At 49.1% G+C, this 141,371-nt stretch overlaps 4 protein-coding genes across 5 annotated transcripts; all 4 read right to left on the bottom strand.

Moving 5' to 3' along the window:
- Window positions 1-7,768: 7,768 nt before the first annotated feature.
- On the bottom strand, window positions 7,769-28,581 carry Cacng8 (calcium voltage-gated channel auxiliary subunit gamma 8). Its single transcript, XM_051162228.1, has 4 exons — window positions 28,230-28,581; window positions 11,985-12,068; window positions 11,098-11,238; window positions 7,769-8,565 (listed from the first exon to the last, which is right to left on the bottom strand). Exons 1-4 carry the CDS (start codon window positions 28,405-28,407, stop codon window positions 7,799-7,801), a joined length of 1,170 nt encoding a protein of 389 aa, XP_051018185.1. The 5' UTR covers window positions 28,408-28,581; the 3' UTR covers window positions 7,769-7,798.
- Window positions 28,582-53,237: 24,656 nt separating this feature from the next.
- Cacng7 (calcium voltage-gated channel auxiliary subunit gamma 7) lies at window positions 53,238-88,403 on the bottom strand. 2 transcript variants are annotated; one of them, XM_051162226.1, is made up of 6 exons: window positions 88,331-88,403; window positions 84,322-84,546; window positions 82,633-82,719; window positions 82,150-82,290; window positions 54,301-54,446; window positions 53,238-53,531 (listed from the first exon to the last, which is right to left on the bottom strand). In XM_051162226.1, exons 2-6 carry the CDS (start codon window positions 84,515-84,517, stop codon window positions 53,274-53,276), a joined length of 828 nt encoding a protein of 275 aa, XP_051018183.1. In that variant the 5' UTR covers window positions 84,518-84,546; window positions 88,331-88,403; the 3' UTR covers window positions 53,238-53,273. The 2 variants fall into 2 exon arrangements, with proteins under 2 accessions (XP_051018183.1, XP_051018182.1); XM_051162225.1 differs by lacking the exon at window positions 88,331-88,403 and adding an exon at window positions 87,652-87,755.
- Window positions 88,404-91,096: 2,693 nt separating this feature from the next.
- Prkcg (protein kinase C gamma) lies at window positions 91,097-120,046 on the bottom strand. Its single transcript, XM_051162229.1, has 18 exons — window positions 119,630-120,046; window positions 119,219-119,250; window positions 118,099-118,181; window positions 112,356-112,467; window positions 112,053-112,184; window positions 110,617-110,773; window positions 109,159-109,293; window positions 108,741-108,828; window positions 108,421-108,450; window positions 102,693-102,845; window positions 101,784-101,972; window positions 99,020-99,111; window positions 98,871-98,933; window positions 97,660-97,798; window positions 93,956-94,036; window positions 92,784-92,891; window positions 91,534-91,674; window positions 91,097-91,355 (listed from the first exon to the last, which is right to left on the bottom strand). Exons 1-18 carry the CDS (start codon window positions 119,797-119,799, stop codon window positions 91,167-91,169), a joined length of 2,094 nt encoding a protein of 697 aa, XP_051018186.1. The 5' UTR covers window positions 119,800-120,046; the 3' UTR covers window positions 91,097-91,166.
- A 5,972-nt stretch (window positions 120,047-126,018) lies between these two features.
- Myadm (myeloid associated differentiation marker) lies at window positions 126,019-127,032 on the bottom strand. The gene has a single exon (XM_051162223.1). It carries the CDS (start codon window positions 127,028-127,030, stop codon window positions 126,077-126,079), a length of 954 nt encoding a protein of 317 aa, XP_051018180.1. The 5' UTR covers window positions 127,031-127,032; the 3' UTR covers window positions 126,019-126,076.
- Window positions 127,033-141,371: the final 14,339 nt, after the last annotated feature.

Here is a 141,371-nt window from a genome sequence, read left to right as displayed (position 1 = left end):
GGGAAATTTGTTTCTCCAAGGGTCGTGGGGGCCGGGGCATTGCAAAGTTCATACGCCAAACTCTGGAAACCGTAGAGCCGGTAAAGTGCAGAGAACTTGTGTCCTGAGCAGTTCAGGCTGGACGCTGCTCGCTAGCCCAATTAGTGGCTTCTGAGGGCCAGAGGATAGGGAGAAGGATTGGAGGTGGGGGTGGGGTGGACCCTTGAGTCTGAGGGAGGAGGGCTTGAGTATGTACTCCTGAGTTTCAGGGAGGATGGCCTCAGTATAGGATTCGGGTCCTGAGGGAGGAAGACTCCTGCATTCCGGGATCTGATGGAGGAGGGCTGGGACCTGGACTCTCAGGTCTGAGGGAGGCGGCTTGGGGCCTGGACTCCTAGGTCTGAGGGAGGAGGCTTGGGGCCCAGACTGCTAGGTCTGAGGGAGGAGGCTGGGGCCTGGACTTCTGGGTCTGAAGGAGGAGCCTTGGGGCCTGGACTCCTGAGTCTGGGAGCGGAGTTTTGGAACCTGACCCTTGAGTCTGGGCCAGGGTCGGGAATGGAGGTAGGGCTCCAGGGTCTGAGGGAGGGGACTAGTGCTTTGTATTTCCAGAAGAGTTGTCTGAAGCTACACTTCAAGGCCTGGGTTCCTGTGGCCAGAAACCTGGGTGCCAATAGATTAGCGTCAGTGTTAAGAGTTCTCCACTCCTCAGAAGGTAGAAAAGGCAGACCTCAGGGAATTGCGGGCTTGGGACACGAGACTTAGAACATTCGATTTATTAGACTTGGATGCCCTTGGGGGACCTTTTCGTGCAATTTCAGCTTCCCCCGGAGACAGCCGTGTGGTGTGGCAGCGGGGCCCGATTCTTAACCCTCACTCCCCCTCACAGCCCTTCTGTGGACCACCCACGTGGGACTCATCTTTTACCAACTCCTTCCTTCTCCAAGGGGCTCCTCCAGGTGGGCCTGGTGCCAGGACCAGGCCTCTGGGACACCGTTGCTACCCCTGCTGGCCTTGCTCTGGACTTCGTGGTTGCAATTCATACTACCACGGGAGATGATTGCTTGTATGTGGCTCTCCCATCAGACTGGCCCAACGGGGCACAATCCTCTGCAGTGTCCATTTCAAGGCCCAGGTTTACAAGAAGCCTTAGACAGTTCGGTTGGGTAATATGAATGAATGAATGGATGGATGGATGGATGGATGGATGGATGGATGGATGGTATGGGTGAATGCATGGCCTGGTGCATTTCACACAGCTTCTTTTCCCCAGACTAGGAAAGGTGTGGCCGTCCCTTCCTCAGTGTCTGTGAGGCCCACCAGAACCGTTCTCAGTACTCTCTATTCTACTTGGCTAAGCTACCTGTCTCCCAAGTCCTTGCCAGGGTGAACACAGCTCTGAAATGACAGGGCCTGGTATCTCCAAGTACCCAGAAGGCATGCCTGAGCAGCGAATGAGTTTTTGGTTTCTGAATGAGTGAAGGAAACTTCAATAGACTCCTCTGGGCTTGCGGGGCTCCCGAAGCAAGCCCCTACAGTGTCGGCAGGAGGAGTGTCGTTTTTTGGAAGTCCTCTGCTTCTCTCTTCTTTGCCTGCAACCGAACCGAGTCTCCCCACTTCTGAGCCCTGTATTCCCCCCATCTTTCTAGGTCCCATCTGCAGTAGTAGCTCTCAAAGTTCGGGGAGGATCTGGGTGTCTTCCTGCCTGTGTTTTCCTTCGCTCTCATTTTCCTTCTTTATTTTGAAATGGCAAAAACGGTTATTTCGTGGGGGCGTGTGTGGAGGTCAGAAGCAACTTGCAGGGCTCTGTTCTTTCCTTCTACCCCGTGGGTCCCCGAGTGAGGCTCGAACTCAGGTTGTCAGGCTTGGCAGCTAGTGTGCCACCTGCTGTCTCACTGGCTCTCCTTAAAATACTTCTTTTTATTGTTTTAAGAAAATGTCTCTCTCTGAAACTCAGGCATGCTTTGAACTGTGGCAATCCCCCTGCTTCAGCCTCTCTTGGTTCTGGCATGATAGGCATGATATCATTTTCATACCAAAATAATAATTGCTTCTCTACGGTTTCCCGATGCTGGATCAAGGCTTCTATATCTAAACTTGGGCTGGTCACCTCTTATTGAGGTTATCACCCCTGTCCATGTTAACAAACCTTCTAGACTTCCGAGCTGATCACCCCTGTCCACGTTAACAAACCTTCTAGACTTCCGTTATCTTTTTCCAGCTTTCAGCAGCACTGGGCACAAATGGGAGACTTCCTGCTTCTTAAAATATTATATACTTTCCACTCTTCTTTTTTTCTGTTCTTTCTTTGGTGCTGGGGATTGAACCTGAGACACATGGCCAACCCCCCCTCCCTCCACTGGGGGATTCTAGGCAGGTGCTTTACCCCTGAGCCACTGCACCCACCACCACTTCTTTTGCCCTGTGAGAGGATCTGCCTTTCATTTCAGCCTACCCCCCCAGGTCACTGCCTCTCATAGAGATGACTTAAATGTTCCTACATTTCTGACCTGAGTCATGATTCTACCCACATTACCTTTCAAAGCTATCCCATTCTGTGGCATTAAATGTCTTCTGTTTGCTGATGTTACCCAAACTTGTATTCCCATCTCTGCCCTCTTCACCACTCTCATCATGACCAGCCACCCGATACCCTGACTTGGATTTCCAGAAGCAATCACAACTGGGCACGGTCAAAAGAGAACGCTTGGTTCCTCCTATCTAAAATCTTCTATTCAGTATACAACGGTGCAACTTCTAACCCAGATTTCTTTCTTCTTTTTACCTTGATTTCTTGGTGTTTCCTCACCGCCCCCGTCCCTGCAAGACCTAGCTCACCACCACTGTAGACACAGTCTATAAATTTCCATGCTCCTAATGCTTGCTTCCCTTTTGATTTGTTTGTTTGTTGGTTGGTTTTTGTTGATACAGGGTCTCATGCAGCTCAAGCTGGCCTTGAATTCATCATCTTGCCTCCATCTGGCAAACACTGATTATAGGTGTGAACTACCATGGCTTTTATACAGTGGTAGTGATGCAAACAAGGGTCTCATGCACACTGGGGAAGTACCCTACTTAGCTATATTCTCAAGCCCCCAGCTTTGTTTGGAGACAGAGTCTCATGTTGCCAAGGATGGCCTTGAACTCCTGATCTCCTCACTACCATCTCCTGAGTGCTAGATTATAGGCATTCACCACCCCCACCCAGGCCACTTTTTGGCAGTGATGTCATCCCTGGCACAGTCACAAGATTGTTATTGTTTTGTTTAAATAAAACTGTGACCCCAGCGTGCCTGTGCTTAGACCTCTCTAGGTGTTTCCCATCGGAGCTGGAACAGAATATGAGTTTTCTACCAAAGCTGCAAGGACTCATCGGTCTTTTGTTCCCTAGGCTTTGGAATTTGTGCGCAACTTGCTCAGCCTTCTTCAAAACCCTCATCTCAGCCAGCCTATTTTGAATGGCTCTGCCCTGTCACACGGTTACTATACCCTCTGCAGGTTTTGTAGTCAGCTGAGAAAGTCTCACCGTGCAGTCCAGGCTGGCTTGGACCTACACATTATATCTACTTAAGTTTCTGGAGGGCTGGGGTTTTTAGGTATGGACCAGCATTCCTAGCCCCTGCTTTTCTTTTTCTTTCTTTTTTTGGTTTTTCAAGGCAGGGTTTCTCTGTGTAGCCTTGGCTGTCCTAGACTCGCTTTGTAGCCCAGGCTCGCCTCACAGCGATCTGCCTGCCTCTGCCTCCCGAGTGCTGGGATTAAAGGCACATGGCACTACACCTGGCTCTTTCTTGTTTAAATACTTTTCATTATGTGTATGTGGGTGGGGAAGAAGGTATATGCACATGAATGCAAGTGCCCACAGAGGTCAGAGATTCCCAGGGGAGCTGGGGTTACAGGCAATTGTAAACCACTTGATGAGGGCACTGGGAATTGAACTCAGGTCCTCAGGAAGAACAGTATGTGCTCTTAGTCATTGAGCCAGCTCTTCAGCCTCCTCCTCTTCCTCTAATATTCTTCTTCTTCTTTCGAAATAAAATATCTCACGTATCCCAGGCTAGCTTCTAATTCCTTCTGCCGTCAAAATTGACCTTGAACTTTTGATCCTCCTGCCTCCATCTGCTTGAATTCCACAAATGCAGGCACCACCACACACAGTTTATGAGTGTTAGGGATTGAAACCAGGACCTTGTGAATGCTAAACAAACAAGCACCCCCACTGTCTGAGCCACACCCCTGCTTAGCCTTCATGTATGTACACACCTCTTGGAGAGGTCCAAAACCAGCACACCTTTGTCGACTCGCCACTTGCTATGGTTTGACTATGAAATGTCCCCCACAGGAGATATTAAGACTGTGGGAGGCAGAGGCAGGCAGATCGCTGTGAGTTTGAGGCCAGCCTGGTCTACAGAGTGAATCTAGGACAGCTAGAGCTATTACAGAGAGAAACCTCATCTCGAAAAATAAACAATAACAAAAACAAAACAAAAAAGACAAAAAGAAAAAGAAAAAAAGTGTGGTGGCACACCTTTAACCCAAGAAGTAGAGGCAAGCCTATGTGAGTTCCAGGCCACCCTGGTCTACACAGTGATACCTTGTCTCCAAACAAAATAGAAAATTTAAAAGACAATAGACCATTGCTGTATGCCTCATGATCTTACCTGTCTCTGTTTCTCTGAGGTTTAGGTTTTCTGTTCCTGTTTTGTGTCTTTGTAACATCTTACCTTTGATTGTCAAACTTTCATCTGTGTTTTCCCCCTCTCAGGATCACCTTTGTCTTTGCCTTCTCACTCTGAAGCACACCTGATTTTGATCTCTTCTGCCCTCCCTCCCCCATGCTCCCCCAATCTCTCTCTTCTTCCTGGCTACCCACCACCTCCCTTTCGCGCTGGATTTGACCTTTGGACTACAGATCCCAGCATGCCTCAGAACAGAAGTGTCTCCCTAACCTCACAATCCCTAGTCACCCTCCCTACACTACACTTCCTAGCGTTGTCTCTTTCTGAACTGACCTCACAGATTTCCTCCAACGTCCCTGACTCGACCTCCCACCTTCTAGTTCTTCCACCTGAGCCCCAGAAGCAAACCTCTCTCCTGTTTTGGGGGGACAGTATTGAACATAAGCTGGCCTCGGCCTCACTGTATAGTTGAGGGATGGCAAGCATTCATTACCTCGTCTACTTTATCCAGTGCTGAGGATTGAACCCAGGCCCTCATAGATGCTTAACAAGCACTCACCCGACTAAGCTGTTCTCAGCTCTTCGTGTTTCCTGTTGTTTCGGCCTCGGATTTACAATCTTCCTGCCTTGGCCTCCCAAGCACTAAAATTACACCGGTCAGGAGGGTTCCTAAAAGCACAGTTCTCATACCCCAGGCTTGCTCTCCTCAGTCTACTCCTGCTGTTTCTTGCTACCACTACTGGTACCATCAAGAACCACTTCTTCCCTCATGGCCTCTGAGGTTGCTTTCCCTTCCGCTTGGAAGCCCTTTGAGGCAGGGCAGAAAGGAAAGCATGTTTAATCTCCAGTATCACTGCCTAACGGGCTGGTATGCAAACCAGTTAAGGGCTGCATTGCCTGCTGAGTGACTGTCAAGCTCTAAAACCCCTACCCAGTTCAGCTCGACTGTCATCTCCTCTCACTCCCCTTAGAAGGCAACCAGGCCCCTCAACCTAGAGCCCTTAAGGGCACCGTGAAGACTCGGGTGTGTAGACCCACTACCTCACCTCCCAACTTTACACTCGGATTTCAGCATCCCAGAATCACTGCCCTTGTCACCCAGCCGACCCACCCATCCCCACCTGCACATCCTGCTGTTTTCCTTCCCTGGGTTTTCTCCCAAATTGCCTTTATCTTCATCAGCACATACCAGACACCTGCTAGTCCTTTTAAAACCCAGACATCACATATTCTGGGATGTTTCAGTTCCTCCTGCACTGGGGGGAGGGGGAGGGTTGGCAGCTGGTCACTCTGTCCTGTGTTCTCGGGTGACCACCATGACCCTGACAGAGCACTCACTGACCTGCCTCGATTGTATGCTTCTGACAGTGAAAGCGGTGATCTGTCACCCCATATGCCAACTCACACAGCACAGAATGCTAGTAGTTGCTTAGGAGTTTAGGTGACTGGTTGAATGAGCAGAAAACAGACCCAACCGCCAGAGTCCAATAAACCAGATGCCGCGCCGGAAATCCAGAGTTTGCGTAAGGGCATTTTGCCTCCCGCGAGGGGCCTCTGTCTCTTAACTCTTACCTCAGAGTTCCTGTCTTTGTGTTCCGTCCCCGCATTAAGCCACTTTGTGGTCCTTTTACTGACCTCATAATAAATTCTCACTTAGTCTCCAACCAGTCTGTCTCCAGGCTCCTCGCCCAACCATACCTGACTCAGTACACTTCAGCACATCCCGGGAGCTTCTTCCTGTCCTGGGAACTTGACATGTTAATTTTTCTGCCTGGCACACCTCAACCCAGGTTTGACTAGCTAGTAGCATTTTTTTTTTTTTTTAACAATATAGTTAGCTGCTTGCCCCGCCCCCAAAATGAGCTAATTACCTCTTCCTGTGGCATTTCAGACCTCCACCCCCATCATGTGCCTTTATTATTTTTTCCTTAAGGTGCATTGGTGTTTTGCTTGCATGTATGTCTGTGTGAGGGTGTCAGACCTTGGAGTTATAGACAGTTGTGAGCTGCCATGTGGGTGCTGGGAATTGAAACCAGGTCCTCCGTAAGTCTCCAGCCCGTCGTGTGCCTTTTTAAAAATGCAAGAGTCTCCTAGTCCAGGCTGGCCCAAATTTCAATAGTCAGCGCAGGACGACCTTGAACTTCTGGCCATGCTTTCACTTTCCACCTCCCAAGTGCTGGAATTACAGATGTGCCCCACTACACCCAGTTTATGCAATGCTGGGGATGGAACGCAGGGCTTGTGTCAGGCAAGTGGTCTACAAAGTGAGCTACGGCCCCAGTGGGCCTTTACATTTCTAAGTGTCATTTACTGGGTACATACATGACTCTGTGACTAATGGTCATCTCATGTACAAGATGGCAAACTCTGAAGACGCCAGGGACCCTATTTTCTTCCCTACTGAGTGTTCAACGGTGAGTACAATGCTTAGTGGTTACGCGCGCGCGCACACACACACATAAAATTTCCAGGAATGGACGAACGGATGCGCCTGCGTTTATGTCCTCTCCTCCCTAGCACCGCCTTCTGTACCATTACCTGGTACATAGTTGGTGCATAATAAGCCCTTGTCGAAAGATGAATGAAAAAGAACTAAATGTCAGCGCGTCCCTTTGGCCTTTGCCTTCTGCTGGCCTGTCTCTTTATACAGAACATGTGTGTATATATAGTTGTAGATGTAACTCTATATTCGTGTGTTATGGAGCCCCTCTCCAGGAGTTGGGCTGGGCTGGGCTGGGAGTCCCTCCCCTTCCCCCCCGCCCCGCCCCCACATGCACACAGCAAAACATTTAAAATGAAAACATCTCAAAACTGCAAAAAACACCACGGCCCTCCCTCCCGCCCCTGAAATCCCCCCCACACACAAAAATAAAAGACAGTGCTCCAACGCCGGAGCCCCTTTTCCCGTCCCGTCCCCCTCCCCAAGGGTCCCTGCTTCTGAGCGTGATGGGGCTCCCCACGCCCAGGGGGATAGAGGGTACGGAGGGGTGCGGGGAGGGGCTAGAAGGCCCAGCGGTGTCCAGCGCGCTTGCGGGGAAAGAACTTGGGGGGCATTCCGATCCGGCGGCCTCGTTGCACGCGCGCCCGCGCACGCGCCCCGGACTTGCGCCCCCCCCCCCCCAGCTCCTCGCGAGGGCCCGTGCCCCCTACACGGGCGTGGTTTTCCTGTTGAGAGTGTTGGTGTTGGACGCCGCGGCCTCTTTGGACAGGGTCCCCGGAGCGGGCGCTGCAGGAGCGGGCGGCGCGGGTGCGGGCGCAGCGGGCGGCCCGGTAACCGTGACCGTGACGCCGGACGCCGCCTCCTTGGGGAAGGCGTTGTGCAGCGTGAGGAAGCCCGCTGCGCTCCCGCGGTCCCGCTCGGAGCCCGCCCCGCCGGCCCCCGCGGCCCCGGCCGCCCCGCCATAGGCGCCCACGCCGCCGCCGCCACCGCCGCCGCCGGCCCCGGCCCCAGCCAGCCCGGCAGCCATGCTGCCCTTGGACGGGTCGCGGCTGAGCGTGTACATGGAGATGTCCGTGGAGGCGAAGCCCGGGCCCCCGGGGCCGCCGGGAGACGCATCCCGCGACGGCGACGCCTCGCTGGAGCCTCGGGAGCTGGAGCGGGAGCGGCGGCGGTAGCGGAAGCGGTAACTGGGCAGACGGAGGATGGCCGAGGGGCCGCTCCCGCCACTGCCGCCCGCGCCGCCGCCGGCCTTGAGCAGGTCCGAGCGAGATTGGCAGTGCGCCTCGCGGCTGCGCTCGATGTAGATGTTGACGGCCAGCACGCCGATCACCTCGGCCAGGATAAAGGACAGCCCGCCAAAGTAGAAGGACCAGCCGTAGGAGTAGTGGTTTTTCTTCTCCTCGTCCCTCTTGGGGCCCGGCTCGCCCGCGTTGGCCGATATGTACACGATCACCCCGATGATGTTGCTCAGGCCTGCATGGAGACGGTTATGTGGGAGCCACGAGGCCGTGGCCGCCTTAAACCCCCAAGTGTCTAAGCCAGGTCTCCACATGGACTAAGTTCCATCCTAGGAATCTAACCTCTGAGACATACTGGGCTAAAAACTACTTCAGGAGTCAGGAATCTTAAGTCCCGCCCATGCTTAGGAATCTAAGCCCTGTCCCATTGGCTTAAACCCTATCCAGCAGTCTAAGCCCTGCTCGCTAAACTCCACCCAAGAGTTTAAGCCCCACAACTGGACCTCTAAGTAGTTTAAGAACCACTCCAACAGCCTAACTCCACCTCAGGGATTTGAGCCCTGCCTCCAACAGTCAAAACCCCAGCAGAGGAATCCAAGCTTGGTTCCCATTGGTGTAAAAGCCATCTTTGGGAATCTAAGTCCCATCCTCGCTGGTCTAAACCCCACTTCAGAACTCTAAGCCCCTCCTCCACTGACAGAAGTACTTGCCTTTGAGATCTAGCCTCTGCCCTTTGTGTTAGCTCCATCCCTTAGTTAACCTTGTTGGCCCTTCTCTTACCTGGCCCAGACCCTCTCTCAGTTCCATAGGCCTCACCTATATGTGTCTAATTTGCACCCCTGTGTGATCCAGGCCTTGTGTTGAAGAGTTTTGACAATGGCCCATACGTGTCTTAACAGCCTTGACTCCTCCCCCAGGTAGGTGACACCCAGGCAGTCCAGGCCCTGCCCCTTCTTGGCGAGCCTCCATTGGCCTAAACTCTGCCCCAGCACATCTAGGCCCTCTGGTCTCAAATCTACTCTCTGTGAGGTAGTCCCAGACTCGGTTTACAGGTCCCGTCCAAAGTATAAACCCCCTATTTTTGACAGGTCTCCCGTTCAGCTCATTTTTGCTGCTAATGGTGTAATTCCACTTTGAAGTCTCTCTCTCTCTCTCTCTCTCTCTCTCTCTCTCTCTCTCTCTCTCTCTCTCTGTCTCTCTCTCTTGTTTTTCAAGACAGGGTTTCTCTGTGTACCCTTCACTGTCCTGGACTCACTTTGTAGACCAGGCTGGCCTCAAACTCACAGCGATCCGCCTGCCTCTGCTCCCGAGCGCTGGGATTAAAGACATGCGCCACCACCGCCTGGGAAGTCTCTAGGCTCTGTCCATTGCTGACCTAACTTTCCCTGCACAGCGGAGTCCTAGTTTGCCATCCTTAGAACAGATAGCCCTTCTGCTCCAGGCCCTGTAGGTATAGGCTAGATTTTCACCCTGCCACACACCTCTCCCAGACCTAAATAGCCTCTCCCCAGTGCAGGTCTAGACCACTTCTCCCAAATCATACAACCTGCTATTTAAATATGTTAAATTCCCTTCTAGGAGTCTAAGCCCCATCTTCATTAATCTCCCCGTGCCCACTGGTCTGAACCATCCGGCAGAATCTAAGCAAGGCTCACTTCCACCTGCTTAAACTACATCCCTTGTGAGGTTGGGAGACTTCTGCTTTCTAGCCCTATCTTTCCCTTAATGAGTGTGTCTCAGGTCTGCTACACTAGGCACAGGTTTGGTTTTTTTTGGGGGGGGTATTCTTTATTTTGAGATTTCTCACAAAGCCTAGGCAGACCTCAAGCTCTTAAGTAGCCAAGGATGCCCCTGACCTTCTGATCCTCCTGGACTGTATGCAGGCACCATTACATCGGGTTTATGCTTGGTTGGCGGGGTGTGCATTCAGTCACATTCACAACCCAAGGCCGTAGCTCTTTGCGGTAACCAACTAACTCAACATTCTGGCCTTGCATAATCTCTCTCCTTTTGGCTTTTCCAGAAAATTGCCTTCCATCTCAAATAGACAAAGCCTAGCCTTCGGCACCCGGAGCCTTCAGTTTTCTTTTCCTGGGTCTAGGGCAGTGGTTCTCAACCTTCCTACTGCTGAGACCTTTTAATCCAGTTCGTGGTGTTGTGGTGACCCCTCCCCCCCACCAACCATAAAACTGTTTTTGTGGCTGCGTCATAACTATAATTTTGCTACTGTTGTAACTCGCAATGTAAATATCTGATATGTGACCCCTGTGAAAGGGTGGACAGTAACCCCAACGGGGGTGCGACCCACAGGTTGAGAACCTTTGGCTTAGAGGGGTTTTAAGGACCAGCCTCTTTTAGGGACTAGGAGACCGTCCCCTCCGTTAGCGCCCCCCCCCCCCCCCCCCCCCCCCCCCGCCTTCAATGCCTAGTTTCCTAAAGCCAGTCCCACCTCCCTATCCTTACACTCCAAGTGTCTCTGGTCCCCTCCCCCTTCCCAGACGCCTCCCCTTAAGTCTCTAGGGTAGCTGGGGAAACTCCTTGCCTCCCACTTCACTCAGACACCAGTCTATGGAGGCTGAAAGACTAAACCTAAACCTTAGCCAGGCGGAGGTGGCGCAGCTCGAGAAGAGCCTAGGAAAAGCTCCAGTCCCCAGGGGGCGCTTGGGGCAGGCCCACTTTGCAGTCGCAAGCACACAGGCACGGGCAGACACGCACGCGCGTCCGTGAGCGGTGGGGAGGCCCGCTACCCCTTCCCTCTGCCTCTCACCTGCTGCCACGAACAGGATCCCTGCGCCCAGGATGATGTTTCTTTTGGACTTGTAGACGCGGGAGGCAGCCACGCACACGCCCCCGAGCAGCAGCAGGATGGCGCTCAGGATAGGGAAGATGCTGGAGGCTCGGACCACTCCTGAGGGAAAGAAAGGAGAGAGAGAACGGGAGGAGAGAGCGAGGGCGGTCAGGCGAGCCATTGCGTCCTGGGCCCACCGCGCCTCCTGCCTGCTTCCCTCTCCACTTAGCTAAATTTAGTTCGCTAATTCTACCATTCTAGTTCTTTTTTGGCTCATTTCCCCTCCTGATTTTAAAGTTTCTTTCTTTGATTTTCTTCCCCATCTCCCCTCCCTTCTCTCTGCTTCTTTGTCACGTTTCTCCCACTTCTTTCTCTCGTTTTCATTCCTGTCTCCCTCCTTGCGTGTTTACCCTTGCCCTCCCCCCTCCTTTTTCTTTATCCCTCTAACTCCCTTTCCACTAATGCCTCGACAATCAGATTCTATGATTTCTGAGCTCCGTTAAAGCAGCCAATCATAATTAAGGCTTTGCCACGTTCCCAGGATAACAGCCCAATCGCACCACAGGAGTAGTCCTTCTCGGCCGCAGATTGCCGGACCCGAGCAGCAGCCAATCTACAACCCTTTACTACACAAAGTTGCCGGGCCATAGACATCCATCCAGCCTATCACCATCCAGGATTCCCCTCCGTTCCGCCCCGGTCTGCCCCTCTGGGCCGTGGAGCTGAGCATCTGGACTTGGATTGGCTGGGAAACTGAATCTAGGCGTGAGGTGCAAGCTCCGCCCAGTCCCTTCCTCTGTCCCTCTCCTTCCAACTGTCCGCAGCCTCCCTGCTGATCCCACCCGGATCCTCGAACCCCTACGTACGGAGCAGGTACTCTGCGCTGTCGTGGTCGTAGTCCGTGTCTTCCGGGAAGTGGTTGATCTTCACGCAGACACCTCTTTTCAACCCTGGAAAGGGGATGGGGACGGTGGGCGTCTTCAGAGTTAGGGGAGGGGCGACCCTTGTGTTCTGGGACGGGAAGACCCTCCTCTACTCAAATGCATGTTCTTGTCCGACCCCACCCCCGCCCCCGCGTTCTTTTTGGGCTAGGTAGGAATCCTGGTCCCCCAGTTGGTGTCTGGGCAAACTTTGCACCCCTTAGATCTGTTTCTCACCTGTGTTAAGGATTTTTTTTTTTTTTTAAACGAAGGAGGGTGGGGGCGGGGTAGAAATAGCAAAGGGCAGGCGTGTGGCACAAGGTGTAATCCAGTACTAACTACGCCAGAGGTAGGAACAAGAGGATGGGAGGTTCAAGGCCACTGGGCTACACAGAGTTCTGAGGCCAACCTGGGATGCTTAAGAGGAGCTAGGAGAAAAGGGGAGGGAAAACGAAAACACCTCGGAGGCTGACATTCTTCCAAAGACCCACTATTGGAGACCTTTGCTCTCTATTTGTGTGGCTTCCCATTTCCCCGCAAGGAAGTTCGTGTTGGCCACCAACATGTCGAGGCATCCTTCTACCCTAAGCTTGTTGAGAAGACTGAAAAATACATGGAAAAACCGGGGACCCCGAAAACAACTGCATTTCCTGAGAACCCAAAGATTATCTTGCAGTGTCACCCTTTCCTCTCTCCGATCCTTGGGCTCTCAACCGAGCTAGAACCTATCTATCTCATTTGTGGGAACAGGTTCTGTTTGACTACCGGAGGCACACAGCTGGAGGGGAAAAAACTGCATAAGAACATTTATTCTCAACTCCAAGCTCCCTCCAACCTGTGGGTCTTTGCAGATGTGATAGTTACTCTGAAGAGACAGTTAAAGGACATACACACAAACTGGACCAGTTCCCTCTTCTAGGGCTAACAGTTCCCTTGGCTGCACCTTGTAGTGCATGCATCAGAGAGACTTTTTAAAAAGTTCTTTATTCTCCTGAATAAAGTTCTGAGTTCCTACGGTCTGACGCCGTGTATCCCTACCATTGCGTGGCTCAGGCCTGGCTTCTAGGATGCCTCGAGGGAGGGAGGGAGGGAGGGTGGGACGGAGGGAGGGAGAAAATAATGAGTGACTATAAAGATAGCAGAAAGGGGTAAGACACAGGGGAAGAAATGGGAATAAACAAAAGAACTGGAAAGCCAGGTGTAGTGGTGCACACCTTTAATCCCAGCACTCGGGAGGCAGAGGCAGGCCTATCTCTGTGATATGCAATGAAAGGCAAACACAGAGGCTTAGGAAGTGGCTCAGTGGGTAAAACCACTTGAGGTGCAAGCATAAGGATCTGAGTTCAAATCGCAGCAGCCACTTAAAGACCCAGACACTGTCACATGTACCTATTACTCCAGTGCTGGAGGCAAGGGCTCAGATGCAGGAGGATCACTGCGATTTGCTGCCTGCCAGTGTAACTTCAGGTTCAGTGAGAGATTCTGTCTCAAGGAAGTAAAGACTGAGAGTGGATACAGCAGGACATCCGATGTCCTCTTATGGCTTCTGCATGCATTCACACACATACACATTCGCAGGCGTGCGTGCGCGCGCACACACACACACACACACACACATGTGTATACTACTGCCAAGACTGACAACCTGAGTTTGATCCCTGGGACCCACATCACAGATGGAGAGAACATGCTGTGCCCCTGATTGATTAATTAATTAATTAAGCTGTAATTAAAAAGAGATAAAGTACATATCAAGTACAGACCAAATGTTTGACGCTTAAAAAAAAAAAAAAAAAAAAAAAAAAAAAACACTTTAGCCGGGCGTGGTGGCATATGCCTTTAATCCCAGCACTCGGAGGCAGAGGCAGATGGATCGCTGTGAGTTCAAGGCCAGCCTGGTCTACAAAGTGAGTCCAGGACAGCCAAGGCTACACAGAGAGACTCTGTCTCAAAAAAAAAAAAAAAAAAAAAAACCAAAAAACAAAAAAACAACTCACTTTGGGAGCTGAAGAGATAGCTCAGAGGTTCAGAGCACTGGCTCCTCTTCCAAAGGTCCTGAGTTCAATTCCCAGCAACCACATGGTGGCTCACAACCATCTGTAATGAGATCTGACGCCCTCTTCTGGCCTGAAGGTGTACATGCAGGCACTGTATACTTAGTAAAGAGGTAATTCTTAAAAAACAAACAAAAAATCCACTTTGAGGTGCCATCTAACAACCATCTCTAGCTTCAGTTCCTGGGGATTCAATAACCTTTTCTGGTTTCTGTGTGCAGCGGGTATGCATACATACATACATTGAGGCAGAACATACATACACAGAAAATAAAAATAAATCTTTTTTAACCCTACTGTTTTTGTTGGACTATACGATCCTTATTCTGTGATAATATATATATATATATTAATTTCTTCTGAGTCCTCACATATAAAAATCCAAAGAATAGGACCTAGTTCATTGTGTTGATGATGTGATAATAGGATCCAAATAAAAAGATTTAATACTCTTCGCCTGGAACATAACTGAATGTTCTGTTATCCATTATATCCTGTGTTGGTCAGCTTTGTGTCAGTTTCGCACAAGCTAGAGTCATTTTGGAAGAGAAACGGCTCAACTGAGAAAATGGTCCCACCAGATTTGCCTGTGGGAAAGTGCATGGGGAATTTTCTTGACCGATGATTGGTATCGGTGCCACCTCTGGGCTGCTGCTCCTGGGTGCTATAAGAAAACAGGCTGAGAGCCGGGCGTGGTGGCGCACACCTTTAATCCCAGCACTTGGGAGGCAGAGGCAGGCGGATCGCTGTGAGTTCAAGGCCAGCCTGGTCTACAAAGTGAGTCCAGGATGGCCAAGGCTACACAGAGAAACCCTGTCTCGAAAAACCAAAAAGAAAACAGGCTGAGCAAGTCCCAAGGAGCAAGCAAGCCAGTAAGCACTACTACTCCCATGGTCTCTGCTTCCGCTCCTGTCTCCAGGTTCCTGCCTCAAGTTCCTGCCCTGACTTACCCGGATGATGGACTACAAACCGTAAGATGAAATAAACCCTTTCCTCCTCAAGTTGCTTTTAGTCGTGGTGTTTTATCACAGCAATAGAAACCCTAGACAGGGGACTGGAGAGATGGCTCAGAGGTTAAGAGCACTGGCTTCTCTTCCAGAGGTCCTGAGTTCAATTCCTGGCAACCACATGGTGGCTCACAACCACCTATAATGAGATCTGATGTCCTTTTCTGAAATGCAGATAGGGCCCTCAAATATATAAAGAAAGAAACCCTAGACAGTGCTCATTGTCCAGATGTGGGAAAGAAGGCACAGAAAGGCTTAGCAGTTCATCACTGGTGGATGAAGAAAGCAGAAAGCTTCAAACACACACCATTAGACTGCCAACATCTGGAATGTCCATCACTGCAATTCCAATAGCCCAAACACTGCATCACCCACAGTAAATGCTTAATACATACTTGTAATGAGGGGCTGGGTATGTAGCCTCATTGGTAGAGTGCTCGCCTAACATGTACAAAGCCAGAGGTTCTATCCCCAGCACCACATAAACTGGATGTGGTGGTGCACGCCTTTAGTCCCAGCACCTGGGAGGCAGAGGCAGGTGGCTAGCTGTGAGGTCGAGGCTAGTGAGTTGGAGAAGTGAGTCCAGGACAGCCAAGGCTACACAGAGAAACCCTGTCTTGAAAAGCCAAAACCAACCAAACAAACAAAAACAGAAGTTCAAAGCTAACCTCTGTTACGTAGCAAGTTAGAGATCAGCTTTTGGTACAAGACAGGAAAGAGAGAGAAGCTCCTAATGAATGAACAGGCCAAGATGCAAATAAGAAGATTTTGGGGTGACAAGGAAGCATGCCACTAAGCCTGATGATCTGAGTTCCATCCCTAAGACCCACCTAGTGGAAGAAGAGAACCAACTTCCCAAATTATCCTCTGATCTCCAGATGTTCATTATGATGCACATACCCAAAAGTGACCATGCACACAAGTGCGCACGCGCACGCGCACACACACACACACACACACACACACACACACACACACACACACACACACACACACATACACTCAATAAACATAATGTAAAATTTCTTTAAAAGATGTTAGGGGCTAATAATATGTCTCAGCAGTTAAAAACATGTCATAGTTTTTGGAGAGGACCAGAGTTCTGTCACTCAGCACCCACATTTGTAGCTCAAGACCACCTCTAACTCCAGCTCCAGCAAAAATCTGGCGCCCTCTTCTGGCCATCATGAACACTGCTCTGTCTCTGTCTCTGTCTCTCTCTGTGTCTCTGTCTGTCTGTCTGTCTGTCTCTCTCTCTCTCTCTCTCTCTCTCACACACACACACACACACACACACACACACACACACACACACACACACACACCACCCCTAAAATTTAAAAACATATTCAACGTCATTTAAGCTTGGTGAAGAAGGGTCTCACTGTGTAGCCAAGGCTAGCCTCAAACTCATCACCCTCTCTCTTCATCCCCCTGAGTGCTGGGGTGTGGTAAGTGTGCATTGCCACACTCAGCCTAAGAGATCTCCCGGCGTCCATCAGGGTGACAGAGGGCATAGAAGAAGACAACAAATGTGGGGAAAGTGGAATTCATGTGCACCATTGGCAGGAAAACAGTGTAGTAGTGCAGCCACTGTGGGACAAAGTACGGTGTGTGGGGGTCCTCAAAACGCTAAACACGGGGGAACTGGAGGGATGGCTTAGTGGTCAGGAGCACTCTGTGCTCTTGCAAGCTACGTGAGTTCAGTTACCAGCACCCACATTGCAGGAAGTTCACAACCATCCCTTACTCCAGTTCCGGTAGATTCAATGCCCTCTTTTGATCGCTGAGGGTGCCAGGCAGGCATGTGGCACACAGACATTCATGCAGACAACACACTCGTGCACATAAAATGAAATAACTAAATCTACTTTTTAAATTAAAAAAAAAAAAAATCAGTAATGCCACACGACCCAGCCACTCTGCTTATGGACTTCAACCCAAAAAGAGCTGAAAACAATGACGTGAAGAATAATTTGTGGATCATGCTCTCAGCACCATCAGTCCTGGTAGCCAAAGGGTGGGAATAAAAACCATGATGGTGGGCTGGAGAGATGGCTCAGAGGTTAAGAGCACTGACTGTTCTTCCAAAGGTCCTGAGTTCAATTCCCAGCAACCACATGGTGGCTCACAACCATCTATAATGAGATGTGGGGTCCTCTCCAGGTGTGTAGGTGTACATGCAGGCAGAACATTGTATACATAATAATAAAGAAGTAAATCTTAAAAAAAAAAAAAAAAAAAAAAAACCCATGATGGCTTGCAATCCGAGCACCTGGAAAGTTGGATGCAGGAAGACTGGGAGTTCAAGGTCATCCTAGGCTATATGAGTTAAAGACTAGCCGCACCTGCCTACTACCTTGTGAAGATAATTCAAAACTCCCCCAAGATGAACTCACAAGACAAACTAGATGTAATGTATAAACACAATGGTGTATTACTCAGTCTTTAAAAAGGAATTATGCTGGTGACATAGCTCAGTGCATAGACTGTTGGGCTACAACACCAGAGATCCTGGGTCTGATTCCCTAGAACCTTCTAAACCAGGCTGATGGCACATAAGCCTATCCTCCCAATAGAAGCATCATGAGTTCAAGGTCACCTCAGGCAGCTCCTTGCTCATCTGGACTACACAATATTGTTTTCAGAACCACTCCAAGCTGGGCATGGTGATACAGACCTTTAATCCTAGTATTTGGGGGTGGGGGCAAGAGGATTTCTATAAACATGAGAACATCCTGATCCACACAGTGAGTTCCAGAACATAGAGAGACCACATCTCAAAAAACAAAAACAAAAACAAAACAAAACAAAACAAAAAAACCCAAAGGAAAACCACAAACAAGCAAATAAAATAACAAGAGGAAATTCCATTTAAAAAAATGGAATTGTGGCATGTATAAAACCTTCACAATAAAAACATCACTATGAGCCAGGCAGTGGTGGCGCACCCCTTTAATCCCAGCACTCGGGAGGCAGAGGCAGGTGGATCGCTGTGAGTTTAAGGCCAACCTGGTCTACAAATTGAGTCCAGGACAGCCAAGGCTACACAGAGAAACCCTGTCTCGAAAAAACAAAAACAAAACAAAACATCACTGTGTATCATTAGCAAATGCTAATAAAAAACTTTTTTGTTTGTTTTTTTTTTTTTTTTTTTTTGAGACAAGATTTCTCTGTGTACCCTAGGCTGTCCTGGAGCTCACTTTGAAGACTAGACTGGCCTCAAACTCACAGAGATCGACCTGTCAGTGCCTCCCTGAGTGCTGGGGTTATAGGCATGTGCCACCACACCTGGCTCTAATTTTTAAAAGGGGCGGGGAGGGGAGAACCTAGAACTTTGAGGTTATGACGCTAAGTGAAATAAGCCAGCGGCACAGACAAAAGCTGTATGATTTGGCTGTCGAGATGGTTCAGCCTGTAAGGGTGCCTATAGCCAAGCCTTGGGATCTGAGTTCAATCCCTGAGTCCCACATGATAGAAGGCGAAGAAAAAAAAAAAACTCTGATTGTGGGTGGGACCACCATCTCTTGCTCCCTGAGCAACGAGCAAGAGATCCTGAACTATATAAAGTGGAGAGGGTAGGAAGGACAGCAAGATGGCTCAACAGATAAGAAGGCACTGTCCGTGCAGGCTGATAACTGGGTTGGGTTTTTGTTTGTTTGTTTGTTTTTTGTTTCCCCCCCCCCCCCAGGTTTTTTTTTTTGGTTTTTTTTTTTTTTTTTTTTTTTTTTGGTTTTTGGTTTTTGGTTTTTGGCTTTTCGAGACAAGGTTTCTCTGTGTAGCCTTGGCCATCCTGGACTCACTTTGTAGACCAGGCTGGCCTCGAACTCACAGTGATCCGCCTGCCTCTGTCTCCCGAGTGCTGGGATTAAAGGCGTGTGCCACCACGCCCGGCATCCCCCAGGTTTTGATACCAGGAATCCACATGGTGGAAGGAGAGAACTGGTTCTGATCACAAGTTATCCTCCACACATGCTCCACCCAAATGTAAATAAGACAGACAGACAGACATAGCTAAGTAGAGAGCGCGCGCTGAGTGCCAGCTTGCGTGCATCAATCCATTTGCCCTCTGCTCCCAACCGACTGTGGCTGGGATGTGACCAGCTGCTTCAAGTTCTTGCTGCCTTGGCTCCCCAACAATGCTGGTTTGTAGCCTGGAGTCAGGAGGCAACTTAAGAAACTTCGCACCCCTTAGGCTGATTTTCTGGAGTATTTTGTTAGAGCAGATGGGAGGCAAAAACTAACAGACATGGGAAAGTCTGCCTCAAAAAAAAAAGGGGGGGGGTGGGGTGGGGTGATGAGTGAGCAAGATAGCTTGGCGTAAAGTCACTTAACCTGATGACCTGAGTTCGAAACCCAGGTCTCACATGGTAGAAGGAGACAACAGGCTCCTACAACAAGTTGCCCTGACACCTGCACTCACGCAAAGACACACAAAAATAAGTCAATGAGGTAAAAATAAAATAAAATAAGGAATCTAACACATCGTTAATAACAATACTCTCTTGGCTAACCGTGTACCTGTCACAGCTGAACATTAGCCGGGGCGGGGGGGGGGGGGTCCATTAATTTATTTAATACTTTGCACAGCCCTCTAAAGTCTACAGTAACAGGGTCCTTGCTTTACAGATGAGGACACTGAGGCACAGAGTGCTGAAGAAGCTGCCCCACGCCACACAGATGCTGCATCCTAGGGAGAAGTTTCGATTGCAGCCAAGTCCAAGACTTCACAAAGCTCCTAGCTAACTTCTCAAGACTTCCGTCCCAGACTTGCCGAGTCCCGGCAGTGCAACTTTTGGGAAACAGAATGCAGCCGATCCTCAGTCTCCTGGCTGGGAAATGCTGGTGGTACTGTGGCTCCCCAAGCCTTGGGCCTGCCTAATGTACAAGAATGGGGCGGTTAAGGGGCAGCACACAGCTGTGGGCAGGACACGTGAAAAGAGGTCCAGCGTGCTGCGTCCCGCACATGCCTCGCGCTGTGGGGGGCCCAGCCTGGGTCACTTTCCCTTCTCTCGGGCCTCCAGCTTCCTGCTCTGACCTTCCCTGTGGTGCAGTTGCTGAGACTCAATGAGATAATAAGGCAAGGCAGGCAGAGTGCTGAACACAGGGGTTTGCAGAGTCAGCGGCGATAAACGGGGCCGTGGGTCTAGACTGTTGGGTCCCAGGGGAGGAGCTGGGAACGTAGCTTAGAGTTCTCAGAAAGGGGCTGGAACACAGCTGGCCAGTGTGGATACCCACCACCCAACAAAGCGATACGCATGGACTATGAGGGGGGAAATACACTGGACTTCATAATAAGAGGGAATGAGGGAGCATGGAGGGAGAGGAGTAATGTTTTTACTTTGATCATAAGAGACATTTTTGTCACGCTTGCTTAAATATTAAGTTCACCTAGTTTTGGGTTTTACAGCTGGGAATAGAGCCCAAGGGCAATACCAGGGAGCCTCCCCAGTAGATTCTAAGAAAGTACCCTACCACCAAGCTCCACCCCTAGCCCCTTACTGGGAGATTCTACGCAGACACTTTACCATTGAACCTCCAGACCCCTTGCTAGCGAGTTCTAGGCAAGTGCTCTACCAGTGAGCCACATGGCCAAGCCCTTATTGGTGGAATCTATGCAGATATTTTACTACTGGACCTTGCCCCCAAGCCTTCAGGGGCAGATGCTCTATACTGAGCCACACTCCCAGCCCCTCAATGGGGGATTCTAGGCAAGTGCTATACCACTGGGCCACACCCCACTCGTACCTTTTATTTGTTTTAATGTAGCTACTAGAAAAAATTAATTACATTATACAATTTATATTTGTTGAGGACTACTAAATGCTTAGGGAGGAAGGATTCTGGATTTAATCCCTTGAAATACTAGTAATGAAAGAGTCATGAGCTGGGCATGGTGGCACAGGCCTTTAATTCCAGCACTCGGGAGGCAGAGGCAAGTGGATCACTGTGAGTTCGAGGCTAGCCTGGTCTACAAAAGCAAGTCCAGGACAGTCAGGACTAATCCTGTCTCAAAAAAAAAAAAAGAGAGAGAGAGAGAGAGAGAGAGAGAGAGAGTGAGAGAGAGAGAAATGCATAAACAACAGTGTCAGGATTGCAGCACCTGCTAGCCTACTATGTGCCTTACTCATATCAATGCAGAATCCCCCTAATCTAGTGAATAAGACATTATTAGGATCTTCCTTTTGCGATAATGGAAATGAAATTGGGAAAGTTGAAAAATCCATACAGCCCAATGTCCCACTGCTCTAGGCTGCAGACAAAAGGCAAGGCCCTCTGTCTTGCTTTAGGGTTTAGGGTTTATGTCTCAACAGCAACATTCTATCCCACTTCGGAGACCACACAGGAAGACAGAGACTGAGACCCAGATTCCAAGACCCACTGAGAGTCTACCTTCTATACACTTGAATCCCCACTGGGATGGAAGCTGGTAGGGTTTTTGTTTGTTTGTTTGTTTTTGTTTTGTTGTTGTTGTTGCTTTGTTCCAGACCTTAATGTCAATTCAGATGCTATGGTGTGTTAACTGTGTGACTCTGGGCAAGACACTGTGCTTCTCTGAGCCACTCCTTCCTCTTGGGGGTAGTAACAGTAGCTCTTTAGCAGGGTTATTTGAGTGACACATGAATGGCAGTTACAGTAACAGTCAAGTCAGCCTTTACAAGCAAGCTCCTTGACACACTAACCTCCTTTAGCTTACAGCATACCTACTTCCCCAGTTTTAACTAAACAGCTGGTCCTTTCTCAACTATCTGGGGATGCGTTTCTCTATCTCCCTCATACTTTAACCCTTTATGATGTTTGGTTCTATTTGTCAGTGGGACACAACCGAGAGCCACCTGAGAGTCTCAATGAGGGATTCCTTAGATCAGGTCAGACTGTCTTAATTGAGGTGGCAAGATGTGCCCTCTGTGGGTGGCTCCATTCCTTGGGCTTTGGGGTTTTGGATTATATATAAGAGAAAGCTGAGTACTAGTGTGCAAGTAAGCAGCTTGCATGCATTCATTTCTCTCTGCTCTCGACAGCAGATGTGATGTGACAAGTTATTTGAAGTATCTACCTTGATTTCCCCCCACAACAATCCACTGCAACTTGGAATTATAAGATAAAAAAGTCCCTCTCTCCTTTAAATTTGTTTTTTACAAAGTGTTTTATCATAACAACAGAAATGAAATTAAAACACCTTTTGACTGTCAGTTTTTGTTTTGTTTTGTTTTTTCTTTTTTGCTTTCTTTCAGGACTAGGTCTTGCTAGGTGGCCAAAGCCCATCTGAAATGTGGATCCTGCCTCAAAGATCCTGCCATGGCCTCCAGAGTGCTAGGATCATACAAGTGGGCCACCATGTCTGGCTTCCATTGTTTGTTTGTTTGTTTGTTTCTTGTGTTTGTGTGTGGGTCATTCTAAGGAATACTACTTCCTTTGGGAGAGGGCCTCTTGCTAGAGGCTAGGCTGGCCAGCCAGCATCAACAATGTTCTCGTCTCCCCAGTGCTGGGATTACAAGCATTTGCCATCATGTCCTGTCTGGGTTTGTGTGTGTGTGTGGCGGGGGGGGGGGGGGGGGGGGGGGGAGTTGGGGGAGTTTCTGGGAATTGAACTCAGGTCCTTGTATTTGCCAAACAAGCACTTTATGAACTTAGTCATTTGTTCTTTTTCTCTTAGATGTGCTGTTGCCCATCACACTGAAACCTCCAGCCAGGTTGCTTCCCTGATTCCAGCCTCCCAAACCACATCTCTCATCGCCTAGAACAAGGAGAGGAAAGGACCAAAAAATGGACCAAGCCAAACCTAACTGAGAACGGGTCTTCAGTTTGTAAAGGAGAGAGAGAGAGAGTATTATGGAAGAGCGTGATTTCCTGGCATGTAAAACAGCATGAAATTCAGCCAGACCTTTTGACACAGACCTTTTATTACATCTACTTGGGAGGCTGAGACAGAAGGATTGCAAGTTCAAGGCCAGCCTAGGAAACTTAGTGAGACGCTGTCTTAAAATTTAAAAAAAAAAAAAAAAAAAAAGCTTGAGGACACAACTCAAGAATAGAAGAATGTCTGGCTGGAGAGATGGCCCAGAGGTTATGCGCACTGGCTGCTCTTTCAAAGGTCCCGAGTTCAATTCCCAGCACCCACATGGTGGCTTACATCCACCTGTAATGAGATCTGTGCCTTCTTGTGGTGGGCAGGCACACGTGTGGGCAGAATACTGTATAAATAATAAATAAATCTTAAAAAAAAAAAAAAAAAGAATAGAATGTCCTCTTAGCATGCACAAGACCTTGGGCTCAATCTATTGGGAGAGGGAAGCCAGGTGCACTGCTCATGTCTGTGATCTCAGTACTTAGGCTGCTGAGGCAGGAGGACAGCGGTGAGTCCAAGGCTAGCCTGTGCTGCATCACATAGCTCTGTTCCAAAAACAACAAGCTGGGTGTAGGAATTTATGCTGTAATCCCAGCATTTAAAAGACACAGGCAAGGGCTCTGTCTTAAGAGCCCTCTGGCTGCTCTTCCAAAGGTCCTGAGTTCAATGCCCAGCAACCACTTGGTGGCTCACAACCATCTATAATGAGATCTGGTGCCCTTTTGCAGTTCACATGCAGGGTACATGCAGGCATAACACTGTATACACAATAAATAAATAAATCTTTTAAAAAATGAGACAGAGAGGGAGAGAGAGAGAGAGAGAACACGGTTGGGTGACTGAAACAGTTCGTTGGGTAAAGGTGCTTGCCGCTGAATCTGATGACCTGAGTTCTACTCTGGAACTTATATGGTAGGAAGAGAAGACAAAATTAACTACCATGAGTTATCTGCTGACTTCAACATATGTGGTGATGGATGCATGTGTGTGCAACACACACACACACACACGAAGTAAATAAATATAAAAGAGTCTGCATAGACTTTCTATTTTAATATCAAAGTTAACGCCATCCGTGGCTACATAGCAAGTTAGAAGCCAGCCTAGGCTATAGGAGACCCTATCCCAAACCGAAACACACAGAAAGGAGCGACGGAGATGGAAGGAGGAGGAGAAGGTGGGAGAGGGAAGAGAAAAGCAGAGGGCATGCGATTCAAATGCCAGTGTCTATGAATGATGCTCAGCTGGACTGCACCCACACTCTCCTTGTAGTAGGGCTGTTTCTGCTAGAAGTGGCAACACTGACCATGTGCCCTGCAAAGCCTGAAATAATCGCCGTGCTGCATGCATGCCGTAAGCCCTTCGGGGCGCCGCCTATCCCGTCACAGGTATTATTTCTTACCAAGCCATTCTAAATCTGACACGCTCACAACTGAGCCCATGATACGCCTCCTTAAGGGTGAGCTAAATAAGAGAAAGTAAAGGAATTTAAACACGATGCTTGTGCTTCCCATCTCAGCGTGGGGGAGCAGATATCCCCCCCTCCCCCTCCCCCACTGCCCAGTGCTCTGGCCAAAGCTGCAACACCACCTCCGAGTTCTCACCTGTGGTGATTTTTTATCCCCCCAGGGGAATATAGACAACTTACGGAGACAATTTACAATTTTGGTTGTCACAACTGTTGGGGAGGGGGGAGGGGGGTGGGCGGGACTAGACAGAGAATAGAGAAGCAGATCAACATCCCACGATGCACAGCTCAGCTCCCCCCACCTGCCTCCTCACCCCCCCCACTCCCCCCACCCACCCATCCTCAGTCCCAAAATGTCATCGAGGGCTGAGATTCAGAAGCCCCCACCTTCCAGGCGGCCCTCGCCCTTTCCTTTCTCTCAGATCCCACAACTGCTCCAACAGCAATGCCTTCCCACGGGCAACTTTGGAATACGCTATGAATTCAAGCCGAGGCTCCCACATCCTCTCTCTCCACCCTCCCCTCAGCCATCTCTCAGCATGGCAGCGGCAGCAAGAGCCAGCCTGCTAGAACTTAAAGCCAGCTCACACGGCTTCTCCTCCGTCTCTGTCCGGAACATTTAGTGGCTCTCACTGCCAAGCAAAAGCCGAATGTTCTGTGGGATACGTAAGAACCTGTGAGATCAAGAGCCTATTATCTCTTTGACCATACATTCCTCCCTTACTCACTGTGTCACAGCCACGCTGGTCCCCCACTGGCGGCCAAACACAAGACAGATTCACACTCACCTGGGGGGGGGGGGGGCTTTGCAATACCATATCCACAGCCCATAATGCCCACGTGTCTCTAAGGACACTTCTTTCAAGCCACCAACCAAAGTCACCCACTGGGTGAAAATTCCTCCCAGCCTCCTCCTCCTCTTCCTCCTCCTCCCACTGAGACAGGGTTTCTCTGTGTAGCCCTGGCTGTCCTGGCCTCAAATCATAGAGTCAAACTATAGACCAGGCTGGCTTCGAAATCAGAGATCTGCCTGCTTCTGCCTCCCATGCGCCGGGATTAAAGGTGTGGGCCACCACCGCCTGGCTCTTCCCAGCCTTCCCGATGAACTCGGCATGTACAATTGTCATGGTTCCCTCTTCATGTTTTTGCGTCTTCCTAATTGTTTTTATTCTTGTTATTCTTTCTCTCTCTGTCCAGAATGGAAGATACTTAAGCCAGATGGGTATGTTTTTACCCGTCATTGCTCTTGACTCAACAAAAAGAGCCCAAGACCGTGGAGATGGCTGGGTGGCTAGAGGTTCTTGCTTCCAAGCCTAAGAACCTGAATTCAATTCCATGAACTGACATGGTGAAAGAGACAGACGAGACCCCCACACTCCTCTGTTCTCCTCAGACCTCTACATGCACACCTGAGACACACATCCAGCCTGTACACACACACACACACACACACACACACAGAGACACACACACACACACACAGAGATACACACACACACACACACACACACACACACACACACACAAAATTAAAAGGTTCAGGGGGCTGAGAGATAGCTCAGCTGTTAAGAGCACTGGCTGCTCCTCCAAAGGTCCTGAGTTCAACTCCGGGCAACCACATGATGGCTCACAATCATCTACAACGGGACGGGATGCTCTCTTCTATCTGATGCTCTCCTCTGTCATGCCGGCATACAAGCAGTAGAGTGCTCATATACGTAAATAAAGAAATCTTTAAAAAAATAAAAAACAAAAAATGTATCTGGGCCGTGCTGGTTGCACGCCTTTAATCCCAGCACTCGGGAGGCAGAGGCAGGTGGATCGCTGTAAGCTCGAGGCCAGCTTGGTCTACAAAGTGAGTCTAGGACAGCCAAGGCTACACAGAGAGACCCTGTCTCGAAAAACAAACAACAACAACAAAAATAAATAAATAAAAACAACCTAACAAACAAAAAATTAAAAGGTTCAGAGCCTGCTACTCAGTTTAAAGCCAATAATAACTGATGTATAGATAAACATGGACAAATGAGTGAGCAAGTGGATGAATGAACGGTGTACACTGTGATTGAGGAGGGTTCAGGTGCAAACTCCCATATTTGGCTCTGTACCTCATGCCTGGTCAGGCCAGAGAGTGGACGAGAGTGACGTAGCCTCTGGGGGATATGGTGTGGAGTAACAGAGCAGAAGAGAGGCATGGGATAAGAGTGAGCAGAGGTCTCTACGACAGCTGAGTGACGTGCCTTAACCAGATGTGAAAAAGTGTCTGCTACTCAAATCGGGCTGACAGGGGTCAGTTCAGAACCCGGGGCCCTTCGGGTCAGATCTTCTGTGATGGCTCGCCAGAAGCCAGAAGTCAGAAGTCAGATCTTCAGGGAACACTCGCCCTGCTTTGAAACATTTGGCAACTGACTTTGGTTTTCAGTTTGAAACCCTCCTTCAGCCTAGTAGACAGGGAGCTTCGAGGTTGTATCCTTAGTGCCGCAGATGAGGGCAATAAAGTGGACAGATAGTGGTCCCACCAGCCCCTCTATATGCATCAAAGGTATACTTGAAATGTACACAAAAGAATGACTCACACGGAGGGTGCCCTAGCGAAGAAGCTAACAGGGAAGACAGAAGGTGTGTGTGTGTCTTGGAGAAAGAGGGGCCTGGCCAGGGGGAGGGGTTTGAGCCAGAAAAACAGCACAAAGAAAATGGGTTGGAAGGAGAACGGAGAGTAGCAAGAGCCAAGAAAGAGAGCGCCCCAGGAGATTGCTTGAGGGAGGCATACAGCTGTGGAGGCCAAGTCATAAATGAGAACAAGAAAAGACCACGTTCTACGCTTGGGAGAAGTCCAGATGGGAGAAGAGCTGAGGGCTGCAGGTGAGGAGAAGCAAAGGAGAAGAAGAAGAAGAAGAAGAAGAAGAAGAAGAAGAAGAAGAAGAAGAAGAAGAAGAAGAAGAAGAAGAAGAAGAAGAAGAGAGACCAGGGGAGGTCGGAAAGCTTAGCGGTGTTTTAATTCTGGGAACCCACTGAGCCAAACAGGACGAGAAAGGGTAAGAAAGGTAAAGGCTGGTGAGATGGTTTGTGGGTAAAGGTGCTTGCTGCTAAAAGCATCACAAGCAAGTTCCCATGCCTGGAACCCACAGGGTAGAAGATTACCAACTCCTGCAAGTTGCTCTCCGACTTCCCCATGCACACTGGAGCTTGCACAAAAGGAAGGAAGGAAGGAAGGAAGGTTGGTTTTAAGGGGACTGCAGAGTCGTCTCAGCACTGAAGAACACTCCCTGCTTTTTCCAGAGGACCAGACTCCAGTTCCCAGCACCCATATCAGGCAGCTAACAATCTTTTATTACTAACTCTGGGTGTGTCAGGGGCCCTCTTCAGGCCTCCACTGGGTACTTGAACACATGCAAGTGTGCAAAACCACCGACACATACAAATACATATATGCTAATGCCACACGGCTCACAACCATCTATAACTTGGGTTCCAGATGCTCCAACAGCCTCCTCTGGCCTCGAAGGACATCAGGCATGCATGTGGTGCATAGTTGAACATGCTGGCAAAAACAAACAAACAAACAAACAAACAAACAAACAAACAAAAAACCCCATCAGATAGATACAATATCAATTTTTTTTTTAAAGAGAGAGAGAACCCCAGAAGAGGGTTGGGCAGGAGAACAGAGGGATGCGTAGAAATCACAGTGCCTCCAAACCGGGAAGCACACCCTCAAGGCCTCAGAACGGAGACTCAGAAACACTAGCTGTCAATTTGTTGGAGGCACAGGTTTCAGCAGAGGTGGCCGGCCAAGGCCTTCCTGCACCCTACCTTCCAGGCAGCATATCCGCCAGAGGCCTGAGTGTGTGAGGCCCCCAGGGTCCTTCTTCTCTGAGGAGCCACTGCCCCCGCGATGGGGCGGTCCATCGTCCCCTGCCGTGAGGTTGGTGGTGTTGCAGATGAGAGCTCGTGTGTAGAGCCAGTAGTCAGTGCTGATGGCAATGGTCATGAGGCCAAAGGCGGCGAAGGCTCCCACGGTGGTCAGCAGTACCTGAACGCCCTTTTCACACCACAAACCCTTTTCTTCATTCCATCGTTTCAGTGACTCCAGTTTGACCACGGGCAACCGGGGGGCCGTGGGCCACCACCGGGGCAGCGGAGGCGGGGCCGTGCCGGCGGCTGGGGGGGGTCACAGCACAGGCAGAAGCTGGGGGGGCCTCGAGGGGCCAGAAGGGAGGCGGGGGGGGGGGGGAGGGAGGGCCAGCGAGCAGGTGGCGGCAGAGGCGGAGGTCAGAGTAAAGCCATGGTCTCCAGCTGGTGGAGGCAAAAGAGAGAGTGAGTTAGTCCTGTGAGATGGCCTTTTTTTTTCCCCATGAAAACTGAAAGATTACCCCTCATCGGCCATCTACTCAGAGGTCATGACCCAGGCCCCTCTGGTTTTCTGCTGTGATCACCACTGTCCTCTTTCGGATCCGCCTCTCGATTCAAACCCCACTGCTATCTCCTCCTGCCTCTGTTCACTCCATAGACTCCCCATTATCAGCCTTCTCACAGCAACACACACACACACACACCTGCACCTTGTAGGACCACTGCTCAGGAAAAGATGACCCATATGTCTCCAATTTTGCCTCCAGTATCTCTCCAACTTAGGAGCCACGCTGTCAGCTGGAGACGCAGTTGGTAGGTGTTGGCCTAGCATACATTAAAAACCTGGGTTTGATTCCCAAGCACAATATAAACGGGGCATGGTACTAAATGCCTGTAATCCCTGCCTCGGGAGGTAGAGGCAGGAGGGTCAGTTCAAGGATATCCTTGGCTACATAGCAAGCTGGAGGCCAGCCTGGGCTACTTAAGGCCCTATCTAAAGAAAAAAAAAATGCTCGCTAATTCCCTGGTTTTTTATTTTTTGTTTTTTTCTTTTCTTTTCCTTCTTTCTTTCTTTCTTTCTTTCTTTTTCTTTTTTTTTTTTTTTTCCCTCCTCTTTGGCAGGATACCTCCCTCTCTCCAAATTCCTGTTTCTGTCACTCAATGACACTGGGCATTTCTCCTATAATTTTCTCTACTTAGGAAAAATAAATCCCTCCATCTCCCCTTAACTTAAGCAAACAAACGTCTTCCCAAGTGACCCTCACTATTCACAGGAGCACAGTATCCCCTCCATGGCCACAACACTTCCATAGTTTCCCTCTATTTGGGCCTCTCTTCTCTCTCAGCCTTTGTGTCTCGGGAACTGGCTTCCCACCTCGGACACATCTTCAAAAGTGCCAGAGGATTAAATAAAAATCCGGTTGCCTGGACTCCTTCCTACCTAAGAAACTCCAAAATTTAATGGGTCCAAGAAATGGTCAAGGCCCTTGGGCAGTTTCCAAATCCCCTAGATTTGGAAGACTTGTACCCCCACCTCCACCACTTGGCCCCCTACTGTCCCTCCTGCATCCTCTGTGGCTCATTCATCCATCTCCTTTCCAACCCCAGTGACCCCGCTACGTTTCTGACTCAAAGAAAACTCCTCGCTCTCCGTCTTGCTTAAAAGTATTTGGAACCTGGCCTCTGTTCCCCCTACAACTAACACAAGCTCATCATCCCTATTCCTTTCTCTTCCATTAAGAAAATTTTGCTCTGTGAGCTCCACAAGGTTCCGTACCCACGGCAATTGCTTCTCCAGACCCCAGCCTCCTCCCATTCACAAATGTCCTCCTAATATCCAACCTGTCCAAAAACATAACTGCCCTCCCCTGTTCTGCCCAGCATGCCTTGGCTCTTACTGTCCACAGAGATGCTTCACCACAGCCTCATTAATCTACACCACAAGGGATCCCCCACACTCTGTACCCCACACTCTCTTCCACGTATTAGAACATGCCCTCTCAACTTTTTTTTTTTTAAACATCATAGAGAATCCCCTTCCCTTTTGCTTATTTCTTCCACCCACCACAGCTCCCAGCATCTCCTTCACTTAGGAAAATCCCCTCTGAAGAAGGCATGGCAGGCTTCTCTGGAGCATCCCTGGCCCCTTCCCCATAACAATTTCACCTGTGCAAGAACTTAACCCCCACCAACTCCAAAATAAGAAAAGAAAAAAAGACAGAAAGCAAGCTACAAAAACTACAACTCTCACTCAGGGATAACTCATTCCCTGCCCATTCACTTCTATGCTCTACGAGACCCCACCATAGTGCCTCTTCCTGCCCTGTGTTTCCCTCACCTGTTTCAACCTCTTCCCTTCACTTCTTCTCCAAACCCCACTGTAGGAAAGAGTCTGGAAGCTCCGAGGACGAAAGGCATCCACTAGAAACCCCGGGTCCTAGTACAGGGTGACCTTGGCCTCCCCAGTTTCCTCTCTGGCTCCACCGCCCCCACCAGCTGGCCCTGGACTGGGTCTGCTCCTAGGAGGGGGGGATGTTGAGAAAGGTTGTCTATGGGGGGTGTCTCCATGGCAACGGGGCCTAGTGCCCCACACGTGTGCTCCTGCCTACACACACACACACACACACACACACACACACACACTGCCCCTTCCTGGGCCCATTGTCGGCTTTCTAATTTTCCAGGCTGGCCCCTGACCCAAACCGAGTTTCTCTCTTCCTGCCTCTGGACATGCCGGTGCCCCTCACCACTACCATAGCAGCCACCTCCACTGTCTTAAAAAATTGTTCCTTCCACACACATGAGCTCTGACCCCAACATGTACCTTTTCCCCTTGCCTGGTGGGCCCTACAACCTGGGATAGAAGGAAAAGGGACCGGGAGGGACTTTTTTTTTCCCCCCACCAATAAAGATTTTAAGAGCTTTTCATTTTTGTCTATTTGAGAGACAATCTGTTTGGCTTTGAGGCACTCTTCCTTGAGTCCATCTGCAAAGGAGAAAGGAATAAGGGACACCCCCCCCCCAATTCTAAAGCTTATGGATAGAAGAGAAGGGGGTCACAGTCTTCCATTTGAGGGGCTAGCTCAGAATCAAGGGGATTCACAGAACCTTAATTCTACACCCACCCACCTCCGATTAATAAAAAGATCTCTCACCTCAGTTAACGATAGGTCAACTCTCCGATGCACTGGGGAGAGACGTCCAGCCCCTGCTGCCAGCAGCCTCCCCCCCAGAAACACCTCTGGGCTGCCAGTGCTTGCAGCTTCCCCCTCCCCCAGCAGCAAGGGACCCAGGCGTCCGACCTGGTTGAGGGGATGGAGATGAGGAGGCGTATGAAGAATGGGGGTATAGAGTGAGGGGGAGGGGATCTGGGGTAGCTCAGAGCTTGGGCCGTCGGGACGTGAGGGGTCGGGATTAAAAAGAAAAAAAAAAGGTGAGGAGACAATTTGGTTCTCGTGTCGCTGGGTAAAGTGCGGAGCTGGAAGAGAGAAGGAGGGAGGAGGGAGGGAGGGGGAGGGGAGCTGCTGAGGGATGGGGGAGCCTCCGAGAGGAGAGGGATGGGGGGGAGGGAAGTGGTTGTGGAACAGGGTCTGAGTGGCAGAAGGAAGCTGAGGAAGAAGAGAAGCAGATCCAGAGAGGGAGGGAGACGGAAAGAGAGAGACAAGGAGAATCGGAAAGACAGAGAGAGACCCAAAGACTGAGAACAGAGGTGGGGGAGGGAAGAATTTGGGGGAGGCAGTGACTGGTAACAGAAGGAAGTTGAGGAGACACACACACAGAGAGAGATATCCAGAGAGAGAAGGGGACAGAAGCAGGAAAAGACGCAAAGAGAGAGCAGCAAGAGAGAAGGGAGAAATAGAAGGGTAGGGGGAAGCTAGGGGAGGGTGTGGGGAGGGCAGAGGAAGAGGGGGTCGGGGTCTGGGCAACAGAAGGGAATAGAAATAAGAGATAGTCATCCAGAGGAAAGGGAGGAGAAGCAGATGGGAAGAGAGACACTAGAAAGAAGGGAAGAGGGAAAGAAACGGGAAGGGGAGGACGAAATTGGGGATGGGGGCAAGGGAGAGAGAGAAAGAGAGAGAGAGAGAGAGAGAGAGAGAGAGAGAGAGAGAGAGAGAGAGAGAGAGAGAGAGAGAGAGAGAGAGAGAGAGAGAACAGAGAGAGAGATTGATTATGGGAAAGGGGACCAGCTCAGATGCACTAGGTCAGAGATAGCGGACACCTCTGCCCCCTTCCACCCGCGCCCCCCCATTCCCCTGATCCCTACCCCCGCCCCCATTTCAAAGCCAGCACCCCCACCCCCACTAGCCTCCATCTCTTCAGCATGGCTTGCCGCCGCCACCGCCTCTTCCTGTTGTCATAGCAACAGGATCCAGGCGCCCAGCCAAGGTTGGCAGCGGCGGCCGGAAATGAGGGGAGGGCCTTTTTAAAAAGACCCCAGGAATGCTCTCCCCACCTTTTCCCCCACCCCACCCCCAAAAAATCAAGGGAAAGCTGAACTTCTCAGGGTCTTTTCTCCTCTTTCCCCAAGTAGCGGGGCCAAAGATTTCTTCTAAATGAACCACAATTCATTTGCAAACATAGCAAGCATTTTGACTTTTACCAACGATTTTCTTTTTCTTGGTACCCTCTGCTTCTACCGTACCCTAACGGAAAAGGAGGATGTCGTTGGTTTCTCATCAAGACAAGAATCAGGTTGGAGAGCAAAGAGGATAGATAAATGTATACAGGACTGGGCTGGAGAAGTAGGCAACAGTTGTGAACATAGCTGTCACTTTTAGAACTAACCAGTGAGTATAGGATGGGCCAATGTGAGTTAGAAAATAGATGATTTTAACTTTGGTCTTGGTTTGAGTTTCAGGAATGTCCCTTGGCTTCTGGGTGACCTTGGACTAAACATTTCCTGTTCTTCTAAACTCAGCCATTCTGGGGACCAAAGTTACCTTAAGATGAAAACCTGAAAAGTTGCCCCACATTTTTAAACAAACAATGTAATTTGAGCAAGATGTAGCTGCGCACATTTGTGATCTCAGGAAGGTAGGCACAGGAAGATCGGGAGTTCAAGGTCATCTTTGGCAACGTAGGGAATTTGAGGTCAGCCCCAGCTACGTGGAAGGGGCGCCCGGCACTATAAAAAATCTTAAGAGTTAACCAACCAAGGTTTGCCTCTGTCTTGGGCTTGGCATTTTATCTCAAGGAATCCGTTTAAAAATCTTTGTGAAGTGGGTAGGCTGAGACTCTGAGATGTGTGGCCACTCACCCAAGACCACCCGGGGGACACAAGACAAAGCTGGATTGAAGCTGCCTTTTTGCGGAGAGAGGCCAGCAATAGGTGAGTTTCAGAGACTTTTTTTTTTTTTTTAGTGTGTGTGTATGTTGCATATGTGAGTGAGGAAATACGTGTGCTGTAGCATTCATGTGAAGGTCAGAGGACAGCTTCCAAGAGGTGGGACTCAGGTCATTAGGTTTGCAAGGCAAATGCTTATATGGGCCAAGCCATCTTGCTGAGTCTCAGAGTCATATGTTTACCAGGGGTTTCTCTGTCCTGAGAGTTAGCAGAGGAGGAACTGTGTTCCTTTCCACATCATTACCTGATGTATTTTGTAACTCTTGGTAGCCAGTTTCTCAAAAATTCCACTAGTCTCTTTCTTTCTTTCTTTCTTTCTTTTCTTTTCTTTCTTTCTTTCTTTCTATTTTTGTTTTGTTGTTTTTTTGAGACAGTGTCTCAGTTTGTAGCTCAGGCTAGCCTGGGACTCACTCTGTAGCCAAGACTGGGCTCAAACTCAAGGCAATCCTCCTGTCTCGGTGTCAACAGATATGTATCAGGATGCCAGCTTTCGTTGATACTGTTTTACCTCAGTTCATTTCCTTCCCACCATGCCCCCTGACTGCTGGAGTTTGGAAAAGCATCCTGACGCCTCTGGTTCAGGAGCAAACAAGCCCTAAACGAAGGAAGGGGCCTGGAATCCATTTGTCAGTTCTGGGTGTATTTGTTCATCATCTTTTGCCAGGGAGAGGACTGTAATACACACCACAAATGACGACCGATATAAACTGAACGCTTACTTTGCAGACTCAAGACCTTGCAGGCACTGGGTCCATCTGTGGGAGAAGCAATTCAGAGGTTACCCCCATTCCATTTTATTTTATTACTTATTTGTTTGTTTGCAGTGTATATGCATGCACACATCATTGCATGTGCGTACAGGTGTGTGCGTGTACGCGTGTGAGTGTGTGTGTGCATGTGAGTGTGTGTGTGTGTGTGTGTGTGTGTGTGTGTGTGTGTGTGTTGGGTATATTCCTCCCTTGCTTTCCACCTTATATTTTGAGACAGGGTCTCTCACTGGCCTGGAGCTTGAGGAGTCTGTTAGAGCGGCTGGCTCACAGAACCCAGGCATCTTCTTGCCTCCTCTTCCCTAGCACAAGGTGATCTGCGTCCTCTGCCACACTCAGATGCTTGCATAGGTGCTGAGAATCTGAACTCAGAGCCTCATGCTTTTGCCACCTGCCTTTCCCTGGCTGAGTCACCTCCACAGCTTCTAGTTTTTCATTTATTTTTTTATTTTTATTTTTTATTCATTTATTTTTAAACATTATTTATTTATTATTTATTTATACAGTATTCTGCCCACATGTGTGCCAGAGGAGGGCACCAGATCTCATTGTAGATGGTTGTGAGCCATCATGTGGTTGCTGGGAATTGAACTCAGGGCCTTTGGAAGAGCAGACAGTGCTCTTAACCTCTGAGCCATCTCTCCAGCCCTAGTTTATTTTTTTAAAAGCAAGTTCTCTTGTTGTCCCAGGCTGGCCAGGCATTCACTGTACAGCCGAAGATGACCTTGAGCTGCTGACCTTCTTGTCTCTGTCCCCTGAACTTTGGGATTATGAAATTATAACAGCATACCTAGTTTTTAATCGCTTAATTAATTATTTTGTTTGTTTTCTGTTCTGTGCAGTTTTTGGGGGGAGGGGGCTGGGAAGAATCTGCATGCCATAATGTTTATATGCACACCAGAGGACAGCCAATGGGCGTTGGTTGGTTCTCTCTACCATGTAGATCCCAGAGACTGAGCTCAGATCATCAGGCCTGATGGCAAATGCCTTTTACCCAATGAGTCATACGAGCCCTTCTTTCTTTCTTTCTCTTTCTTTCTTTCTTTCTTTCTTTTTTTTTTTTTTTTTTTTTTTTTTTTTTTTTTTTTGAGAAAAGATTGGCTTTAAACTTATATCAGCTTTTCTTCCTGGGCTTCCTAAGTGCTGGGATTACAGGCATGCATCACCATGCCTAGATTAGCCACCATTTTAGAGACACGGAAACTGAAGGTGAGAAAGAGAAGCATGTCAGTCACCTAGCTTGACAGCCATGTCAGCTAACATCGAGGTTGGGTACCAGATAACGGAGTACACCAGGATTTCCCAGCAGCCTTGGTGTGAGTGACATTTGCATCAGATGCTGCTTCCTGGGGTGAGGGTGAGGGGTATATTTTAAATTGTGTGAGACTGAGCAGTAACCCTGGCTGGCACCCACTAACAGCACAGATAAGCACCCTCTGTCAAGTTGTGACAGCTAAAGTCTTTAGACACTGCCCCAAGTCCCTTGAGAGACAGAAATCAGCCAGTGAGAAACACTAACTTAAAGTAATTAGCTACTGGGGACGGGGGAGGGGAGTGCCAACTTTATTTTTAATTTAAAATTAAAACCAATTTCCTAAACAAAACAGTATTGTTAGTAACTACTTTTTAAAGAAAAGAATTAAAATAGTACATGAGGGATTTTAAGAAAACCAATTGAGCCAGTTTTACCCCAAATTCTACTCCTTTTGTAAAGAGCTGTTAGAAAGTTTTTGTTTTCCCCCTTGGTTGTTGCCGCTGTTGTTACTGTTCTAGAGTTGTGCGTTTTATATCTTATGCATATGAGTATTTGGCTTGCATCCGTGCATGCGCACCACACATGCGCTGGATGCTGGAAGAGGTCAGAAGACGGAGTCTGACCCCTGGAATTGGAGACACAGATGGTTTTGAGTCACCATTTGAGTGCTGGGATTTGAACCTGGATTCTCTGCAGGAACAGGAGTCACTCAAAACCACTGAGCCGTCTCTCCAGCCTCGAGGTGTGTTGTGTGTGTGTGTGTGTGTATGTGTATGTGTGTGTGCACGCTGTGCTTGCCAGTGCAGTTGTGGACATCAAAAGAGGATGTTGGGGCTAGAGAGATGGCTCAGAGGTTAAGAGCACTGGCTGCTCTTCCAAAGGTCTTGAGTTCAATTCCCAGCAACCACATGGTGGCTCACAACCATCTATAATGAGATCTGGTGCCTTCTTCAGGCCTGCAGGTGTACATGCAGTTAGAACATTGTGTGCATAATAAATAAATAAATCTTTAAAAAAAAAAAAAGAGGATGTTGGGTATCATCTATCACTGTCTAGTCCTTTGAGGCAGGGTCTCTCCCTGTACCTGCGTCTGGGGCTTACCTGCTCTCTGCAAGCAAACAAGGTTGAGAGATTTCCCCCCAGTCTCCACTCATCCTGGAGCTGAGGTTGCAGAAGTTTGCAAGACACCCAGCTTGCTGAGTAGGAGGCAGGACCTGAACTATGATGGTCATGACTGTGCAGCACACACCCTTAATAAGCACGGAGCCATCTCTTTGTCTTTGTTAATGTTTCAGATTATGTCTTTTCTTGGGGCCTGGTGTGGTAGCACTCACCTATCATCCCAGCACTCAAGAGGCACAGGAGAAAAGATCTGTGTGTTGGGGGCTGGGGGGGAGGGGTCCAAGCGAGCCAGTACTACATAGTGAAAGCCCATCTCAAAAAACAGAAAAAAAAAAAACCAAACATTTTCTGACTTTTTTTTTTTTTAAGATTTATTTATTTATTACTATATATACAGTGCTCTGCCTGCATATATATTTACAGGCCAGAGGAGGGCATCAGATCACATTAGAGATGGCTGTGAGCCACCATGTGGTTGCTGGGAATTGAACTCAGGACCTCTGGAAGAGCAGTCAGTGCTCTTAATCGCTGAGCCATCTCTCTAGTCCCTGACTTTTTTTTTTTTTTTTTTTTTTTTACATTTCTAAATAATAATTATCTATGCAGCCGGGCATGGTGGCGCCCGCCTTTAATCCCAGCACTCGGGAGGCAGAGGCAGGCGGATCGCTGTGAGTTCGAGGCCAGCTTGGTCTACAAAGTGAGTCCAGGACAGCCAAGGCTACACAGAGAAACCCTGTCTCAAAAAACCAAAAAAAAAAAAAAAAAAAATCTATGCATGTGTCTACATGATGTATTCTTTATAGGTTTTTGTTTCTCTGATAGATAAGGATTTTACTCACAAGGAACTCACTTTTTCTCCCTTTACATATAAATATTTTTACGTTGCTGTTTAATTTGTATATGTTAAACAATACTTCATTAGAACATTTATTATCCTGGTGACTGAAGAGAACACATTTCATATTTATTTACTTACTTATTTTCATTTGTTATATACTTGCAGAAGTTCTTTTTTGTTTTGATTTTTTTATTTTATTTGTTTATTTATATTTTGGGTTGGTTTTTTTTTTTTTTTCAAGACAGGGTTTCTCTGTGTAGTCCTGGCTGTCCTGAAACTTGCTCTGTAGACCAGGCTGGCTTGGAACTCATAGAGATCTGCCTGCCTCTGCCTAAATGCTGAGATTAAAGGTATGTGCCACTATGCCCAGCTCCCTTGAACTTTCTATGTAGGCAAGGCTAGCCTTGAACTTGTGATCCTACCGCCTCCACCTTTCCAAATGCTGGGATTATAGGTGTGCACCACCCCACTACAATGCTGTGGACTGCAGTCACTATTTTGTGCACACTATGCACATACTCCACCTACTGAGCCACATTCCCAGTGCCTCTGCTGCCCTTTAAAAAGCAAACTGTCAGCCAGGTGTGGTGGTGCACACCTTTAATCCCAGCACTTGGGAGACAGAGGCAGGTAGATCGCTGTGAGCTCAAGGCCAGCCTGGTCTACAAAGTGAGTCTAGGACAGCCAGGACTACACAGAGAAACCCTGTCTTGAAAAAAAAAACCACAAACAGATCAAAAAGCAAGCTATTAGGATCAGAGAGACGGCTTATCAGGTAGACACATTTGCCATTTGCCATGAAAGGCTAATGGCCTCAGTTCAGCCCTCAGAACCCATGTACAAAGTCAGATGAGGTCACTCACCTCTGAAATCCTAGCACTCCTGTGGTGAAAAAGAAGAATTGCTCAGAAATTCACAGGGCAGCTAACCTGGAATATAAAACAGAAGAGACCCTGTTTCAACAAGGTAGATGGGCTATCAAAATGGTGCTCGTAAAAACACTGGATGCACAAGCCTCACCACCCGAGTTCAAGTTCCAGGACCCAGAGTAGGGGGAAAGAAACAACTCCTTAGAGTTGGCCTCTGATCTCCACATGAATAACACACACACACACACACACACACACACACACACACACACACACACACACACAAAGACTGATGGAGTTGAAAACCAGATTGTTTGGTTGGTTTCTCTCTCTCTTTCTCTCTCCCTTTTTTAGACAGGGTTTCTCTGTGTAACAGCTCTAGCTGTCCTGGAACTTACTCTGTAGACCAGGCTGGCCTTGAATTCACAGAGATCCACCTGCCTCTGCCTCCCAAGTGCTGGGATTAAAGGCGTGGGCCACCACCACCGCCACCACCTGGCTCCAGATAGATGTTTTAAGTTGATATGATAGATATTGATTTACATTCAGAATTTTAGATGCACCAAGATAGGAAAGATGTTTTCTTCAAGGCTGCCAAATACAAATAGCCAAAACACTAAGAATGTAACATTTATATAATTCCTGATTGTTTCATGGCTCTTCCTGCTGTAGGTAGTTTATTGTATATATGTGTAATAATATAAATGTATATGTAAAAAACTAAAAAAAGTAATAAAAAATAAATGGAAGGCAAACCACTAGAAAAGAAAGTGGATGCAGTAGAGAAATTACGATAGCATTCACTGAGTGGTTGCTACATATCAGTAAGTTTGATAATTCCTTTTCTTATTAAATGTATGTTTTATTATTATTTTTTTAAACCTGATAAATGGATAGGTAGAAAAAAGATGTAAGGAGAGAACTGACTTTCAAAACTGTAAACTTTAACATCCACATGCATGCTGTGCCATGGTTACACGTGCGCGCGTACACACACACACACACACACACACACAGGCACACAACACACACACACCCCACTATAGAGAAAGCCATGGTACAGAGAATTTTGATTGGCAGCAAGAAAACGAGGAACTTCTTCTGACTACAGTGAATTCTATACAGCGTTCAGGAGCTTGGTCATCTCCCCAAGCCCAAGCTCCAGATAAGAACAAATCAATCTGTGATTTTGGGTCTGAGAGACCCTGGGCAGATCGAGGGGCATCTTCCTCACTCCCGATCCACAGAACCCTTTAGGATGATTGGTAGGTGTTGTTTTAAGCTATAGGCCTTCTGCTGTTTTGACAGATGACTAATCTACCCTGTGAAGTATCACACTGTGAAGGTCACACAAGCAGCTCAACCACTATTGCTTCAATGCTGCCTTCAAGCTTCCTGTTCCAACAGTCTGGCCGTATATATGTAGGTCTTGCCTGGTCTCCATTCCGGTCCCTCGGCCCTGCTCCTCCTCCTCAGGCTCTGCCACCAACCCAGACCAGTAGCCTCTCAATGTCTTCTGTTTACATGATCCCCAAACACCCTCAGCAGCGTCACAGCTGGCCCTGTTCCCCTCCCTCTTACACTTCTACATGGCTCCCTGTCATCCTCAGGGGAAAATTCAGCCTCCTTAGCTGACTCTGTGTGACAAAGACATCAGCCTCCAGCCTGGCCCTTTCTCTCCCGCATCTGACACCGCACTCGCTCACCCACCAAGGGGGCCTTTGTCCACTCTTTTGGTTGTTGTTTGATTTTCAAACAGTGATTAATTCAGTTAAGGGCGTGTGTGCTGTGTGTGCATGTAGTGTTGCCACTGTGGAGGTCAGAGAACAACTTTCAAGAGAGTCAGTGCTCTGCCAGGCAGTGGTGGCGCACGCCTTTAATCCCAGCACTCGGGAGGCAGAAGCAGGCAGAACGCTGTGAGTTCGAAGCCGCCTGGTCTACAAAGCGAGTCCAGGGCAGGCAAGGCTACACAGAGAGACCCTCTGTGTCTCGAAAAACCAAAGTAAATAAATAAATAAATGAGTCAGTGTTCTCCACTATGTGGGTTCCAAGAAGTAAATTCAAGTAATTCGTTTGTGGTAAGTGCCTTGACACATTGAGCCATTGCACTGGCCTTCCATCAGGCTTTTAAAAATTATTATTTTTAAAAAATTATATGTAGGTGTTTATGGGGGTGGGGTATATGTGATTTCCACTGAGTGCAGTTTCCTTCAGAGGCCAGAAGATGGCATTGGATCTCCTGGAGCTGGAATTAAAGGCAATGTTGAACCAAACTCTAGTTGGCTGGAAGAGCAAAGTGCTCCTAATCACTGAATTATCTCTCTACCTCCCTTCAATCCACTCTTTAAAAAAAAAATTTTAACCTCAGCTGGGTGGTGGTGGTGCACACCTTTAATCCCAGCACTTGGGAGGTAGAGGCAGGCGGATCTCTGAGTTCAAGGCCAGCCCTGTCTATGGTCTCCAGGTTGTTCCAGGACAGCCAGGGTTACACAGAGAAACCCTGTCTCAAAGCAAACAACCCAAAAACAAAAGAAAGATTCAAGCTCATGCTTGCTGTGGTGGTACACACCTTTAATCCTAGCACTTTGGAGGATGAAGAATTGAAAGCTAGCACTGGTTGCATGCATAGCAAATTCAAAGTCAACCTGGGCCATATAAGACCGTGTTTCAAGAACAGGGATGGAGACATTGGTAGTGGCACACTACCCAGCACTCGGGAGGCAGAGGCAGGTGGATCCCTGTGAGTTCGAGGCCAGCCTGGTCTACAAAGCGAGTCCAGGACAGCCAGGGCTACATAGAGAGACCCTGCCTCAAAAAAAAAAAACAAAAACAAAAAAAAACAAAAACAACAGCAACAAAAAGCGGTCCAGTGAGATGGCTGAGCAGGAAAATATTCTAGGGGTCAACCCTGACAACATGCGTTCAATCCCCAAGGATGCCCGAGTGAAAGGAGAGAACTGACTCTCAGAATTTCTTCACCTCTGACCTCCACAGGTGTGCTGTGGTGTGCGCACCTCCCCTCAAACTAACAAACAAACAAAATATTTAAAATGAAAAAAAGAGACTCACAGGCACACACCTTTAATCCCAGCACAAGGGAGGCCAGGGCAGAGGAATCTCTGCGAGCTTGAGGCCAGCCTGGTCTACACAGTGAGTTCAGGACAGCCCAGGACTGTTCCACAGAGAAGCCTTGTGTTAAAAAATCAGAGAGAGGGAGAAGGAGAGATTGACTGATTCCCCTTCAAGTTCAATGTTCTTGCTTCCAGGGAGCCTTCCCTGACCTCTGCAGCCTGTGTCTGAACTTTCTATGTTTTTAACTTGCCCTATGCTGCCTCCACCAGCAACCAGGTACCCCACCACCCCACCTAGTGGTTGGTATGTGGTGGTGGGGGGGTCTATCATGCCTGTCGGTATAGGAGCTGACCAAAGACAGCAATTGGACTCACTTTGGCCCCACCGCCACATCCAGTAGACGAGAGACTTCTGTTCATCAATTCCGAGTGGGTGGGTGAACGAATGAATGAATGAATGAATGAAGTTGGGGAGTGAGCGGGCCTGTTCTCTGCCGTCCTCACCCTGTAGCATCAGCTCTATCCTCCCACCACCCAAAGCCTCCAGTGGCTCGCTTGCATCCTCTCCCCAGGTGTTTGTCATCAGCCACAGCTGGGGCCTTTGTGTTTCTGGAGAGGAACAGAGAGCCGCTGCTGTGGCTCTCCTTCCCGCTGCAGCGGGGAAAGGCTGATAATCAGCGCTTCGAGAATGTCCTCACTCAGGGTGAAGCGGAAATGTCCCAGCTCTGGCGAGCCAGGTGGTGTGCATTGCACATGCTGGTTTCCCCCACCCCACCCCTGCCCCTGGTCTCCCCCAGGGCACCAGAGCCAATGCCTCACCCTCTCCCCCACTGGACCTCTTAACCTGTCGGAGGGGGGTCGGGGGTGAAGGTTGCCTAAGGGAGCCCCCTCTGAGTGGGACATTCCACAACTGAGATTCAAACCCGCATAGGCAAAGAGTGACAGAAGAGCCCTGGGAGGGTCCAGGAAGCGCCTGAAATCAAGTACAGGATTTTGTGAGTGTGGCTGTTCCCTACATACACTGGAGGTTTGTCGCTTTTTATCTGATTCTCGGAGGGATCTCTAATGCCTGTATTAACAACAACAGCAGCAACCACTGGAAGTGTGGCTTAGTTGGTAGAGAGGGACTGGATAGCTTGGATGAAGCCCTGGGTTTTGAAGGAACCAGCCCCCTTAAGGATCCCCATTAAAGCCAAAGTCTAAGAAAATGTAAAAGTCAGCCTACTCAGTCCTCCCTTAAAGACCCCCATTAAGGCCAAAGCATGTACATTTCTAGGGGGTCCAGCTTGAACCAAGGACAGACAGATATCAGATCACTGTATGTGTGTGGCAGGGACAGGAAAAACCTTGAAGAGTCCAACTTGACTCAAGGTCTCAGTCTGTGCTCAGGGTCCAGCTTTACTCAAGGACAACCAGCTGTGTTTAAAATTTCCACTACCCCTCCCCAACTAAAAAAGTTCCTAAACGCCCCCTGTGACTGCTTCAACCAATCTTTCCCATAGGTCAGCTTGCTCCTCCACCATTATCCAACCACCAAACGCCAAGACTTGTAACTCCCTGCTTGCAGCTTTTCTGCCCAAATGCCAACCCATCACATACTGTAAAACTCATTTCTTTGTCTAAAACCTATAAAAGGCCTGTGCCTCTGTTTCTCGGGGTCTGCAGCTTGAAAGAGCTGGACAGACCCCATCTCAATGACTCAATAAATTCCTATTCCTATGCATTTGCGTTAACAATGGACTCCGTCTCTTAGTGGGGACTCCGGGGATAGACCAGAGATCTCTCTAGAGGTCTCAGTCTTACAGTTTGACCCACAACACAAAATAAAGCAGGCTAGCACTTGGCAGGTAAAATTGAGAATGTTAGAAGTTCAAGGTCACCTTTCCAATACACAGTGAGTTTGGGATCAGTTTAGGCTACAAGAATCCTGGGTTTTGTTGTTGTTGTTGTTGTTGTTGTTTGTTTTAAGGATAGATAGATAGATACATAGATAGATAGATAGATAGATAGATAGATAGATAGATAAGAAGACAGGTAGACAGATTGACAAATAAGTGATAGATACGGCAACAGAAAGATTTGGAAGAGGCAGTGGGGAAATATAGGTGAGTGAGTAACGCCTGCAGCCAGTAATTGGAACGTCACTAAGGTTGCATGGTAGACCAGAAGAGTCTTAGCTGCGGACGGTGGGTAATGCCTACCAACACGTTTGCAGGATCCCTATCGATGCCGGTCTGCCATCTTAACTTGTACAGAAATCACTTTGTCGTCCCCTGGAGGCAAAACCATCCCAGGTGAGAGTCACTGACCCAGAAGAAGAAACTGCTGAATGGTGACACCATCTGGGGAGGTAGCTGAGACTAAAAAGAATTTTAAAAAGGAAAGTCATTTTGTTTATTTTTCATTTTCGTTATTTTATTTATTTATTTATTTTGGTCCCGGAAGTCAGACCCAGAACCTTGTATATGTTTCATGATTGTTCTACTGCTGAGCCAAATCTGGAGCCCATCACTTATTTATACTAGGCTTTAACCATGCCCTCAGTCCCTCAATAGCAGATTCTAGGCACTCTACCTCAAGCAAAGAACATTAAAAAAAAACAAAACAAAACTTCCCTCTATAGCCTTCTCTGTTCCTGAAACAGTAATAATAATAATTAATAGTAAAAACAATAAATGTTATTAATTATTATTTCTATTTAAATGTATGCATGTGTCTTTGTAGGTTAAGTTTAGTACCCTTAGGGGCCAGAAGAGAGCTCCAGGCAGGGCATGGTGGCGCTCGCCTTTCATCCCAGCATTCCCGGGAGGCAGAGGCAGTGGAATTGCTGTGAGTTCTGAGGTGACCTGGTCTACAAAGTGAGTCCAGGACAGCCAAGGCTACACAGAGAGGCCCTGTTTCAAAAAAACTGAAAAAGAAAAACTTAAAAAAAGAAGAGAGCGCCAGATCTCCCCAACGTTGATGTTACAGGCAGTGGGTACTGGGGACCCTACTCTGTCTTCTGAAAGGGCACTCTTAACTGCTGAGCTCTCTCAAGCCCTGAAAATGTCTTTTTTTTTTTTTTTTTGTAAAGTATTTGTAAATACTTATTTTTGTTTAATGTACATATATGAGTGTTTATTCACATTTAATGTGTGTGTCAGAAGCCAGAAGAGGGTGTCAAATCCCTTAGAGGGTTATGAGTGCTGAGAACGGAACGCTGGTCCTTTGACTGAGCAGTAAGCACTCTTAACCACAGAGCCAGAAAACTCTGCGTGCATGCCAGTACGCATGCGTGTGGAGGTCAAAGGACAACCTCAGGTATGTACCTGAGGGTAATGTGTACCTATTTTCCCTTTTGGGATTTATTTATTTTATTTCTATGAGTGTTTTGCCTACATGCATGTATGTGTGCCATGTTTGTGCCTGGTGCCCTCAGAAGTTAGAAGAGGGTGCCACATTCCTCTGGAACTGGAGCTACAGTTCCACCGTGTAGGGTGTAGGTGCTGGGAGGCAAACACTGTTCTCTCACAAAAGCAGCGGGGGTGCTCTTAACCGCAGAGCTATCTCTCCAGCCCCAGGATTTCAAGTTTGAAGCTAGCCCAGGCTATTCTGCAAGTTTCCGTGCAGCCTAGACTCCACAGTAAGATACTGTCTTAACAAATAATTAGACCACAGCGTGCTTACATAAGCAGCTTGCTTTAGTGAAAAATCTCTAGGGGGTTTCAAAATGAAAGAAGCATACGTAGACGCATTATAAAATCTCAACTTCTGTCCTAACAGGAGACAGGGCGTGGGGTGGGGCGTGGGGAGGGCTGCTGTGGTGGTGCAGGCAGATCAGCCCAGCCACTTGGAAGAGTAGGTGGACCCATAGCAAACTTGAGGCCAGCCTGGGCTACTGGGTGAGTTCAAGGCAATCCTGTGCAAATTAATGAGACTGTGACTCAAAAATTCAAAGAGGACTAAAGAAACAGCTTCTGAGGCAGAGCCCTTGCCTAGTATGTGTGGGAGCCACGGTTCCCAAGTGGAGTCCCGTTTCTTCATTCTGGTATCTTTATACTGGTCCTGACACTGCTGTATTCTGTTTCATAAGGAAATAGTAATATTAAAGGGAAATTAATTCATTTAGATCCTGTTCGATCTATCTATCTATCTATCTACCTTTGCTTTCTTAAATTTTTTAAAATATTTTTTCATTTATTATTATGTATACAGTGCTCTATCTGCATGTACACCTGCCGGCCAGAAGAGGGCATCAGATCGCATTAGAGATGGTTGTGAGCCACCATGTGGGTGCTAGAAATTGAACTCATGACCTCTGGAAGAGCAGTCAGTGCTCTTAACCACTGAGCCATTTCTCCAGCTCCCTGCTTTCTTAAATTTTTAAAAAGATTTTCAGTGAGTGTGTGTGTGTGTGTGTGTGTGTGTGTGTGTGTGTGTGTGTGTGTGTGTGTGGTGTTATGTGGTGTGTGTATGTATGTGTGTGTGTCTATGTTTGAGGTGTGTGTGTGTGGGTGTTTGTGTGTGTGTGTGTGTGTGTGTGTGTGTCTAGATAGTCTCTATTTCAAACTAGCCTCAAACTCCAAGTATAGCTCTGCCCTGGAACTCCTTGGCCCTCCAGCATCTTACCTCCTGAGTGCTTGGGCTATATGGATGTGTGCTACCACACTCAGGTCCTTTCACTGGTACAATTTTGAACTCATAATCCTTCTGCCTCCAAAAGTCTTGCAGCTTTTTAAGTAGGTCCCAGAAATCCCCAGGGTCTCTGGGTCACAATCTGAGCGCCACTAATATGTGACACTCTTCTGTAAATAATACTGTGTGAAGACGGGTCACAGAGAGAAGTGTTGGCTTCCCCGAATATGAAGGCATACCCTTCCATAGGGGAGTAGTATGGGCTCAGAGATCCCCAGGATTCCATTTTTCAGGTGGTGAGTTTTCTAGCTGGGTGACGAGGAGAAAGTTAATTAACCTCTCCATGCCCCAGGATCTCATTTACAAAATGAGATGGTAATAAGTGCCAAACCTCCCCGGGTTATGGGACATAAACGACTTAAAGCAAAGTGGCCAGTGACAGGAAGCACTTGCTAAATTATGCAACTGATTTATGCAAACTATTGTTATTAAGTGGCCTTGGAAAATAGTCAAGAAGGGTTATATAATTGATATGAAACTGGCTCCCTTCCACATGTGTAGCTGGAAGGTGGAGAACTCTGTGTCTTCTGTGATGACTATTATATAAAATACACACGTATGTGTGCTTCATGCCTCCTTGTGTGTGCACTTAAACACATGCCTCTACGGGCAAAAACACACAGAGCATTTCTCATACGACCTGTTCGAAGGTCACAGTACCTGCCAGAGATGCAGCTCGCTTGGTAGAATGCTAGCCTAGCACGCATAATGACCCGGGTTCAGTCACTCACATCATATAAAGTGGACGTGGTGGTGACACATGGGACCCTCAGGGCGTGAAGGTAGGAGGATCAGTTCAAGGCCAGCCTTAGCTATTTGATGAATTAGAGGCCAGCCTGGGATATATGAGATTGTCTCAAAACAAAACACAACAAGAACAACAACCACCTCAAAAAACAGCCCCAACAAACAGGGATCTGACAGTACCTTGGGGGCCTCTTGGTTTACTTTAGATACGAAACCTCACAGCACTCCTCTGAAAATCAAAATACCTGGGTGGGGGAAGATAACTCAGTTGGTGAAGGCTCTTGCTAATGGTGGGTGCACTGGATAGTTTTATGTCAACTTGACACATGCTAAAGTCATCTGAGAGGTGGAATCCTGAATCAAGAAAACGCCTCCTCCGAGCCTGTAGGGAATTTTCTTAATTAGTGATTGCTGAGAGAAGGTCCCAGCCCACAGTGGGTGGCGCAACACTTGGGCCACTGGTCCGGAGAAAGCTGGCTGAGCAGTCAACAGAGAACAAGCCAGTAAGCAACACCCCTCTCCATGGCTGCATCAGCTCCTGCCTCCAGGTTCCTGCCTTGCATGAGTTCCTGCCCTCACTGCTTTTGATGACTAACTGTACATAATATGGAGCTGTGACTCGGGCTGCTTTGGTGGTGGTGTTTGATCACAGCACCACTAACTCTAACCATGACGGTGGGGGGTGGGGGATAGTTTGTCAGTAAAAGTGCTTGCTGTGTAGCCTGGTGACCTGAGTCCCAACCCTCCTGACCCAGGATGACAACTGTCCTCTGACCGCCACATGACATGCATACACACATACTAATAAATAAATGTTTTTTAAAAAACCAAACTTTTCCCTATGGGATTTCTCTCCATCTTCAAAATGTAGCAAAAATAAAGCAAGACGCAGACATTGTTGCTCCCTTGTCATGAAGCAACACCCCATGAAAAGTAAGAGGGCACAGTCCATTAAGGTAGGGGAGGAGCTTGTGGCAGCTGGTCCCGCTGCACCTCAGGAAGCGAGGGGGGGTTGCGGTGCTTGTGCTGGTGCTCAGCTGGCTTTCCCCTGTTAATTCTATGCAGGACTCCAGCCCATGAAATGGCGCCCCCTACCTTCAAGGAGGATTTTCTGTTCTTGTATAATGACTACTGTGACCAAATGCAACTAGAGAGAGGAAGGGTTTACGTGGCTTACACACTCTCACCACAGTCGGCACTGAGGAAAGCCGCCAGGGCAGAGGCAGGAACTAAGGCAGAGCGCAGGCTACTGGCTTGCTCCCCTTCGCTTCGCTCTGCCCGCAACACGGGACCACCTCGCGGGCAGTGGCACTTCCCACAGTGGCCTGAGTCCTCCTGTGTCAATCGCTGATCAAGAAAATGCTTCTGTCGAGCTGTATAAGCCTGGGCACACAGTCCTCCCTCCTAAATTGATCTAATTTAGATAATCCCTCACAAGCAGCCTTGAAGGCCCCTGTTCTGGGTGATTCCAGGTCCCGCCGAAGTAACGAAAGTGAATTTAACTTTCTGTTTTCAAGATTTTATCTCTTTCTTTTTTTCATCTGTGGTTTGTGTGTATTATATGCCCTTGTATGTATGTGTGTGTGTGTGTGTATGTGTGTGTGTATGTATGTATGTGTAGATGTGAGCACAAGGAGAAGCCAGAGGAGGAGGCTCTCTCATTGGCTCACAGAGCTGGGAGGCAGAAAACCCTAGTAACCCTTGTACCTGTCCCTCACAGTGCTGGAATTACAGGCCCATGTGGCCATGGCCACCTTTTCCTGTGAGTACTAGAAATTTGAACTCAAGTCCTCATCCACTGAGCCATCTCCACAGCCCTCTGGCTTCATTTTCTTTTCTTTCTTTCTTCCTTTTTTTTTTTTTTTTTTTTTAATGAGGACATAAACTTTAGGATTTGAGGTTGCTGTGTTCTGTACAGTTAGCCAGCACTTGTACCATCACCACCCATGCCACGGGCCCAACAGACAGTGCCAATTGATCATCATGGCAGACAGCACCAATAGATGGGAGCATTTCTCTCCTGCCGAGTGAAGAAATGTTCAGACTCCTTCTAATACTGCGTTCCAAGCAGCCACTAGGAATTAGTCTCAGCAAAGAAGCTGAACTGTATTTGCCGTTGCGAACCTCAAGCCTGACCTTCAGCGATTCCTGGAATCATGGGAAATGAGTCAGAGTGTTATTACCCCCCACCCCCAACCCTGGGGAGTCATAACCCCCCACCCCCCATCCCCACTCCTCACCCCCCCCCCCAGGGAGTGGGACCCTGCTGAATCTGAGTTCTTTCCTGAGGACCTCCCCAGACCACCCTCCCAGTTCCGGAGAGGGGGAGGGGAGGGGGATTTGGAATCGCTCTAAACCATCCCCCTCATTTTTTTTTTCTTTTCCTTTTTAGATAGAAAAGAAAACTACAGCCTAAGAAAATTAAAAGGACCCACTCAAGGTCACAGCATGAGTTTGCATAAAATCCGCAGTGGTAAAATGTAGCAGCTGGGGATCTCAAGGCAGTAAAGGAGAGGAAAGAGCTTGCCACTAACGCTGACAACCTGAGTCCAATCTCTGGAACCCACATGGTAGAAGGAGAGACAGATCCCTGAGAGCTGTCCTCTGACCTCCACATGTGCACCAAGGCATACATGCCCCAATATTATTAATTAAAAAAAAATTTCTGAATAGCCCTAGCTGTCCTGGACTCCCTTTGTAGACCAGGCTGGCCTTGAACTCACAGCGATCCGCCTGCCTCTGCCTCCCAAGTACCGGGATTAAAGGCGTGCCCCACCACCGCCCTGCTAATTAATTCATTTTTATGTAACAGCTGATTGACTGTGAATCAAGGAAAGCCCGGGGAAAGGCACGGCTCACATGTTAACAGCTGAGCACACTCAGGCCCCTCTGCCTCAGTTTTATCACCTGTAACACGGGTCTTATTGCAAGCCAGAACTCACAGGATGGTGAGAAAAACCAATGACTGCATGAATAACACATCTTTCCCTCAGTATGGCCGTGGTTGTGACTCAGGTGTCATAGCTGCAGGGCCATTATCATCGCTCCCTTGGGAGGTTAAGCAGATGAGGCAGACATCATATTTCCTTGCCACTGTTTTTTAAGATTAAGTTTATTAGGGATGGGGGGGGGGGGTAGAGGGGGTCTCTGCTGCCAGTGGAAGAGCATCTACCCAGAATCCCCAAATGAGAGGCTAGGGATGTGGCTTCAGCTACAGAGTTCTAGCTTTGCAATAGGGGGTACCCTCTATTCCCTGGACCCAATCTCAGAGAGAGAAAGAGGAGGAGTGGTGGAGAAAGGAGGGAGGGAGGGAGCTCAGTTATAAATTTGTCAGATATTTTGGCTATTCTCAGTCTCTTAATATGGTGGAATCACAGGTCTTAGAATCCAGTTTTTGGTTTTTTTGTTTTGTTTTGTTTTTGTTTTTTGAGATAGGGTTTCCCTGTGTAGCCCTGGCTGGCCTGGACTGACTATGTAGACTAGGCTGGCCTCAAACTCACAGCAATCCACCTGTCTCTGCCTCCCAAGTGCTGGGATTAAAGGTGTGCGCCACTATGCCGGCCAGAATCCAGTTTTGAGTCCCCCTCTCTCACCTGTACAAACTGTGGTAATTCCTGCCCACTGACTACTGTTAACATCAGCTCGGAAGCATCTGCCTCGTGGTGCCTGTACAATAAATGGTCGTGGTTGTTTCTCAACGTAGCACAAGTGCCCAGCATGCGGGGAGCCCACTGTTGTCTTGTACCAGGAAAGGAAGCTCAGGTTTGGGAGCCAGACTGACTTGGTGCCAGTCAGAGGCTGTCAGTTTATATGCGTGCTCTCAGATGAGTCATTCACCTCTTTGGCTGAATGAGCACAGAGAGACTGGTAAATCCAACAGGGGGCCCTGGGAGGAAAGTCTCAGATAGAGCGGTGTGGGTATGGTAGCCGTGCCGTAGGCAGTCAGATGGACATCAAGATACCTGGCTCGGTTGTTGTTTTAGTTTGCTTCTGTATTGACCTTAACCCTGTCGTCATTTATTGTCCACATCAGGTGATGCTTAAATTAAATAACCTACATAACTTAATTTTCCAGTCCCCCCCCCCCCAGGGAGCCCTTAAACTCTTACAACCATGATGACCTTGAACTTCTGTCCCTCCTGGTACCACCTCCTGAGCACACCATGCCTGGCAGTCAGGGGCTTCTCTGTGTAGCCCTGGATGTCCTGGAACTCGCTCTGTATACCAGGCTGGCCTCGAACTCACAGAGATCTACCTGCCTCTGCCTCCCACATTCTGAGATCGGAGGCAGGACCAGTGCCTGACTTCCTTTTTTTATTTTATTGTTATTATGGGAGGGAAGGAAAGGGGTCTCAACCATCCCATGCCACTGTGTGTGTGTGTGTGTATACTCAGCGCGTTCATGTCTGTGATCAGATGACAACTTGCAGGAGTGGGTTCTCTCCTCTCTTGTGACATCAAGCTCAGGCAGCCAGCTGAGCCATCTTGGTGGCCTTTGTTTTGCTTTCTGTGAAAGTAACGTTTGCCTAGACCGTCAACAATCCTCCTGCCTCTGTTTCCCCCGCCCGCCCCCAAGTCTGGAATTACAAACCTGGTCATGTGCTGTTCTGTTTTTGAAGACAGCCTGGTATTACCAGGTAGTGCTGGCTGTCCTAGAACTCACAGAGATCTGTCTCCCTCTGCTTCCTGAGTGCTAGGATTGAAGCTATGCACCACCACAGCCTGCAAGATCCAGTCAGAAAAATAGTACTTTCCCTGCCAGGCGGTGGTGGTGCACACCTTTAATCCCACTACTCAGGGAGGCAGAGGCAGGTGGATTCCTGTAAGTTCAAGGCCAGACTGGTCTGCAATTCGAGCCCCAGACAGAAAAGGATACACAAAGAAACCCTGTCTCGGAAAAACAAAACAAAAGTACAAAATAGTACTTTCCCCTTAGGCAAAACCAATACCATGAGCCCCTGGTTTCCAATCCCCTCCCTTTGGTTAGGCAGAGAGTGTTTGAAATAAAGTTTATTGAAGTTTCTGTCGATATTTACATATGATACACGGTAAATAACAGAGCCAGGCCCCCCACCCCACCTTTTCCCCACCCTTATTGCTTCCCTCCCCCCCCCCTTTCCCCAGACTCATTAAAAATCGCTGCGTAAAGACAGGTTATAACTGCTGCGGTTCTCCCTCCCCCCTCCCACCTAAGATGCAAACTAAAAGCCCCCCGTCCCTCCCTTGCCCCCCTCCCCCCCACCCTGGGGCCGTTCTGGTTCCGTGTGTTAACACTGTGCTACCTCGCCCCTCCTCCCCTAATAAAGGGAGTGGGATGGGCGGTTTTCTGGCGACTTCCCCCCAACCCCCCCAAATCTCTCCAAGGGGGGCGGATGGGCCCTTTAAAGAGGCCAGAGTTGGGGATCTGACATGGGAAGAGGGACATGGATGAGAGGGAGTACCAGAAAATGGAAGACAGAGGTTTTTGGGGGGTGTTTACCCCCGCTACTGCTCCTCCCTCCCCCGACGGGACCTCGAGGGGGGAGAGGCGGGTACAGGTGTGGAGATAGCATGAGGGAATCTCCCTCCACCCTGGAGTCCCATCCTTGTTTGGTGTGAGAGGCTGGATGCACCTAGGGAGTTCGGATGAGCAGGTGGAGGGAAGAAAAGAGAGAAATGGGTAGTGGGTGACGGAGGGGAAGGAAGAAGAGGAGAAAGAGAATTCATTAGAAGAAAGAAGGAAGATCACCTTCCGGAGGAGAAGAGAAAGCGAGAGAATGGAGTCTCCCGGAGGCAACGGAAAAGGAAATGTCAAGGTCAGTCACAGACATAAACCTGCAGCCCCTGACCCAAACAGCAGAAGTGGGCAGAGCAGGCTATCCCCCACCGGTTGCTACCAGGGACCTGAAGGGCACATGGTATTGTGCTAGGAGAAAATGGAGGGGGAGTTCCAGGGCATTCTAATGGTTGCCACACCCACTCTTCAGCCCAGTACCCCTACGGGGGAGAGTCCGGCGGGGTTCAGGGAGCTAGGTGCAAGATACCACCAGAAGATAGTAAACCATTGGAGCTAACGGGTGGGGAGGGACCTAAGGGAAAGAGAGGGCGAGCCCAAGGTGGTGGTGTTGGGAAGGAATGGTTGGGAAGTGTAATGAACCAATGAGGAGAGGTTGGAAAGAGGGTGGAGCCATTGAAGTGAAGATGATGGGTAAAGGCCTGTAGATGGCACAGCATCCCTCAGCCAAGAGTCCCTTTAAGGGACTGAGGCTGCATGGGAGAGGCACGAGGGGAGGGAACGGAGAAAGAGGAGGAGGGGGAGAGAGAGTGGGAGCCCCGGCCTCAGCATGGTGAAGTGGAGATGTGGAGGTGATCCGGGTACTTGATGGCGGGAGGGTAATTTTGCGTCATCTGGATGGAGACATCGCTAGAGATGTCGGAAGGGCTGCGGCCTCGACGCCACGCCTCAGGCTGCAGGAACTGGCCGGAGTAGTCGGAGCAGTCGCTGAGTCGCGGGCGGTAGAAGGCGGGATGCGGGCGATACATCTCTTCCTCCGCGTAGCGCTTGGTGAATAAGTACACGGACATGACTCCGGCTCCCTGTGGCAAGGCACGGTCAGAATCCCAGAGGCAGCCAGCCCCCTGCCACCGCCGCCTCTACCAGAGCCCAAGAGCCCGCTGCATATCACTCGACCTCAGCAAAACTCAAGAGGCCTCAGCTCTCATTTCCTCTAGAACCACCGCACCCTCGAATTGGAAAACCCAGATCACTTCCTCTCCAGGATCCAGGGGTTAGACCCACAGTCTAACCCACCTCCCTAATAATACAGTCACATCCCCAGACTCCTCTTCCTCCTGGACCCAGGAATCAGACTGCCAAACAGGCTTATTCAAAGTAGAGACCCCGTTCGGTCCCCTAGACTATTCTTAACCAGGACCAAGGGCTCCCCCAAACCCGTCCGAAACCTCAAGGGTCCAACCTACCGGCTTTCCCTCAGTTTCTTCCCTTTCGAGACTCCCTAAGAGCTAGGACTCATAGACTCTTTCCCACCTTCATCATAACCCTTAGCCTTCCTTTCCTCCTGGGCACAGGAGTCAGATCATCCTCTGTTCAGTCTTGTCTCTGGCCTCCTCCTCTCCCAGAACCCAGGACTCCCACTTCTAAGACCTCAGAAGGTCCAAACCTCGGGTTTTTTCTCTCCACAAACCCAGAAAGCCCTCTCTTCAGACACCACCCCCCCCCCATCGAACTCCAGACTCCCAGGAGCTGGAATACCCCGATACCCCAATTACCACCCCCCATCCCACCCCACCCCACCTCTGCCGCGCGCCTGGTCCTCAACTTGGTAGTCTGGGCCCAACACATCACCTCTTTGAGAAGGAAAGAGGAAGCCGCGAAGGCAAACGACCACCCGTAGCGATAGTGAAAGTACTGCTCGGAGCTGCTGGGCCTGTTCATGACCTCGTCGTTGATGCTGGAGATGTACAGAACCAAGCCCACCACCAAGGAGAGGCCTGAGGGGAGAAAGGTGCCGGGAACATGAGGGAGCACTCCCAACCGCTGCTCACTGCTTCCCTTTCCCCTCTGCCCCATATCTAGGACAAACCTTACCCAACTCTCCCACGCACCCTGTGCAATGCCCTCAGCCCCTCAGTGGGGGATCCTAGCCAGCTGCACTATTACTGAGCCACACCCCCCAGTCTCTCAGTGGAGGATTCTAGGCAAGCACTCCACGGCTGAGTCACAAATGTAGCCCCTTACTGGTGGAATCTAGGCAGGAATTCTTTCACTGAGCAACGACCTCTGGCCCTCGCTGGTGGATCCTAGGAAGGTACTCTGCGTCTGAGCCATGTCCTCCGGCTCTCACATGGTGGGCTCGATGAAAATTCTACTGCTGAGTCATGCCTCCACGCTGGTGGAATCTAGTAAGTTCTATCACCAGGCCACGACCTCCGGCCGTCCCGCTGGTGGATCCTAGGTAGGTACTCCACAGCTGAGTAGTCTGTGTTCACTCCCGGCACAAGCTCTATCACAGCCCTCTTTTTACTTTGAGACAGGGTCTCAGTAACTTGCCCAGACTGGCCTTGAACTTTTGATCCTCCTGTCGTGGACTCCCAAGTAGCTGTGTCTCTTCTTCGGGTCTGTGTTTTGAAGGACCTCCTGTTTGAGGCCCTTGGTTGGGTGCAGAGAACCCGGAGATGAATCTACCAGTTGCCCTCACCCCCGCCCCATACCTGCAACCTCAGTGCAACTGCTGAAAGAGGTAGAGAACAGGACAGTGACCCCCTATTATATGCATCATGCCACGCACTACACACAAAGTTCATCTCACTGAGCACCACGGGGTCCAGAGGAGGCACAAAGCCATCTGGGGCAAGAAGAACAAGGGAATTAAATAAACATATCTTTGTCAAAGAGGATGAGATCCACAGAAGGTTAAGAGCAAAAATAAGGTGGAGAGCAAGACCATGTGTCAACCTCTGGTCTGTGCACGCGCGCGCACACACACACACACACACAGATATTTACACACACACAAAGAGTATGTGTTCTTAGGCAGGCTGGAGAGATGGACCAATGATTAAGAGCACAGGCTACTGCTCTTCCAGAAGACCTGTGTTCAAACACTCCGCCCCACAATGGCAGATCGTAATGGTCTATAACTCCAGTTCTAGGTATCTGGTAAAATCAGCCAAGGGATAGAAGTCACGATAATACATGAATTTCTTTATGTGAGTTATACTCCATGTTTAAAGTCTATGAATCTCATGCCTATGAGATGGCTCAATGGGTAAAAGTTCTTGCTGACCTGAGTTTGATCCTCAAGGTATACATGGTAGAAAGAACTGATTCCCACTGGGCATAGTGGCGCGCACTCGGAAGGCAGAGGCAGGCAGATCGCCGTGAGTTCGAGGCCAGCCTGGTCTACAAAGTGAGTCTAGGCCAGCCAGGGCTACACAGAGAGACCCTGTCTCGAAAAACCAAAAGAGAAAACAAAAAACAAAAAACAAAACAAAAAAAAGAGTACTTATTGCAGAAGATCCACGATGGCTTACAGCTAACTGTAACTCCAGTTCCAAGGTATCTAATGCCCTCTGCTGACCTCCATGGACACTGCACACACATGGTGCATGACATACACGCAGCAAAACAAACAAAAAATACAAGTGAATTCATCCTTTACCCCAATCCTGACAATATGTCTCCAAAGACATAAATACTACATATACACAAGCAAATTCTTTCCCTCCTTTTTTTTTTTCTTGGATATTTATGTGTGTGTGTGTGTGTGATTATATATATATATAAAATGATTGAAAAATATAGGAAAGTGTTGAGATGGGCAGTGGTGGTGCACACCTTTGGTCCCAGCTCTCGGGAGGCAACAGAGACAGGCATATCTCTGACTATGAGGCCAGCCTGATCTACAGAGCAAGTTCAAGGACAGCCAGGACTACACAGAGAAACCCTGTCTCAAAAACAAGAAGGAAAGGAAGAAGGGAGCGAGTTGGGTATAGTTCACAGTAGAGTGCCTGCCTAGCACACATGAAACCCTGAGTATGGTCGCCAACACTGTGTGTAGCCAGGTGTAGCAGTGCATACCTGTATTCCCCGCACTGGGAAAGTAGAGGCAGAAGGACCAGAAGCTCAAGGTTGGCCCAGGCTATATGAGAGTCTGTCTCCAAAATCCATCAATTGTTCAGCAAATAAATGTAAAATGAAGCCGGGTGCGGTGGTGGCACACGCCTTTAATGCCAGCACTTGGGAGGCAGAGGCAGGCGGATCTCTGTGAGTTCGAGGCCAGCCTGATATACAAAAGTGAGTCCAGGACAGCCAGGGCTAACACAGAGAGACCCTGTCTCAAACAAACAAACAAACAAACAAACAAAAATAAAATGTAAAATGAATGAAAACACAAAATGTGCATGAGAATATATAGACAGTAGTTTTTGTTTCTTTGCTTGTTGTTTTGAGACAGAGTTTTTCTATTTAGGCCTGGCCATCCTGGAAATCACTATGTAGATCAGGCTGGCCTCGAACTCATATTGATCTTCCTGCATCTGCCTCTCAAGCACTGGAATTGAAAGTGTTGACCACCACACCTGCCTTAGAATGTACTCTCAAGCATGAAAGAAGGAATCATTTTTAGAGGTACTTACTACTGTGTGTTAGTGGATGGTGTGTGAGGAGGGAGGTGTTATACTTAACACAGCAAACATATGGCGCTTAAAGGACGCTAGGTGGAGGCCTCCTTTCCTTCCTCTTTTACGTGCTTTCTGAGGATCAAACTCAGATCGACTTCAGAATAGATAGGAAGGCTGGAGAGACGGCTTAATGGCTAAGAGCACTGGCTGCTCTTCCAGAGGACCTAGGTTCAATTCTCTGCACCGCAATGGCAGCTCACAATTGTCTATAACTCCGATCCTAGGGATCTGGCGCTCTCTTCTGGCTGCTGTGGGCACCAAGCACACACATGTGATGCACAGATACACATACAGTCAAAACACCCATACACATAAAAAACAATTAAAAATACAGTAGGGTGGGCTCACGAGATGGCTCAGTGGCTAATAGCACTTATTGCTCTTGCAGAGGGCCTACATCCGAAAGGTCATGGCTAGCCTGGTCCACCGTGAGTTCAAAGCCAACCTGAGCAACCTAGTGAGACCATGTCAAAATGATGAACAAGAGAAGAAAGAAAGAAAGAAAGAAAGAAAGAGGGCTGAGTGTGTGGATCAGTGGTGTAAAATGCGTACGTAGAATCCCCCAGTAAGGAGCAGGGGATGTGGAAGCAACAGAGCAGTTGTCTAGCATGCATGGCGCCCTAAATTCTATCCTCAGCGTTGAAATGGGGAAAGAGAGAAAAAAAAAAAAAAAAAAAAGAATACATGTACATCTGCTTGTTTTTGCAAAAATAAGCATAAGGAGAAAAACTGACTAACAAGTGAGGCTGATTGCATCAGGGAGTAGGTAGAGCAAGGAGACGGGGGAAAGCACACAATTCCGTATGATTTTCATCTCTGAAATTATGTTAATATTTTATACATTCAAAGAATAAAATCAAAGCCAGGTGTGGTGGCAGAAAGCTTGCTGAAGGCGGAGGGAGAGTTGGAGACTAGCCTAAGCTACACAGCCAAACCCTGTCTCAAAACAAAAGCAAACGACAACAAATAAATACAAATAAAAGATTGGAGAACAATCCCAGTTACTTTTCATTCTCTTGGTTTCTTCCCTCCTGCCCTTCCTCCTCCACTGTCTTTCCCTCCCTCCCTCCCTCCTCTACTGTCCCTCCCTCCCTCCCTCCTTCCCTCCCTCCCTCCTCCACAGTCCTTCCCTCCCTCCCTCTTCCACTGTCCTTCCCTCCCTCCCTCCCTCCTCCACTGTCCCTCCTTCCCTCCCTCCTTCCCTTCCTCCCTCCTCCACGGTCCTTCCCTCCCTCCCTCTTCCACTGTCCTTCCCTCCCTCCCTCCCTCCTCCACTGTCCTTCCCTCCTTTCCTCCTTCCCTCCCTCCCTCCTCCACTGTCCTTCCCTCCCTCCCTCCTCCACTATCCCTCCCTCCCTCCTTCCCTCTTCCACTGTCCCTCCCTCCCTCCCTCCCTCCTCCACTGTCCTTCCCTCCCTCCCCTCCTCCACCATCCCTCCATCCCTCCCTCCCTTTTTTCTTTTTAAAGGTAGGCTCTCTCTTGCTATGCCTCACAGACTGACTTTAAACTGGTGATTCTCTGTTGCCCCATCTCAAAAGAAACAAACAAGCAAAACAAAACAAAAGAACCCAAAACAAAACAGCACTCAAGGGGCCTGAGAGATGGCTCGGCAGTTAAGAGCACGGTCTGCTCTTCCAGAGGCCCTGGGTTTAGTTCTCAGTTCACAATCATCTGTAACTCCAGTCCCAGAGAACCCAACACTCTCTTCTGGCCTCCATGGGCACTGCACACTGTACATATGCATGCATGCTGATGACAAACACTGGCACACAGAAAATTAAAAATAAATATGTTTTGGTTTTGTTTGTTTGTTTGTTTTGTGTGTAGGGGTTTTTGTTTGTTTGTTTTTTAAGACAGGGTTTCTCTATGTAGCCCTGGCTGTCCTAGACTCACTTTGTAGACCAGGCTGGCCTCGAACTCACAACGATCTGCCTGCCTCTGCCTCCCGAGTGCTGGGATTAAAAGTGTGCACCCCTACACCTGGCTGACAGCTTGCTTTTTAAAGGGCAGCAGAGGCACTGGGAATGTGGCTCAGTAGGTGGAGTATGTGCATAGTGTGCACAAAGTAGTGACTTCAGTCCACAGCATTGTAGTGGGGTGGTGCACACCTATAATCCCAGCATTTGGAAAGGTGGAGGCGGTAGGATCACAAGTTCAAGGCTAGCCTTGCCTACATAGAAAGTTCAAGGGAGCTGGGCATGGTGGCACATACCTTTAATCTCAGCATTTAGGCAGAGGCAGGCAGATCTCTATGAGTTCCAAGCCAGCCTGGTCTACAGAGCGAGTTTCAGGACAGCCAGGACTACACAGAGAATCTCTGTCTTGAAAAAAAAAAAAAAAAGAAAGAAAAAAAGAAAAGAAAAGAAAGGAAAAAAGGAAGGAAGAGAAAAACTGACAACCCACTGACGTGATATATTATACATATGCTAACAGTGGAATACATATATATTTCAACATGACTTGAGTTGGAGATGTGGCTCAGTTGGTAGATGGCTTGTCTAGTAAGTGTGTGGCCATGAGTTTGAACCCAAGTTTGTGTGTGTGTGTGTGTGTGTGTGTGTGTGTTTGTGGGGGGGTGTATCTAAATATATACTGATTGTTTGATATAGGATCTCCTTATGTAAACCCAGATTCTACACAGATTTGTTTTTCTTATTTGAAACAGGCTCTCACCTAGCCCAGCCTGGGTAGAACTTGCTATGTAAAACTCCCTGATGTCCTGCCCCCACCTCCTGAGTGCTGGGGTTACAAGTGTGCACCACCATGCCTGGCTTATGCATTGCTGGGGAGGAAAACCAGGGCTCATCCATGTTAAAGAAGCGTTCTACAAACTGAGCCACATTGTCGGCCACAGATATGTTTTCTGACCTGCACATTGTTTTTTTTGTTTTGTTTTGTTTGTTTTTCAGCATGTCTGTCTGTCTGTATGAAGATCCCAGATCCCTGGAACTGGAGTTAGAGACAACTGTGAGCTACCACATGGGTGATGGAATTTGAACCCAGGTCCTCTGGAAGAACAGCCAGTGCTCTTAACCATTGAGCCATGTCTCTAACCTAGGGTTTTTTTTTTTTTTTTAAATCAGGCAAATGAAATGGCTCATTGGGTCAAAGTGCCACCCAGGCCTAATGGCCTGAGCCCAATCCTCAGACACAAGATGCAAATATAGACCTGACTTCTGAAAGTTGTTCTCTGACTTCCACATTCACTGGCACAAGCATACCTGCATCCGTGCAAACACACATACAGTAACTGTGGTGGCTTGGATAGGCACAGCTCCCATAGATTCAAGTGCTTGAATGCTCGGCCATAGGGAGTAGCGCTATAGGGAGGTCTGGCCTTGTTGGAGGAGGTGTTGGCAGGCTTCGAGCTGTATGGTGAAGCTACAGCCAGTGACAGTCTCCTCCTGGCTGCCTTTGGTTCAAGATGTAGAACTCTTGGCTCCTCCAGCACCATGTCTGCTTGCACGCTGCCATGATGATTATGGACTAAACCTCTGACATTGTAATCCAGCCCCCAATTAAATGTTTTTCTTTAAATGCTTTCTTGGTCATGGCGTCTCTTCACAGCAATGAAATGGTTTTTGGTTTTTGTTTGTTTTGAGACAGGGTTTCTATGGTAGCCTTGGCTGTCACTTGTGTGTCGAACTCACAGTGATCTGCCTGCCTCTGCCTCTGCCTCCCGAGTGCTGGATTAAAGGCATGTGCCACCACACCCGGCACAGCAATGAAATGTTTAATCATCATCATCATCAAATGATGACAGTGAGTAAGTAAAATTAATAAATGAATATGAGAAAAAGTTTGTTTCAGTAATATACCCATCCACACACGTACATGTAGTTACAGGGTAACACAAGCTTGACAATGCCAGCACCCACATGGCAGCTCCCAACATTTGTTAACTACAAGTCTAAGGGGATAGAACATTTCTCCCTTCTGAGGTCACTTGCACTCATGTGCTTATAACCACACACAAAGATAAACATAATTTAAAATTAAATATATTTTAGCTGGGCAGTGGTGGCACACATCTTTAATCTTAGCACTCGGGAAGCAGAGACAGGCGGATCTCTGAGTTCAAGGCCAGCCTAGAACTACAGAATGAGCTCCAGGACGGCCAAGGTTACACAGAGAAACCCTGTCTTGAAAGGCATTTTATATATATATATATATATATATATATATATATATATATATACACACACACACACACACACACACACACACACACACACACACACATATATATATAAAATCACCAACAGATATTAAATCAAATGATAACAGAATCCCTCATTGAATATCTAGCAATTACTAAGAGATTAAAAGCATCTTTCTCAGCCAGGGACGTAGCTCAACAGGCAGCGCCATTGCCCGGCATATGCAAAGCTTTCGCCTTTGCCCCCAGCACCGTATCAACTAGGCAGGAGGCAGGAGGATCAAATCAAGGTCATCCTCAACTACAGAGTGAGTTTGAGCCCAGCCTGTGCTACATTAGACCCTATCTCAAACAAGCAAAGAAAAGAACACATCCTTTATTGTGGTTTCTTGGCCCAGCAGGTACCACTTTGAGCAAGCTAGGATCACTGATACCCAGCAGACTCCATATACGGGGTGTCAAAGGGTGAATAAGCCATTACTTTCTTCCTATAGCGTTCGCACTGAAAACGTGTGACCTGAATCCACTGGGAAGAGCATGGAGGGGCTGCCCTCTGCAATAAAAAAAAAAAGTCAACATGAAAGAGTACAAGAAAAGTGACAGAACTTTATAAAGGATGAAGAGGGAGCCCTGGAGTACTCAGAGAGCCTGGCTACTCTGGAAGTTGGTGAAGGGCAGTCCCTAAGAGTCAGAGGTGAGCTATCCCAGGGTTCTGTGCAGAGCAGTCCTTCCTGTCATGATCCCCATGAAAGCAGCAGCCAGGGCCCTGAGACACACCCTATGGCTTTGGGCTTCAACAAGGGCCATAAGGTAGGGCTGGAGAGATGGCTCAGAGGTTAAGAGCACTGACTGCTCTTCCAGAGGTCCTGGGTTCAATTCCCCCAGCAACCACATGGTGGCTTGCAACCATCTACTATGCCCTCTTCTGCAGGCAGAGCACTGTATACATAATGAACAAGGGCCACAAGGTGAGGACGAAGGTCAGCAAGCCGAGGCTCAGCCTCACCAAGCACACCAAGTTCCCACAAGACATGACCCGGGAGGTGTGCTGCTTTGGGCCACATGAGTGGTGGGCCATGCAGCTGTTCAAGGTGTGCCCTTCAAGTTCATCAAGAAGGAAGTGGGCGGGCTGGAGAGATGGCTCAGTGGTTAAATGCACCGCCTGCTCTTCCAAAGGTCCCAAGTTCAAGTCCCAGCAACCACATGGTGGGTCACAACCATTTATAATGTAACTAGATGCCCTCTTCTAGTTACAACACTGTATACATAATAATAAAATAAAATAAAAAATAATAAAAAAAAAAAAAAGAAGGAAGTGAGCATGCACATATGCACATCAGGCCAGGAGGAAGCCAGGAGGAGCTGAACAATATGTTGATGGCCATGAGGAAGGCCAGCAGGCAGAGGACTGATAATACCTCCAACCCTACCCCCACCCTGGGATGCTCCTGCCCCAAACATTTATGCTGGGGGGAAAAAAAAAATCAAAATCTGTGCATTCCTGGATGCAAAGGAAATCCTCGGATACTTTGGTCTGCTCCTCCAAGTTTCTAAGAAGTGGTCCAGTGAGGACGAGGCTGTGTCTGCTACAGAGAAAGCCTGAAGACAACAGTAAACCATGGGCAGCCTCATTAGAAAAGAGGAAAAGAAACAGATGCCTGCCATGGTGGAGATTGGGAATGAAGGACCTGCCCCTCCCTGAAGACTTACAGGTACATAACATAGTCGCTAGGGCAGGGAGAGGCGGAGACATTTTCTTCAGTGAGGTCATCACTGTAGGGAGCCCACAATCTTGTAAATAACCCTTCAAGGAGGATATTGTAAGAAACACAAATAAATAGATGCATGGATAAATAAACAAGCAAAACAAAAACCATGGGCCGGCAGGATGGCTCACCAGTTAAAAGACCTTGCTACCAAACTTGACAACCTGAATTCAAGTCCTAGGTCCCACATAACTGAAGGATAGAACTGAGTTGTCCTCACTTCCACACGTGTGCCTTGGCACCCATGTAATTAAAAATAGATAAATAAATAAATAAGAAAATAGAAAGCCTCTGCCTCCTGAATGCTGGGATTAAAGGTGTGCACCACCATGTCCAGTTAAAAAACATAATAAACTAGGGCTGGAGAGATGGCTCAGAGGTTAAGAGCACTGGCTGCACTTCCAGAGGTCCTGAGTTCAATTCCTAGCAACCACATGGTAGCTCACAACCATCTATGATGAGATCTGATGTCCTCTTCTGGCGTGCAGGTGTACATGCAGATAGAGCACTCATAAACATAAATAAACAAATCCTAAAGAAGAAATAAACTAAACATGCTAGTAGGAAGAAGAAGATCAGTAGGAGGGAGAAGGAAACAAGAGGTGGTAATGGTTAGGGCTGGAGAGATGGCTCACAGGTTAAGAGCACTGATTGCTCTTCCAAAGGTCCTGAGTTTGAGATCTGGTGCCCTCTTCTGGCTTGGAGGCATACATGCAAGCAGAGCACTGTATACATAATAATAAATAAATAAATCTTTAGAAAGGAAGGAAGGAAGGAAGGAAGGAAGGAAGGAAGGAAGAAGGAAAGGAAAGGTGGTAATGCAGCCGTGCAGTGGTGGCGCCTTTAATCCCAGTACTTGGGAGACATCTCTATGAGTTCCAGGCCAGCCAAGACTACACAGGGAGACTCTGTCAGTGGTTTGGAGTACTTGCCATTCCTGCAGAGGATCCCATTACAACCCCTACCATCCACATGGATGCTCACAACCATCCTAACTCCAGTTCCAGGAGACACATTGACCACCCTGCCACACACACACACACACACACACACACACACACACACACACACACGTAGGGTTTGTCTGTGCAGCCCTGGCTGTCCTAGGATTCCCTCTGCAGACCAGACTGGCCTCAAACTCAGAGATCCACCTGCTACTTACTGCCCCCCAAGTGCTGAGATTAAAGGTGTTTAACCGCTGCTACCGCCGCTGCCACCTGGCTTTGTTTCCCACTTTTAAACTCCACAGGCACCAGGGACATATGTCATGCGTGCGCACGCACGCACACACGTGCACTCATGTATGCGCACACACACACACACACAACTAGATCCTTCCTAATAAGGAAACAAGAAAAGGAGGAGGTTGATTTAGGTCCCAGGTTTGCAATTCAGCTGATAGAGTGATTTCTAACATGCACGATTGCAATGATGCCCTGAGTTCAGTCCCCAGTGCTGGTGAAAGCCGGGGCAGTTGAAACAGGCAGACAGAAGTTCAAGGTCGTCTTTGGCTATACAGTGAGTCTGAGGTCAGCCTAGGCCACAGGACATCAAATTAAAAAAAAAAAAAAAGTTTAGAGTTCAAAGGTTCATATTCGCCAGGCAGTGGTGACACACACCTTTAATTCCAGCTCTTGGGAGGCAGAGGTAAGTGGATCTCTGTGAGTTCGAGGCCCACCTGGTCTACAAAGTGAGTTCCAGGATAGCCACCACTGTTACAGAGAAACCCTGACATGGGAGAAATAAAAAAGGATCTATATTCATCTAAGAGGCCTTTTTTGGCCTTCTTTTCAATTCTGAGTTTTGCCCTCAAAGCAAAGAACAGCCGGGCCTGGTCATGGTCCTGTTGCAAGAGTCCAGGAGAGCTGTGGACTACATATTGTGGAGGATGAGCAGCCACACAAGAAGACAGCTGAGCTGAAGGGAAGAGAATGGGAAGGATGCTGCCAGGGCAAGCTGAGGGCAAGCCTGGTACAAGAAGGAGCAACCAATAGGAGGAGGAAAAACCATGGTATGGTGGCTCACGTCTCTAACCCCAGAATTCAGAAGGCTGAAGCAGAAGGATTGCCATGAGTCAGAAGACATCTTGGGCTACAAGAAGAAGCCTCTAAAACTCACTGTGCTATGGTGGTGCATGCCTTTAATACCCAGGCAGAGGGAGGCGGATCTCTGTGAGCTTGAGGCCAGCCTGATCTACAGAGTATGGCCAGGACTGTTACACAGAGAAACCCTGTCCCAAAAGGGGGAAAAAAAAATCTAAAAACTTACAAATAAAATTAATAGTGGGCCACCAATATGGCTCAGCAGGCTTGCGGCCAAGCCTGCTGACTTGGGCTCGATCCTCACAACTCACACGCTGGAAGCAGAGAACTGACTCAAGCAGGTTGCCTTCTGACCTCCACTGAGGTTTCAGCCACTCATGCCTGTGCCTCCCTAACAGATGTAGGCTCTGCTCCAGTTGCCTGTGGTCTTCAAAGGAGCTAGACAGTTTACAGAGGTGAGGAGTTCGCTGAAGCTTCATCTGCGCAGCTATGAGGAGGTTGTAATCCATGTCGGCCGGGATGAGTACTTTTTTAGTGCATCTGCTTTGGGGTCACCCACACTTCTATAGGTTAAGTCCTCAGCCATGCTCCTGTAGGAAACCCTCCACTAACACACCTATAAGTAACCCCCCCACACACCCTCCTGTAAGTACACCCTTACCTGAGGTAGTCACTATTCTGACCCTTAGTTGGTGCTCTCTCTTGAGAGAATATGCTTTTGTTAACATCTGCCTGAGAGAGGTGAATGCAAACACTCTCTAAAGAGACGCAACTACACCGAAGAGAAGGCGCACAAAGCTCATAGCAGCACTTCTTTGTTTGCTTTCTTTCTTTCTTTCTTTAGTTATTTTGAGACAGGGTTTCTCTGTGTAACATTCCTGGCTATCCTAGACTCACTTTTGTAGACCAGGCTAGCCTCGAACTCACAGCGATCCGCCTGCCTCTGCTTCCCAAGTGCTGGGATTAAAGGCGTGCGCCACCATGCCCGACATCTGTTTGTTTGTTTCTTTTTGCCAATCTTCATGAACCCAAATGCCACTCATGCCTCAAGTCCAGGCAGAACTTCCAGGTTACAGAAGAGACAGGAAAGACAAATATGCTAAGCGAGGAAACTGATAAATGCAGGTTGGGGGTATATTCTACAGAAACCCTGCCCCGGAGTATGTAGAGGGTGGTACATGGATCAGGGATCAATCTTTGTAAGCATGGAGAGAGGGAGGGAGGAAGGGAGGATGTAGCCAAAGATGACCTTGAGTTCCTGACCCCGCCCCCATCTTCATCTCCTAAATGGTGGGATTACAGATGTGTGCCAAGCACACCCAACTTTAAGAAGTGGCGCTCTTGACAAAACAACAAGAAATCAAACCCAGCCGAGTGGTCGAACCCCTAGAACCTGCATGGGGGACGGAGAGACCTGACTCCCACAGTTGCCCTCTGGACCCCTACACATGTGCCATAGTGTGCACCTGCACTTCCACATCCACAGATAAATAAATGCAATAATGTCTTTTGAAAGGAAAACGAGAGAGACCGTCTGAGTTTAAAGGAGGCTTTGGAGAGCTATCAGCCAAATGCCCGTGTGTAATTTACATACTGATTTGCCACAGGCTCCCAGTAAAAAGGCATTTATGAGACCAGTGGGGGGGGGGGTGAACGTAAGTAGGTATTAGATAGCATTAAGTTTACTCTCGTTGGTTAGCTCGTTCAGGCTTCGTCGTGGTTCCGTGGCCAGTGTGGCTGGAGTAAATAAAAGAGTACTTCTCACTCAGAGACATACTAAAATATGAGAGGCCAAAATAAGTTGCTGATGTCTGAGGCTGGCTTTAAAATAAGGCAGCAAAGTAAGGAAAGGGGGACATGGCGGTGTTTGACTAAAAAAAGATCCGCCATATGCTGGCAATTGTTGGAACCAAATGAAGGGTGCATGGGATTTCCTTATACTATTCTTTCCATATTTTAAAAGTCAATGTTGGAGCGGGTGCAGGAAAAGAGCGGCAGAGACAGTATAGACCAAAGGAAAGAGTTACTAACGAAATAAAACGCGTGAGGCTGGATCAAGTCCTGGCTCTGACGGAAAACCTAAATATACCCTTGTATTTTCCCCCCAAAACTATTGAACCCAGGGCCTCAAGTAGGCATATGCCTCATCCCTGAGCTACCTCATCAAGAAAGGATATTCTTGAAACAAATGGGACAATAAGAAAATCGGGCCAGCCAGGCTAGCACTCAGGAGGCAGAGGTAGGAGGATCTCTGTGAGTTCGAGGCCAGCCTGGTCTACAAAGCGAGTCCAGACCAATCAAGGCTACACAGAGAAACCCTGTCTCAAAAAAAAAAAAAAGAAAGAAAGAAAAGAAAACTGGGCCAGTGAGATGGCTCAGTGGGTAAAAGTGTCTGTTGCTAAGCAGGATGACCTAAGTTCCATTGCTGTATCTCACAGGGTGGAAGGAGAAAACTGACTCTCAGAAGTTATCCTCTGACCTTAACACATGTGCCAGGTCACACACACACATGTACATGTGCACACACACTGTACAAGTGTGTGTAATTTATGAAAAAATTTTATTAATTTATATTTGACAAATATTGTCAAGTTTTAGGTGTGATATTGACATTGTACCCATGCAAAGGAATGTGTTCTTGTAAGAGCCTTAAAACCGTGTAGTGATACATGTGTGTACATGTTCCTGTTTCTGTGTGCTCAGACATATGTATGCATGTGAGTGTGTGTGCATGTGGGTGACAGAGGTCAAAACTGGACACCTTCCTCAAGGTGTAGAGACAGCTTAGTTATTTTTGGTTTTGGTTTTTTGTTGTTGTTGTGGTTGTGGTTGTTTGAGACAGGGTCTCTCTGTATTAGTCTTGGCTGTCCTAGACTCACTTTGTAGACCAGGCTGGACTCGAACTCACAGCGATCTACTTGCTTCTGCCTCCCAAGTGCTGAGATTAAAGACGTGCACCACACCTTAGTTTTTTTGACACAGGGTCTCTCACTGAACTTAGGGATCATTAATTAGACTAGACTGGCTAGCCAAGGAGCCCCAGCGATCCTCCTGTCTTCACCTTTGCAGCTCTGGGTCTTCAGATCTCAGATGTGTGCACCAAACAAGACTCCTATGTGGGTGCTGGGGATTGAACTCAGGTCCTCGGGCTTGTGTGGCGAACACTTTACCCACTGAGCCATCTCCCCAGCATCCTAACTTTATAAAAACAGGCAAACAGGGGCTGGAGAGATGGCCCAGAGGTTAAGAGCATTGTCTGTTCTTCCAAAGGTCCTGAGTACAATTCCCAGCAACCACAGGGTGGCTCACAACCATCTATAATGAGATCTGGTGCCCTCTTCTGGTGCCAAGGCACACATGTGGGCAGAACACTGTATACATAATACATAAGTAAATCTTTAAAAACAAACAAACAACCTGGGCAGTGGCGAAGGAGACCTTTAATCACAGCACTCGGGAGGCAAAGGCAGCCAGATTGCTGTGAGTTCGAGGACAGCCTGGTCTACAAAGTGAGTCCAGGACAGCCAAGGCTACACAGAGAAACCTTGTCTTGAAAAAAAAAAAAAGAAAACAAAAGCAACGACAAACAGGCAAACGACATAATACCTACAATATGCTTTCTTCCTTTCTTTGTAACTGTTTTCTCCTGCCTTTTTGAGACAGAGTCTCAATCTACATCCCAACTAGCCTTGAATTTGCGAGCATCCTGCTTCATTCTCTTTTGGGGGGAGTGATGGGGGGGGGGTGGGGGAGTAGGTGGGGCAAAGTTTCTGTATGTAGCCCTGGCTGTTCTGGAACTCGCTCTGTACCCAAGGCTGGCCTCAAACACAGAGATGGGCCTGCCTCGCCTCTGCTGCGATTAAAGGCATGCACCACTGTGCCAGCCCCACCTCAGCCCTTTGAACGCTAAGATTACACCTGTGTACCACCATCCTGGCACAACGCTTATTTTCAAGTGGTAAAGAAAAAAAAAAATGTGTTGGTAATCACAGCTACTCAGCCAACAGAGGCGGAGAATGGATGCCAAGTGGAAGGTTTTCCTGAGCTACTGAGAGAGCTCACACCTGGTCAGTGTGGTAGGACCCCATCACATCAGAAATAGAAAAATATCCGGCATGTAGCCACATATGGTAGAGCATATGCTCGGCCCATGGGAGATCCTGGGTTCAATCCCCAGTGCTGTGAGGGGCAAGGGTGTGCATGGTGTACACGGAAAACAATGAAGGAAAGCTGGAGAGAGGACTCAGCTGCTCTTCCAGAGGACTCAAGTTCAATTCCCAACACCCATGTCAGACAGCCCACAGCCACCTGTAACTCCAGCTTTGAAGGATTTGATGCCCTCTTCTGGCCTTTCATTGGCACTGCGCGCACTGGCAGAAGTAGATGTGAGGAGGAAGAATAAGGGAAAGGCCAGGTCTGGTGGCGCACGCCTTTAATCCCAGCACTCCAGAGACAGAGGCAGGTTGATCGCTGAGTTCAAGGCCAGCCTAGTCTACAAAGCATGTCCAGGACAGCCAGGACTCGCTTCAACCAAAGAAACACTGTCTTGAAAAAAACAAACAAACAAAAAAGGACTGGAGAGATGGCTCAGAGGTTAAGAGCACTGCCTGCTCCTGCAAAGGTCCTGAGTTCGATACCCAGCAACCACATGGTGGCTCACAACCATCTATAATCAGATCTGGTGCACTCATGCAGAAATACATACAGGCAAAACACTGTATACTTAATAAATAAATTTTAAAAAGAATGAAAGAAAGAAAGAGGGAAAGAAGAAAGGGGAAGGACTATCTAAAAGCTGGATGATTCAATTATTCCTTATCTCTCATTTTACCCAACCTGCCTTATTTTATTAATTAGTTATTTAATTAATTTTGTGAGCAGGGGTGGAGGCACATCTTGGACTAAGTACAAGGGTCAGGAAAGAACATGCAGGGGTTGGCTCTCTCTCCTCCCTCTGTGTGGGTCACCTGCTGAGCTGTGGCACTGGCCCCTAACTTGTTTTCACTGCAGCACTCATCACGACCTAAACTGTATTCTTTCTGTGTCGCTGTTTTTATTGTACACAACTCACTGTCACCTCGCTAGGAAACTATACAAGCTCCATAATTCTGGGAATGAGCTCATCATCTTTTCTATTGCATTCCGAGGATCTAACGCAGTACTTAGCACGTATGGAGAATTTCGTTAGCTGCTCTAGTCTCCCTGCTACCCTGCAATGATGGAGATTGAATCTAGGGGCTCCAGAATACTAGGCAAGGGTTCTACCACTGAGCCACACCCCCAGCCCCTCACTGGGGGATTCTAGGCAAGGGTTCTACCACTGAGGCACACCTCCAGCCCCTCACTGGGAGATTCTAGGCAGGGGCTCTACCACTGAGCCACACCCCAGCCCCTCACTGGGGGATTCTAAGCAGGGGCTCTACCACTGAGCCACACTCCCAGCCCCTCACTGGGGGATTCTTGAGCGTGCCCTACTAAATCATGCCCCTAACCCCTTAGTCGGGCATTCTAGATCAGAAACACTCTATGGCTGAGCTATATCCCTAATCACTTTTTAAAAATATGTATTTTTATTATTTATATGTCTGTGTCTATGTGAATGTATGTACACATGTGCATATGGTTGCCATCAGAGGCCCTGGAGTTGGAATCACAGGCTATTGTGAGTCATCAGACAGTCTGGTTCCCGAGTCTTCATTGGTAAAATCAAACAATTGAGATCTTTTTAAAAAACAATAACAACAGCTGGGCATGGCAGCACACGCCTTTAATCCCAGCACTCGGGAGGCAGAGGCAGGTGCTTGGAATCAAAGTCTATTCTCTTCTCTGGGAGTACCAGAGTTTTCACTCAAACAATCATGCCCTCTCCAAACACCTCAGTATGTTCTTCCTACCAGAAACTGCTATGGGCTCTTCAGACACCAAGTGAGGACACTTTTGAAATGGTCCATGGTGGGCTAGGGGAAACCCTCTATGGTTAAATGTTTGCCATGCCAGCATGAGGACTAGAGTTTGGGAGCCCTGAAGGCTGCTGGATGTGGCGGATCTGCCTGCAATTTCAACCTGAGAAGTGGAAATGGTAAGCCCTATCAGTGAGCTCTGGGTTTGACTGAGAGACCGTGCTTCAAAGAATAAGGTGGAAGAATGATCAGCAATGCCCCGGCATCAGCCTAGGCCTCCCCAGGCATGAATGTGTGCCTCAACCACACGCACACAGGCATGAACATTCGCCTCAACCATATGCACACAGGCATGAACTCATGCCTCAACCATATGCACACAGGCATGAACTCATGCCTCAACCACACGCACACAGGCATGAACGTGTGCCTCAACCACACAGGCATGAACTCATGCCTCAACCACATGCACACACCAGATTTTTTTTAATGGGGTGGGGGGGCGAGTGGGGAGGGAAGGCAAAAAAAAGGTGCATGTCCTTTGGAGTTTATATTCTGAATCAGGTAGGAAAATAATAAAACAAGACTAATGATGAGGGGTACGACCAATACGTGTGTGAGCAGGGGTGTGGCTCACTTGGTAGACTGCTGGACTCCCATGAACAAAGCACTGGGCTAGCCTGGGCTACCGACCTTCAGGTGTGTTCCGGGCCAGCCTAGGCTATAGACCTTCACTTTGTCTCAGTGAGTAAGAGGGCCTGAGTTTGAATCCTCGGAATGTACACAAAAAGTCAATCATGGCTGATATGCTTGTAACCTCAGCACCAGGCCATGGGACAGGCAGATCCATGCTGACACACATTTGAGAAGGAGAGCTCTTTTTCTCCTTTTCTGCTGGGACACTGGCTGAGGAGGAAGGTCAGCTGCGTGCTTTCTCTGTCTCTCTGAGCTAGCAGGCTTTCAGGTGCTCATTTGGTTCCCGAGTCTTCATTGGTAAAATCAAACAATTGAGATTTTTGTAAAAACAAACAAACAAACAAAAAACAATAACAACAGCTGGGTGTGGTGGCGCACCCTTTTAATCCCAGCACTCAGGAGGCAGAGGCAGGCGGATCTCTGTGAGTTTGAGGCCAGCCTGGTCTACAAAGTGAGTCCAAGATGGCCAAGGCTACACAGAGAAACCCTGTCTCAAAAAAAAAAAAAAAAAAAAACCAAACAAACAGACAAAAAACCAGTCACAACAACAACAGAGACAGAAAGAGCTGTTATGTAGGTGATTCCCTTTGCTTACTTACTGCTCACCTGCCTGCTTTCTTCATTGGTTGGTTGGTGGTTGTTTTTGTTTTTGTTTTTTCTAATTTACATAGTGTGTTGTGTGTGCATGTGTGAACCAGTTCTTTCCTTCAACCATGTGGATCCTGGGAATTGAACTTAGTCTTGGTGGCAAGCACTTCTACCCACTTTGGGGGGAGGGCCGGTGAAGAGTGGCAAGGGTTTTACCATGTAGCCCAGGCTCGCCTTAACTTCACTGTAGCCCAGCTGGTCTCAAACTCAACCTTCCTACCTCCCGATTGCTGGGATTATTACAGGGGTAAACCAGCAAAGCCAGCCAGAAGAGGCCATTTTTGAAGAGGCCCTGAGGGTCAGGAAGAGACCCCTGCAGGGAGGAATAATGAAGTGCAGAGGTCCTGTGGTGAGAAGCCAAAACCTGCATCCTCAAGCAATTGGAAGAAGCCAGGGAAGCCGTAGGCAGCGCGGAGAGTGTTAGTGGGTCAGCGATGAGGTCACAGATCTGAACACAAGCCAGAGTGAGCAACACGGGAGTCTTCTGCCACTTTGGAGATGCACCACACATCCAGGAAGAGGTGGGGATGAGCTAAGGATGACTTGCAGGTGAGGCTGTCCTGTGGCTGGGGACCTGCTAGGTTGGATAGCTGATGAGTGAATGTTAAAGCGGATGCGGGGGGGGGGGGGGGGGGGGGGGGGGGGGGGGGGGAGGGGCTGGGGGAGTCACTAGGCTGGTAGTGTTTGCCTAGGTGTGAGGTTATAGGCTGTTGTCATGGTGCCCTGGGAGACAGGATGGGAAGATGCAAGAAGATGAGAACGCAGAGGTCACTCTCAGTTACACACCAGGTTCAAGGCAGTTCTGGAGTGTTGTTTTGTTTTTGTTTTAAATCAAATATACAGACTATGCTTGGGAACTGGAGCAAATATGGGATGTGTGCATGGCTGTTGTGACCTGCAAAAAGAAACTCTATGCAAGCCAGCCATAATGGCACAAGCCTTTGATATCAGCTAGGAGGCTCACTCACGTGGGCTGGTGGGTCTACGGGTTCAAGGCCAGCCTGGTCTACAGAGAAAGTCCCATGACAGCCAGAGCTACATAGAGAATCTCAATCTCTCTCCGTGTCTCTCTCTCTCTGGTTTTCAGACATAGGGTCTCTCTGTGTAGCCTTGGCTGTCCTGGACTCACTCTGTAGACCAGGCTGGCCTTGAACTCACAGCGATCCGCCTGCCTCGGCCTCCGGAGTGCTGGGATTAAAGGCGTGCGCCACCACGCCCGGCTGCTCTCTGTTTTTTTTCTAGACAGGGTTTCTCTGTGTAGCCTTGGCTGTCCTGGACTCACTTTGTAGACCAGGCTGGCCTCGAACTCACAGAGATCCGCCTGCCTCTGCCTCCGGAGTGCTGGGATTAAAGGCGTGCGCCACCACCGCCCGGCCCCAAGAAACTCTGTCTTGAAAAAACCAAAAAAGGGGACTGGAGAGATGGCTCAGTGGTTAAGAACACCACCCGCTCTTTCAGAGGTCCTGAGTTCAATTCCCAGCAACCACATGGTGGCTCACAACCATCTATAATGTGACAATAAATAAACCTTTTAAAAAAAGAAAAAACCAAAAAAGAAAAAAGACAACCTATGGCACTCTGGCTTCCTCCCAACTCCCCTCTTCAAACAGTCTCTTGCTTACTGGGTTCTGTTGATCCTCCTGTTACTACTCTTCTCTCCTACAGCCCTACGATACACACCTCCAGTCCTGGCCAGTCCTTACCTGCTGTTGCCTGGACCACACCAGACGCTATCTGTGCTCAGCCTCGTGATGGATAAAATTGAACTTGATGTCAGCTAGATGGAATCTACCGTCACCTACGAGACAAGCTTCTCGGCGTATGTGCAAGGGCCTTTCTACATCGGGCTCACTGGGATGGGAAACCTCACCCTAAGTAGGGGCGGCACCATCTCCTGGGCTCGGGTGCTGAATAAATATGAGAAGCAATTTGAGCATCCGTGGCTCCTTGGTTCTGAGGTTCTGAATGCCAATGCGATGTGACCAGTTGCCTCAAGCTCCTGCCACTGTGGCGGACAGCACCCTGGAGTTGTGAAGCAAAGCTAGCCCTCCTGTCCTTAAGTTGATTTTATTAGGTCTCAGCAATAAAAACAAAACAACAACAACAAAACTAATCAAGGCTCTTGCCCTCTAGTTTATTCTGCAATATGTCCCTTCCTTTCTCCTGCTCCAACCTCCAAGAACAGTTTGTTTTGAGCGCTGTTGTTTATCAATGATAAACTCGGAAGAAGTGACACCTGTCTTTAAGCCTTCATGTCTTCACCGGGAATATGACAACCAGACCACATCCTTACAGGCACTGATATTATGCGTGAAGCGCTCTTTGATTTTGAGATAGGGTCTCATGTAGCCCAGGCTAGTCTTGAACTCACTATGTAGGCAAGGATGACTCTGAACATCTGGTCTTCCTGCCTCCCCCACCTCCTGAGTACTGGGATGACACATGTATGGCGGATGTGAGACAAGGTCTCACTGTGTAGCCCTGGGTGGCTGGGAACTCTTTAGGTAGACTAGTCTGGCCTCAAACTCACAGAGATCTGCATCTCTTTGCTTCTTGATTTTGTTGTTTTGCTTTTTTGTGGGTTTTTTGAGACAGGGTCTCTCTGTGTAGCCTTGGCTGTCCTGGACTCCCTTTGTAGACCAGGCTGGCCTCGAACTCACAGCGATCCGCCTGCCTCTGCCTCCCGAGTGCTGGGATTAAAGGTGTGCACTACCACGCCCGGCTTCTTTGCTTCTTGAATACTGAGATTAAAGTTGTATGCTGCCATGCCCAGTGTTATTAATGTTCCTTTAAAACAGGGTCTTGAATCCAGGTGTGGTGGTGCACACCTGTAATCCCAGCACTCGGGAGGCGGAGGCAGGGGGATCTCTGTGAGTTCGAGGCCAGCTTGGTCTACAAAGGGAGTCCAGGACAGCCAAGGCTACACAGAGAAGCCCTGTCTCAAAACAAAACAAAACAAAACAAAATAGGATCTTGCTGTGTGGTATGGGCAGACTGGTCTCTAATTCTCAATCTTCCTGTCTTGGCTTCCAGAGAGCTGAGCTTACAGACACACGCCTGGTAGAGTTTCCGGAGCTGTGATTTTAGTGGGGTGGCACAGTGCTGTGGTGAAAGTGCCTGGTCCAGAATCCTGATCTCATTGCTGAACCTCTGCTTCTGCTTTCAAAAGGGTAAATGAAAATATTTAGACTGGGGAGATGGCTCAGTAGGTAATGAATGGTATCTGTTGCACAAGTCAGATTTCGATCCCCTAAGCCCACATAAAGGTAGAAGGAAAGAACTGACTCACAGGATTTTCCTCAGGCCTCCACATGGATGCCTTTACACTCACAGCCACACAGACAGTAATAATGATGGTGATGGTAATAATAAGGATTTTAAGTGGAGATACAGACAGTTAAGGAAATAAAATAATGTAGTTCACATTCACGCAAGCCAGTGGTGACGCTACCAATACCAACACATTTATTTATCCATCCATCTAGTTCTGCTTTATTCTGCTTCTGTTTCTCAAGACAGATTTGGGTAGCCCACACTGGCCTCGAATTCATTATGTAAACGTAAAGGGCCTTGAACCTGTGACACACACCCCACCCCCCGACCCCCCCCCACCCCAAACCCCCCACCCCCACCTCCCAAGGGCTGGGAACACAGACAGGCACCACCACTTTGTTCATGGGATGCTGAGGATTAAAGCCAGGCTAGGGCCTGGGACGTGGTGTATGCTAGACAGATACTCTACCAATGAGCTAGTACTACAGGCCTTGCTATGCGTCTGTTTTGTTTTGTTTTTGTTTATTTGTTTAGTTTGTTTTGCTGAGACAGGGTTTCTCTGTGTAGCCCTGGCTGTCCAGGACTTGCTCCCGTAGACCAGGCTGGCCAAACTCATAGAGATCTGCCTGCCTCTGCCTCCCGAGTTCTGGGATCACAGGCGTGCGCCACCATGCCCAGCTCTCATCTGTTTTACTACAGTTGAACACTTATTCTTACAGTAAAAAAAAAAAAAACAAAAACCACTCTGCCTGTGACTGAGATCAGGATTTGGACAACTGCAACTGTTCTTCTGTTTGGCTTTGTACGGTTTGCAAGCTAAGGATGGGCGTTACATCTTTAATACCCTGATAGAAAAAGAAAACAACAAAAAGACATATTTTGTGACATGGTATGGTCTGGATATGAAATGTACTCCCCCCCCACACACACATACACACAGGCTCATATATGTGGAAAATTTATTTCCCAGATGAAGGTATAATTTTGGAAAGTTTAGGAGGTAAGACTTAGCCTAAAAGTAGATCCCATTTGGGGGAGGGGGGGTGTCCTTGAATCTAGGTTTTGCCCTGGCTGGGCCCTCACTCACTTGTCTCTGCTTCCTAGCAGCTTTGCCCAACTCAACACTCGTTGTTTATGATGGGGGGTGGGGGAGAGGTCAGATATATGTGCAGGAGATGGAGAGATAGCTCAGTTATGAGTGTGCCCTCGGAGGACCCAAATTCAGTTCCCAGCACACATATAGGGCAGCTCACAAGCATCTGTAACTCCAGCTCCGAGGGATTTGACGCCCTCTTCCGTCCTCCTCGGCTGCACATACACACATACTTAAAAACAAAATAGAACAAAAATGTAAAGGACAGAGAGGGGAGTGGGGTGGAAGGTCTTTTGTCGTCACCAATTGTTACAGTATTTTCTATCTGTTCGGCCTACAAAGCAAATAACTGACACAGGGAGACTGAAACGTACTTTAAAGCTGCCAGCACTTCGCTAGGTGGAGTCTGAACTGATTCTAATCTACTTGTAAACTAAACAAACTACTCTAAACCTTATAACATACATATATTCCAAGCACTTGTCACTATGACCCCTGGGCTGGTCCTTGTCCAGTTCCCACCGTCTTCCTCCAACCGTCAAAAAACGCCTTCCCTCTCCAACCCTCAAACCTTTCGCCTCTCTTCCAGGAAGTCCCGCCTTCCACTTCCTGTCCTTCTGCCCAGCTGATTGGCTAAACGGCTCTTTATTGATGGTTGATACATTCACTTAGCATTCCTCCACAACCAATCACTCTCCACTTTATTCTTCGAGGCAGAGTCTCTCACCAAACACAATATTCAGCAGAGTCAATAAGCTGGCGGGACCCCCTGCCTCCACCTCCCCAGTGCTAGGGTTACAGGCATGCAATGCCACTGTGGATCCACATTCACATCTTCATGCTTGCAAAGCAGGCACTTTACTGGCTGAACCATCTCCCCAGCCCAGGCCACACAGACTTTTGCTCCTACAATGTTCTACCTCAGCTACTGAAACCCACAAGCTTGAAGGCACATGAGCAAATACCCTGGGGCAGGGAGAAGAGATCAAAAACTATTTATTAAATGAGCCAGGCAGTGATGGCTCATGCCTTTAATCCCAGCACTCGGGAGGCAGAGGCTGGTGGATCGCTGTGAGTTCGAGGCCAGCCTGGTCTATGGAACGATTTCTAGGACAGCCAGGGATACATAAAGAGATCCTATCTATCTTATAAAAAACAAAAACAAGCATTTAAACAAACACCGTCTATTAAATTAATTCAACAGAGGGATTCAGTCTAGGCATGGTAAAGATGCCTATAATCTCAGCACTCGGGAGGCTGAGGTAAGTGGATAGCCATGAGTTTTAGGTCAATCCGGCCTCACAGAAAGAGCTTGTCTAAGCTCCTCCCTAGCTACCTGTGCTGGTTAGCTTTACCTGGGAAGAGAATCTTTAATTTTAGGTTAAATAAATAAATATGATTATTTGTGTGTTTGTGTGGAGATGTACACATGTGAGTGCAGGTAACCCTGGAGGCCAGAAGAGGGTGTCAGATCCTACAGAGCTGGAGTTAGAGGGGGTTGTGAGTCACACAGTGTAGATGTTGGGAATCAAATTCAGATCGTCTGAAAGAAGAGTTAAGAGTGCTTAACTGGCTGGGCAGTGGTGGCACACGCCTTTAATCCCAGCACTCGGGAGGCAGAGGCAGGCGGATGGCCGTGAGTTCAAAGCCAGCTCTGTCTTGAAAAAATTAATTAATTAAAAACTGCCTGACTGCAACTGTAGAGAGAACATCTTGTGTATTGTATGGATGTGTTGCCTGTCAATTAAAAACACCTATGGCCTATAGGAAAGGGTAGACTAGAAGGTGGGACACCCGGCAGGCAGAAAGGACTCTGGAATAGAGCTGGGTGTGGGAGATTCATCCAGGGAGATGTGGGGATGACAGACACATGGTGCCTGAGCAGCGGTAACCAGCCACGTGGCAGAATGTAGAATAGTATAAATGGGTTAACTCAAGTCATGAGCTAGTCAGAGAAGAGCCTAGCTATACGGCCCAGGTATTTGTAAATATATCTTGAGTCTCGTGAGTCATTATTCTGTGAGGTTGGGGCCTGGAGGAAAAACATACACCCTACTACAGTCTTTTCTCTAGCCCCAGAAGGGAGTATTAACGAAGAATTATCTAGGTCAGGCTAGCCTAACCGAACGTCATCTCCAATATTAACTGAGGTGGGAAGTCTCATCCCAAATGTGCACAGGACCAATTCATGGCCTGGGGCCTGAGCCACGTAAAAGTAGAAGATGGAGAGCTGGGCGTGGTGGCGCACACCTTTAATCCTAGCACTCAGGAGGCAGAGGCAGATGGATCGCTGTGAGTTTGAGGCCAGCTTGGTCTACAAAGTGAGCCCAGGACAGCCAAGGCTACACAGAGAAACCCTGTCTCAAAAAACCAACCAAACAAACAAACAAAACAAAAGTAGAAGATAGAGACGCAGGCTGAGAAACAAGCATCCAGCATGGGTGCGTGCATTCGTTTCTCTTTGCTCTTGACTGGATGTGATGTGACTGGCTGCCTGGGCTCCTTGCCTTGCTTTTCCCAAAACGAAGGACTAGAATTATAAGCCGAACAAACCCTTTACTCCTCTAAGTTTCTTTTGGTTTGGGTGTTTTATCACAGCAACCAGAAATCAAACCAGAACACCACATACCACACCATACATGAGTGTGGATGAGCACAAACGCACGCGCACACACACACACACACACACACACACACACACACACACACACACACAAGTGCATGTGACTTCAGTCTCTCTCACTCCGAAACCAGAAACCTGACTTCCACACCAAAGGCATCGCTTGACCTTGGGCAGACAGTGACTGGTTCAGTGCTCGCAGGGTGGATTTTAGAATCAGAATACGTTTGGTTCAAAGCCCAGCTCTGCCATTGACTGCCTGAATCGACCGGCTCCATTCCTGTGATCTGCAAACAGTGGGACCTTATATGCAACATACTGGGTAGACTGAATAGAAGTCCCCCACGGGATGCAGTCTTGCCCCACTTCCCCTCTCCAGGCTACTATTTTTCCATCTCAGAAACGACCAGCCCTTTCTGCTCTGACACTTTCGGATCGTGATATCCAACATGTCTTATTTTAGCTCGGTGTCTGGCTCCAAGGCTGTGATTCGAGTCTGTACTGAGGCTGTACCCTGCTTTCCCTGGAAAAGGTCTTCTCAGGTTAGGTTGAAGGCTTGCGGGAGGTTTGGCCACAAAGACTCTTGAGGGAGGAGCAGGGACATCCCTTCTGTAACTGACTCCACAGTGAGCTGGAAAGGTGGTCCCAAGTCTAGGCTGAGGGTGAGCATATCAGCTCTAGGGGCGGAGGACGCGCCTCAGTGATGAGTGCTGCTTGGTGTTCAAATCTCTAGCACCTATGTACAGAGTGGGACACGGCTTACCCATGTCTGCAACCGTAGCCTTGGGGGATAGATAGGGCAAGAGGCAAGCAGGTCCTCAGACCCCAATGGAGTCAGTCTAACTGAAATGGTGAGCATCCCAGGCTTGGCATGTACGTGCATATGCACATAAACCCACAGAATCCCCTCCCTCTCCTCCTCCTCCTCCTCCTCTCTCTCTCTCACTCCCTCCCTCCTTCCCTCCCTCCCATCAGTCAATTTACAGACCTGATTTGATATAAGTTAAGTAATGGTGAACTAATTTGGATTGAATTGGAGAATTAAGTGATAATGAGTTGGAGTTACTTGGACTGGATTGATGGGGTGAAATATATAGGAACTACAATAAGCTGATCTGCACCGAATTGGACTGGCCAGAGCTGGAAGGGTAAGGCCCTCCCAAAGAACTTCACTCTGGTCTCTGGACACTGGCATCATCTGAAAGTAGTTCACGGCGGCGCCTGCCTTTCCTGTGTGTGGTTCTCAGAGCCCTCACTTTATCAGGTGAATGCTAATGACTCCCTGACAGAGTTTTTAGGCGGTGCAGTGTGAGATCACACACTAAAGATAAAGAGCCTTGCACCTCAGAAGACAGAAGGAGCTGTAGGTGAAAACCACACTCTAGCTAATGGCATGCACCGCGAAGTGTTGAGGGCGAAGAACATCTAAAATATACCTTGAAATGCTTAAGGAACAATGCTAAGAGATAGATGGTAGATAGATAGATAGATGATTGATAGATAGATAATACATAGATAGATAGAAGATAGATAGATGATTGATAGATAGAAGATAGATAGATAGAAGATAGATGGTAGACAGATAGATGATTGATAGATAGATGGTAGATAGATAGATAAATGATTGATAGATAGATAATAGATAGATAGATGATTGATAGATAGGATAGATGATAGATAATGGATAGATAAATGACAGATAGATAGATAGATGATAGATGATAGATAGATGATTGATAGATAGATAGATAGATAGGTAATAGATGATAGATAGATAGATAAATGATTGATAGGTAGATAGATGATAGATAATAGATAGATAGATAGATAGATAGATAATAGATAGATATAGATAGATAAATGGTAGGAGCTTAGATAAAGGACTTGGATATCACTGAGGCAGTACATTGCTTGCCTAGGTGTATGACACCCTGGGTTTGATCTCCCAGCACCGTATAAACTGGGTAAGCTGGCACATGCCTGTGATTCCAGTGCTCGGAAGTTAGAGGCAGGAAGCTCATCAGTTCAAGGTCATCCCCAGCTACACAATGAATTTGAAGGCAGCCTGAGCCATTTGAGACCCTTCTTCCAAGAACAAGAAAAGTAAGAAATAAAGGAAAGAGAAGAAGAGGGGAGAGGAGGTGAGGCAATGGGGGGGGGGGGGAGGAAATGGAAAGGAAGGAAGAAGAGTGAAAGGGATGAACAGAAACAGGGAAACACAAGAAAATGTAAAGCCAGTCACAGGTCATCAGCTGATGGGAAGTGATGGGCCCATGACTGTTCACTAAGAAAATCTTATCTTTTTGTTTGCGGGGGGGTGGGGGGTGGGGGGGGGTGGGGAATTAAAATAATAAATTGTTGCGCCCAAAATAAAGAGCTCTGTAAACTGTTAATTGCTAAAATAACAGTGCTGGTTAAAAATACAACTTCTGGAGGCGAAATACGTGAGCTTGGTTCCCAGCCCTGCACCTCACTCACTCTTTTGGCCCTGAGCAAATGACTTCATCCCTCCGAGCCGTTGCTTCCATATCTGTAAAATGGGGCTATTAATAGCCATCACCTCATGGGCTTGTATCAGAACACAGCCAGACACCTAACTCAGCATGTAAGTGACGCTTTAGCCTCTGAACAGCACAAACGCTCTGGCACTCTGCTATCTCTACTCAGAGGGCTCCTACGTTCCCCCTAGGCCACACATCAAATAGGCCACACAGCACTCAGCGGAAAAAGGTCCTTCCAGGCTCCTCCTGGGAGTCTCCCCCCTCCTCACACACACACCCTGGTCCCCCACAGCCCACAGTTCCTAGGACTCACCTGACAAAATGAAAAAGATGCCAGAAACGAAAGCCAGAATGGTCCTCTGGGGTCGGATGTGGCCGATGTTGCTGATGACAAAGGCGGTGAACACAAGGAAGAGACTGACCATGGGGAAGGGAGTGGCTGTGCGTACTGTCTCTGGGGGAAGGTGGAGAAGAAGAAGCAGGCGTGAGGAACAAGTCTTCAGTGTGACACGGCCCCCCCCCATTCCCTTCATTTTTTTTCTCTTCCCTTTAGCTTCTCCCCTTTCCCATTGACTCCGCCCCTTCCGGCTGACTCTACTCTCAACCAAGCCACACCTCTTCTGGAGATCCTGCCTCATACCAACCAAGACACTTCTATTTGACCTCCCCTCTGCCTCTACTTTTCCTTCTTTCAACCTTCGGCTGTTAGCGTGAACCCCATCCCTTCCCTACCTAACCCAGCCCTTTCTCCCAAAACCTTGTGGTTGCCTGGGCCCCTTCCCTGTTTCCCCCTCACTCAGAATATTCTCCGTGTTTTCCGTCACCAAGTTGATCTCCGGTTCAAGAAAGTACTCAGAAGCCACACAGCGCCCCTTCTCCCGACCTGGTGGGGAGGAAGATGAGAAAGCAGGGGTGGAGGAGAGGCTCCGCGGCTAGAGAGAGACTGTCAGGGGGTTAGAACAGGACCCAGGATGGATTTGGGAAATCACACTCAAGTTTACAATCCATCCTGCTCTTGGAGCAAGAGGAAAGGGGCTGAGCCTGAGGCGGGAGGATTGCAAGTTCAAGGGCAGCCAGGTAACGTAGGGAGTCAGCCTGGACAATTTAATAAAGCCCTTTTCAAAATTGCATGTAAAGAGAGGGCTAGGGGTGTAGCTCAATGGCTGAGCACTTGCCAAGCCTGCACAAAAGATGAATAAATACATAAATAAGGGATAAAGGAGTATTGGAATAGCTTGGTTGCTCTGGTGATTTGCGGGCGAAGGAGGACAGGGCTGCATTTTAACATTCTAAATGAGGAGGGGACTATGGATGCGGACTCCTGGGTTCCTAAGGTCCAGGGAGCTGGGATCTCTTTTCTTTTCTTTTTTCTTCTTTGTTTTTCAAGACAGGGTTTCTCTGGCTGTCCTAGAACTCACAGAGATCCTCCATTTCTGCCTCCGGCAGTGCTGGGGTTACAGATGTGTTCCACCACTGCCCAGCTAGAGCTGAGGTTTCTAAAAGGATATAGTCTCAATGTTCTGCCAGAAGGCATGGAGTCTTTCTCACTACACACAAAACACTGGAACTGTCCAAGAAGCAAGTTCTGAATCTGGACAGCTGACTCATTTTGGGTTTTGTTTATTTTCTTTTCATTTATTTTATTATTTATTTCTTTATTTATTTTGGTTTTTCGAGACAGGGTTTCTCTGTGTATCCTTGGCTATCCTGGACTTGCTGTGTAGATCCACCTGCCTCTGCCTCCCGGGTGCTGGGATTAAAGGCATGCGCCATCACACCAGGCTTTCTTTTTGTTTTTTAAGACAGATGCTTAAGCATCTCCGGTTGGCTTTGAACTCCCTCCGTAGCTAAGGATGGCTTTGATCCTCCTGCCTCTGATCTCCCAGGTTCTGTGATTATAGGCATGTACCGTACACATAATTTATAAAGTTGGGCATGGGAATAAAACCCAGGTCATTCTGTGTGCTAAGCAAGCATGCTATAAACTGAGCTACTCACAGCTCTAGTGCTAGAATTCCGACCTTTTTTTTAAATTGTCACTTTAAAAATTGTAGTGCTTAATTTTAAGCGGGGGGGGGGGGGGGGGGGGGGGGGGGGGGGGGGGTAAGGTCTGAGTGTGCCAGGGTGCAAGTGTGGAGGTAAGAGGGCAGCTTTCAGGACTAGATTCCCTTCTGCCACCACGTGGGTCTGGGGATGAAACTCGGGTCATCACCTTATCTGGGGAAGCACTTTCCTGTCCCTAGGCTGCTGAGTTCTTGAGACTGGGGAGGAAGGTTGAAGACATCGATTTTGACCATCTGAGCTTCAGTATGTAGGGCACAAAGTGGTAAACATGAGAATTCTGTGCTGAAATTTAACTTCCAAGGGAGAAATAAAATCAACCTCTGGGTTCTTGGAATCCAAGATACGTGACTATAGATAAAGACTTTGGGGTCAGTGAGGGCAGGCAAGGGCGCAGGGGTCGAGGTGGGGATGGGGCGGGCACCTGCAAAGAAGCAGACTCTCCACAGGCCAGCATGCAGCGCCATCTTGACCTCGGTGGTCTGGTTCTGCGGCAAAACGGTCCCCTCCTCCATGTACAGCCAGTAGTCCGTGCTGACCGCGATGCCCACAAGGAGCAAGCCGCAGGCACCGAACACGCTGCTCAGCAGGGTCAGGGCCCGGCTGCTGCAGTGACTCATCCTGAGCGGCGGGGGGCGCCCTGTGGGGCCTGCAGGAACCAGAAGCTATAGCAGAGAGCGGCCAGAGTCCCCAGCCCCAAGCAGCTATCTGGGACATTAGCTCTGGCCAGAGACACAAACTCTCAAGTCTGACTTCTGTGCAAGGAACTGCCATCCCAGCCCGGAACTCTGAATAGACACGGTGATTATTGACTCCCTATCTGGCTTCTCCGATCTATCTGTCCTCTTGGATGCAGATCCTCAACTTAACATGAGACTTCCAGCCTTTAGTCTTTAGTCAGACCTGGAGATGACTCTTGACTCTAGCCATGTCTAGACCAGAGGTCCCAAGTATCAAGATCCTGATTAGGATCCAAATTCTCAAACCAAGGCAAAACCCGCCAGATCCAACTTCCTATGTGGCTTGCAAGCTCAATTTTAGGGGCCAGACCTTAGCAGAGTCCTTAACCTTTGAAGTAAGCCAGTAACTCAGAAACTACCCTGATCAGGAGCTTCACATTTGAACCTGATACCTCAAGCCTGGCTCTGGCCTCATTCAAATCCTCGGGTGTGAACACTAGACCCCTCCCAAAGGATCTGCTACCATATTTTAAGCAGACCGGGGGTACTAGGCTTAGACGTTGAATTATGGGCAACTTGAGTTATCTGGAAATTCTCCCCCATGCTATCCAGCTATCCGACCCGGCACATTGAAATGTTTTCTTTAGAACTGCCTCTGAATCACATCTATTAATCCCCCAAAGTAGGTCATCACTCAAGGCTCCCCTAACCCCATACCCTAGACTCCCACAGTCGATTTCAGGGACATGTACAACTTTCAGCACATTCCTTCTCCTGAGTTGACACTTTCAGATGCTTATCTTCACCTTAAAACACCCAGTTGTTATTTTTTAAGCTCGATCCTGTGTATGTGTTCCCTTGAGCATGCATGTGTGAGTGTGCCTGAGTGTGTGTGCGCGCGGGAGCAGGGGTGCGCGCGTGCTCACACCCACATGCGTTCATATGTATAAGTATGGGCACATGTATGGTGGTCGGAGAACATCCTCAAGTGCCAGCCACTTTCCACCTTGTTTGGAATAGGGTCTCTTGTTTGCCCCTGCCTATGCCAAGCCAACTGGCATACTAACTTAAACTGTCTCTACCTGCCTCTCATGACAGAAATGCTTTTATTACAGATACATGTGGGAAGGAGTAAGCTTTGTCACAGGTGGGAGCAGTCTTGGCGGGCTTTACCCTTGGGGCGCCCCATGAATACCTTGTGACAGACGGAGTGGAGCCATCCTGGGTCTGGAATTCAGGAAGCAGACCAGGGAACCCCACCTGGACTATTGTCTTTCTAATGGACCCTCACCGGGAGAAGGAGCCGGTCCTTCCCACGTGACTGAGGGAGTTGGGGAAGAGAGAATAACAAAGTCGGCTGCAGGGAGAGCGTACAGGGGCAGCGGACAACCTGGATCAGCACGCCGGCCAGAGAGACACCTAAGGATCCGTCCCGTGGAACGGCTACCGGAAGGTTCACTCTTTCGTCCCTTTAACCTTTTTCCTTCTTTTATAAGCTATTTGGGTTGCATAATAAAGTTTAATTGCTAAGAAACAGTCAACAGATACATATGCTACCACAACCACCCTTATGTGGGTTCTAGGAATCTGAATTCAGATCCCCACACTTCTGTGGCTTACATTTATTCTCTTAGACATCTATCGAGTTTGGGGGGATCAAATCAGTTGTACACTCATAGGTCCGGACCTAATCCTAATCTGCCAGATCCAGGCAGGCCCCTCAACCTAGGGTGCTGGAATGTGTTCCAGGACATCAGGACGACCTGGATTATAGACTCTAACGTACCTGCACCCTCCAACTCAACATTCCCATCCAGAAAAATCCAGTAAAACCAACGACCCTCCTCCAGCAAGCCAGAAACCAGCACCCTAAAGTGCCTATCCAATCAGGAATTCCCCATCGCCGTCCTCCAGATCCTGCCAGACCCTAATTTCCCGTGTTAGAACTCTCCAGTCAATAAAATCTAAGTCCTGCACTCTCCACGCAAGAAATGCCCTCTCGGTTTGTATCTGAGACCTCCCAAGTTATAATAGAAGCTTGGGAGTTCTAACTGGGTGGGATGGGGTGAGTATGTGGGAGGTGTTCCTGACGGAATCCATTTTTTGTATGTATGTATGCACTTATCATGTGTGGTGTGTGTGTGTGTGTGTGTGTGCGCGCAGGTGTGAGCATGTGTGTGACCTCCCATGGCATTCATGTGGAGGTCAGAGGACAACTTTCGAGAGTTGGGATTTTCTTCTCACTATGTAGGTCCCAGGGGTCTAACCGAGGTCATCAGGCTTAGAACCAAAGGCCTCTACCATCCGAGCCATCTCAAACAGCCTCCAACTTCTTTATCTACAATCCTTACACTACCACTCACCCAACAAGAAATCCTTTCTGGCCACAAAATGCCATGTTTGCAAGACCCATTTTCATGCCCACAATCTACCTCGGCCAGAGTCCTCTGTGGCCAGAGATACCCATCTCTTAAAAAAAAAATTTTTTTTGTAGGCGTGTGTGTGTGTGTGTGTGTGTGTGTGTGTGTGTGTGTGTGTGTGTGTGTGTGTATGTTCAGGAGAATGTAGGTGTCTGATAGGGCCAGAGGTGATGGATCCCCTGGAGCTGGAGTTAAGAGACGACTGTGAATCACCTGACAGGTTTTGTGAACCAAACTCTGGTCTTCTGGGAGAGCAGCAAGTGTTCTTAACCACTACTCGCGCGACCCCTCCAGCTCCCACCCACCTTCTTTTTTCATTATAAAGGTTGAGACACCTCCTCCAAACAGTTCACAAACATGCAATTAAGACACGAGACTCTATTTTCCTCAATCAGAACGCTATGAGCTTTGGGATAATTCTTCTGCCTCACCCCAATAAAGATTATAGAATCAGAGTCAAATCGACATCCTGTTACCCCCAGTCTCTAGAACCCCTCACTTCCAACGCCAGCCTCGCGGAGGACCCAAAGAGCTCTGTCTACCTTTTCCTCCCATGCCCCTCCAAATGGCTGTGGGGCTTGACCCGCCAGCTGCCTGCTCCGCTTCCAGCCCTCGTACCCAGTCACCCCGGCTGTCTCGATCCAGGTAGCTGACCTCAGCCTTCGGGTCTGCTCCTCCGACTGGACTCGCAGTGGAAGAGCCGGACCTTTGCAACTCCCGTCACTTCTCACATCCCTTCTCCTGTCCAGCGCATCTTCTTTCTCCCTGACCCACTCAGAGCTCTTCATTCTGCTGCGGTTCCTCCGCTGGGACACCCCACCTCCACCATCACCAGGCCTGGAATCTCTTTCTGGTCATTTACCGCCTCTCCCCCCACCCCCCGCGATTCCACGATCTGGATATTTGAATGACTTAAGTGCCATTTCTCAAAACCCGAGTCCAACCTCCTTCTCCCTCCAATCAATCTCCTTGGAGACTTTTAACTCTTCTTTTTCTAAAGACCCTTTTCCAGACTTACAGCTTGCTCTTACCGGCCTGGGCCCTCCGCCTTCATCCGCTACCGCCTTTCTCAAAGACCCCGGCTAGACCATGCCCAGTGGCGACGAGCTCTGAACTCAAGCATCACGAGTTTGTTTTCTTACTCCCGGACCCTCGGACCCCCGCTCCTCCGGGATCCACCAGGCCCAAATGTCCCTCTATCCTCCCAAACCTCCCCAAATCCAACATTGGAACCCTCTGGGTTCCTTTCTTGGAGATCCTCTAACCTCCCTGAGCCCCAACTCCGGCAGAGAGTGGTCCCCCTAGCCTTGCCGGACCCTCCCCTCGCGCTTACCTCTCTCAGGGCTGGGCGGACGCTCCGGGCCGCGGGCCCCGCAGCCGCATGACCGGCCCCGCGGTTTTCCCCGGCCGCCGCCGCCGCCACCGGGGTCTCCGGTGCCCGCGCCCCCCGCCCCCGCCCCCGAGCCCGGCGTCCCGGCCCCCTCCCGGCCTCCCACCCCCCACCCCCCGCGCCCGCGGCCTCACTCAGCGGACGCAGCCGGGAGCAGGGACCGGCGGCCGCTCATTGGCTACTGCGGAGGAGGGGAGGGGCGGGGAGGGAGGGAGAAGGATGCAGAGAGGGAATGAGATGAGCCTTCAGGATGGGGGGGAGGCAGGATGGAGAGAGAATAGAAACAGAGCCCAAGAGGGGCAGAGAGAGAGAGAGAAAGAGAGAGAGAGAGAGAGAGAGAGAGAGAGAGAGAGAGAGAGAGAGAGAGAGAGAGAGAGAGAGAGAGAGAGAGAGAGACGGAGACACAGAGACAGAGAGAGACAGAGAGAGACAGAGAAACAGAAACAGAGAGAGAGCGAAACAGAGAGACAGAGACAGACACAGAAAGAAAGAGAGACAGAGATTGATTCTGGAACTCACGAGTCCTAAGACTGGAAGAGACAGACAGAAAAAGGGAGACAGAGATGGAGTAGTTTCAGGTGTCCCCACCCCCACCACTACAGAGGCTCAGAGGTTCTGAGGCCCTGGAAGTGGAGAGGTCAGAGAGCCCCAGAGTCCAGCCAGGGAGAGCTTCAGAGGCCTTGGGCCAAGGTAAACTGAAATCCAGGGACCTTGAGCTTGTAAGAGATGAGGTGAGGAAGATAGATAGATGATATATAGATAGATGGTAGATAGATAGATAGATAGATAGATAGATAGATAGATAGATAGATAGATACTCTGAGGAGAGATAGCAAAGGCAAGCCAGGGTCGGGGGTGGGAGGGAGGTCCCAAGGCAAGGGGCGGAGCCTGGGGTCTGGGCAGCTGGAGAAGGCGGGAAGGGGCGTCCCGGGCCAGGGTCCCTAGAGCAGCTGGCGGGCAGGCGCAGAGCAGAGCCGGGTCCTGCAGCCGCCGCGGAGCCGGGAGCCGGGCCAGACCCCCCCCCCCCCCGCCGTGATGTCAGCGGGGCCACTCTTAAAGGGGCAGGCCGCCCGCCGAGGGTCGAAACTTGGGCTGGGGCCTTCAGGAACCAGATAGGAGTATAAGAGTGGATGCCGGAGAAAGGAGTATATTCAGCATCCAGTTGGAGTGAGACTCGAAAATCCAGAGAAAAGATGTCAGACCTTCAAAGGAACCTGCTAAGCATTTGAGGTTGTGTCCCCTCCAAACACACTGACAGGCACACCATTCTGCAGGCTTGCTCGATCCAGAGACTACATTCCCCATCAGCCCTGGCGGCCAGAGGCCAGCACCTGGGGGGGCAGGGTCTTCTGCGATGTCTGCTGGGAAACGTAGTCTAACTTGATTGGCCTCCACCCACTCTTGAAAGTGGGTCAGGGGAGAAAGAGGACGGGTGAACTCTTCTGCCTTACTAACTAGTTTCTAAGCTCCCAGGTTCTGGTTGTCTCGCCTTCTGTAACATGAGGTTTTTTTCTTCTGATAATGTCTGTCTCTCCACAGGAGGCCAGCCTTTCATCTCCCTTCCCAGGACTTCTCTGGGCTCTAGGGACGTGTGTGAGTGTGTGTGTGTGTGTGTGTGTGTGTGTGTGTGTGTGTGTGTGTGTGTGTGTGCGCGCGCGCATTTTGCTCTGAGGGCCGATAACTTGCTGACACAATGGTCAAGGGTGTCCACTGAGTATGTGACCAGCGTGGCACATCAGTCTTCTCTAAAGCAGTCTGTGTGTCGCCGTTATGCCAAAGGCGTCTTCTATTTTATTTTATGAGTCTGTGCATTCTTTCTCCCCAACCTCCTTCCAACACCTCCCCCCCCCGCCATATTTGTTTGTTTCTATGTACAGCCGGCCTTCCTACGCACCCCCTTCACTCCCCAAGCTTTGATAGGAAAACATCCAAACATTTTAGCATCAGCATCCCAAATTTATTCTCCAGCAGCTGTGTCTGTGGGAGAGGATAAAGGAAGGGGGTTGTGGGAGGAGAAAGTCCCAGAGTGGCAGGCACTGCGGAGGACAAGGTGTGTGTGTGTGTGTGTGTGTGTGTGTGTGTGTGTGTGTGTGTGTGTGTGTGTGTGTGATTCTGACCAAGGCTGGAGCCATGCACGGGGCAGGATGAGCAGTAATGGTTTCCGGAACGAGTCTAGAACAAAAGCTGACTGAGAAAAGTCGGAGAAAGAACCCTCCGTGCATGCCAGGAATTCCCCAGAGCGTGGACGGGAGGGGGACTGGGACACGGAGCCCAGTCTCCCACTTAACTCTACAACTGAAGTGGAAGTAGGAGGGGCCTTGAAGGGTGCGGGCAGGCAGATCTGGAATCTTAGTCTCGAGCAGGCAATCTCATGAGACTATTTTCCCCAGGGTAGTGTAGGGGCGGGGAGAGAAGGCATAAAACTACCAAGATAGAGTCTAGAACCCCATGTGGAGCGGGTTTCTGGGAACAGTTGGAACAGCATCCAGATGTTGGGGGCTGGGGGAGGAACAGAGCTCAGCACAACGGAATCTAGAACACAGAAAGGCTCTAGAGACTGTATGAAGTTTAAAATGCCAGCAATGCTGGGGAACAGCGTCTAGAACCTGTTGGAGGGTGGAAAGAGGCCAGAAGGCTGGGTAGGATATGGGATCTAGCATCCGGACTAGAGGCGGTGAGGTGAGGAGGGGGTGGGGAGTTGGCGGGGGAGGGGAGGGAATGGTGATACGGCCGGCGCGGCGGAGGGAGCACTGGGGACACCTAGCGGCGGCAGGTGAGGTTACATGACAGGCACGGGCACCGGGCTTGTGGGGCTGCGGGCATCTGGGTGCACGAAGTCCGGGTTCACGTAGGTAAAGCCCTGGAAATCCGCTTGGTCGATGCTGGCTAGGACCAAGCGGTCTGGCGGGGTCAATGCTGGCGCCGCCCGCGTGAAGAACTTGTCAAAGTTTTCGCCACTGCGGCCACACTGTAATACGATCGGATGGAAAATTAGACTATGATAATCAGAAATCTGCGCACAGCCCCCTTGGTCTCTTATGATCCCTTAAGGAACATCTTTGCAGAAAGGTACCCCTCCTCCACATGCAGGTACTGAAGCCTGGGAGCCCCAAATCCCAGAGACGGAAGTTGGGAGGGCAACTGACCGGACGTGGTCTGAAAGGAGGCGCAATTTCCAGTCTCTCCAGCCTCTCCCAATCGATCCAACGGAAAAATCCGTGCGCCCGGATGGTGGGTTCCCCATCTGGGCCTGAGCCCAGGCGCTTTCCTGGGTGCTTGGTCAGGAACTGTGGAAAGCACACAGAGAGGGCCTGTCAGCTCAGTGAGTAAAAGGCACTTGCCCATGTCTGGCAGATGACCTGAGTTCGATACCTAGGACCCATATGCTGGAGGCGGAGAAATTACTCCTTAAAGTTGTCCTCTGAACTCCACATAGGTAAGTGGATTAAAATGCAATTTTAAAATGCTTTTAAGCCTGGCGTGGTGGCGCCCGTCTTTAATCCCAACACTCGGGAGGCAGAGGCAGGTGGATCGTTGTGAGAGCGAGTCTAGGACAGCCAAGGCTAACACAGAGACCCTGTCTCAAAAAAGAAAAAGAAAAAAAAAAAAAAAAAAAAAAGCTTTTAAGACCGGTGTGGTGGCGCACATCTTTAATCCCAGCACTCAGGAAGAAGCAGAGGCAGGCGGATCTCTGTGAGTTGGATGCCAGTCTGGTCTACAGTGCAAGTTCTAGGACAACCAGGGCTACAAAGTGAAACTCCTGACTCAAACAAACAAACAAAACAAGTGTGATGGTATAAGGGTCAGAGGTGGCGGTTGCGGGGGTGAGGGAGACATAGGAAAAATTCTCTAGAAGAAGGAAGGAGAGAGAAAGAGAAGATCTGAGGAGAAGTAAAAATAGATCTCCTAAGGGTCAGGCAGTTTCTTCTGCATCAACTGAGGAAAAAGGAACTGGGGTTCACAATTTGAATGACTCACCAAGACCCATGAAAAATAACAGTCACAGGAGCTAGGGGTAATTTGATCCCCACCCAGCTCTAGAAAGACAAGACTTGCCCTTTTGGCATTTCCTGCAGTGTGCCAGGATGTGGTAGCAAAATATTGTTCAACCAAGCTTTTCTGTTTTTTGTCTTTTTGAGACAGGGTTTCTCTGTGTAGTCTTGGCTGCCCTGGACTCAATCTGTAGGCCAGGCTGACCTCAAACTCACATCCATCTTCCTGTCTCTGCCTCCTGTGCTGGGATTAAAGGCGTGAGCCACCGTGCCCTGCTCGTTCAATCCACTTTGCAGCAGATGCCTCTAGAAAGGTTTGAGTGACAGGAGCCTTTTTCTGAAAGAGATGGCCACTGGAGTATGTGAGTTGTGGGACTGAAAAAGCTGGGAGTTGGGGCTCTTACCCCCTTGCAGATGGCCACAGCTTCCCGAGAGAGTGACTTGGGGTAGGTGACAGTTTGCTCCATGATGGCTTGAAACAGTTCTTCCTCATCTTCCCCATCAAAGGGCGGCTACAAAAGTAGGCAGGATAAAGTCAGGGGCTTGACAGGCTGCCTTTCCCAAACCTGCATCCCTTCAATCTCCACCTCAAAGAAGAGCATCCTGATGATGCATCCCTGACCCCCACCCCTATGGGCAACCACCCTGCCACCCTGGGTAAAGACAAGAAAACTACCCCATCTTCATCTCCAAGTCCCTGTCATATATGCCCCAGTTCTGTGCATCACTCTACTGTCCGTCTGTCTTGTTCTGCTATGTAAATTAATGAGGTGTTAACTAGGCAATATGTCATCTGATGAGAGAGCGGGGCGGAGAGGGGGGAGGAGAGAGACTGCAGGAAAGACTGGAAATGATTATCCTTACTGAATACGTGGCTTAGTCTTCTGTGGTTACGAAAGGCAATACAAAGTAAAGGTTTTGTTCGCTTTCTTGTTTTGAGACAGGGTCTCATGAAGTTGAGGCTCAGTAGTCAAAGATGAACCTAAAATCCCGATCCCCTTATATCCATCTCCCAAGTGTTAGGGTTACAGGCATCCAATAATACACATAGTTATCTTTTTAATTTAAAGACATACTTCCCACGTGTATACTATGGCTATCACAGAGCTCTAGAGAGTGTTGCTATGGTTCATTACACTGAGAAAGAGGTTCACGGCGGGGGGCGGGGAGCGGCAAGAGATGGGGGGAAGAGGAAGCAAAAATCAAACCAGTACGGGTAAAACAATGTTTCAGAACCGTGGACAGCGCCATCCTGCCTCGCGCAGCGTCCCTCTAGTTCACAATGTTTTCTGACTGATGACCTTTCTACCCTGTTCCTTCAAGAATAATGCCACAGCCGGGCATGGTGGCGCACGCCTTTAATCCCAACACTCAGGAGTCAGAGGCAGGCGGATCGCTGTGAGTTCAAGGCCAGCCTGGTCTACAGAGTGAGTCCAGGACAGCCAAGGCTACACAGAGAAACTGTCTCGAAAAACAAAAAAATTAAAAATTAAAAAAAGGAATAATGCCACATTAAAGAGGGACATCCACTTTATGTGGCCATTAGTTAAGTCAACACATCCACATTTCCCCTTACCTGTCCTGCCAACATCTCATACAGCAGGACCCCAAAAGACCACCAGTCGACAGACTTCCCATAGGGCTGATAGGCAATGATCTAAAAAGAGGAAGAGAAAGGAAAGAGTGTGACTTCTTTTGGAGACAGGGCCTCGTGTAGTTCAGGGCAGCATTGAACTAACTTTGTATCAGAGGACGGCCTTGACCTCTTTATTCTCCTGCCTTTGCAGGCCGAGTGCCAGGAATACAGATGTGTGCCACTCTGTCTGGCTGTGGTTTCTTTAAGATTGCAGGATTCCTCTGGCTTCTCTGGATACTGACCCACTTCAAGTGTTTTTTTTGCCATGAGTATTTTCCACTCTGAATATTTTAGCAAGAGCTCCACCCTTCGGAAAATCCAGGAAAGGTTGTTTACGTACTTACAAGCTTCCTTTATTGCCATATATTAAGGCCTCCTAAGGGCTGGCAAGAATAGCAGGTAAAGAGCCCCTTGGCACAAAGCCTGGTGATAGGAATTCAGTTCCCAGGACCCACATAGTGGGAGGAGAACACTAACGCCCTAAATTGTTCTCTGGCCTCAATATGCAAGCTGTGAAATGTGGGCGCGCATGCGCTCGAGCACACATGTGCACGCACACAAATACACGCACAATGTTTTATTAGAGTGGAGAGAAAAGGCTCCACAAAATTTCCCTCTGACCCCAACATACGTGCTGTGACAAGTGTGCCCATGCATACACAAAATAATAAATTTAATATTTGAAAGCCTATCTAAATCCCAGCACTCGGGAGGCAGAGGCTGGTGGATCGCTGTGAGTTCAAGGCCAGCCTGATCTACAAAGTGAGTCCAGGACAGTCAAGACTACGCAGGGAAACCCTGTCTCAAACAACAACAACCAAAAAAAAAAAAAAAAAAGGTATCTAAGGGTCAAGTTACAAGTATCACCCATGGAGAATGTTTGCTAACTACAGTTGAATGGTAAGCATACAGAGATACAGAGCTAAATCTTTTTATTTTATTTTTTAATTTATTTATTTTTGGTTTTTCAAGACAGGGTTTCTCCGTTTAGCCTTGGCTGTCCTGGACTCACTGTGTAGATCAGGCTGGCCTCGAACTCACAGTGATCCACTTGCCTCTACCTCCCGAGTGCTGGGATTGTAGGCATATGCCCCCATGCCTGGCTCCTTTTATTTATTTATTTTTTTAATGCTTTTTCAAGGCGGGAGGTTTCTCTGTGTAGCCTTGGCTGTCCTGGAACTCACTTCGCAGACCAGGCTGGCCTCCAACTCCCAGAGATCCACCTACCTCTGCTTCCCGAGTACTTGGGTTAAAGGTGTGTACCAGGCCCGATTAAGTCTTATTCTTTCAAACATTTTGTTTATTTACTGAGGAGAGTGTATGCATATCAGGGCTTCTGTGTTGTGGTAAAAGAATGACTTTCAGGAGTCAGCTCTCTGCTTCCAGTATGTGGGTACACGGGATAAAACTGGAGTCCTGCCAGTAAGTTCTTTACCCATGAAGCCATCTGGCTGACCCTCAGGCTGAATTTTTTTTTTTATATTTATTTATTTATTATGTATATAGTATTCTGCCTGCATGTACTGCATGCCAGAAGAGGGCACCAGATCTCATTGTGGATGGTTGTAAGCCACCATGTGGTTGCTGGGAATTGAACTCATGACCTCTAGAAGAGCAGTCAGTGCTCTTAACCGCTGAGCCATTTCTCCAGCCCCTCAGGCTGAATTTTAAAGACTAGAGAAGACAAGAGCTCACATAGCCCAGGTGGACTATACATGTAGACAAGGATAACCTGGGACTTCTGAGGCTCCTGCTCCCATCTCCTGAATGACAGGGTCACAAGAGCGAGCCCACATACCTGATAACAGTCTTTGCTCTTTCCTTTTATTTTCTGTTTTTCTCCTAAGACGGGGTCTCACGTGCTAGCTCCGGCTGTCCTCAAGATGGAGAGCCTCCCACTTCACAGCCTCCCCAATGTCGAGACAGGAGATTCATAAGCCCTGGAGAATTCCAGCCTCAGACATCAGAACCCAGAATCGGAGTCAGGAGTGTGTGTGTGTGTGTGTGTGTGTGTGTGTGTGTGTGTGTGTGTTTTCCTACCTTGCTGCAGTGTCTTCACATTAGCAGAAAGGTTTTGTGACCAACGGCATTGATTACTTGGGCCCTAGCACTGATCTACAGCAAAGGTCGAGAGACAGGACCTCCCAACACAGTGGCCTCCGGTGCATGCATATGACCCACCTACAGCATGAACCTTCAGAATAGCTCCAGCCTCTCAACACCATTGAAAATATCCAAGGGTGTGGTGGTGGCAGCGCAGCGCATGCCTCTAATCCCAGAACTCTCTCTCTCTCTGAGTTCAAGGCCAGCTTGGTCTACATAGTAAGTTTTGGGATAGCTAGGGCTACACAGAGAAACCATGTCTCAAGAAACAACCAAAAAAAGGAAGGAAGGAGGGAAGGAAGGAAGGAAGAAAATGTCCAAGTTTTGTGCTTCCCTAGGAAGTTCAAGGGTAGACCTTGCTCCCTCCCTGAGAGCGTCAGGAGGGTGATATCCTTACACTATGGAGCTGTGTGTAAGTTGAAGGCCTGTTTTCAACTCCCAACATTAAGGGGGAAACATGTAGCGGGTGTATGGCTTTGGGGGAGCAGCTTAGTAAACCTGGATCTGAACCCCTGTAACATACAAAGCCAGGCAGGAGGATCATTAGTTCAAGGTCATCCTCAATTACACAGTGAGTTCCAGGCCACCCTGTTTTTAAAAGCAAAGAGAGGACCTTGGGGATGGTTCAGTGATTAAAACTACTTACCACATAAGCGTTAAGGATCAGAGTTTGGATCCACCCCAAGAACCCAGATAAATGCCAGGTAGATGTAGGAGCCCACCTGTAATTCCAGCCCTGGGAGGTGAGTGCAGAAGCTTACTCTACGCTAGCTAGGGAGACTAGCCATATCTACAAGCTCTGGGTTTGGCTGAGAGAATTTCTCTCAAGGAATAAAACGAAAGAGTGGTGGAGGATTCCTAACATAACCCTGGGCCTCCACATGCATGCACAGATGTGCCCAAACACATGCAAACATCCATATACGTGCATACCAGAGAGAGAGAGAGAGAGAGAGAGAGAGAGAGAGATTTCTGTAAAAAAAAAAAAAAAATCAGCAAGGAAGCTCCATGTACTGTTTATCAACGAGCTGCCATTCAACTCTGTCCTAAAGGGTAATCCCCACCCAGTCAGCATACAGAAGACACGGAGCCTCACAGCAGGCATAGTGTTCTCAGGCCTGCCCACTCAAAACACACTAGAAATAGTCTCCGCCTTCTCCACTTTGGAATAGTGCGCGCTCTACTCACGCTCCTACAAGCTGATTTTACTCCCGTACACTGTTCATCTTCAAGCCCTGCCTGCATTGCCCACTTGAGGTAAGCAGATATCGCCCACTGCGAGTGGTACTGCTGCTGAAGCGTGTGGAGTGTCCGAGCTGAGCACTAAATGCACGCGTCGGTTCATCGCTTTCCGCTATTAACACGAACACGAGCAGCAGCCCCTTGGCTTACAGTGTTCAGCATATCGGTGTCCCCCACTCAGGGCATTGTGGAGACCACCACAGGTGGGAGCTGGTAGGACACCCACAAATCAAGGGCCAAGCCTTCTAGACAATTGCACCCACCGAGAATTGCCCACGGAGCAGTGGGCTCAGGGTTACCTCGGGCGCTATGTAATCTGGGGTCCCACAGAAGGTACGGGTTGTGGACCCAGGAAAGACGTTCTCTTTACACATGCCAAAGTCTGTGATCTTGATGTGTCCTTCAGCATCCAGCATCACGTTATCCAACTTGAGGTCCCTGGAGGATGAGAGGACGAGGAAGAAGCGCAGAACGGTAGTGCGATGGTTAATTTTCAGTGTCTGCTCGGTACAATCCACTACGTTCCAGGAAGAGAGTCTCAGTGAGGGACTGTCTAGATCAGGGTGGCCTGCGGACATGTCTGTTGAGGACTTTCCTCATTGCTTCACTTGAGGTGAGCAGACCTAGTTGACTGTAGGTGGTGCCACTCCCCAGGCAGGAACACTTAGGAAAACCTGCACTGAGCAGTAGTAGCTGCATAGATTAATTCATTGCTCTCAGATTATTTGTTTTGAAATGGGGTTTCTCTGTGTAGCACCGGCTGTCTCAGAACTCGCTCTGTAGACCAGGCTGGTCTCCAACTCAGAGATCCACCTGCCTCTGCCTCCTGAGTGCTGGGATTAAAAGTGTGCACCCACCACTGCAGGGCATGTTCTGTGCTCTTAACTGTAAGTGTGAATAGCACCTCAAGTTTCTTTCACCTTGAGTGCCCCTCAGTGATGGAAACTGTGAGGCGAACTCTTTGGTTGTTTTTGTTAGATTCAAAAAGTGTGTGTGCACTGGGCGTGGTGGCGCACGCGTTTAATCCCAGCACTTGGGAGGCAGAGGCAGGCAGATCGCTGTGAGTTCGAGGCCAGCCTGGTCTACAAAAGCAAGTCCAGGACAGCCAGGACTGTTACACAGAGAAACCCTGTCTCGAAAAACCTAAACCTAAAAAAAAAAAAAAAAAAAAAAAAAAAAAAGTAAGTGTGTGTGTGTGTGTGTGTGGGCGCGCGCGCGTGCGCGCGCCTGTGTGCTTCCAGTTGTCTGGGTCGGTGTGCAAAAAAGGATGTTAAATCTCCTGGAGCTGGAGTTACAGGCAGTTGTGAGCAACTGGTATGGGTGTTGGGAGCAAAACTTGGGTCCTCTGCAAAGGGCAGCATCCAACCCTGCTGCGTCCCCTTTCCAGCCCCCTTTAGCACAGCAATAGGCAACGAAACCCCAGGCAGCCAGCGATCCGGGGCTGTGTGCTGAAATCCCATCTCCTTCAGGGTCCTCCTTTCCCTTCAAGGGCAGTGCCGGGGCTACTGACCTGTAGATGATGCCCTGGTTGTGTAGGAAGAAGAGGCCTATGGCGATCTCCGCAGCATAGAATCTGGAAGAGCAAGCGGCAAGTTGGAAGGTCAACTGACACGACCACTCGTCCCACCTCCCGCTCCCTTCACCACTGCTGACACTTACGCGGCGTGGGGCTCCTTAAACTTGCCCAGCTGCTGAATGTGGTACATTAAATCTCCTCCAGTGACGTACTCCATCACGAAATACAGGCGGTCCTGAGGAGGAGTGGGTGTGGCTTAGTCGCAGGGACTAAATCGCACGGACACACCCACACCTGCGCAGAAAAGCTTTTTTGTTGGTTTTTTGTTTGGTTTTGTTTTGTTTTTTTGGTTTTGGTTTTTGGTTTTTCAAGACAGGGTTTCTCTGTGTAACAGCCCTGGCTCTCCTGCCTTTGCCTCCTAAGTGCTGGGATTAAAGGCATGCGCCACGACCGCCTGGTGTTGTTGTTGTTTGTTTGTCTTTTGAGACAGGGTTTCTCTGTGTAGCCTTGCTACTCCTGGAACTAGCTCTGAAGAGCAGGCTGGCCCGGAAGGTCTGCCTCTGCCTCCTGAATTCAGGGGATTAAAGGCATACACCGCTATCACCCGACCGTGCACACACACGCCCCCCCACCCCAACCTTTTACATGTTGTGCCTGGTGCTTTTGAAGGTCAAAAGAGGGCACTGGATGCCCTGGATCTGAAGCCACCATGTGGATGCTGGGAACTGAATCTGGATCCTCTGCAAAGAGCAATAAGTATCTTTAACTGTTGAACCATCTCTCTAGCTCCAAGGTTGTTTGGTTGGTTGGTTTCGTTTTCCAAGACAGTTTCTGTTTGTGTAGCCTTGGCTGTCCTGGTCTCGCTTTGTAGGCCAGGCTGGCCTCGTACAGCAATCCACCTGTCTCTGCCTCCCAAGTGCTGGGATTAAAGGTGTGAGCCACCACACCTGACTCTGTTCGTTTGTTTTTGTTTTTGTTTTTTTGAGACAGAGGTTCTATGAACAGCTCTGGCTGTCCTGGAACTCGCTCTGTAGACCAGGCTGGCCTCGAACTCAGAGATCCGCCTGCCTCTGACTCCCAAGTCCTGGGATTACAGCCATTTAGAAATAGTTCTTTCCTCCTGCCCACTAGGGACAGACATAGAGACTTCCTGATCCACTCAGCCAGTAATCCAGAGGAGACGGACAAGCACATAATAAGGGTCCAAGATTCTAACCCTGATACCTCGGAATTTCCTGAGTCTGATCACCATTATTCTAATTACCTTGCCTTCTAAGAGATCCACAGGACTGGACCAAAATGCAGGAGGACTGAATCCCATGCTATATCCAGTCACACACACACACACACACACACACACACACACACACACACACCAGACACACACACTTCTGTCTGGGCACAAAAGTGGTGAGGGTTTTCTTGAAACTATTAGTTTTTGTTTATTTGGGGGAGGGCTATAAACGACGTACGCATGTATGCATGGGGTCAGAAGACATACGATGCCCACCTCTATCACTCTGCCTTATTTACACAAACGGGGTCTTTCAGTGAACCTAGAGTTAAGGTGGCGACCACTAAAGACCCCATGACACTGTCTCCATCCCCACTCCCACAGCACCAGTATATTCATGAAACCACATCTGGCTTTTTACATGGGCACTGGGGATTTGAATTCAGGTCCTCCCGTGAGCACAGCAGGTGCTCTCTTCCCACTAAGCCATCTCTCTAGCCATCATCATTATCAACATCATCATCGTATCTCCACCGTGGGCCAGGTTAAGCTCAAGCTCATGACAATCCTCCTTTCTCAGCCTCCCAAGTACCAGGATGAGAAACATGTGCCAAAACACTTGGTTGCTTGCTTTTTCTTTTTCTTTTAAGTTTTTGTTTGTTTGTTTGTTTGTTTTGAGACAGGGTTTCTCTGTGTGGCCTTGGCTATCCTGGACTCACTTTGTAGACCAGGCTGGCCTGGAACTCACAGATATTTACCTGTCTCTGCCTCCAGAATACTGGGATTACAGATGTGCGCCTCCACCCCCAGCTTTTTCTTTTCTTTTCTTTTCTTTCTTTGTTTGTTTGTTTTTTGAGACAGGGTCTCTCTGTGTAGCCTTGGCCATCCTGGACTCACTTTGTAGACCAGGCTGGCCTCAAACTTACAGTGATCCTGCTGCCTCTACCTCTCGAGTGCTGGGATTAAAGGCGTGCGCCACCACCGCCCGGCCTTTCTTTCTTTCTTTCTTTCTTTTTCAATCAGAAATCAGGGAAAGTGAAGCCATGCGTTCCCCCAGGCCCTCAGGCTTCCAACTTCTTTTTGCAATCCCTTGGTCTCAGAGAAACACCCTTTTATGACTTATCCTTCAGCATCCACAAAAGACCAGCTTATGCTGGAGGCCCAATCACTACAGGTATGTCCAATTTTAGAAGACATCCATCCCTAAGAGCTGGGGATAGGGTTTGGTTGGAAGAATGCTTGCCTAGCATGCATAAAGCCTTAGGTTCAATCCCCAGCACGGTGTAAACAGGTTCATCCTCCAACAGGTAGCAAGTTCAAAACCACTGCAAACTACATGAAACCTTGTCCAAATAAATAAATAAATAAATAGGAAGGACAGAAAGGAAAGAAAAAAAGAAAGAAAACAAAACATTCCCATTTAAGTCATTCCTGGACATAAAACCACAGATCACTGGCTACAGGGATTGCAGATTGAGCTCATAGGGGCCATAGAACATTCTGACATACTCATTCACATCCCATCTTATGGGATGTGCCCAGAACCGCACCAGGACCCCCACCACACTCAGCTCTCTCAGCACTGTCCACATCCTCTCAGAGCGCGACACGTTCTTTCAGCCTTTTCCTGAACTCATCCTTCTAAACCATGACCCCCATCCCTCCTTCCTCACCGGTGTCTGAAAGGTGGAATGAAGCTGCGTGAGAAAGTGGGGCCGGCCTCCCGGACCTCGGCCCCCCAGTGCCAGCACACGCTTCTCCACTAGGGTGCAGTCCACATCATCGTCCTGGACTATGACATCTTTCTTCAGGATCTTGATGGCATAGAGTTCATCGGAGCCTCTGCGTTCTGCCAACATCACCTGCAAACAGAGGTCCAAAAGGGCCAGCCCGTTTGAGAAACTCGTTGCTGCAGGGCCCTGCGCTACTCTCTCTACGGAGAAGACAGGATCAGAGTGCCTTCTTCGTCTCTCAGGGGACTGGGTGTTCTGAAGTTGCATTTACGCCCCTCAAGGAGAGTACTGGCATATATAATTTTTATTAAAATAATTTATTATGGGGAGAGGTGTGAGTGTGTGGAAGTCAATGACAATCTAGGGGAGTTGGTTCTATCATTGCACCACGTGAATCCTGGGGGTCGAACTCAGGGAGTCAAGCTTGGTGTCAAGTGCCTTTTTCTTTTTTCTTTTTTTTGGGGGGGGGTTGGCTTGGTTTGGTTTGGTTTTTCAAGACAGGGATTTCTCTGTGTAGCCTTGGCTGTCCTGGATTTACTTTGTAGATCAGGCTGGCCTCAAACTCACAGCGATCCACCTGCCTCTCTCTCCCAAGTGCTGGGGTTAAAGGCGTGCGCCACCACCGCCCGGGCACCTTTTTCACCTGATGAGCCATCTTGCCAGTCCAGTATCAAGACAATTATAGCACAAATCTCCAGACGCTCAATCTTAAACTAACTCCATTAGGGACTCAAGAGCCCACTGAGTCACCCACCCAAACTTTCTCCCATAAGGAACAGACACCCAACCTCTCTGCAGGCTGTCTCCCCTTCCGCCTCCCCCCCCCATGCAGAACCCCAGGAATCTAACCTTCCCAAAACTGCCTTTCCCGAGGACCATGAGGAAGCTGAAGTCAGAGATGTGCAGGCGTCCTGGGCTGGCACCGAAGAAGCATCTCTTGGAGTCTGTGGGACTGGGAGATGGAGAAGGGATGGGAGAGGAAGAGGGACCCATCCGCACTCTCTGTGAGGGAAGGAGAGAGAGAGAGAGAGAGATCCAGAGACAGTCAGAATCTGGAGATGTTCCCAAGAGGCACAGTGCCCAAAAAAAAAAAAAAAAAAAAAAAAAAAGAAAAGAAAAGGACCAAGAGAGACAAAATGGAGACAAAATGGCATATTGTTCTCATTTTGTGTTTAGCTTAGGAACTTTCTCTGGCTAGGCTCACCTGTAACCCCAGCCTTAGGGAGTCTGAGGCAGGAGGATGAAGAGTGTAAGATCAGTCTGGGCCACATGGAAAGATCTTGTCTCGGAAAATGAAAGGAGGGGGGAGGTGGAAAGGGAGGGAAGGAGGAGAAACAGAGGAAGGAAAAAAAAAAAAAAAGAGACCAAATAAGGAAGGGATTCTCTAACCTAGCCAGACCCAAAGAATTTATGTCTATAGATTTGCACCTATTACTCTCTCTCTCTCTCTCTCTCTCTCTCTCTCTCTCTCTCTCTCTCTCTCTCTCCCCCACACCCCCCTGGTTTTGGTTTTGGTTTTTGGAGACAGGGTTTCTCTGTGTAGCCTTGGCTATCCTGGACTCACTTTGTAGACCAGGCTGGCCTCGAACTCACAGCGATCTGCCTGCCTCCACCTCCCGAGTGCTGGGGTTAAAGGTATGCGCCACCACCACCCGGCTCACCTATTACCTTCTAAACCAGAACTCCTAGAGGGGTCAACAAAGAACAGTGGGTTCTCATTCCCAGGTTTTCTGGAGGTGGTCCCTGAGAACTTGGACTTGAAACAAGATCAGAGCTGACACTGCCTGCTGTCGTTTCTGGGGACCACACTGAGTTTTCAAATGATGGAGCCTTCTCCATTTTTTCCTCTGCCTTAGCCCCAGGGGGGCACCAAGGAGGTCCCATTACTGAACTCCAACAGCTGCCACATGTGTCCCTCTATACCCACTGTCATCATTTCTGACATCTTCTCTGCTCTGCAGGCAGAAGGCCCAATTTAAAAATAAATAAATCAGGTCATGTCTTCCCTTTGCTTTCAAAGGCTCTAACGGCTCTGTGTGTATTAAGATTTTATTCCCTGCAGCTTCAAAACCAGGCTCTGATGGGTCCTGGGCGTCCCTCCTTCCCTGATACAGACCCTGGCCTCCTTCACTTAATCCTCTATCTCCCCCTAAGACTTTGAGAGGTGACATTAGCTGCAAACCGTTTCTCAGACCTCCTTCAGACCAGAATCAAGCGTCTCCTTCACAGCTGTCTCCTGATGGTTTTTATCAGGGTCAAACACCTCTCTTGAGGCCCCTGTGCTACCATGGACAGCTCCTGCATGGCCCTGAGTAATTAGCATCCCTCAGTCAGTGTGACTGCCTGCTTACTCCCTGTGAGATCCTACAGGAGGAGCCTGTTTGTTCTCCAAGCCTAAAGCAAAGCTACGCTTCTTCAAGGGGAAAAACAAAACAAAACAAAATCCTTTATGTATCTGTACACGTTCTGATACATATGTGAGATACATGAATCATAGGTAGATGGATGGATGGATGGTGGAAAAAATGGGGAGAGAGAGAGAGAGAGAGAGAGAGGGGGGGGGGGGGAAGAGACAGAAAGTCAGTTTTTGCTTTTCTTGTGACAAGATGTCATGTAAGCCAGACCAGCCTCAAACTTGCCATATAGCTGAGGATGACCTTGAGGCCCAGATCTGCCTGCCTCTACTTCCCAGGTGCTAGGATTACAGATACAAGCCATCCAACCTGGGTGATAGGGTGGGTTCTCACGAAGAACAACAGTCTGACCTTCTAAATTTGGGACCCAGCCACTAACGGGGTCTCTCCATAACCTCATCTACAAAGTAAGTGTGATTGGTATAATTTCCAACAGAGTTAGGAAGAGTCAGCGATTAACATACACAGATCAGTTAGAACAGTACCCAGCATCCACCATTCTAACCCAGTACTGAACAAAAACCACTTTTTTTTCCCCCCGGAGACAAGGTGTCTCTGTGTAGCCTTGACTGTCCTGGACTCGCTTTGTAGACCTGGCTGGCCTCGAACTCACAGCGATCCGCCTGCCCGTGCCTCCCAAGTGCTGAGATTAAAGGCGTGCGCCATCATGCCCGGCGCACCATCATGCCCGGCGCGAAAAGCACTTTAACACTGAGTTATATCTCTAGCCCTCTGAGGGACTTTTATATGGTACCGGTGAGTGAATCCAGGTCCTTAGGCATCCTAGGCAAGCAGCGGAGTTACAGCTCTACTTATTTTTTTTTTAATATTTATTTATTATTATGCATACAGTGCTGAAAAGGGCATCAGATCACATGATAGATGGTTGTGAGCCACCATGTGGTTGCTGGGAATTGATCTCATGACCTCTAGAAGAGCAATCAGTGCTCTTAACCACTAAGCCGTCTCTCCGGCCCCTCTACTTATTTATTTATCTAACATTTATCCATTCATTTTGAGAGCTCCACACTGTAGCTCATCCTGGCACAAAACCCATTTAGTAGCCTAGGAACTCACTATGTAGCCAACACTACCCTTGAACTCATACCAAGCCTTCTGCCTCAGGCTCCTCAGTGCCAGGATGGTAGGTCTAGACTACCATGCCCAAGCTATCAAGGATTCTTGTGCACTGTACTTCTACCTGAGAAGAACCAGCCCAGAGTCTGTCACATAATGGATCTGCAGTGGTAATCTTTTTTTGTTTTGTTTTTTGTTTTTCAAGACAGGGTTTCTCTGTGTAGCCTTGGCTGTCCTGGATTCACTTTGTAGACCAGGCTGGCCTCGAACTCACAGCAATCCGCCTGCCTCTGCCTCCCGAGTGCTGGGATTAAAGGCGTGTGCCACCACCGCCCGGGTGCAGTGGTAATCTTAATTGGTGCTTAGTGGTCCTGGAAACAGCTGTGGACGACACCATTCCCAATCATTCCCAATCAATGCTGCTCATCAACTAAGCAGTCGGTCCACACTTGGGTACCGTGAGACAAGCCTGTGACCCCAGCACTAGGGTGATAGGAAGATCAGAAGCTTAAGGTCAGCCTCGGGTACGTAGTGAGTTTCAAACCCACCTGAGCTGTACGAGACACACACACACCTTTATTTTTAGATAGTCTCACTGTGTAGCATTGGGTGGCCTGGAACTTTCTATGTAGACCAGACATCCCTCACACTAACAGAGATTCACTTGTCTCTGTCTCCAGAATGTCAGCATAAAAGCCGTGTGCCACCATGGCCAGCTTAATCTTCAAATCATCTCAGGATACAACACAGCTTGGTCTGGAACCCTCCCTTCTTTCTTTCTTTCTTTTTTTTTTTTTTTGGTTTTTCGAGACAGGGTTTCTCTGTGTAGCCTTGGCCATCTTGGACTCACTTTGTAGATCAGGCTGACCTCAAACTCACAGCGATCCGCCTGCCTCCACCTCCCGAGTGCTGGGATTAAAGGTGTGCGCCACCACGCCCGGCCTCCTTCTTTTTTTTTTTTTTTAATTTGTATTTATTTATTTATTTATTTATTTATTTATTTATTTGGAACCCTCCCTTCTTGCTTGGCTTAAAAACAAACATCCTCTTGAGGGATGACAAGGCATCCTCTCAGATGCCATCTCCTTTCCTCCCCCTACTGCCCTTGTTCTAACTCCACTGTCCTTGTTGCTCGCAGCTCTCCTGCCTGGCTCCTACCTCAGGGGCTCACACATGCCCCTCCTTCCGTGGCAAGGCCCTTCTCTGGGGATCTTCACTCATTGTCTTCCTTTATTCAGACCTTTGCCCAGCAGTCTCTTTCTCAGGGAACTCGTCTTGCTGGGAGCTCACATTATTATCGGAAGAATTCCCAGTGCTCCTCAGAGAGGATTGCAGTATTACCAACAGAATCCCCAATGCTACTCAATGCTCATTGTTTTCCTTATCGCTTATGACTTGCTAACATCTCCTGCACTCGCTTGGTTTTTAATAATAAGAGGACTGACGCTGGAGTTTCATGGATCCTAGGAAGGCATTCTACCTCTGAGCAACACCTGCAGCCCCTCACAGGGGGATTCTAGGCAGGGGCTCTACCACTGAGCCACACCCTCAGCCCCTCACTGGGGGATTCTAGGCAGGGGCTCTACCACTGAGCCACACCCCAGCCCCTCACTGGGGGATGCTAGGCAGGTGCTCTACCACTGAGCCACACCCCAGCCCCTCACTGGGGGATTCTAGATAAGAACTCAACTGCAACCAAAAAAAAAAAAAAAAAAAAAAAGAGAAGAAGAAGAAGAAGAAGAAGAAAGAAAGAAAGAAAGAAAGAAAGAAAGATGAGAAAAAAGCCAGGCATGGTGGCACAGGCCTTCAATATCAGCACTCAGGAGACAGAGGCAAGCAGATTGCTGTGAGTTCGAGGCCAGCCTGATCTACAAAGCGAGTCTAGGACAGCCAAGGCTAACACAGAGAAACCCTGTCTCAAAAAACAAAAACAAAACAAAAAAAAAGGAAAAAGAAAAGAAAGAACTCAACTGCTAGGCTATAATTTCCGGCCCCCCATTTTATTTTCCATTTTGAGGCAAGGCCTCACTAAGTTGCCCAAGCTGCCTTTGAACTCACTCCCTAGTTCTGGCTGGTTGCTGTTGAACTCATTCTGTAGATGGCCAGCCATGAACCTGTGAGCTTCCTGGGATTGCTGAGCTACACTATCAGGCCAGACTTTGTTTATTTTGGGTCGTGTCTTAGCATCATGCGTGAGTTGCAACAAGGAGATAATTTTTCATCCTGTTCCCAGCTGCACAGAGACACCCAGCGACTAGATCCTCTTCTTGTAAACAGAGATGTGCTAATCATTATTTTGGTTTGGTTTGGTTTTGGTTTTTCGAGACAGGGTCTCTCTGTGTAACCTTGGCTGTCCTGGACTCACTTTGTAGACCAGGCTGGCCTCGAACTCACAGAGATCCACCTGCCTCTGCCTCCAGAGTGCTGGGATTAAAAAGACGTGCACCCTCATGCCCAGCTGAGATGTGGTAATGTTTGAAACAGCAAAGGAGGGATATTTACTGCCTGCCTGCCTGTCTCCCTCCCTCCCTCCCTCCCTCGCTCCCTCCGTCCCTCCCTCTGTCCCTCCCTCCGTCCTTCCTTCCCCTTCTGCCTTTGTTCCTTCCCTCCTTCTTCCCATCTGCACTCTTCTAGAAAGTTCTCCTGCCTCTCATGCTGTGCTGGCTCCCTGGTGCCTGAAGCTCTATTTCCACCATCATCAAACACATTCCGGTTCTGATGTCTCAGGCTGCCTCCTTCACTGCCCCAGGGAATGGCCTGATTCTATGTTGGCACCGTGCTTCAGGAAAGACTGTTCAGTGATGGAATGAGTGCCTGAGTGGAGAGAACAGTGTCCTGTCCACAGAGAGACAGCAAAGCTCTAGGAGAAGCCTTCACTGTCCACTCACTCTTCAGGGTAGACTGAGGCCTTCTCCAGGCCTCTGAGGGTCCCTGAGGTACCTGTAACTGAGCTCAGGTACCTATGACCTATCTCATATAGTCACCGCTGTTACTCAACAAACACAAAGTAACTGCTCAATTGATGTGTTCAGAATTGAAGACAGGAATCAGGAAGATAGATCTAAAGATGTCTAAATGGTACTCACCTCATACAACTCCAAGGGATAATTACAGGCCTGGAGGAGAAGAAAAGCCACAGTGAGGACCCCTTGAGAGGTAGGTAATTGCCCTAGAGCAAAGGCCCACAAGGGCCCATAATACCCCAAAGCTATGGGGATGGAGGACTACAATTCCCATGAGACCCTGTGGCCTAGTCCCTTAAGAAGAGTTGAAGAAGGAGCCCTGGCGTCTTCTGGGAATTGCAGTCCCAGTACCAGTGGTCTACTGGGGATAGAGGGCAAAGCCAGCTCTGAAGTTGGGGAGGCTGGGCTGGGCTCCCCTGGGGGAAGCCAGTCAGTTAGGGTACCTCAAACTTCTGGAGGAGGCTGCAGTTGTCAGCATCGGCCACCGGTACATTGTAATACTCGCCCTCCTCCTGGTTCAGTAACTTGTACCTGACATACAGACGGAGACCAGGGCCGGGCAGGGATGGGGGAAGCAGGGCACCCATGGGAGAGGCAAAGACATCCAAAGGGAGGTAAGTGACACAGAAAGACGGACACAGAGATGGAGAGAGAGAAAGAGTGAGATAAGAAGAGAGGGGAGAGGCAGGGGAGGAGAGAAGAGGAAGTGGAGGAGGAAGAAGAGGAGGAAGAAGAGAGAGGGGAGGAGCTATGTTGGAAGGTAAAGGGGGGGGGGGGAAAGATGGTGGCCTAAAAGAGAGACCACATATGGAGGAAGAAGGTGACACCCAGGTCCACCCCGAGCCCAGCCTTGCTGCTCACCATCCATCCACAGGGGCCTTGAGTAGCTCTGAGACGCCAAAGGACATGGCACCCATGAAATCATTCCGGGATGTCCTATCCCAATCCCACACCTCCACACTGAGCCGGCGCTCCACATCCCCTGGCTTCAGGTTGCTGTGGGAAGGGTGGGGACAGGGTGAGGAGCTGAAGTTAGGGTTCCTCACTTCCTTACCCCGAACACTGGAGGTTTCCCCACCTCTGACCCTCAAGAGAGTCTCCCCATTATGGCAAACTGGCAGTCACCGGTTATAAATATAGCTTTCACAAGCTCTCTCCATCTTCCCAAATTCTCCGCCCCTTCCCACTGTCTCCTGGTTCCTTTTGCTCTCTATTCTGAGTTTCTGTGCTCTTCCTCTGGGTCTCTGTCCTCTTGTCCTGTATTTCCTTTCTGTCCTTTTCACTTCCCTACCACCCTCCTCTCCTCCACTCTTCTCCCCCTCCCCTCCCCCCTCAGCCCCCTCTTCCCTCTCTCTCCTCTTTTCCTCCTTCACCTCTCCCTAATTTATTCCTTCCTACCGTCCATCCCTTCTTTTCTTTTTCTTTCTTTCTTTTTTTTCTTTTTTCTTTTTTTTTTTTGTTTTTTGTTTGTTTGTTTGTTTGTTTTTTGAGACAGGGTTTCTCTGTGTAGCCTTGGCTGTTGTGGACTCACTTTGTAGACTCAGAATGATCCGCCTGCCTCTGCCTCCCGAGTGCTGGGATTAAAGGCGTGCGCCAACATGGCCGGCTTCCTACTTTTCTTTCTTTTGGCTTGTTTGTGGTCTGGGCTAGCTATGAACTTGCCTCAGCCCCCAAGTTGCTGTCCTTCTGTTCCTGTGCCAGCCACTCTACGTCTTTTTTCTCTGGACCTCCTTTTTGTTGTTTTGTTTTTCCCTTCCTGTTCTCCTCACTTATTCTGACCGTCGTCGTCTGAGTATCTGTCAGCCTGCCCTCTCAATCTGCTTCCTTAACGACTTAAATATTTTGTATGTGTATGAGGGTTTTGCCTGCCCGTGTCTATGCACCATATGTGTGCCTGATGCCTGTACAAGCCAGAAGAGTTCATCGGGCTTCTTGAAACTGGAGTTACAGGTGGCCGTGCCTTGCAGATGCTGGGATCCCTGATCCTCTATCAGAACAGCACTGGCTCGTTAACTTCTGAGCCGCTTCTTCAGCCCCTCTGTCTGCTTCTTGAGAGTCTGTCGCTCTTCTTCTCTATCTGATCGCCTCATGCTGACATGTAGGGAGCAGAGGGGGTGTAAACACCCAGAGACCTGTCTCTCAGTTCCTGAATCGCCCCTTGTCTTTCTATCATCCCATTCCTGTCTCCTATCTTCTCCTGCCTCTTACTGGATATATCCTCCATCCTCATCCTCATACCCCCAGCCAGCACTCCAGGGTTGTGTGCCCCTAGGACCCTCAGACCCTCTCTTTCAGCCACCCAGCCCCCCCAGAGCTCACAACACGAAGGTCTCGTTCCACACGGGGTTCAGTGTGGCTTTCACAGTCCTTGTCTTCTGCTTGGTCAGGTTCCGAGGGTCCGGGATCAGCTTCAGTTTCACATACGGGTCAGACAGACCGTTGGGGTCCATGGGGATGAGGTTCCGGGCCTCGCCAACTGAAGGTAGAAGCCAGGGAGGAATGACTCGGAGTTAGAGATCCAAGAAATAGGTCCCCAACCTCCCACAGCCAGTAGCCAAGAATTCGGGATCACAGCCAGCAAGATGGCTCAACAGGTAAAGGTGCCTGCCACCAATCCTTCTGACTTGGCATGGTAGGAGAAAATTACTTCTCTGCTGGTTGTCTTCTGATCTTCATTACATTTGTCAAAACACACAAGACAAAGGAATGCGCGCGCACGTGCCCGCACACACACACACACAGACACACACACACGACAGATGAACATTTACAATAATAATAAGGGGCTATGCTGGGCAGTGGTGGCACATGCCTTTGACCCCAGCACTTGGGAGGCTGTGAGTTCAAGGCCAGCCTGGACTAGAGAGCGAGTCCAGGACATTCAGAGCCGTTACATAGAGAAATCCTGTCTCCCAAAAAAAAAAAAAAAAAAAAACCTAAAAACAACAACAACAAAATAATAATAATAAGGGGCTGAAGAGATGGCTCAGCTATTAAGAACACTTACTTTTCAGATGCCTGAATCTGATTCCCAGCACCTACATGGTGGCTCACAAGCATCTATAGCTCCAGTTCCAGGGGATCTGACGCCTTCTTTTGGCCTCTATAGGCACCAGGGATACACACAGTCCCTCACACATGCATTCAGACAAAATACTCACACACACACAAAAAAATAAATACATCTAAAAAAACAAAACCAAACAAACAAACAAGGAATTCAAGGTTAGTCTCCTTTCTCTGAGACTGATCGTTCTACAATCTATATCCAGGGCGTAAGACCCATAGCTTGGAGCATGTGGCCAGAAATCAGACTCAGTATCTTTTCTGCCACTAGGACTAGGAATCTGGAGTCTGACTCTTCTCCGTAAGTCAGATCTTGTCTGTCATCACACCCTCTAAATGGCCACTAATTGGAAATCTGGAGTCGGGGGTGAGGATATAGCTCAGTGGTAGAGTGCTTAATAAGCATGATGAATCCCTACGCCACAAGTTCAAGACCAACCTTTGCCACATATCTAGTTTGAGGGCAGCCTGAGTTATATGAAATCATATCTGGAAGACTAAAGCTGAGAGCAGATCTTCTCCTAAAAAGAGAGTGGATAGATGGAGCCCAGCCACCAGAGTGAAGATGGGGTGTAGGGGGTAGTCTGCAGGGGATGCGCATCCTGGTTCCTGGTATAGAACACCCTAGGGGAGTTCAGTCCAGCCCTGCTCCAGGTTGGGGCACTGCTAGCGGGGAGCCATGGCCTTACCAGTGATATGGATCTCATCTGACGTGGGGGCCCGGATTTCCAGTTGTAGACGTCCACGGCGCTCCGTGTGATCCACGCCGCAAAGGGAGGGCACGCTGCGCACACAGCGTCGGTGCACGTTCATTTCACAACCTACAGCAGCAAAACTGGGGATAGCATTTCGGGCCCAGGCCCCTCACCAACCGCCCCCACCCCGACCCGCCCTGCCTCAAACTCAGACTTTGCACTGTTTGCTGAAGGAGAGCGCCCTCTAGCTCCCGATCTGGGCTGGGGCAGCAGATACCCTGCGGGGGGCACACTCACAGGAGCATTTCATGCCCTGGTGCACCAGCCCGTAGAGGAGGGAACCACAGTGGTCGCAGAAGGTAGGACTGCTGTAGCTGTGCAGGCGGAACTTGTGCTTATTGCGAGGGTCCTGGAGGCAAAGAGAACTCGTTTAGTGACATAGGGGCTGAGGGAGGGTCCTAAAACCCTGAAAGAGGTGACTTTTAAAATGATTTATTGCCTGGCATGGTGGCGCACGCCTTTAATCCCAGCACTCGGGAGGCAGAGACAGGCGGATCGCTGTGAGTCCGAGGCTAGCCTGGTCTACAAAGTAAGTCCAAAACAGCCAAGGCTACACAGAGAAACCCTGTCTCGAAAACCCAAAATAAAATAAAATGATTTTTTTTTTATGTAAAGGTGCCTGCATATGAATGCAGATACAGGTGGACGCCACAAGAGGGCATCAGCTCCCCTATAACTGAAGTTACAGAAAGTGTGAACAAGGGTATTGGAAACTGAACTCAGGACCTCTGGAAGAGCAGCAAGTGTTGTAAATTTATGAGCCTTCTCTCCAGCCTTGGGATTTATTTTAGGCTGACCTCAAACTCAATAGGTAGTGGGGAATGGCCTTTAGCCCCTAATCCTCCTCCCTCCAACTGAGATTGTCGGCATTGTGGTCCATGCCTACAATCATGGACCGCCATGCCTACAGAGAAATGTCCCCAGCTAGAAATAAGCCCTTTCTTTGGCCTGGCTCTCTGTCAGCCTTCTGCTCTATCTCACTCCTTTCTGTCTACATAAATTTACTGAGATCCTGCTGTGTGCCGGGGCCTGCACAGAATAAATGCAATTAGAAATCTGTCACATGGAGGGGAGTAAAGATGTACCTCTACAGAATGCCTGCCTAGCATTTGTGCAATCTTCTGATCCCCAACACTCCGTAAAGTGAGTGCGGTAGTGCATGCAGGAGGCTCAGGAGTTCAAGATCACCATCCGTTGGCTGCAGGGCAACTTTATGACCATATTTCAAAACAAAACAAAAACAAAAACACTTGTCACCTGACATTTTTTTTCCTTCCTAATGGGCGGAGATAAAATAGTAAACACAAACATGGCAAGTGAAAAATAAATAATACGGAAGGACAAATAGCCACAGCTGTTCTGGAGGGACGTGAAGCACGGGTAGGGACCACCAGAAACATGGTTGGCGCAAGCCTGCCATCCCAGCTGTTCTTGAAGCTGAGATGAATGGATCGGAAATTCAAGGCTAGTCTGAGCTAGACAAAGAGCTCAAAGTCAGCTTGGGTAACTTAGTGATACCCTGTCCAAAAATTTTAAAGGGGCTAAGGAGTGCTGCCCAGTGATAAAGCCTTTGTCTGGTGTACATGAGGCTCTGGGTTTAACATCAGTACTTCAAAAAGAAGGGAGAATTGGGGGGAAGAGGAGACAGGGGAGGGGGAGGAGAAGGAGGATGAGGAGGAAGAGGGAGAAGAGGAAGAAAAAGGAGGGGAAGAGGAGGAAAGTGAGCTGAGTAGGATGGAGAGAAAGAGATGGAGGTTGGAGAGGAAATGAGGAAGAGGAAGAGGAAAGAGCAGGAGAAGGGAAAAAGGAGGAGCAGGAGGAAGGAAAGAAAAGGGGAAAAGTGAGAGGGGCAAAAAAGAGGAACGAGAGGGAGAAAAAGTGAAGGAAGAGAGAGGACGAAAGAGAGAAGAGAAGCCTGAAGTTGGGGGCTCAAAAAGGTCAGGCAGGTCTTGTTAACAAAGTGGCATTTGGGGGCACTGGAGAGATGGCTCAGAGGTTAAGAGCACTGGCTGTTCTTCCAAAGGTCCTGAGTTCAAATCCCAGCAACCACATGATGGCTCACAACCATCCATAATGAGATCTGGTACCCTCTTCTGGCCTGCAGGAGTTACATGCAGGTAGAATAAAGAATAAATTAATTTAAAAACAAAACAAAACAAAAAAAAATACAACAAAAAAACCAGAAGTGGCATTTGGTCAGAGTGCGAAGAAGATGAGAGCTCCCAGGATCCTCCCTACCACACCTCCTCCCTGAGGACCTCTGGGCCACCTTCAGCCCCAAGTCCTCCGCTCGCTGCCTCCCTGCAAGCTCCCCTTGTAAAACGAAAGCTAGTTCCAGCAGACACCAGAGGCCCTGGCCAGATTACTAGGAGACTCAGAGCAGAATTTAGTATGTAGGACATGCCCACTGCTGCTAGTCTGACAGCCGTTACTGGTGCTGGGGTTATGAGGAGCGGGTTTATTGCTGCCTCTGAAGCGCTAAAGAAGACGCAGGTCACTTCCCAGATGTGTGATTTTTTTTTTTTTTTTTTTTTTGAGCAAATTCATTTCCAAGTTTTGAGCCTCAGCAACCTTCTCTGTCAAATGGACATCGACATTCTATGTCTTGAAGGAACACTAAATGTCCAGGGTCCGATTTCGCAGGAATTTAGGACAACAGCGAATACCTTCCACACCCACACTCCACCCTACAGGGTAATACCTGGTTCTTAGACAATTATTTCCTCCTCCCTTCCTTCCTCTCCCGCTTTTTAAATTGTTTTTTTTGGGGGGGGGGTATTTGTTTGTTTGTTTGTTTGTTTGTCTTTGAGACAGAGTTTCTCTGTGTAGCCTTGGCTGCCCTGGACTCACTCTGTCTCCCGAGTGCTGGGGTTAAAGGTGTGCACCACCACGCCCAGCTACATTTTTCTTTTCTTCCTTTTTATAGGCTGGCTTGAAGTCCCGATCCTCCTACCTCCTATGCCCCAGAGTTTCCAGGTGTCCACCATGGCCAGTTTACACAGTCTTCTGCCACCTGAACTGCAGCCCCCCCCCCTCAGATTTACTTTTCTCTTTTATTTATTTTAGTGAGACTTCTATTTTTAATGTTTTCCAGATTATTTTATGTGAATGAGTGTTTTGCCTCTGTGTGTGTGTGTGTGTGTGTGTGTGTGTACCATGTATGTGTCTTGCCTCCACAGAGGTCAGAAGAAGGCACAACAACTGGATGGTTGTGAGCCACCAGGTGGATGCTTGAAACCGAACTTGCAAGAGCCACCTCTCCAGCTGTGTGTGTGTGTGTGTGTGTGTGTAGGCATACATGTGGAGGTCAGAGGATCCCAGGGATGAAACTCAGGTTGCCAGCCTTGGCAGCAGATGCCTTTACCAGCTGAGCCATCTGGATAACCCAATATTTTCCTTATTCTGTTTCAGATATACCATCCCGAGCATTTGACTCTACTGAAACTTGGAAATGACCCCTATGTAGGCAGGATTCTCACTTCATTTTATATCCCGAGAACTTAAAAATGTACTGTAGTTAATTAAGCCAGCTATGATGACACACACCTGTTATCCCAGCATTTGGGAGGGCTGCATTCATATGTAGAATGGGGGGGTGGGGGCAGGCGGCGGGATCCGCCTGGACTGCATAGAGAGACACTGACTAAACAATCAACAAAGAAAAACATGGGGCTGGGGGTGATGGGACATGCCTTTAATCCCAGCACTCAGGAGGCAGAGGCTGGCAGATTGCTGTGAGTTCGAAGCCAGCCTGGTCTACAAAGTGAGTCCAGAACAGCCAAGGCTACACAGAGAGAACGTGTCTCAAAAAAAAAAAAAAAAAAAAAAGAACAGCAGTGCACATGAAGAACTGGACAGGGGTCAGGATGAGGGTAGGGGGAGTGGGTGGTAAGGTGGGGGGAAGCCCAGGAAACTGCAACCTTACAGGAAGACAACTGAGGAATGCTGGGAGTCGGAGAAGTGGTTCTCCCCAAGGAAGAGCACACTAATTGGTGTTTAGAGTAGCAAAGGGCCGGGCGTGGTGGCGCACGCCTTTAATCCCAGCAGTCGGGAGGCAGAGGCAGGCGGATCGCTGTGAGTACGAGGCCAGCCTGGTCTACAAAGTGAGTCCAGGATGGCCAAGGCTACACAGAGAGACCCTGTCTCAAGAAAAAAAAAGAAAAAAAGAAAAGAAAAGAAAAAGAAAAAAAGAAGAGACTTTTGATCTCTCCCAAGGAACAGAGAAGACTTTAAATCTATTTAAATTGCTTTAAGAAAGAGAAATAAAGAAAACAAAAACCCCCCAAGAGATAATTCCTCGTTTTACAGAGGGACTGGCATTTCATGTCATGTGTTCTAGTTCAAGAATCTCTGCTCAGAGGGGAACAGAAGAAGAAGAAAGAAAAGCAACTAATTTAATCTTAATGAGCAATTATACGGATTCAAGCCTACACTGGGTGTGAAATAGTTGATGAGTATGTATGTAATCAGGACCTTATAAAACACAGATAGTGTTGGAGGAGGCAAGCAGGTGCAGGGGCAGGCAATAAACGCATGCATCCTGGTGCTGGTACACAGTGGTACTCAAAATACGTGCTCTATGTGGCCACATCCTCTATGCAAATTCTGTTTTCTTCACCACAGAAGCTAGCAGGTGCCTCATGAGCCTCTGTGAATCTTTCCTCTTGCCTTTTCTTTGAGACAGTGTCTTTGATATTTAACCCAGTCTGTTTGGCCTCAAACTCACGATCCTCCTGCCTCACTCTCTCGATTGCTATGTCCCCATCTATGATTCATATAACCATCGCTTTCCTTGTATCAAACTCTGGGATGGAAAAAAAAAAAAATCTCCATTGTACTGCCAACATAAGATTGGAAATGTCTAGATTTATGCTACGCAGTTCAACAGTGTAGCTGTTGAAATTTAAATCAATCTTGAGCAAAATGGAGTTTAGATTTCTGTTCCTCAGAACATCTCTGTTTCGTGCCAGCTGCATGGTGCCGATGGCAACCATAGAAAGGAAACATCTCCATTACCGTGGGCAGTTCTAACCTGGCCACTGCTAATTTACAGACTTATTCTACAAGGGAAGAGTCAGAGGCCTGATGAAAAAGAGAAGGAAGGAAAAGGAACCGGTGTCCGGGGAATTGGCTGTGCTTGTCAGGCCCTGCTGTGCAGAGGGAGGGAGGGACAGGGTGAAATGGTTCTGGAGCTGAGTGCATTCATTCATGTGTGCAACTGCCTGGTGTCTGTGCCCTGTGGGGTCTCTCTGAGTCTCCATCTTCTATCTCTGCCCCTTCCTATTTCACACACACACACACACACACACACACACACACACACACCATACCACACACAAGATAGATCTTATGTAGCTCAGGCGTGCCTGGAACTTGCTATGTAGACAAAACTGGCCTTCAATTCCAGATCCTTCTGCCACCAGACTCTTACATGCTAGGATACTTGGCTTGTACCATGACACCCAGCTTCGAATTTCTCTTTTCCTGCATCTCAGTCCAGCTTCTGAGATTCTCTCTACCTACTCCACAATTTCAGTACTGGCACTGATAGCGCTCTCTCTCTCTCTCTCTCTCTCTCTCTCTCTCTCTCTCTCTCTCTCTCTCTGTGTGTGTGTGTGTGTGTGTGTGTGTGTGTGTGTGTGTGTGTCTGTGTCTGTCTGTCTGTCTCCCATATTACAATTCTTTTCAATTTCTTCTTCCCAGGATGGCAGTCTCATCCCTCCTCAATGCTGACTTTTGCTTCCTTCAACCCCTGCTTCCTCTCTGTCCCTCACCTGTGTCCCCAGCCTCTCCTAGGCCCCTTCTTAGTCCCCCTTTTCAGGCCAAGGGCAAGGAATCTGGGCCAGACTAGCTCTCCCTATCTCTCCAGCCCCCCTCCCCTCCCAGCCTTAAAAATAGCAAGAGAAATTGGGACGGACGCCGAGGGGGTGAGGGCGGGGATGTGGCCTGAGGAGGAAGAACCAGGTGTCTGGGCACTCACATCCGTCTGGGGGCCCTTTCCAGCGCCTGGACACTCGAAGGTCACAAATTCGTGGCATCGGCGGTGAACCACAAAGCTGCAGACTGAAGATGAGAATGCAAGAGACACACAGGCAGGGAGAGACAAGAGAGAGACAGCCCCCGCCCCCAAATAGATGCAATATCAGAGCCAAATGTTCCAGTCCAGAGAAAACCAGAAAGAGTCCAGTAGAGAGAAAATCAAAGGAGACCCAGACCAAGAGCCATATGGAGACACACAGAGACACAGAGACAAGAGAATCCCAAGAGATAGACTTGCAGAAAGACGAAAAGAGACAGAGAAACACAAACTAACAAAGTCCCCAATGTACGTATACACACACACACACACACACACACACACACACACACACACGAGGAGAGAGAGAGAGGAGAGAGAGAGAGAGAGAGAGAGAGAGAGAGAGAGAGAGAGAGAGAGAGAGAGAGAGAGAGGAGAGAGAGTTAGAGGGGGGAGCCAGTAGAAAATAGAGAGGGAGACAGGTTTTGAAAAGAAACAACAGAAATATCCTTAGACATAGCAGAGAGCAGCAACTTGATCAGAAGTGAGTCTGGGGGTGCTGCTCTGGCCCGCCCCCCATCTTGAGTCACTCCGTTCTCAGCCAAGTGGCAGCTGGTGTTTTAGGACTCGCCCCCCTCGCCCTGCCCCCACCCGCCCATTAGTGACCCCACCCGGCTTGCCCCTGCTTTAGGATGGATGGTGTTGTCATAGCAACAGCAGTGGGGGGGGGCTCTGACTTTGCATCTCTGAGCCCCTACCCCCTTCAGTTCCCCCTTTCCAAATCTCCCTGTTCCCATGGAAACAGATTCTCCAAATATCTGTCCCCACCTGGAGCCGGCCGAGGGAGGGGCCCCCAGCACCACCTCCGCGGTGGCCCTGCCATCAGAGTTTCCTCCCCACCACAGGCTGTGTCTCTGCCACACCCCCCCGCCCAGGGCTCCCCCGCGCCTCTCTGGGGACCACAGAACACGTGTGTTAGCCGCCTCAGCTGTGAGGCCCCAGCCTCCACCCTTGCGTGTGTGTGTGTGTGTGTGTGTGTGTGTGTTGGGGGGGGGGTCCTAGGAGTCCAGCTCCCAGCTCTTACCTTGACATTGCAGGCCCTGCTTTCCAATGCCCCTAGAAGAGTCAAGAACTTAAGGTCAGTGCAAAAAGGGGTACCCGGAACCTCCCACCTTTGCAAGATATAGGTGTACGGCTTCCCATCCTCACCCAGGTATCTAAATTCCAGTTTCCTTCTCCTAGATGCCAGAAATTCTAATTCCAGGTCCTTTTCTCTTGGACCCTGGAATCCAGCTCCCGGGCCCTCTTCCCTCAGACCCCGGAAACCAGACTCCTAGGCTCTCCGCAACATCCGCGACCCATCCTAAACCTTAAGTACAGGAGTGGGAGCTGCAGCACCTCTCTGCTCAATCGTTTGGGAGGGGGGCAGTGTGATATGACTGCTCCCCCAAGTGCCCTCTTCCCTCAGCCCTCTCCGCCAGCCCGCTTCCCTCACCAGATAAAGTCGGTACAGTGGCTGCAGAAGGTTGGCTGCTTGAAGAAACGAGCAGTGAACTTGTGGCTCTTCACCTCGTGGACCACCTTCTGCCTCAGCGCCCCTTTTCTGCAAAACAGGGGTCGGGGTCCCCCCTCTGAGTCGCCTCCGCCGGGGCCCAGACCCGCCATGGCCCCAGGAACGCAGCAGGGATCACGATCTGGCTCCTTTTCTGAGGAAACAGGTGGACTGGGCGGCGGAAAGGAGGATTCCGCAGACTCGGAGACGGGAAGGACAGGGGCGAGGCACCTAACGGTGCGCAGCGCAGGAAAGAAAGCAGCACCCCGGCACCGGCTGCACCAAGGCGGAGCAAGCTGGTGGGATCAGAACAGAAGGCAGAGGGACCGAGGAGCCGCAGGCACTGGCAGCGGCGGCGGCGGCTGCGGCCGGAGCTCGGGCTCCCCGCACCTGCTGAAATGTAGAAGTCGGGGGTGAGGGGTATCGGGGGGGGGGAGGCGTTGCCATGACGACCAAGGGGCGTGGTTTCATCTTAAAGGTGCCCCCCCACCCCGAACAGATGCCCCTCCCTCCTCTCCACGTGCGCACACCCATTCCGCAGGCTGTATGCAGGGAGGGGACGTCCTCTGAGCCTTGTCCACCCCCTTTCTCCCAAATACATTCCAGTCTGTCATTCTAGCCCCGACACCCGTCTTCCTCCCCCACTTAGTTCCTTGGGTGGGTCTTGACAGGCTCTTGAATCTGGCGAAGATCTGTGTGTCTCTGGTCATATTACTCTTCTAGTCAAGAAACTTTGTGTTCAGTGTGAGGACTTCCTGATGGATATAGAGGCTAGCGTCTCGCTCTTGGTCATGCCTCCAGCTCGTTATCGTTCTCATAGCCTCTGGGCTTGCTTCGCCTCCCTCTGGGTGTGTCTCTCTTCTGATGCCTTCTCTTTCCTGCCTCTCTTTCTCCGCTCCTGTTTTCTCGCTCCAATTCCCCCCTCTCTACCTCTCTCCTTTTCTTGCTCACATCTCTCCTCACGCCCCACACGGCGCCCTGGAAATGTTTTCCTTTCCTTTCCTTTCCCCTTCTTCGCTAATCTGTGTTGCACGATTCACCTCTGCCACTTAAATTCAACGTTTCCCGACGTCCGCCGCTCTCTGCTTCTGTATTTCTCCCCTTTCTGTCGCTAGGGGATGCTCTCTCTGAATAGTTGCCTGTCCCTCCTTCCCTGTACCTCTTTCCTTCTGTCGATTTCTTTCTGACCCACTCGGGTTTTTGCTTTTGGCCCTGTGACCGTCTCTTGTCTCGGGAGGATCCCTCCCCATTCATTGTGATTCTCTCTAAGTGGTCTCTTCTCCTTCCTTGTCTCCCTGGGAGTCTCTTATCTCTGTGACTGTTTCTGGGCGTTTCTCCCTTCTCTGTGTCTCCCTCTGACTGTCTCCGGGGAATCTCGACCCTCCTCGGTGCCTCTCTGTGACCGCTCCCTCTCTGTGTGTCCCTCTTCTCTGCTTCTCCTCGGCTCCTGTCTAAGGGTGGTTTCCCCACCGTGACTCTCCCCACCGTTTTCCATCTCTGGGGTGGCCTCTCCCATATCGGAGTCTCCCTGTAATTCTCCATCGCTGAGGGCCCTCCCCCTCCGTATCTTCCTGTGACTCTATATCCTAGTCTTTCTTGATTCTGAATCTCCCCGTGACTCTGTCTCGGGGGTCTCTCGTGTTTCCCTGTGACTCTCCACCTGGGGGCGTCCTCCGACTCTGTCTCTCCCTGGGATTTCCTGTGCACACGCCCAGGTTTCCTCCCCTGAGTTCCTCCCGCCCCCCCCCCCCCCCCAGGTCACGCCCAGCGCAGTGCCTTTCTCCCAATTCAGGCGCTCCAATTAATACATTCTGGCAGGAAGCCGTTTTGGGGAACCCCAGCCCGCCTGAAGGCTTGTCGAGCTCAATGCACTCTGGGACTTAGAGTTGAGGCCCTCATGTTAGGCTATTCTTGGGGCTCAAGAGAGAACTACTCCTCCCGGCGTGCCCTGCCGGTCAAGGTGGACACGCTAGCGGCACCGCTTCTGTGCGATTTTGCTTTGTCCATCTTGGGGTTGGGCTTTCAGAAGATGCAGGGGAGGTAGAGGAATTAGAGTCAGTCTCCAAGCACCGTTCTCTGAACTCTGAGTTCCTTGCCCACCCCGCAAGCTTTCTGTGGTTCCCTGAGGAAACGGGAGGGAGAACACGAGGAGTACAGCTTCTTCCTCTGCGACTTTTCCGAGTTAATACAGCAGGTCACTGGATGCTACAGCTGTTTTTTGTTTTGTTTTGTTGTTTTGTTTTTAAACAGGGGCGTGCGCACCTTTAATCCCAGACAGACGCAGGAGGATCACTTGTGAGCTTGGTGCCAGCCTGGTCTGCAAAGCAAGTCCCACACCAGCCACTACTACCCAGTGAGAATCAGTCCGAAAAATATAAATGAAAGGGTCTTATGTGTTTCTGGCTGACTCCAAACAAGCCAGGTAATCGAGGATGACCTACTGTTACCTCCCCCAGGAGCTGGGTTCCCGGGCATGCATGACCCCAGCTGGGGGTGAAGGTGGGGGGAGGGGTGTTGAGGTGCTGGGGGCTGAACCCGGGGCCTTGTGTGTGCCAGACAAGCACTCTGTCAACGGATCCATACCCCCAACCCTGTGGCTGTTTTCTGGCGTCTTCCGGAAAGCTATTCTTGAACTCGGTAGGGGAAGGAGTCGGTGTGATGCCCTCCTGAGAATAGGGATTGATGTAGATAGGTCTTGGTAGACACTAAAGAAATATTTTTCTCACCCCCGTGAGTGCGGATCCTCGCTGGCCTTTCTCCCACATACTTCCTGTTAGGTCGCAAACGTGGGACAAGTGGCTGAGTTGCCTATTTAGCATATCCAAGAGAACCTGTTACAGAGTATGGCTGGCACACCCCACCCGCTACCCTAAACTTCCTCAGTCCAGGGGCTGGCTGCCCTTCCTCCACTTGCTCTTCCCTGTATAACCCAGCCATTCTGGTTTCCCACTCCTTTTTTTTTTTTTTTTTTTCCCCTACCTTTTACCCTCCTGGCCTCTTAGTCTCCTGGGTCTCCCCTCTCCCTTCCCAACTCCCCTCACATGCCCTACCTTAGAGTCACATTCACTCCGGACTCTCCCAGATGTCACTGACTCTGGCTTTGCCCCGCCCCCCCCCTTTATCTACAATAAACCTCCTCCACCATACCAAGAGCAAATCACGTCCTTCCTTTGTTATTCTTATTTTTTCCTTTCTTTTCTTTCGTGTTTTTTTTTTGTTGTTGTTGTTGTTGTTTGTTTGTTTGTTTTGAGACAGGGTTACTCTGTGTAGCCTTTGCTGTCCTGGGCTCACTTTGTAGACCAGGCTGGCCTTGAACTCACATCGATCCGCCTGCCTCTGCCTCCCGAGTACTGGAATTAAAGGCGTGCGCCACCACCGCCCGGCTATTTTTGCTTTTTCAAGACAGGGTTTCTGTGTAGCCTTAGCTGTCCTGGACTCGCTTTGTAGACCAGGCTGGCCTTGAACTCATGCAGATCTGCTTGCCTTTGCCTAAAGGCGTGCCCCCACTTCTGGCCTTTCAGGATTAGGCTTTTGGGGGGGGGCGGGGACGGTTGTTTTTTCTCACTTCCAACTTTGCAATGTTTTCCAAGTTGCCTTTGTGTGGGTACAGGTGCAAAAAAAAAGGGGGGGATCTGTGACCCTGAAATTTGTGTGTCCATTATGTGTCTATGTGTGGTCTTGGAGGACGGAGGGTGTTAGTAGTTTTAACCTCTGAGCTATCTCTGACACTGGAGTTGTGAGCTGCTGATGTGGATCCCATGGACTGAACTCAAGCATTTTTAACTGCAAAATCACCTCTTCAGCCCCAGGAAATTGTATTTCTGGATTGCCAAAGGGGTATTTTTCCACCTCAATCTCTTGTGTGTTGCTAGGGACAGGCCTGCCAGAGCCCTGTTCATGCTAAGTACTCTCTCTCCCTGTGACCTGCTTGGCAAGCCATGGTGGCAGCTCTTGGTACTTTCATATCTCTCCTAGCCAACCTCCCCCCCCCTTTTTTTTTAATTATAAAAAGTGTCTATGTGAGTATAGGCATGGAGGCCACAAAAGGTATCGCCTGTCACTGTCCCTCACTCTGCCTACTCACCTGAAGCAGGAAGTCAGCAAGCCCCAGGGATCCTTTGTTGTCCCTACTCCCGCCCCCACCATAGGGATGTTGCATCCATCTGAGATGCTTGTTTGATGGGCACTGGGTGCAAACAAACCCTGCCTCCCATGAAGCCAAAGCACATGCTTTTATCCTCTCCCTGAACCTTCACTCAGTTGGTGAAGTCGTTGCCTAGCATGTGCCAAGCTCTGGGTTCCATCCCAAGCCCAGCAGAAACTGGGTGTGGTGGCATTGGAAGAGGTAGGTCTTCTTGTTAAAGTTCTCCTTGGCTACAGAGTGAGTTTGAGGTCAACCTCAGGTATGTGAGACTGTCTCAAAAGCAGGGGGGAAAAGCGTGGTGACACACCCTTTAATCCCAGCACTCTGGAGGCAAAAGCAGGCTGATCTCTGAGTTCGAAGCCAGCCTGGTCTACAGAGTGAGTCCAGGACAGCTAAGGCTACACAGAGAAACCTTGTCTTGAAAAATCAACAACAACAAAAATGTAAGGGGGGTTGGGGGAGATATCCAGACTTTGCTACTGTTTTCTGAGGAAGCCAGGTTGTCTTAGTCCCAACCTCATTCTGACATCAAACTGAAAAATCCAAATCTCATCTGTCTTGGAGCCCTCCCTCTCTCTCCACTCCGCCATCCCCACCCACCCACCCACCCGGAGATTAAGAAAGCATGAGTCTTCCTGTTCTCTTTATATTGAGTTTTTTTGTTTTTTTTTTTTTTTAAAGAACTTTAGGGATGTTGGGAGTGGGAAGGGATGACTGACAGCAGGAGCTATAGGAACCGAAAGCTCCAGAAAATTAAAAAAAATAAAATATATATTTATACATTTATATATATATATATACCAAGTAATGCATGTGAGTCCCAGAGAAGCAGAAAGCAGCAAGAAGCAACTAGCACACACAAGCCATTCCAATCCTGATAACCCTGAACACCCCCCCCCCCCCCCCGCAAAGAAAAGGTATTTAAGAAATTTCCCTTACTTAGATGGGGCTATATAACTGGGGTGTAGCAGCACACCTGAAATCTCAGCACCTGGAAGGCAGAGATGGGAAAACCAAGTGTTCATGGGCAGCCTCAGCCACACTACACAGTTAAATTTGAGACCAGCTTGGCCTACGGAAGACCACCTCAAAAGCTATTTAAAAAATAAAAAAACAAAATAAAACAAGACAAAAACCCCAGAACTTCTTAGTTGTTTTTGTCTTCGTGTTCAGAAAAAAAAAAAAGAGAGAGAGAGAGAGAGAGAGAGAGGATAGTAGAGCCATTAAAGCCGGCAGAGGGCAATTTTCTTCTCATCCCTGCTAAGGCAGGCCATGTTATTTTTAACACTGAGATAGGAGGCCCACCATTACTATCCCTCAGAAATACTTAAGAGTTGTCTCTAAGATCACGTGGGTGGTTTTGGTGAGTTTCTGTTTGTATAGCACAGAGAATAGCTCAGGAAAAGGTATCCGTCCTTTGCTTTGCCTTTAGGGCAGTGGGCTTTGGTAAGCCTGGTAAAAAAGTTCTAGAGCCAATTTGAGGCAAAGCTGAGTGACAGGTAGAGGCAGAGACTGCATAATGACTCCTGGCCACTGGAAATCACTCACCTCCAGGATTTGTTTGTTTTGAACTTGAAAGGTGCACTACATGGCCTGCTCCCCAACCCCTTTAACACGTACACATACATACTGACTAAGGCACAGCTAAGGCAGGCAGGCAGGCATGCTTTGGCAATATGGCCCCTAGAGGCCCATGGGGTGAGGACTGCAAAGGAGTGTGGGTAATTGCAAAGGAGTGTGGGATGTGTGGGGCCAGCACCTTTGAAGGGTGAGGGAGAGAAAACAAGAATTCTGAGGGCTCCCAGGAAAACAGGCAGGTTGCAAAACTGACAGGAAAACAGTAAGAGAAAGGTAAATAAAAGAGGTAAAAGAAGGCTGTGGAGCCAAAACTCAAGGGCAAAACAAGGTATGGGCATAGATATACTGGAAGAGGAAAGGTAAGAAAGAGATGAAGCCGGGCAGGGTGGTGCACTCGGGAGGCAGAGGCAGGCGGGTCACTGTGAGTTCGAGGCCAGCCTAGTCTACAATGTGAGTCTAGGACAGCCAAGGCTACACAGAGAAACCCTGTCTGGGGGGGGCTGGATGAAAGAGACACAAAAAGAGGACAGAGAGACCTATACATATGCAACAGGGAAGAGGAAATGGAAGGGACACAGGGAGGGGGAAAGAGGACCCGGTACCAAAAAACTCAGGTAATCAGGTGAAGAGGCTGCAGGGACAGATGTTGAGGGAGCCCCTTGGTAACCTTAGACCTTGACAAACACCAGCCGGGTGGAGTACACCAGATCAGACACATAGGCCAGCAGGTTGACGCCTGTCAGAATGGCCACCGCCAGCCGGCGGTCCCAGAAGCACACCGAGTGGGGGTGTGTGTAAGCACAGCTTGAATCCATGGACCGCCGGGGCTGCCCATTGTACCTCTGATCAAATTGGTAGAGGGGCCAGAGGACAATGGCAGTGGCATAGAAGAGGACAGACAGTAAGGCCAGCCCTGACAGGAAGGTGGGGAAAGGGATGGGCAACATGTTGGTGCAGTCCCCCAGGTTGAGCAGGATGGTCACCGCCGCCAGTATGAAGCAGATGGCGTAGACTGCCACACACCACTCCAGGGCCGGCTTGTGCTGGTACAGGGACGGCTCGCTGATGAAGGCAAAGATGATACAAGCTACGAAGGTCTCAAAAACCTTGAGCAGCCCCGGCACGGTAGCCATGTAGCCAGTGATCTCACCGGGCCTTGCACGAGTCCAGGCCACTTCTGTGGCATAAGCCAAACAGGCGATGCAGGAGAAGGTGGTGGCGGCGATGGCGTGGTCCCGCGTACGTCCGTGAGACATGAACTGCACGTAGGTGGTGGGGTAGATGATGGAAGACGACAGGCAGAAGAGGGCCGCGTAGCAGGCATAGGTGATGGGGAAATTCCGCCATGACAGGGGAAAGTGGGTCTGAAGTCCACCTAATTCCACAATCAGGATGACCAGGGTCACAGCAAAACAGAAACACCAGGTGAACATGGACCAGTTACCCATGGGCCCTGTCCAAGCACCCACACTGGCCACCAGCGAGAAAGCCACACAGGTGCATGTTAGCTGCAGGAGGCGGAGGAGGCCCAGGGGCTGGGTCAGTGCCCGAGGGGACCCCACCGTGGTGGAAGATGAAGTCGTTGTGGTTGTGATGGTTGTACGGGTTACTGACACCGGCATAGCTGAAGGAAAAACAAACAAAACAAAACCCAACATCATTTGGATAAGGCATCATATGAGGAATGCAGGCACCCAGCCCCCTCAGTCTTGGAACAAATTAATTCTTGGAATTCTGAAAAAGCTATGTCTCAAAGTACAGAACTCATCTATAAACTATAAAGATGAGTTGGTCACCTAGATTCTAGGCCTCATCTGAGCCCTACCCAGGGGAGAACTCAAGATACCCAAGGTGATACTTCTTGCTTTTTTTCCCCCTGGGGACTCAGCAACCTACCCACTGGAGGATGGTTGGCCAGTGCACACCTCAGTGGATAAAAAAAAAAAAAACCCTTTGTTGCTGTGCTGGAAAAGCTGACTTGGATCCTTGGGACCCACCTGGTAGAAGGAGGGAACCAATACCTACAAGCTAACTTGGACCTCCTCCTGTGCACGTGAGACCCACCCCAAACATGCACCTGCGCGACTGTGGTCTTGGGGATGTGGCTCAGTTGAGGAAGGCCTGGATCTGATGCCTGCACTGCAGAAACTAGGTGCAGATGTGCACACCTGTGATCTTAGCATCTGGGAGGTTGGAGGTAGGAGGATTACTGTGAGATGAGAGGCCAGCCTGAATTACATAGACCAGTTTGGGCAACAGAATGAGATTCTGCCTTTTAAAAAAAAAAAATACCCTATGAGCATATACAGGGGGAGGAGGTCGCCCTCAGTCACAGTCATAGGGGAGGGGAGTAAGGGGAAAATGGGAGGGAGGGAGGAATGGGAGGATACAAGGGATGGGATAACCATTGAGATGTAATAAGAATAAATTAATAAAATATATTTTAAAAAAACAAAACAAAACAAAAGACAGCCAAGGCTACGCAGAGAAACCCTGTCTTAAAAAACAAAACAACAACAAAAAACAAAACAAAACAAAGAACCGACAACAACAACAAAAACCACCCTAGCAAGGGAGAGATTATGGCCTAAAATCCTGCCTGTATGTATGTCACTTCCTCCTATGTGTGACCTAGGGCTTTACCCCATAGGCACAAAGTTCCCCCTTCACCCTGCAAGTCAGTCATTTCTAACTTCTCCATAGCCAAGACGCCAACTTCCTCACACTTTAGGCCCCGTAAATAGATTTCTTTTATGTAAGAGCAAAGGAGACACTAGCAGCCCCTATACACAACCAATATCCCAACCTCCATTCCAGCTCCCACCCCTAGCCACAGCACGGGACCTCCTCCATCCTTCTAACCACTCCTCTCCCAGCGATCTCAGACCTGGACCATCACGCTTTCTTTCTTCTCTCCCTTCAAGCCTCACCCATTCCCCCCCCCCAATACCCCCCTCCGGGCCTGGAAAATTAAAGACAGCTCAGTTTCCTCTTTCCCGTGGCCGAGCCTATCACTGACCCAGCTAACAGGTACCTCAAGTTCAGGAAAATTCAACTCTTTTACAAACACACACACACACACACCTGTTCCCACTGTTCAGTGGCTCAGCTCCACCCACTGAAATTTCTAGTTTTCAAGGTCAGCCCTGCAGGGTTGAACATCAGACAGGCCTCCCGGCCTTCTAGTGTCCCATGTGGCCCCCACACACAGGAGTAGGACTTATCATCTTTTTTTCCACCGACAAACCACAGCTTCTATCTCCTTGTCCTGGAGACTGAGGACTAGGCCCAGATGCCGGAGCCTTCCTCAGGATCCTAACTGGCTGATGCCCCTAGATATATAGGGAGGTGGCTCCCAGATCCATCTCATTATCGCTACTGTCTGTACTGTTCTGTAGTTATTTCCTCGGGACTGAAACATCAACCGCTGGAGGGAAGGGGGAGGCTCAAATAACTCAAAGCCATGGAGACTTGGGCCAGCTAGACGGCTCAGTGGGTAAAGCCGACACACACACACACACACACGAGATAATTAACACATTAGAAAGGAACACCAATGGTGCGTAGTGGCGCACGCCTTTAATCCCAGCACTCGGGAGGCAGAGGCAGGTGGATCGCTGTGAGTTCGAGGCCAGCATGGTCTACAAAGCGAGTCTAGGACAGGCAAGGCTACACAGAAAGAAACCCTGTCTCAAAAAACCAAAAACAAAAAAAAAAACAAAAAAAAAAAAAAAAAAAAAGAAAACCTCAGAACACACTCAGAAAGTTACAAGGCAATGTATGAGGCCCCCCTCTCAAAGTGGAAGGCCTCCTCGGAGGGAATATATGAGCAGGGAGGAATTCAGAGAAAGACAGGAAGGCTCTTCAGCCCAGATACACTGCAGTGCACTCTAGGAATGAATCTTCAACCATGCTGGGGTGGGCTTTCTTTCTTTCTTTTCCTTTTCTTTCTTTCTTTCTTTTGGTTTTTTGAGACAGGGTTTCTCTGTGTAGTCTTCACTGTCCTGGACTCACTTCGTAGACCAGGATGGCCTCGAACTCATAGAAATCCGCTTGCCTCTGCCTCCGAAGGCTAGGATTAAAGGTGCCCACCACTCTGTAATCCCATGCTGTGAGATGAACGTAATTTATTCAGAATTTCTCCCCCAAGAAAAGCCAGGCTAAGGTCGAGCCCATGGAAAGACAGAAGGGCAGGCTTTAACCTCTGGAAGCTCACACTGTTCCAGAACAGCTCCCAAAGTACACGGGAGCCAGCTCCTGGATATAACTTCTAAAGGCACATAGATGCCTCTGATTCTATCCTCTGGAACCCTACCAGGTCCCTCTTCTCTCTAGGATATTGGAATCCAGGCACCATTCCCCTCCTCCTTCACACCCAGGGACCCAGGCCTTAGCCCTCTCCTCCCGTGGATCCAGCTCAGTGTTCCTAGCCAAACTCCCGTAGTTACACCCAGGAATCCGCAAGCTCTTCTGTCATAGGCTCAGTTCGGTTTCCAGGCACTCTGCTCTTCGCACACCACGACTCTTAAATCCTCCTCCCTTGGACTCCCCCGTCCGGATTCCCAGCACATTTCCCTTAAAGTTGGACACCGCCCCCGCCCCCGCCAACCCCGCCCCCTAAACCCGCAAGTCCTTTAGTCTGTTAAATCCAGACCGTAGTCCCGCGATTCTCAAGAGGAGCTAGGAAACTGGGGCGCCACTTAACAACACTCACCTGCTGCCTTGAAGGACTGCAAGGAGAAAGTTCCAGCTGCCAACAGCTAGGATCGCACACCTGGAAAAGGCTGATCAGAAGCCCTGGAGGAGGAGAAAGGCAGTCAGGGTGGAACTCAGTCCTCCCTCGCAGCACCCTTGACCCCTGGAGCCCTAGACGCTACAGCTGGGACATGTTTCCCCGTGGAGACGCATACTTGGCCGCGAGCCTGGGGCCGAGGGCGCAGAGGTTGCCTTGAGGAAGCACCACCCCCTTCTCCTTCCTCTCCTAGGGCTTGCTGCGTGGGCGGGGGTGGGAGCAAATGTGGACAAAAGGGCCCGCCCTCCGGCCTCTGAGAGGAGCGTGAGTGACGTTAACCTAGCCTAGCCCCAGCCTAGCAGTTTGGGGAGGGAGATCCCTGGGCGGTGGTTGTAGGGGGCGGGAAGCCCAGCCTGGCCCGGCGTCTACGCTCCTTATAAGGGCTTCAAGTCGCCTCAGCCACGTTAATGTGGCAGGCACCAGGAGGTGGTGCCAAGACCGCCCCCCCCCCCCCCCCCACCCCCGGCCGCCGCTCCTCTCCTAGCGGGACACCCTAGCTAGAGAATGGAGGGGAATCCTGGGTTCTAGGAGGGGGCGGGAGAGCTCGACTGATGGTCCCTTGGAAAGTGTGAGTTGGGCTATTACACAGAGAAATCCAGTCTCGAAAAAAAAAAAAAAAAAAAAAAAAACGAAAGAAAAGAGGGGGGCAGGAGAGAGAGAGAGAGTGTGAGTTGGGAGTCAGACAGAACTGACTCCCACAAGTTGTCCTCTGACCTCCACAAGTGCTCTGTGGTATGTGTGTTGCCCCACCCGCTGAAAAATAAATAAATATATATTTTTAAAATCTATTTCGAGACAAGCTTTTGCTATGAAACCCTCACTGGCCTGGAACTTGCTATGTAAACCAGGCTGGCCTTGAGCTCATAAGAGATCCTCATGCCTCTGTCTCCCGAGTAATGGAATTATTAATTTAAACCTTTTTTCTTTCTTTCTTTCTTTCTTTCTTTTTTTTTTTTAAGTCCTGAGTCCCTCTAAAAAAACGGGATGAGTCTGACCTGGTAGAGCAGGTCTGTTATCTCCAACATCCCGGTAGGCCTCCAGGGTCATAGAGGGATTTCTAGAAGGAAGAACGTGATGATGGTGGGGTAGGTGGACTATATGACTAACGTGTGGGAGGTCCTGGGTTCAACCCTTAATACAAGGTGAGAATGACGCTTTGAGAGCCGACTCCCTTAAAACTCCTTAAATTCCTCTTGCTGAGCTCTAGGGCACACAGTTTCCCTGGCTCCAGGCTAGAAAACTCCCAGCTGAGTTGGAATTCTCCCAGGGAACTAGAGAGACTAGGCACGCACAGTAAATGTAGGTACCCGGGTTAGTGCGCCTGGGAGATGCCACGGAAAGGCAGAATCCCCCAGTTTCCACTGAGATCTGTTATTGGGTAGCCAGGCCTAGCCTGACACCCAGCGCTATGGCCACTGGTCGCCTTTGATCCCAGCACTCAGGAGGTAGAGGCAAGTGGATCTCTGCAAGTTCAAGGCCAGTCAGGTCTCCAACAGTGAGACAACCAAGACTATGTATATTTATTTTATTAAACATAAAAAAAAAAATAAAATGGGCCGGACGTGGCACTCGGGAGGCAGAGGCAGGCAGATCGCTGTGAGTTCGAGGCCAGCCTGGTCTACAAAGTGAGTTTGGGATAGCCATGGCTACAGAGAGAAACCCTGTCTCGAAACCCCCCCCCCCAAAAAAAGGGAGGGGAAGCTACTGTCCCGCCACAGACACTAGAAGGAAAAAGGGGAAGCATAATTCTTTCCGGGAGGAAATTTGGTTAGGAAAGATGAAATGATAGAAAAGAAGACCCTAGGAGAGGTAACGGCCCTGCGGGACGGTCCAGAGAGACACCAGCACCGTTTGAGGTTAGCGCTCAGGAATGCTCAACCGAAGACCTAAGTGGGATCCGCCCCTTGAGCTTCCTCCCAGCTCCAGTTCCAGTCTCAGGGCCACACCCAGCACCCCTGCTACCCTCCCCCCAGCCACGCTCTTGATGTCATCCATCACTCCACAGACTCGGGTACAGCCCAGGTCAGGCACTCGGCCATGCCTCACACCAGTGGAGGGCAGGAGTGGGGGGCGCAGAGGGGCGGGGGGAGCTCAGCCTTAAGCTTTCAGGGCTTCCCAGCTCCCCACTACACTCCTAGTTCCCCTTGTGGGCCTCTGTGAAAGGTCTTCTCCCGTCCTGAGCTCCTCTGGGGCACCAGGTACAAGCCCTAGCAGCATCCAGGAACCCCATCTCGTCTCAGAGTCAGGGATCTATTCTCCATGTCTCCCAAGTCCTCAGTCCACTTTCAGACCCCAGTCCCTCCTCTCACAAAACAAATTCAGACCCCCTGCCCTCCTCCAGATTAAGGCCCAAATCCAGCCCCCATTCCCCCAAGACCCATCCAAGTCTGGATCCCAGGCCTTTTCAATCAAACATGGGAGTCTAGATCCCATCCCACTTTTTTTTTTTTTTTTTTTTTTTTTTAGCCTCAGAGGTCCAAGCCAAAGCGGCCTTCCTCAGACCCCACATGCCCACTCCTCGGTCCCTTCTCTTTTAAACGTATGACCTGTAGGAGCTCTTATGTTCAGCCTTCCATCTTTCCATAGCTCCTGTTCTGGCCCAACTGGAGTGTTTCTAGGAAGCCCAGACATCTGAGTCCGTGCCCACTCCTCCCCCTAGACCCTTATAATAGGGATCTTGGACCACTGCTCCTTCCCTTCGGGATCCTTCCAGGCTCACCTCTCCAGCCAGCGGCGTCCGCAGCACGAACAAGGACGACAGCTGCAGACCAGAAGGGTCTTGGGGCTGGGTGGAGTTGGCCAGCTGAGGAGCGTGCAAGGGCGGGGCCGAGGGCGGGGTTTGGGCCTGGCTAGGGCGGTGAAAAGGTACTTTCCCTCAGTTCGGGCTATCCCTTGGTCCGCCCCCAAGGCGGGGCTGATGTCACACCACGCCCCCCTTAAGACTAAGCGCGTCCTGCATCTCTGGCCCTACGAGTGAAGGGGGTGCTGGGCTGAGGTCACCGTTACCGTGGAGACAAAACAGGAAGACACAGCAGCTGGAAGCGTGGGGGCTCCCGGGGGCTATCCTCCCTGACATAGCTCTAGGAAAAAAAAAAAAAAAATCTCCAGGGCAGACCCGAGAATGCCGTTGCCATAGATACGTACGTGTTTACGGTTTGTTTTAGATAGGAGTCCCCTACCCCCACCTCAGCTTGGGTCCCCAATGTCTCTGCCCCGTCCTTGTCTATCAGATCACTCCACGCTGACCGGATAAAGGAAATCTTACACATCTTGGCACCAGCAGATTGGGGGCCAGACCCCTCAGTCAACGGTGGGCTAAGGTCTTGTCTATCTAAAAAGGAATGGGATTTAGCGTGTCAGGCCTTGAGCTTTTAGGAGTTCCGAGCAAGCCACCTTGACTAGCGAGGCCCCAAGCCAAAAAAACAAAGACAAGATTCCTGTGGTTGGGGGCGGGGGGTCTTCGTAAAGGGGAGCGTGCCAAATCTCCAATTACTCTGTAATGGCGGCATGAGGACTGCTGGGCCACGTTTCAGAAGATCAGTCAGTAGGGGCGACAGGATGATGGATAGTCGCTAAATTCCTGAAAACGTGGGGGTCCCAGATTTCTGAGCCATCAGAGGGTTTTTAAAACATATGTGGTAGGTGGTTTGCCGAGTCTCCCAGGGTCTAGATGGGCGAGCTATTTTTGGCCTACATTCCTGCCTTCTGGACAAAGGGAGGGGCTCAGAGTCTTTATGAGGACGGGGTTGGGGCCCGGAGCTCTGGATTCAGGGTTCTACCACAGGGAGGGATTCGATGGACCCCGTAGTGCCGGGAAGGAGTGGGGGTGGGGCGCCAAATGAGGGAAGAGCGCAGGGCTGGGCTCTTTTTTTTTTTTTTTTTTTTTTTTTTTTTTTAATTTAATGGTCGGATTTGAGGGCCTGTAAAGAAGGGGAATGAGCCAAGAGGGAAAGGGAGCTGAAGGTCGCGAAGCTAGAGGGAGCAGAGGGTCGCGATGCTGGCCCCCTGGGCAGGACGGGGACCCGGGGACACCTGGTTCCCTCCCTCCAGGCCACACTCACCCCGCTCGGCAGCTGTCCCGGGCGCGGCCCTGCTCCGTTGCTGCAGGGCGGGGCCTAGTGGCGGCTGCGGACGCCAGGTTCCAACCCCACGGCTGCTTCTGGTCGCCTTCCAGGAGGGCTTGAAGAGGCTTAGTGGCCCAGCCCTACAGAGGAAACTGCGAGCGTCGCGTCGCGAAGCGAGGGGTCCGAAGGGGTCCAGGAGCTCAGAACAACCAGCTACGTGCCCTACGGAGGAGGGAGGAGCTGGAGAGGGGACCTGGGCGCTTGCTTTGTGCTTTGCTGAAGTGGGGGTGGGGACCAAGGTATAAAGACTGGGTAGGTGAAGACTTGCATGCTCACTTTGCATTCTTGAGTAGAGACACAGAAACAGACGCTCTTTTGCCATCATATGCCCTAAAAAGGGGAGGGTTTTAGTTTAGTTTAAATACACACACACACACACACACACACACACACACACACACACACACACACACACACACACATATTTACTTATGTGTGAAAATGTGGAAGTCAGGAGACAGCTTGTGGGAGTTTTTCTCCTTCACCTTGTTGGATTGGGGGACAGGGGATTGGGTAGGGTAGGGACCCAGGGAGGGGAGGGAATCAAGGTCAGGTCATCAGGTTTGGTTGGCAAATGCCTATCCATCTCTCGTTGGCCTATGGAAGGTATGGCTTTGTTTGCTTGGTTGGTTTTGGTGTTTTCGAGACAGGGCTTCCCTGTGTTAGCCTTGGGTGTCCTGGACCCAGTTTGTAGACCAGGCTGGCCTTGAACTCAGCGATCTGCCTGCCTCTGCCACCACACCCAGCTTTGAGGAGTAGTTTTTTTCTGTTTTTTTGTTTTGTGTGTGTGTGTGTGTTTTGTTTGTTTGTTTGGTTGGTTGGTTGATTAGTTGGTTTGGTTTGGTTTGGTTTTTTGAGACAGGGTCTCTCTGTGTTAACCTTGGCTGCCCTGGACTTGTTTTGTAGACCAGGTTGGCCTCGAACTCACAGCAATCTGACTCTGCCTCCTGAGTGCTGGGATTAAAGGCATGTGCCACCACGCCCAGCTGAGGAGTCTGAGGAGTAGTTTTTAATATCACCAGCATCAGGCATTTTCACACACACACACACACACACACACACTCACACTCGTAAGCCTAGAGTCTATAGATGACAGGTTGAGTTTCCCATAGATTCTATTTACAAAGTCTCATTAACCCCAAGAATTCAAGCTCAGTAACGTTTCCCTCCCTGTTCTACCTAAGTCAATCACCACCACCACCATGGAGTCGGACATAGATGAAGTCATCTGCAGAGGTTTGGCTTATACAACTTACCATGCTGTGTCCTGTAGTGGAAGTATTTCCTGTTTGGATACTGAGGTGGTTCAGTGGGTCAGGCCAAGCCTGATGACTTGAGTTCCACCTCTAGGATCCATGTGGTAGAGTAGAGAACGGATTCCCAAACGTTTTTCCTCTTACTGGCACAGGTCCACTGTGGCATGCACTCCACCACCGCCGCCACCACCACCACCCATCCACAACTGCCACCACTGCCACGACCAACCACCACCCCATAAATGTAAAACAAAAATCGAAACACCTTAGCGTTCAGGGTAGCATGAAGAACATACAATCACCTGGGTTATGAAAGTGTGTTTGCAGAAGATTGAATCCCCCGCCCCCCAGCCTCGAGAGCATGCTAGGTGAACATTGTACCCCAGCCCAGTCTGCAAACATTTGAAGAGTGAGTCACAGGGTATGATTTTGAGAAGTGTCACCCTTGGGTTCCCATGTGTGTGTGTATATGTGTGTAATCAGGGATTGCGTATGTGCTACTGGCTCAGTGTTTACCCATCTTTTAGGACAGAACCCCCACCCAAATAACCCCCAACCCATTACTATTACCTCTTTTCCAACAGGTTGGGCCTGTGTACTAGGAGGCCGGCTGCTTCAGGAGTGTTTCGGTACATGAACAACCCCCTCTCCAAACTCATACCAACTTGCAAATAAACGGAGTCTCTTGACCAGAAGCAGAACGGTGTGGTTTAACAGGATGGTGGATGGTGAATAAAGCCATTCATTGTGCACACACGGGCTGCTTTTGGCAGGAGTGCAAAGGGCGAGGGAAGCAAATAACAGGCACAGAGTTATTTATTCCACGGAGGAAAAACTTAATTGCCCAACCCATGATGGAAGAGGTCCAATGTAACCCTCAGCAGACTGGGCATGTGATGGGCCCTCCTAGTAAACTGTGCTTCCTTGAGGGGCTCAGCAAGTGTTGCTGCCACCAGCAAGATGGATGTTCATCGAAAATGCAGCTGCTAAGGTTGGTGTGTTGAGTCCATTATGGTCCACCACAACCATTTTTGCTTAGGAGCTCACTGAGCAAGCCCTGAAGTATCTAAAGAAAGGATGACTAGGAGACACCAAGCAGCCATCTGGTCTACCACGTGATGCAATAAAATTCCTTCTTGTAGAGCTGGTTAGGGGAGAGTCAGTGAGATACAAACTATGAGGTAGTTTTCATTCTCACAACTTCTAGCACCTACTTTGAAAGTTTTATTTTCTAGACTAACAATTCTTTTTCTCTCTTATGATTCAATTAAAAGATTTTTTTAAAAAATTCTAATTGTGTGTGTGTGTGCTTGCATGAATTTATGTGCACCACATGCATCTCTTTGAGGCCAGAAGGGAGCGTCATACCCTTCATGTTAACAGATGGTTGTGAGCCATTGTGTGGGTGCTAGGACCCGAATTCAGAGTATTTAGAAGAGCAAGGTTTTATGTTATGTTATCCCAGGATGACCTTGAACTTGCTGTGTAGACAAGGATGACCTTGAGCTCCTAATCCACTTGTCTCCAACTCCCTAGTGCTGGGCTTACAAGTGTTCGTCACCTAGTCCAGTTGATGTGGTTCTGAGTACCAAACCCAGGGTCTTGTTTATGCTAGTGACAGTAGTAAGAACAACCAACAGCAAACAGCTCTCTTTCTGGGTAAGATGGCCCAGCGAACAAAAGTGCAGGCTGGACAGGCCTAAATACATTCATTTTAGGAGAAAACTCCTAAAAGTTGTCTTCTGACCTCCACACTCACATGCATGCACCTTCCTCTGTCCTAGAACTAGCTCTGTAGACCAGGCTGGCCTCAAACTCACAGGAGATCCACCTCTCTCTGCTTCCCAGGTGCTGGGATTAAAGGCGTTTGCCACTACCTCTGCCTATGTGAGATGTTCTCCAAGGAGGGAAAAAGCTTCCATGGGCTGGTGCCAGTAATAGCACTTCCCTCCATGGGCTGGTGTCTTCTGGACTTGGGGAACTTTGCACTCATGTGTGCACAGACACACACAGATCTATATAATAATAATAAATAATAATAATAATAATAACTTTCCTGGGCTGGAGAGGTGGTTCAGAGGTTAAGAGCACTGACTGCTCTTCCGGAGGTCCTGAGTTCAAGTCCCAGCAACCACATGGTGGCTCACAACCATCTTTTTTTTTTTTTTTTTTTTTTCCCGAGACAGGGTTTCTCTGTGTAGCCTTGGCCATCCTGGACTCACTTTTGTAGACCAGGTTGGCCTCGAACTCACAGCAATCCGCCTGCCTCTGCCTCCTGAGTGCTGGGATTAAAGGTGTGCACCACCACGCCCGGCTCACAACCATCTATAATGTGATCTAATGCCCTCTTCTGGAGGTGTACATGAAGGCAGAGCTCTGTATACAGAATAAATTAATAAATACATCTTTTTTTTTTTTTTAATTATCTTCCCATTTCTTTTGACCCTGAGCCATAAAAATGTTTGGCAGCTATTGACCTCAATGACCTATAACCCTGAGGTTACCTTCCTGAAAGAGTCGGGTATCAACTCCGTTATCCGTAGTCCTACCACACAAATAGCTTCTCTTTTGTTTCTTAGATCTTCAACAAGAATGCTTTATTATTTTTTTTAATTGTTTTTTTTTTTTTTTTTTCCCTGAGATGGGCATTGTATAACCCTGACTATCCTGGAACTTACTCTGAAAACCAGGCTGGCCTCGAACTCCTCCTGAGTGCTGGGAGTAAAGGCCTGTGCCACCACCGCCTGGTTTAGATTGCTTTCTTATTTTTCACCTAAAACTCTTGGTTCCTCAGCTTTCTCCTCCCACTTTTTGCCTTACTTAGGTAAGGATACAAAGTCCTTGATTTCAAATGACATACTTACTCCATCAGGGTACTTGACATTCCCGTCACTGTATTTTCCCCAGTGTTAGAGACGAGTAGGTTCACCGATTGCTATTGGTGCTTTCATGTCTTTGCCTCCTAACAGAATTTCCTGTTACAGGGACTAGTAAATACTCTATGGCCTGGATGCTTGGACATCTTTTTGTGTCTACTTGGCTTTCGGTTTTTGTTTGTTTGTTTGTTTTAACATTCTGTGTCTGTGTGTCTGTGTGTGTGTGTGTGTGTGTGTACACAACTATATGGGTACTAATGTAGAGCTGAGAAGACAACTTACAGGAGTCAGTTCCCTCCTTCTATTACGTGGGTCTCAGGATTCGAACTCAGATTATCAGGCTTATAGGCCAACGCCTTTACCACCTCAACCATCTCCATGGCCCTGTTGTTTTTGAGTCAGGGTTTCATGTAGCCCAGGCTAGTCATGAAATTACTGCATAGCCTTAGGGTGTCCTTGAATTCCTGATCCTCTTGCTTCCCTCCCTACCCTGAGTGCTGGAATTACAAGTGAGTTCCACTCTTCCCATTGTTTTGAGACAGGATCTTATTCTGTAGGCCGGATTAGACTAGAACTCACCACATAGCCTAAGCTGGCCTTGACCTCACAGAAGTCCTCTTACCTCTATTTCTCAAGTGTTGGGATTGTAGGCTTGGCCTGTAGTGCCCAGATCTATGGTTTAGATCTCATATGTCCCACAAAATTCCATGTAGGGAAGGTTCGATCCCCTGCTGGCCCTATTTTGGGGGAGGTTCCAGCAGCTTTGGGAGGTGGGCAGAGCTGGAGGAAGTAGGTCACCGTGCGCATGCACATCTTTGGAGGTTATACCAAGTGTCCAGTCCCCTCCCCTTTTCTTGTTTCCTGGTCGCCTTGATGCTTTCTCCGCTGTGGTGGGCTGAACCCTCTGAAAGCGTGATCCTTTCTCCATGTTCTTTCAGATGTAGTGATCACAGAAGCAGGAGGTAGCAAACAGAGCCAGGATCACTCACTGTTCTTGTGGTTTGGGACCACTGTTAAGTAAAATAAAGGTGGATTGAACACAAGGGCTGTGATAACCATGACAGTCTGTCTTGTCGCCAAGACAGCTATGAGTGCACTGGGCGTCCGGGGTAGACATCCCAGCACCGTATAAAGCAGGTATCATGGTGCATGCCTATGTCTGCACTCAAGAGACAGAGAGAAGAGGATCAGCAGTTCAAAGTCAGACTTGACTACATAGTGAGTTCAAGGCCAGCCTGAGCCGGGAGTGGTGGCACACGCCTTTAATCCCAGCGCTTGGGAGGCACGCTGGGAGGCAGAGGCAGGCGGGTCGCTGTGAGTTCTAGGCCAGCCTGGTCTACAAAGCGAGTCCAGGACAGCCAAGGCTACACAGAGAAACCCTGTCTCGAAAAAAAACAACAACAAAAACCAAATAAATGTGAGATGGCTCATTGAATAAAGATGTCTAATGATCTGAGTTTGATCCTTGGGGTCCACATGATGGTGGAAGAGAAGAGAAACTGGTCCTTCAAGTTATCCTCTGAGCTTCATACTTAAAATGTGTGACATGTAGAGCCCAGCATGGAGGCACAAGCTTTCATTTCCCAGCTAACAGGAGGCAAAGGCAGACAGGTCTCTGTGAGATCAAGGCCAGCCTGGTCTACGTAGTGACTTCCAGGACAGCCGAAGCTACTCTAAAAGCAAAAAGTGTGGCATGTACTTTTGTATGTGTACATAATAAGTGAATAAAATAATTGTAATGTGATAAGGAGTGCTATAGGGCTATAGCTTAATGGTGGGGCACTTGCTTAGTCATTTGGGAGGTCTAAACTTCGATTTTTGATTTTTGGTTCTTTTCCAGACAGGGTTTCCCTGTGTAGCCTTGGCTGTCCTAGACTCGCTTTGTAGACCAGGCTGGCCTCGAACTCACAGCAATCCGCCTGCCTCTGCCTCCCGAGTGCTGGGATTAAGGGCGTGCGCCACCATGCCCAGTTTGGTAATCTATTTAAGGAAATATCTTTTCTAGTTGCCCAGTATCTCTTCCTTTTTGCTTTTTGCTTTTACTGGTCTATTTAGTAACGTCCCAGAAATACCCATTGCGTTAGCTATCTGTGACGACAAGGTTGAAAAATGTTCCCAGAAAACAGAGAGAGAGAGAGAGAAAGAAAAATGTTCCTGTAATATCAGCCACTGCCATTTGAATTCTTTGTTCCCAGTGAGTGGAACTGTTTGAGGAGGGGTTTTTTTTTTTTTTGTTGTTGTTGTTTGTTTTGTTTGTTTTTAATTTATTTATTTAATGTATGAATGTGCATGTACACCCACAGGCCAGATCACATTATAGATGGTTGTGAGCCACCATGTGTTTGCTGGGAATTGAACTCAGGACCTTTAAAAGAACAACCGGTACTCTTAACCACTGAGCCATCTCTCCAGCCCCTGAAGAGGTTTTAGGAAGCATCTTGGTTAGGGTGACTATTGCTGTGATGAAATACCATGACCAGAAGCCACTTGGGAAGAAACTTTATTTCCCTCACACTTCCATATAATAGTTCATCACCACAATCAATAAAAGCAGGAATTCAAGCAGGGAAGGAACCTGGAGGCAGGAGCTGACGCAGAGGCCACAGAGGGCAGCTGCTTACTGGCTTGCTCGACATGGCTTACTCAGCCTGTTTCTTTTATTTGTTTTATTTTGTTTTGTTTCTCAAGACAGGATTTCTCTGTATAGCCCTGGCTGTCCTAGACTCATTCTGTAGACCAGGCTGGCCTCGAACTCAGAGTTGCTTCTGGCTCTGCCTCCACAGTGCTGGGATTAAAGGCCTGCCCCACCACTTCCCAGCTTCAGCCTGCTTTCCTTTTCTTCTTTCTTCTTCTTCCTCTTCCTCCTCCTCTTCCTCCTTCTTTTTCTTCCAAGACAGGGTTTCTTTGTGTGGCCT

Source organism: Acomys russatus, chromosome 19 (genome assembly GCF_903995435.1).
Source record: "Acomys russatus chromosome 19, mAcoRus1.1, whole genome shotgun sequence".
Taxonomy (NCBI): Eukaryota; Metazoa; Chordata; class Mammalia; order Rodentia; family Muridae; genus Acomys; species Acomys russatus.
The sequence above is the reverse complement of the archived record's forward strand: the minus strand, read 5'-3'. Positions and strand labels throughout refer to the sequence as shown.

Bases quoted from the DNA above. Each gene is read 5' to 3' on its own strand.
- Cacng7 (XM_051162226.1), bottom strand. From the start codon at position 84,517: ATGAGTCACTGCAGCAGCCGGGCCCTGACCCTGCTGAGCAGCGTGTTC. The intron at 54,447-82,149 runs GTGAGTCCTAGG...TTCTCCCCTCAG, and splicing joins CATCTTTTTCATTTTGTCAG to GCCTCTCCTTGGTGGTGGGC. The intron at 53,532-54,300 runs GTGATGTGTTGG...GCCTTGCCACAG, and splicing joins CCTCTTTCCTTCTCAAAGAG to GGAGCCGGAGTCATGTCCGT.
- Cacng8 (XM_051162228.1), bottom strand. From the start codon at position 28,407: ATGACCATTGCCATCAGCACTGACTACTGGCTCTACACACGAGCTCTC. The intron at 12,069-28,229 runs GTAGGGTGCAGG...TCCCCTTTCCAG, and splicing joins GCGGATATGCTGCCTGGAAG to GGTTGAAAAGAGGTGTCTGC. The intron at 8,566-11,097 runs GTGAGAGGCAGA...GTCTCCATGCAG, and splicing joins GATCCTGTTCGTGGCAGCAG to GCCTGAGCAACATCATCGGG.
- Prkcg (XM_051162229.1), bottom strand. From the start codon at position 119,799: ATGGCGGGTCTGGGCCCCGGCGGAGGCGACTCAGAGGGGGGACCCCGA. The intron at 108,451-108,740 runs GTACCCTAACTG...CTTCTCCTCCAG, and splicing joins GCCTCCTCCAGAAGTTTGAG to GCCTGTAATTATCCCTTGGA. The intron at 99,112-101,783 runs GTGAGGAAGGAG...ACTCCTCCTCAG, and splicing joins ATTCCACCTTTCAGACACCG to GACCGCCTGTATTTCGTGAT.
- Myadm (XM_051162223.1), bottom strand. From the start codon at position 127,030: ATGCCGGTGTCAGTAACCCGTACAACCATCACAACCACAACGACTTCA.